This window comes from Tachypleus tridentatus, chromosome 11 (assembly GCF_004210375.1).
Source record: "Tachypleus tridentatus isolate NWPU-2018 chromosome 11, ASM421037v1, whole genome shotgun sequence".
NCBI lineage: Eukaryota > Metazoa > Arthropoda > Merostomata > Xiphosura > Limulidae > Tachypleus > Tachypleus tridentatus.
In genome coordinates, this window is record NC_134835.1 from 71,708,547 (window position 1) to 71,821,026 (window position 112,480).

The 112,480-nt window shown below is 33.4% G+C and overlaps 2 protein-coding genes across 4 annotated transcripts; one reads left to right on the forward strand and one right to left on the reverse strand.

The window, feature by feature from the left end:
• Positions 1 to 13,621: 13,621 nt before the first annotated feature.
• On the reverse strand, positions 13,622 to 40,814 carry LOC143232427 (glutamate receptor-like). Of its 3 annotated transcripts, XM_076467883.1 has the most exons (12): positions 40,632 to 40,767; positions 40,186 to 40,248; positions 38,256 to 38,434; positions 34,298 to 34,441; positions 31,318 to 31,485; positions 24,419 to 24,492; positions 22,995 to 23,082; positions 20,672 to 20,830; positions 18,564 to 18,720; positions 17,486 to 17,700; positions 15,959 to 16,227; positions 13,622 to 14,542 (listed from the first exon to the last, which is right to left on the reverse strand). In XM_076467883.1, exons 3-12 carry the CDS (start codon positions 38,367 to 38,369, stop codon positions 14,284 to 14,286), a joined length of 1,647 nt encoding a protein of 548 aa, XP_076323998.1. In that variant the 5' UTR covers positions 38,370 to 38,434; positions 40,186 to 40,248; positions 40,632 to 40,767; the 3' UTR covers positions 13,622 to 14,283. The 3 variants fall into 3 exon arrangements, with proteins under 3 accessions (XP_076323998.1, XP_076323994.1, XP_076323995.1); XM_076467879.1 differs by lacking the exon at positions 40,186 to 40,248 and having other exon boundaries at positions 40,632 to 40,814; XM_076467880.1 differs by lacking the exons at positions 31,318 to 31,485; positions 40,186 to 40,248 and having other exon boundaries at positions 40,632 to 40,814.
• Positions 40,815 to 66,253: 25,439 nt separating this feature from the next.
• LOC143232429 (glutamate receptor ionotropic, kainate 1-like) lies at positions 66,254 to 99,220 on the forward strand. Its single transcript, XM_076467884.1, has 11 exons — positions 66,254 to 66,761; positions 72,912 to 73,093; positions 76,802 to 76,939; positions 79,980 to 80,147; positions 87,208 to 87,278; positions 88,697 to 88,787; positions 89,859 to 90,017; positions 90,911 to 91,079; positions 91,978 to 92,192; positions 93,606 to 93,874; positions 96,492 to 99,220. The coding sequence occupies exons 1-11, from the start codon at positions 66,701 to 66,703 to the stop codon at positions 96,739 to 96,741; spliced, it is 1,773 nt and encodes a 590-aa protein (XP_076323999.1). The 5' UTR covers positions 66,254 to 66,700; the 3' UTR covers positions 96,742 to 99,220.
• The last annotated feature ends 13,260 nt before the right edge of the window (positions 99,221 to 112,480 follow it).

Genomic DNA, 112,480 nt, shown 5'->3' on the forward strand with positions numbered 1-112,480 from the left:
AACAGGATCAAAACATGATTTCCCATTTACTAGGTATTCACCTTTATTTGAAACTTTATAAAATATTCTTTAAATCATCACTTTCTATTAAATTTATGTAGATATATATACACTACATGGACAAAAGTATGTAAAGACCCCCTTCTAATTAGTGGGTTTAGTTATTTCAGCCACACCCATTGCTAACAGGTGCGTAAAATCAAGCATACAACCAAGCAATCTCTATAGATAAACATTGACAGTAGAATGGATCGTACTGAAGAGCTCAGTGACTTTAAACGTGGCACTGTCATAGGATGCCACCTTTCAAACAAGTCAGTTCGTCAAATTTATACCCTGCTAGGGCTGCCTCGGTCAACTGTAAGTGCTGTTATTGTGAAATCGAAACGTCTAGAAGCAACAATAGTTCAGTCACGAAGAGGTAGGCCACTCACGCTCACTGAACGGGACCGTCGAATGCTGAAGCGCGTAGCGCGTTAAAGTCATCTGTCCACAGTTGCGACACTCACTCCTGACTCGTTCCAAACTGACTCGGAAAGCAACGTCAGCACAAGAACTGTTCGTCGGGATCTTCATGAAATGGGTTTCCATGGCCGAGCAGCCGCACACAAACCTAAGATCACCATGCACAATGTCAAGCGTCGCCTAGAGTGGTGTAAAGCACACCACCATTGGACTCTGGAGCAGTGGAAACGCGTTCTCCGGAGTGATGAATCACGTTTCACTATCTGACAGTCTGACAGACGAATCTGGGTTTGGCAGATGCCAGGGGAACACTACCTGTGTGAATGCATGGTGCCAACTGTAAAGTTTTGTGGCGGGGGGAATAATGGTATGGGGCTGTTTTTTATGGCTTGGGCTGGGCTCTTTAGTTCCAGTGAAGGGAAATCTTAATGCTACAGCATACAATGACATTTTAGAACTGGCTCGGCATGGCCAAGTGTGTTAAAGCGTGCGGGTTTGAGGGTCGCGGGTTCGCATCCCCGTCGCGCCAAACATGCTCGCCCTTTCAGACGTGGGGGCGTTATAATGTTTCGGTCAATCCCACTATTCGTTGGTAAAAAAAGTAGCCCAAGAGTTGGCGGTGGGTGGTGATGACTAGCTGCCTTCCCTCTAGTCTTACACTACTAAATTAGGGAAGGCTAGCATAGATAGCCCTCGAGTAGCTTTGTGCGAAATTCAAAAAACAAACAAACAAACAAAACAGACATTTTAAAAAAATTGTGTGCTTCCAATTTTGAGACAACAGCTTGGGAAAGACCCTTTATTGTTTCAGCATGACAATACCTCCATGCACATAGTGAGGTCCATGAAGATATGGTCTGCCGAAGCTGGTGTGAAAGAACTTTACTGGCCTGCACAGAGTCCTAACCCCATCGAATACCTTTGTGATGAATTGGAACGCTGACTGCGAGCCAGGCCTTCTCGCCCGAAATCAGTGCCCGACCTCACTAATGCTCTTGTTGCTGAATAGGAGCGAACCCCTGCAGCCATGTTCCAAAATCTAGTTTAAAGCTTCTCAGAAGAGTGGAGACTGTTACAGCAGCAAAGAAGGGACAAACTCTATATCAATGCCCATGGTTTTGAAATAAGATATTTAACAGGAACATATGGGTGTTATGGTCGGGTGTGCACGTACTTTTAGTCATGCAATATATTTTCTGCAAGTTTTTTTATTAGGTTTATTCGTAGGAGTAAATGTTAATTCAGTCGCTTATACTTCTATCACTTTTTTCTATTGTGAATTAATTTCTGCTAAACTAACAAACTTTCTAACCTTTCTGATCTTGTTTATCTAATAAATTTTGGAACACTTTCATATTTTTCAAAAGTTCATACAATCTTTTTCTTACTTCCATTCTATTGAAGTTTCTCAGAGTTAATATTTCTTTTTTTCTTCTTGTATTTTTGTTGATTTTGAAAATATGTATCATTTTAAACCAACATCTTTAACATTTTCAACGCTAAAATCAGGGGTTCGCTTCAACAGATAGTCCTTTGTGGCTTTGCAACAAGGAAACACACAACACACACTCTAACACTTCATCTAGTGTTGTTTCTGTTTCTATCACTTCTTTTTTATTTCTTGTTTTGTAATATGAACTATTTTGTCCTTTTTTTACAACCAATCTCTTATGAATCTTCACTTCTGTTTGTAATAATTTCCCTTTAAAGTTTATTTCCTTTATCTGGATTTTCTTTATCTTTCTTTAATGTTTCTATGTTTCCTTTCGTTGCCATTTTTCATTATTATTAACTCTCTTACATTCTGCATACATCATTCTAATATTCTATCAGTGCTTCAAGCGTCTATTTATCTTCGTCCTTTTATTAAATAAATTCCAGATTTTTGAGTTAATTTCCGTAAATTTCAACTTTTGATTTTCTGTTTTAATTTTCATAGCTTCAGTTTTTACTCCGAACTTTCCCTGTCTTATCTCGTTTTCACTTAATTTTTGTTCATTTTAAGTAACTTAATTAATTTTTTACGAAAATCGAGAGGTATTATTGGAGGATCCTTTTCAATCGCATTTTTTCCATAATTTATTTAATTTTTCAACTTTCATTGTGGGGCATAAGTTATTAAAAGGGATGTATTTGTTCGTAATTTGTTAGTTTTTGAGAGAAAGATTTGTCAGTGCAATTATTTCTTGTATGTTGTTGACCAGTCTTAAGTTAATGTGATAGCATATTTTTTGTATATGTTATGGTAAATGTTGTAATCGTGATTAATGATTTCCCACGTAAATACATGTTGAACGAATAGAAATATTGGAAACTCTTAAGAGTGTAATTGTTATAATGCTTCAACCTAACATTAAAGTTGTCAAAACAATTATACGAAACCAGTACACCCATAGCGCTCATCGTAATTGTAAAAATATGACAGCAAGATACCATATGTTAGATTACAACAACTGTCTATTACAAATGTGTACTGGTTTCGTATAATTGTTTTGACAACTTTAATGCCATTCCTTGTACTTATTATTTCATCTCATCCTATAGGAAAACTGTCGTAAAGTTTGTATGAATATTTAATAATTTATGTAGTTTCCCAAAATCAATTAACTTTCTTTGTCGTCAAAAGTGGTCACAAAAGGTACAGTCAGTCTTACTTGCATGTTTTTCCAAAGTCTTATAGCTTTGCTGGAGAATTGTCATCCAATGAAATATTTTGTATTCACATATATTTCAATTTATTTTGTTGAAATTGCTAATAAATTGAGTGAAAAGTTTCTTAATTTGTAAAAAAAAAAATCGGTATTCTTTCTTGTCTGCATTAAAGCTTACTCAACTTTTCCTTAACCTATTTGTTTGTTTGTTCTTAAGAACAAATCTACACAACAAGCAATATGTGTTGTGTCCATCAAGGGTATTCTAACCCACGTTTTGGCATTATAATCCTTCAACTTTATCGCTGAGCTACTGGAGGGTTCACTGACCTGGAAAGTTTCTTTGGGTTGCATATAGATGTCTCTGTCGTTAATTTGGTGGAAATTGTGAAACACATTTCCAGTATTAATGTCTTATTCTATTTACGAATAGAATGAAAAACCGAAACCATCCACGGAAAGACGCCATTTGCAGCTCTTTCAAACACTTTCAAGAATTTTGGCTGTCGAACCATAACCATACAGGTTATCGATATCAGTGAAACTAAACAGAAGGGGCCTGGCATGGCCAAGCGCGTAAGGCGTGAGACTCGTAATTCGAGGGTCGCGAGTTCGCGCCCGCGCCGCGCTAAACATGCTCGCCCTCCCAGCCGTGGGGGTGTATAATGTGACGGTCAATCACTATTCGTTGGTAAAAGAGTAGCCCAAGAGTAGGCGGTGGGTGTGATGACTAGTTGCCTTCCCTCTAGTCTTACACTGCTAAATTAGGGACGGCTAGCACAGATAGCCCTCGAGTAGCTTTGTGCGAAACTCCAAAACAAACAAAAACTAAACAGAAGGATTCGTGTCACTCCTTAGTTTCATATCAAACAGCTAACATAAGTAAAGTAAACGTTTTCAATATGCGTCGTTCTCAGAAGGGTGCGGAATTTATATTTTAACCTAAAAAACATAGTTTTGAAAAATATTTATTTAACTTTGTTATAAAGTATTATTTTGTAACACGTGTTAATCTAGCCTCTCATTCATTTAATGAACATAACATAATTATTTATCACTGTTTTTCTTATTATAATAATTCTTGACACATCTTATAATAATAATAAGTATAATTCTTAAGTTTAGACAATTTATTATTAATTATTAATACCTGATTTTAGTAAATAACGTACTGACGTAAGGCTCCCAGTGGTTTAACTGTACGTTTTAATGTTCACAACGCCAACAGCCAGTTATATCGGTGGTAGACAAAGCACAGATGACTAGTTATGTAGTTCTACGCACAACCACAAACAAATTACAAATTAACGTCAGTTGATATTGCATTAGTCAAGCACTGTACTGAGAACTAAAAGTTATAACACGTTAGATATCTCATAGGAAGCTTAATGTTCAGAACATTTCATCTACCAAGCATATCCAAGAAAATCCTGTTTGAAAGATAAAAAAAACAAGTCCGTAATAAACTTTGTTCACCAGATAATTAGTTGGATGAAATCAGAAATAGTAATAAAGTTTAAATACAAAAAATAAGCACACACACATATATATACTGTTGTAATATTCTTTTCTCGTACCACCATATTGTTGATACAAATTAATAATGTTCTGAAAATCACGAAATTCAATGAGAATTTTTCTTTGTCTACTGATTTATTTAACATTACTGTCACCGACACAGAATTCATTTTTCTCTCTTTAGTGGTTTATCTGATGCTTTAATACATGTATTTTTATGGTTTTTCTAAATCTTTGACGACGATTCATCAGATAGTTTGATAAGTGGCGCAAAAAGTAGTTAGAATTACCACCATGAAATTAGATATGATAAACTTGACACTCCTACAGATCGTTCTATGGTTCCCTTCTTATAACTGTTTAAAATGTGCGTAGATTCAAGTACTTTAGTTGAACCAAAAATGGTTATAATTACCACCAAATAATTTGAGAAGATAAACTTAACTCATGTAAGAAACCAGTTTAAGACTCCTGGTAATTGTTGAGGTGGTTTGAGCTATAATCGACGTATTTATCTGTATATGTGGATTTACTGTCAATTGATGTGTGTGTGTGTTTTATTATGACAAAGCCATATAGGGCTATCTACTAAGTCCATTGAGGGAAATCGAACCCCTGATTTTAGCATTTTAAATCCGTAGACTTACTGCTGTACTAGCGAGGGACGTGTGTCTCGGTAACATCACGTCAATAAATAGACGTTTGCTGTGACCATATTGGAAATTTATTGTCAAGATATCAAAGACATATCCCTCGTTAAGAGTGTTCTTTTGAAATGTTTCACTTCTTGGAAGTTTTGTAACGTTTAACCTATTGTTGGAATATAAAGGATTGTGACGTTAGTGAGAGGCTGGAAACATCGAAGCTGGTCATTAGCTATTGTGAGGTTTTCGTTGCTGTTTTTATAATACAAACTAAGTGGACAGAGTTATTGACAGGCGAGAATATCTTAAAAGTTAATAGTGATTCTATAAAAGACCATCATAATAGCGATGTGGGATATCTGATCGTCACAACTTTACTTAAATAGGTATTGAGACAAAAATAAATTTGGTCTAATAAGTTATTAATGAGTGTGAATTTGTTATTACATCACAGTAAAACTGATAAACATTTTAATCACACCGTATTTTATTGGGCCAATAACATTTGGTGTGATTGAAACTATTATTAGTTTTTTACGAATTCCAATAAAAACATAGAGCGCATTCATTCACTTCGTATTTTTGATTTTGTTAGTGAATATTAATATTGTAAATACGTGATATGCAAAAGTATAGTTAATCCGACACACCAAAATATTCTACTGTGTAGATAAAGATTTTACTGTGTGGTTATTACAATTGCTATCAAAGTACATACAATCCATAGATACAATATCCATAGATACAATCTCATAGATACAATATCCATAGATACAATCTCATAGATACAATATCCATAGATACAATATCTATGGATACAATATCACTCCAAACGTATTTGTGTATTGTAGATACCTCTAACAAGTTTTTTGTTGTTTTTTTAATACAAAAAGACAACGGAACAATTAATCTTCAACACCAAATGTCATGGATGAAATGTTCTTTATACCAACTAATAGATGTTCCTTTTGTTCTAGTGCTTCCGAGTGGAACAACGGTAAGTCTACGGATTTACAACCCTAAAACCAGTGGTTCGATTCATCAAGATAGACGCAGCAGATACTCGGATATGGCTTTACTATAAAATTATACAAATTTATGTTGTAGTACAGCGTGTAATAAAACAACAGACACTGTATGGTATTAAGTGCCTGAATGTGTATATGTATTTACAGGTGTATTAACCACTGAAGCAAGGATCATTGCTGAAACATCAATTTCATTGCAATATTGCGTGAGCTTCTCTATATGTAAACCGTTCAATAGGTTTTATTTTCTTCAGTAAACTGAAATGAATATGCTGAAAAAAAAAACAAATTGTATTTATCTAAATTTGTAATGAAGTCATGACTGAATGAAAAATCTTACTTTCAGTTCTAGTTAATCCACATATATGTATATACGAGTGTTTGTTTGTTTAGGAATTCGGTTTTCACTACCCACTGCTCACTCTTGGGCTACTCTTTTACCAAAAAATAGTGGGATTGACCGCAACATCATAACGCCCCAACAGCTGAAAGGGCGAGCATGTTTGGTGCAACGGGGATTCGAACCCGCGACCCTCAGATTATGAGTCAAACGCCTTAACCCACCTGGCCATGCCGGGCCGTATACGAGTGTATATAGCTGTGGAAAAGTAAAAGAAAGAAAGATTTTCTAGAAAGGTGAAGGCTAGACTTTTTAACTTTAGAAATATTAATTAATTTAATATGAAAATATTTAACTACAAGAGCAGGCAGTAAGTGTGAAGGCTTATAATGCTAAAACTTGAGATCCGATCCCTTAAATAAATATAGTGCAGATAGCCTATTGTGCAGCTTTGCGCTTATTTTAATCTTACTGTTGTACTATCACCTTTAAACCGATAACAAAATCAGTAAAGCTCAATTATTTTGAATTTACGCGAATATAAAAATTATAATAACAGCGTGCATCTTGAGCGTGATACAAGGTCGTTCTTTAAAGGTTTGGCTAAGAACGCTATTTCTTGTTTTCTAACAACAGTACGTAGCTTATAAAGGGACAGACATTGAACTGAAAAGCTTTGCTCAATTGTCATTTTCACTTACAATCCCGGCATGGTTAGGTGGTTAAGGCGTTCCACTCATACTCTGAGTGCCGCGGGTTCGAATATCCGTTACACCAAACATGTCCGCCCTATCAGCAGTGATAACGTTATAACGTCACGATCAATCCCACTGTGCGTGGGTAAAAGAGTAGCCTAAGAGGTGGAGGTAGATGTTAATGGCTAGCTGCCTTCACTCTCGTCTTACACCGCTAAATTATGGACAGCTAGCGCGTATAGCCCTCGTGTAACTTTATGCGAAATTCTAAACAAATAAACTAGCACTCACAAATACTCCGATGGTGCCTAAATCTTTATTTTACTTTGAATTTTCTCTTTTAGTATTCAGTACAACCAACATGAGGTCATGTCACGCACGTGCTTGATTCCTATATATGCTGCTTCTTTTGACTGAAGTGTACATTGTGCGTGGTTTTTGTCTTCCTTCATTGAAATACATTGTTTACGCAGTTTTTATACACTCTATAGCCTTTCTTGGTGGAAATGTTTTGTCTAAAATTGATTTATTTATTACAATAGCTTTGACACCATGTTGTTTATCTCGTGATATCCTCTTAATGTTCATCAGCTTTATTAGCTTTTAATTATTCCTATCGGAATTGACTGATACCAATGTAACTATAATAAACTGATGTTTATTACTATAACTAATGACACAAATATATAAAACTAGATTTATTTCTTGTTAATACCATATTATTTTCTACTTTTGCCTCTCTCAATTTAGTTGTTCTCTCACGGATCTCTGGGTCCTTTTTTTGTTTGTTTGTTAAACCCCTGTCTTTCATATTTCTTTTGTGAACTCACGGCGAAAAGGTCTCATTCTTTACACCTTTCACGCCTGCTTTCTTCCTGTGACATATTACAACGTTTCATAATCACAGAGGTCCCGTAACCTTCCATTACGTTGAACAAGAGAGTCAGCTGCTCACTCCAATAGCCTTAAAGTGTTGTAATCCCTGGCCAACCGATGTTCCTTGCACCTGACTTAATAACAAAATTATAGAATTAAGCACTCGAATACTGTAAATTATCATTTTATAAATTTTGTAATTTGGGCTAGTTTTCTTCTGCTTTTGAATACGAAAAGCTTGAAGATTCGTTATTAAGAATATCATCATTTAAATATTTATTAAGTCCTTTAATACATCTGCTAACCCTATCAAGTATAAATCCTGATAATCTATCGAAATAGTCAGTGAACTTCACAGACATTCCAAACTATTATAAAAAAAATATCTGCACAATGCTTAAGGGTTCATATGTTCCTTTCCCGAATTTCAGGGGCCTCAGTGTACCGATTAAGTCTCTCCATTAGCCCCAACTGTTTCTATACCTGTTCCTATAGTGCTCTTTATCTAGCTGATCTCGCTGTCCTGTGAGAGGGGTGTGAACAAATTTTCAAACATGGCGCAGCTAAGATCCTGAGGGAGACAAGAACATGTAATTCAGTATTGTTTAGCGACCTTGAAACCATAGTTCGAGGCTCCCATTCCCTTTTGACTTTCTTGGCACATTTCAGCTCCTCCTTAATAAGTGACTACTCTTTATTGATAAGAACACCCCGAGTCTCGCTAACTCCAAAACAGTGGGACAAGTTGCGCAGATAAACAAAAAATGAATTCACACACAAAATGAAATGATAAAGGAACATATTTTAGTTTCATACACGTATGAGTTCGCTTCATTTGTTTTATGTAAACTTCCTGTTTTCATAGTTTTATGTAATCTTTAAATCTTGTTTGTTTGTTTAAGTTTCGCACAAAGCTACTCGAGAGTTATCTGCGCTAGCCGTCCCTGATTTAGCAGTGTAAGACTAGAGGGAAGGCAGCTAGTAATCACCACCAAACCTCCAACTCTCTTACGAATAGTGGGATTGACCGTCACATTATAACGTCCCCAGAGTTGAAAGGGTGACCATGTTTGGTGTGACAGGGATTCGAACCCGCGACCCTCGGATTACGAGTCGAGTGCCTTAACCATCTGGCCATGCCAAACCTATCTTTAAATTTAAGTGTCTTACAACTTACCTGGAAAAAAAACCAAAACTGACAGTAGCGAAACATTTTAGAAAGTTCAATATTTTTCCTGCATTTGTGCAGCGTTTTAAATGTGAACATATTTTTCATGTTATTAACTGTGTATCAATAATAATCAATTTATATAGTGTAGTGTATGAAAGTACATGTCATAAACGTTTTAAGCAGTATGCCGATTTTGAAACGTAGAAACCTTAAAGATGAAAGTTGCATACAAAGAAAGGCAAACAAAACTCAATGAACATGGTGCTGAATGGTTGGGTTCTAGTAAGGTGTGCAGCTGTGAGATGCCCGGTATGACCAGGTGATTAAGGTACTCGACTCGTAATTCGAGGGTTGCGGGTTCGAATCCCAGTCATATCAAAGATTTTTGCCCTTTCAGCTGTGGGGACGTAATAATGTTACGGTCAATCCCACTATTCGTTTGTAAAAAAGTAGCCCAAGAGTCGGAGGATGGGTGGTGATGACTAGCTCTTACGTTGCTAAATTAGGGACGGCTAGCGCAGATAGCCCTCGTATAGCTCTGCGCGAAATCCAAAATCAAACAAGCAGCTGTGAGGAATTACGAAACACGTGATATTGTTCTCTGGTGTACTGGAATAAAAAATAAATATTGGATTTATTTATCTAAAAGGATATTCTACACAATCATTTAAGGTTCAGATATGCTGTTGATATAAGTTCTGGTCATCTTGAAAATATATTATGAATCAGAAATAAATTTTGTTTTTGTTTTTGCTTGCATCATATATAAAATTTACAAAAAAGTGATTCCAACAAACACAGTCCTCGTTATTTGGAAAGTGAGAATTTGTTCCCTCAAAATTCACACTCCTCTGTGTTTGTAAATGTGTGGATTCATAAACACATAAACACAGGGACCTGGCATGGCCAAGCGCGTAAGGCTTGCGACTCGTAATCCGAGGGTCGCGGGTTCGAATCACGGTCGTACAAAACATGCTCGCCCTCCCAGCCGTGGGGGCGTATAATGTGACGGTCAATCCCACTATTCGTTGGTAAAAGAGTAGCCCAAGAGTTGGCGGTGGGTGGTGATGACTAGCTGCCTTCCCTCTAGTCTTACACTGCTAAATTAGGGACGGCTAGCACAGATAGCCCTCGAGTAGCTTTGTGCGAAATTCCAAAAAACAAACAAACAAACAATCATAAACACAGAAGAAAGTCACGTGTTTCGTGCGTTTAGAAGAACAACTGTTAATAAAATCATGTATACTAAAATAACTTTATGACTAATATAAAATCTTAAGAAATGTTTTAACAGCCAGCAACACTTCCAAATGTACATATTTACAATTAAACTTACACGTAGTGAGTATGACTTTTTAAAAGTTTTACCAGTTAATGGATGCTTCATAATTATATCGTATTTGTGAAAATACTTTTTTTGGCAAAGGATGTGAATGCATATTTTTAGGTATGGTTTCTGTGTTAATTATTTCACACCTATAAAAGCGTGAAATCAACTTTTTTAATACAGTGCAGTAGTGTATTCTACCAAATATATAAAGATTAAACATGCTGTGGTAGTAGAGATTCTTATTTGTACATGAAGGACAAAGTGTATGTCATATTTCTTAATAACACAGGCCTAAATATTTAAAATTCATAAAAGTTGTTGTGGTTTTAATAACGAATTTTCCGTAATTCAGCTACGCACATGTCAAAAGTAATATTCATTTCTTTTCTATCATGTGTGAATGTTTTGCAAATCGGGAAGAAAAACTTATTTAGTTGAAATTATTATCATTTACCACAATGAACATTTTTATTATTATGTTTAGGTTCTAGAACGGTCGATAAGACTCTCGAGTTGCTTATAGAAATCTATAGCAGGTGGTTCTCAATATTTTAAACATAACAAAATGTAGTCCAATTTCAATGAAAATGACTCATTTATGTAAAAGTATATGTGATTTTTTGTAAAAAAATCTGTACGTGATGGTTTGTTTGTTTGAAGTAAAGAACAAATCTACACAATTGGGTTATCTGTACTCTACCCAACACTTGTATCGAAACCCAGTTTCTAGCATTGTAATTCCGCAGGCATACTGTTGGCCCACTGCGAGCTCGCATGATGGAGAAAAATTGTTATTTTCGGCTCCAGCGTACAAAAAATTAATGAAGAACATGCAAATATTTCAAAAGAGTAAAAACCGTCCGTCACAGCCAGGTGGTCAAGGCACTTGGCTCGTAATCTGAGGGTCGCAGGTTTGAATCCCGATCACACCAAATATGCTCACCCTTTCAGCCATAGGGGCGTTGTAATGTGACGGTCAATCCCATTGTTCGTTGGTAAAAGAGTAGCCCAAGAGTTGGCGGTGGGCGGTAATGACTAGCTGCCTTCCTTCTAGTCTTACACTGCTAAATTAGGGATAGCTAGTGCAGATAGCCCTCGTGTAGCTTTGAGCGAACTTCAAAACAAAGCAAACCAATAAAACCACCCCTGGCCCGTGTTATCAACGCTGGTAATAATGTATGACCTGAGTGAATATTCACTTGTTCCTTTTGTGTCAGTGTTTTGCCTTGTGGTACTGGACAACGTACGGTATTTCAGGTGTATAGCGTTGTAAAATGGAACATGTGTGCCCTTTCTTTGTATTTTTTCCCTATATAAATTGCTTTTATATAAAGTGTAAATTTAATAGATCAGATATTTCAAAAGTATCGCTTTTTGTAAGACACTTTTCACATTTTGTAGCTCGTGCAAATTTTCTGTGTAAACTCCCTTCATTTTTTACTTAAAGAACGAATTTAACGACCCTCCAGGGATACAATAGCGTGCCTGCAAACTTACAACGCTCGAAATCGGGTTTCGATACCCATTGTGAGCAGAGCACAGATAGCCCTTTGCGTAGCTTTGTGCCTAACTAAAATCCAAACAACGAATTTAACGTGTACATTACATAGATTTACAAATTTGCCTGTTCACGTGCAAGGTGTTTCACACGGTCGTGTCATGATCACAGCTAGAATATAGCTCAAAATGTGACAAAATAATTTTATATTTTATTATTGATTAAAAACTTGTTTTTGTATTAATTTATTAATAGTTTACATATAATATACTAATGGTTAATCATTAAGGTTATTTATAGTGGCCTACAAAAAATAGCATGTTTTGCATCTGAAATATACTCATTTTTGTTTTAATAGTCCATATTCATTAATGCTTAACAATTTTATTTTTCAGAAATTTCAATAAATTTATTTAGCAAAACATGTAGGGATTTTGCAATTTCATAGTTAATTGATAGTGAAGCGTAGTTGTGTAATATTAATGAAAACGAAAGTGGTGTAACTTGGAACAAATGAAAGCCACTTTGAATTTCGTCAGTACACAATGGCATTATTAAATGAATTAGGGGTATTTGATATTTATTTTCATTTCAACCTATGGGCTAAAAGAAGACCTTAAGTTCGGAAATAGCTCGTTGTAGGCTGTGCATGGATATTCTTAACAATTTAGAATTACTGATCACGTGGGGGGCAACTTGTCAACAGCACCGCTCATATACATTGATACCGATAACTGGATTAACTGTCACAGTTATAACGCTGTTAAAACTGATTATGTGGAGTACATTTAGTGCCAATGACTCAGTCCTAGGACATTTTAATTAACACAACGACCAAACGTTTATTGTTAGGCTACTACGTGCTTCACTCTCGAGCACCATTGAAGTTTGTAGGTTAATATGTTCCCTCCTGCCTACAAGTAAAGATGTGGCAATTTCTTCAGACTAGAAGTAAAATAATTTGGTGATCTATCAAATGTTTTAGATCATGACAAACGATATCCCAGAGAAGTTGTTGAATGTTTTTTTTTGTTACTACTTTTTCGAACAATCAGGCGATCATATGTTTATCATCAAAAGAAAAGTCTGTATCCAAGTCTTACAATTATATCACAAAATTATGGTCTCCTTCTAAAGTAAATCATTTTGAGGCTGTTTGACTCGCAATCTGAAGGTCGTAGGTTTGAATCCCCGATCACACCAAATATTAACATCCTTTCAACCATGGGGGCGTTAAAAAGTTCCGGCCAATCCCATTATTCGTTGGTAAAAGAGTAGCTCAAGAGTTGGCAGGAGGTGGTGATGACAAGTTGACTTCCCTCTAGTCTTACACTGCTAAATTAGTGACGGCTAGTGCAGATAGCCCTCGTGTTGCTTTGCGCGAAATTAAAAAAACAAACAAACAAACATTTTGAGAAAGACTGTTGTAAAACAACTGTACTGAGCTTTATTTAGTAACAGATACAAATAAGAGTCAGTAACTACTAGCACTACAAGGCGAAATCTGCAGAAGTAGCAAGGCTTCATCATTTTCATTGCAACGTGTTTAATATACTACGCGATCTGTAGAGCGACATATCGTACATGAAATATCAATATATTTTGTCACATTTCTCCTCTCAGCTCTCTTATGTTTTACCACATCAAATAAAACTTTCCTCAGCATTGTAAACCTTTAACTTCTATACTCTAAACCTTCAAACTTTTGACCTATGTGTATTTTCTACTACATCTACCAATACTGAACGCAAAAACCTTCACTGTGCATTTTACTACCTTGGAAATTAGTCCGTACTCCTTGCTTGAATATGTGTTTCCTTCAGATGAAAGGACGTTTTACTTTTTTAATTCAACAGTGATTCCTATAAGCATTACTACATCTAACATAGGTTTATAAGTTACCCTTTAACAAAGTTTCGATATTTTTTTTTATTATTTCATGTGAATTTCTAAAACTTTCTTACTTTTAGCATATCGGTGCGTGAACTTTTCTAAGTATCGCTACTTTTAATAGAAGAATCTTTACACACTTGTAACTTTCACGGTTTCTTACCATAATGAGCGAACTTATAGTCTCTGGGATTCACTACGGTTTCTAATCCCGTTTTTCATAAGTATTTCAAAGAACAGAGTGGCGAGCGCTACCGCATAGCCACACAGAAGAATAACAAAGACAACGCCAACATCATTCAGAGTTAGAGGTGTCACATCCCCGCTTTCTTGTAGAGTGGTGGTTTCGAGTTTGCATGGTCCCTGCCCCAAGAACTTGAAGAAATACATCTTTTCCCAAAAAAGTATCAGACCGGCTTCAGTAAGTCTTTTGATCCTAAACAAGGAAATTTCAATTTTACGGACATGTTCAGACGGTTCTAATAAACGTTCTTAACAGAAGTACGTTGAGCCAACTTTAAACTTAATATATTAACATCTTAATAAATAAAACACAGACTTGCTAAAGCAATTAATGTTGCGAACCTTTTAAAAGTAAAACACTAACACCTTAATTTAATTAATTACAAATGTTAATTAAACACTAACACTAGAAATAAAACATAAAGCTGTCATCTTTTGGTAAAACACCAAAGTTACAATTAATGACCTTGAGATTTTCGATATCAGAGTGAATTATTAAATTGTATCACTTTCAATTAAAGTATGTGAAATAAGATGACAAAATTTTGAGAAACAGTTAGTAATGTTGTTTCTAGAGCAAGGCTACATACATTAAGAAACACTGTGTATGATAATTTGGGGCATTGCATAATATAACTCGGATGATGTCTTTTGAACAGGTATTTCGTGCTTTCAGACCAAACAACAATGCCCTCAATATTTATTATTTAATAAAATAACAGATGTAAGTTAATATAGGTTTATCATTAACATAGCATTACCATTTATTTATTCATTAATTGTATACAGTTAGTGTTATTCTTTGTTTGCTTTTAGTTATGTACAAAGCTGCACAACGGGCTGTGCTCTGCCAATCACGGGTACCAAAATCCGGTTTCCAGCGTTGTAAGTCCAATATATGCCGGCTCTGCCAATTCCAGTTTCCAGCGTTGTAAGTCCACATATATACCGCTGTGTTGTTGTTGTTTTGAAATAAGCACAAAGCTACACAATGGGCTATCTGTGCTCTGCCCACCACGAGTATCGAAACCCAGTTTTTAGCGTTGTAAGTCCGCATATATACCGCTGTGTCACTCGGGAGCTACTTTTTTCTTTTTTCTTGAGGTATGCTTATCATGTACGGTATTTTAGCAGATTCTCATTAGAATACAAACTACATTAGTAGGTGCAACTGGTCTAAAATTAATAGTTCCTAAACCTAACGCTAGCTAATTAGATGGAAACATCATATTAAATTATGAAGTGTGAGAATATACTTTTTCAAAGCATTGTCTCACTACATGAATTACTTTTACAGAAATATTTTTCTTATGAAAGATTAATGTTTTTTTCAGTTAAAAATGAGGTGTAGCACATTCAAGGACACATAATTAGGCATTAATGTGAATTTCAACATACGAAGTATAATAATAGTAACAAAATACATACATAATTAGTGTTAAAGTAAATATCAATAAATAATATTGCGTTATTAATTCTTGAAATAATCTGGTTTCTAAATAATTTAAATAAAACTGGTAATCAATACAATTCACGCACGTAATCTGGTAGTGAGATAACAGTTGTTGTTCATTAACATTTAATGTTACACACACACACATACACATACCCTTCACTTAGTGGTATTATCAACGGACTTCCTTTTTGAAGTCCGAAGCACAAGAATTCCTCCCTCATTCGTTCTTTAGAGACGTGTAATGGGCAGGTACTTATTCCCTTGAACAAATACTGTGAGTAGAAACTTAACCAGAGGCGCTCGCCCAAAAAGATATGACCATTTGTAGCCTCTACAAAATAGTCACTGATTCGAACGTTGTCTCCCAAATTGTTCTCTAGATTCCGTTTCCATGCTTCCCGATAGGCTTCATAATTAGATTCCTAAAACATTATAAAATAAAAACGAAATAAATACAGTGGATATAATATTATGGCCATGTTTTCACGCCTGTGTGTGTGTTTGTCAGTAAGATTTCTCAAAAACGTTTGAATAGATTTTAAATGAAAGTTGGTATATATTTGGAGTGTGAAACGAATTAAAAGTGATTAGGTTTTGGATGATCAAGGTTCTAGAAAGGTCATCACGACCTCCCCAATTCCTATCTGTTAATTTTTTTATCTAATAACTCAATAAAAAATTATTGGATTTTGACGTAAGTTGGCACACAAGATTTTGATTCTCATTGTCTTGCTCAAATTGATCCATGTTTACTGATAACGATGGATATACGTACAGATTTCCGTATTGTTTTTATGGCCGAATGTAATCAAAACTGCGTGGCGAAGGCATACGCTTTACTAAGTGCCCTTCTCGTACAACAGTTTATTTTCCTAAAAGCTAAACTTTTATTTAAATTAATTCTTACTATAACTATTCTAGATTGGAATATTAGCCTATATGAAAAAATAATATTGTTTTTGTGATTTTTCTAATTAGGATACAGTTAACATGTCATTATTTCTTTCGTTTCTGGCGGGTCTTTTGCATTTCTGTTATAACTTATTAACCTTCAACATATCAGGTTTATAAACCTTGGATTGAAATAACGTTTTAAAAACATTTCACTATTTAGTGTGTGACTCAGTGTTTAGTTAACAACTTAAAATGAAGGATAACTAAAGTTTGCCTTTAGTATCATCGAATCGTATGTGTTAATTAAATGCAGAATATTTAACTTGTGTGAATTTACTTTCTTACATTCACGCACATACATAAGGAAGTGTTAATGTTATGGTCTTCATTCAGCCTTATATCTTAAAAATAACTTTAAATTTTCTGCATGCGGAGACTTAAAAATACCTTGAAATTTAGTTTAAATTCAGTATTTAAGGTAAGACACTATGCACTGGTGAGCATATCAGTAAGAACGAAAAAGAGGGCATAAAATATCGGGTAAAATATTGTACTGTTGCTAAACGCCCCAATTACACCTATTGGGTTCACATTAAAACATGTTTAGCTTCAGTGTGTCTTCAACTATTGCGCGAGAATGTTACACATAAGGTCAAACACCACCCTTCTCCTAATGCTACATACCGGCACCTTTTACAAACCACTTTAAACAGTGATTATGAAAGTTCTTACTTGGGACTATATATATATACACAATATAAGTATTTAGGGTTTAATAAACTGTACCTTTAAAAATAACGACATTGAAGAACCTGGAAAATACAAAATATGTGCTTCTGTGTCAAGAGCGTCAGCAATGGTTTCAATAGGACGTTGTCTCTCTATAAAACTGAGAAAAGCCCGTATGTTACCACAGTAAACACTGAGGACAACAATACAGATGCACAACCAAGACGCATAAGAGATGCGTGTAGCTGTCACTTTTGGTACAGACTGAGCACCTGTAATTTGAAGACGATTAGTGAAAAATTACTCAACTCTTAGACTATAATTTCTTATAATGTAATAGATGTAATATATGCACGTGTATAGTAATATATCCTAAAATCTTTTGTTATAAGATAAAATATGCAAAAGTCAAATATCGAACGCTATACGAGTCAAATAATCAGAAAAGAAGTGTATGCTACACAAAATATGACTATCAGAAAATCAAATATTTTTTTACACTAGCGGTATATTTTTTCTCTGCACATTGATAAATAATTTTACAACATTAGAAATGCTATTGAGAGTGCTATATGATACAGTTGAAATTTCTCAATATTAATAGGACGTAATGCCACACTTGAAGTTTCTTTAGCTAAACGACTTTAAAACCGAACTTTCAACAAAAAATGACAGTAAACTAATTCTTAGACTTGTATGTTGAATGGCAATGTTATAGCCTAATAGCCAGTTTTACTTGTTTTACTTTTTGCTTCTTTAGAACAATTGTACAACTGACTATAATATATGAATTGTAAACCTTCATTATCTAACCGAATTAAAATAAAATATGAACTTACGTATTTGTCTATTACATAAATGTCTATAACATGTACACATCTCAATCGGTTAATTTTTTATTACAGCAAATAAAATTATTTAATATTCACAATGCTCACCCAAATCACTAGTGTTTTTATGTAGCTCGACTGGTTCTATTCTACTCATGATATATACTTACCAAATATATTTTGTACCTTAGCTATAATTAGGCTAGTTAAATATACCATAGTAAGCGAGATTAGAGCAACAAATATTTGTTCTACATTGTAAAAAGCGTAGACAAAGAAGAAATTGTCTGAAACATTATTCTTACCTTGATACATTCCACTTCCCAATGTTGCCCAAAATGACCAGTTCACCATAACTTGCAAAGATGTTTTGGAAAAGTGAATTTTTCTTACATAAATCCACCAGGTGGCAGCCGTAATAACTCCTGATACGAGGCCAGTAAAAATATACAAACTCCAAAGCTGTTAAAAATATTATTATTATTATTATTATTATTATTATATATCGCATTCATACTGTATTAAAGAGAAAAGTGTGCTACAGCTCAATATGTTGTATCTTTTAACATCTTGCGGTTTCTAAAAACAAATAAATTTTCAATAAATATTTATTATGGGAGAAACAAATTGGCCAAACATGCTCACATTGGACTAGAAACCACCTAAAATTCAGTGGAACTACTGATTACAATGAAATTTACCTTGAGAGATTGTGCAAGATGTTGAGCTCCTAGGGGTAAAGAATGGGATGTTAAAGGATAAAAAACAGTTGTGGAAGAGGTCATGGTACCAGAACGATAAAAACAAGTAACCAAAGAATAAAAGGTTGAATGTGGTCTCACAGAGTCCATACATTATTCCAAAAACTCTGTGAAACTTCAAAAACAAACCAATGGATAAAAAGGGGTCATTTGCTCTATCTGTACAGTTTTTTTTATTGAAATCGTCACCTCACAAACCATAAATCACGATAGCTGACGATTGTACGTTAAAATTTTATAGTATAATTAAATACTGAAGGTAAGCGATTGAAACATTCACTCACGATACCTACACCAAATATATTTTGTGGTATTTACGTGTGAAACTGAAACCAGCAATTAAATAATTAAGTTCACAAAACAGAAAATCTTTAGAAAGTGTAAATTTTGTTTGATTTAAGGAAATTCGGCCACAAAAAAAGGATGTTGACTTAGCTGTAGTTGTTTCCTTTCGAAACTTAATAGTAAATTAACAAATAATCGACGATATATATATAAAAGGGCAGTTGGTGACTAGATAATTTTAAATGCCTACACTTGACGGTTAAACTGCAGCTGAGTTTACACAAACTATCAAACTGAATTGTATTCAGATTTTAGAGAATAAACTAAATAAAGATAAACGTTTTTTCTAGAGTGTAGCAAGATTACAGTTATAACATCCGCGAATCACAGCGACTACCATATCTTTTTACCTGTAACTTCTATTCAATAAAGAAGATATAATCTAAGTGATTAATGAGCTGAAATGTGAATTCAAGGGTCCAATAATTTCATTTTTGGGATCGTGGGTGCGCTATAAGACTGTTGCCGTATGTTGTTGTTTTCTTGAATTCCGCGCAGAGCTTGTCGAGAACTTTCGTCACAAGACAATCCTAACTATGAAGTGATGCACTAAATGGAAAGCAGCAAATAAACGCCACTCACTGTCAACTCGTGAGCTACTTTAATCTATTAGTGTTACTTGACTGTTACTCGTATAATGCACGCACGGCTCTAAAATGTGGAACGCTATCATGTTATCCATTTAGCAATAACTGTCTGGTATGCTGGTTACTTGGACGCGCTTTAACTCGCGTTTTAACAGTGGCGGCCAAATCACTTTATTCGATTAGAGTAACACAATAATTGGCGGTGGGCGCTTTTGACCAAGTGTTTCTCCTATTCTCTATGTTTATAATTAGTGATAACTGGCACAGATAACCCTTAAGTAGTTCTACATGAATATCCAAAGCAAACAAATAAACGTGAGAAATACCATTTGTCTAGAACACAACGGAGCTCTTTCTATGTTATGTTTGTTGATGTGTATCCTCATCTATTATTTACTAAGAGCGTAGAAAACTTTAGTGATTATTTATGTGTAAACAAACTTAACCTCATATGTGCCAATTAAGTGGACAATGTTGCTTTGGTTTGTTTGTTAAGTACAACGCTTCACAATGAGTTATCTGCACTATCGCTACCACGAGCATCAAAACACAATTTTTAGCGGTGTTAAGACATCAAAGTTGCTACTGAGCCACTACTTTGGAAGTAATGCTTTTTACCATTATAAAGTTACTCAGTAATTAAAAAAGATATATATATACACTTATACAAAGGTATTTGAAAGTTTTAAAATCATTATGTGATAAAAAGAAGTTTTCTACCTTATAATGAAAGAGCCTAAGAATCGCCCCAAACCGATCGATTGGTTGCGGAGATTTGGAAACAAATGTGAGATCATCCACCTTGAAAGCACGTGTGAAGTCTATGATGGCCTCCCTTTCATCAGTCCAGGACAAGAATGATGCTCCAATGTCTGCTTCCTCCATGGTTAAAATAAGTAAATTTAAAAGTATTAATCTTTTTTTGTGTTGGATAAAAGAAATAGTAGATGTTAATTAGTTCTCCCTTTAGATATATGATGAATACGTCTAGCAAATAACTCATACAAGTAGTAACTTTAGTGTTTTAAACCCGTCCAACGCCTAGTAATTTTTTTGGTCAAGTTCTATAATGAGCTACACGTGTTTAAATATTGTGTGTATCATGTGACGTATAGAAAAGTTAGTAGCACTTTACAAGAACTATTTTGCACGTTAGTTGCTCTTGGAACAATTTCTTTCGTCAGCAGTCACATCCAGTCACGAGCCATGATTACTCACTATTGCAATTTCCATTGTAGTAAGATCAGTTTGGGACCACACATCTTTAGAACCTTTCCACTAAACCTCCATTTCATATGTAAATATCATCTTCAAAGATCACATTTAATCTTACTAAAGTCACAAAAGTCGAGGGTTAATCATATGTGTGTTCGGATGACATTTACTCTAATTCCGGCTCACTCTGTTTATGATGGTGACAACGTTATTACAAAAGTTTCCAGATCCTTTGAGAAGATAGGCTCTATTTCGTTGCAATATGATTCAATATTGAAATAAGTACCTTATTCCATCTAGGGTTAGAGTTGATTTAAAAGTCTGTTGCTGTCCTAATTGCTCTTTTCTAGGATTTTTTTCTTCCATTAAAAATAGGAAAATTTACTTTCTTCCAGATGTTATTTTCTCTAGTTTTAACAACTCGTTTTGTGAATATTTTTTTCATTGGGGTTCTTTATGTACCTCAACATTGCACTTATGAATGCCATGAAATCGCCAAAAACTAAATATATAAGTGGTATGCATGTCACATGTGATTCCACTGTTCACATCTGCAGCGAACGCTGCTGTATTAACGTATATAGATGGTTCAGATCTATATACAGTGCAATTAATCCTCTGTAAAAGTTACAATGTCTTATTATCATCAAAGGATTGCCATTCTAGTATAAGCCTGTCAAACGCTTGGTGTAGTTTTTCTGGTTAGAACAGTTTTTATGGTCTCATTAAATATGGGCATCTGAAAATATTGAAGCAAATGTAGTTTGAGCGCTGCTGTTTCTTAAAAAATTAAAATGTTATAAGGAGCAATAAGTTACCAAAGCTTTGCAAATAAATTAGAAAAACTACGAAGCAATAAACATAAGTAGCTTATTCATTCAATGAAATATATTGTATTATCAACTAGTTGCTGAAAAGTAATTTTAAGTAAACGTATAATTGTTTCGTTAACTAATACGTGTTAATATATTTTTATAGAAATGTATAAAACTGTGTGTGCTGCTTTTTCGATTAATTGCTCAGTTGAAATCAGCAACGTTTGTTAAAAATGTGAAACTGATTTCGGCAAATCCAATTGTACCCATCACCTTGTTATAACTTACATCAGACAACAAACAAAGACATGTCAAGGTTATCTTTTCTAACTATTACTTACGTACTAAAAATTAAATATGGAACCCAGTCTATCATTCGATTTACTACTTAGCACTGAGTTATGCCAGTTCAAGGAATTCTGTCTCTCAACACTAAATCTGGACAAAGGAAATGTGAAAAATAAAGACTTGGTTAAATATAATGATACAGTTTGGTCTTTTGAGATGTATTTTATTTCGCAACGATATCACATTTAATAAAGAAACCAAATGATAGATTAGGCTTCATAAAGACCAAGGATATCACGCCTCTAGTGTAAATAGTGTATTTGTGGTTGATTAGCTATAGATTATTTAAAGATGTTTCTCAAAATTATTTTAAAGATCAATATTTTATATTAAAGAATAATTTTGATCAGCAATAGATAACAAAATTAATTAAAAGAAAACAGAAAAAACATGGTTAAATTCATATAGAGTTTATACAGATAAAAACAGCGTTTAACATACATCTCTGAAAATCATATTTAGACATAAACATTTATCTGATTATTCAAACACTCCACCACCCGATAGTTCAGTTACTTCTGTTTAAAGTGTTACGTTTGTCCATAAATGAGGTTTTATCATTATCTATTCTATATTAGACAACCGATTAACCATAAGAAATAATTAATATTAACCGTTATTAGAGAAGCCTTGTTTGTCCATAAATAGGTTCTAGTATTACTTACTTTTGTGCTAAGAAGACCCACCAGTCCATTCCAACTCCCATTGGAGGTTTTAGAACCATGTAAAATAGGCAATGCTTGTAATGTGTATCTGGAAAAGTGCAAAATATAAATAAAGATATTGTATATTAATTTAAGTTTAATTTCACCCTTGATAAGCCAGTTGCAAAAAAATTATGAATATGTATTTGCAGAAAAATATATATTTGTATTTCCAATGTCATAAATTCGCAAATACACACAACGAATCAACCATTTGTAGGTCTATTGGTACCTAAATGAACAGTATTCATGATTAAGTACATGCGATTAGTTCGGTAGTAGTCTTACAAATAATATTTTAAAAATATGCTTTTTGAGCTATGAAATATTGAATCCATCCATATAAGACAGTTTCCTTCTTTCTATAAGTTGTAAAGTAGCCACCCAGTGGCTCAGCAATGTTTGCAGACTTTCAACGCTAGAAACCGGATTTAGGTACCCGTTTCAGGCAGAGAACAAATAGTTCATCGTGTAGCTTTGTGTTTAATTTACAAACAAACAAAAAAGTTATGAAGTAATCGTTAAGCGTAGAGAAGAATACATAAACGTAAAATATAAAAATAGAATTTTGAAAATGTTTATTTTGAATTTCGCGCAAAGCTACACGAGGGTTATCTGCGCTAGCCGTCCCCACTTTTGCAGTGTAAAACTAGAGGGAAGGCAGCTAATCATCACCACCCACCACCAACTCTTGGGCTACTCTTTTACCAACGAATAGTGGGATTGACCGACACATTATAACGCCCATACGGCTGAAAAAGCTTTTGAAAGGGAAATAGTTTTAAATATAAGAAAATTGTAATTTGTAGTGACAAATATGAAGTTGTATTTAACGAAAGAACTTAATATATTAAAAATTATTAGTAAAAGTATTGATTCGCTAAAATATTATGCTTATTTAGTACTATTGTTTATAAACATACAAGAAAAGTGCAATTTGTATAATAAAATGAACTGTAAAATATTATAATATTAGAAATAAATTGCAGTTGATCTCTAAGTCTTATGCTGCACTTGATTTGGATATATTTAATATTGCATTAATCAGCTTTATAAGACAGGCCACTATGATTACTGCATAATCACCAATATGCAACATTTATTACAAGGATCGCGAGTTCAATTACTCTACCGAACATGTTTATCCTTTCATCCGTGCGAGCGTTATAATCTATGGTCAATTCCACTTTTCATTAATAAAAGATAAGCCCACAATTTGGCTGTTGGTGATGATGACTAGCTTTCTTCCTTCTAATCTATCACTGCTAAATTAGAGACAGCTAACACAGGTAACCGTCGTGTCACAGTTATCGTCACAATGTCCTACTGAAACCATATAATTAAAGTTTTCAAGGAACTTACAATTACAAAAAATATAAACTTACTTAAAATCAGCAAAAACTGACAAGGCATCAAGTATTTCGACCACCATATCTGTAAGTGGATGCGATACATAATCCTATGGAAGAGACAATAGTAATAATATTACACAATTTGTGTGTTTATACGTTAGGGTTAATCATAAAAAATTATCTTCAACTATAACTATTATAGTTATAATATAATAAACTAATACGTGTTAATATATTTTTATAGAAATGTATAAAACTGTGTGTGTTGCTTTTTTCGATTAATTGCTCAGTTGAAATCAGCAACGTTTCTTAAAAATGTGAAAAAATAAGTAAACCGCCATTAAAACAATCATATCCAACAACGTTGCACTAGACAGATTAACAAGACGTTAATACATTGTCTTATTCAGGACGACGTCATGGATATCATGGATATTTTTCCAGTTTTCTTGTTTCATGAGTTGAGGCAATTAAGAACACAACGCTCAACGAATCTTGTTTAAAATAATCCATCATAAACTTGGCAGGATAGATGACATAATTCTGGTCATTTATGTAACAGCTACAAATCATACAACAAGAGCCAATGTTACGCCAGTATGTATTATTGAAGAATATAGTAGTAATGCATTTGCACTGGTGAATCTCTCATACCATAGCCAAACCGCCATTAAAACAATCATATCCAACAACGTTGCACTAGACAGATTAATCAAGTCTTCTCTCCAAAATTAATCTGTAAATTATTGGTAGACGTGTTTTTAGAGTAACTTGCACACGACGTTGTTGTCAGTTCTGGTAATTTGTGTAGAAGTCCAGACATATTTAACGTTCATCTGTGTGGCTGATAATAGTTATTCTTTGCTACCGCTTTCGCCAAGTCTCAACGTTTTAGTCTAATAATAGATAATCTCTTTAGTGCTTCCATGGACAAGGTACTTGATGCTTCCAAACAGACACGTTGTGCTGATATTTCTATGGATAAGGTTATTGGTACTTTCTATCTGTTATGCTGTGGTGATGCTTCCTGTGCTGATACTTCGTTGGACAAGGTTCTTGGTACTTCCTAACAGTCATGCTATGCTAATGATATCAATCAATATATGGCTTCCTAATCTTCCATAATCTTGTCTAAACTGCTTATCTAGCATATAATCCAGTGATGTTTTAGCAGGTCCACAATATTCTCAAAATGCCTCAAGATGTACAAATATTGCATGCCATTTTTATTTGGGTTTGTCTTCTTTATAATAACTTATTAGTTCTAATGGTCTATATTTCAAGTCCATGACTAAAGAGTAAGTCTCTGGATATATAATGTTAAATAAATTAGGTTTCAAAACCTGAATTAGGCAGGCACGAATAGTTCATTGTGTGGTTTGTGCTTAACAGCAAGAAAACAAATTATATTTTAATCAGAAACTTCTTTTTACATCCAACAGGTAGCGTCACAAGCTTATGAAACTAACACAACATTGAAACGAGCACCAAAAAGTGTCAGTATGTGAGCACATATTGATGAGATGAGTATTCAAACTTGGTGATACACGTTAAGTACATGGAACAGTCTTACACTTTCATATTAAAACGTCTCAAAGCTACTGACATACTGATTTTTACCACTTTTGCTTTTCAATGTAAAGTACTACATTTCACTTTACAAATGAAACATAAATACAAAACTAGAAAAAAGTCGATATTTTTAATTAGGTTTATTTAACTACATCGCACACAGGTTTTATAAAGCGCGGTAGTCTACCCTTCACAAAAGAACTTAGACAGACATTTAACTCTAGATTTTAAATTTTCATTGCTTCATGGTCAGTGAATTCTACCACAAGATGTGTTCATTATGAATACGCGACTTGAGAGGAATGTCAGTTAAACACAAATACAAGACACTGAGTTTAATACTTATACCTGCTCTTATAACGTTTTGAAGGTGAAATGTAAGTGTATGACATAAATTAGTTGTAAATTGTATCAAACTGTTTGTAAAATTTAGTCTGTAATTATAAGTTAAATACTTTTATATTTAGTATCAAGGGCCCAGCATGACCAGGTGATTAAGGTGCTCGACTCGTAATCCGAGTGTTGCGGGTTTGAATCCCCGTCACACCAAACATGCTCGTTCCTTTCATTTGTAGGGGCGTTGTAGTGTTACAGTCAATCCCACTATTATTTGATAAAAGAGTAGCCCAGGAGATGGTTGTGGGTGGTAATGACTACTGCCTTCCCTCTGGTCTTACACTGCTAAATTAGGGACGGCTAGCGCAGATAGCCCTCGTACAGCTTCGCGCGAAATTCAGAACCTTGATAGCAAGATACGTAAACCCTCTACATTTCGCTTTTCTGGGGGTTATGGCTAAGAATTTTATTTCTAAAAGTATTAAGAATAATCGATGAAATTTTATTGTTGTTTTAACGCAAAGCTAGACAATGAGTTATCTCCAATCTGTCCACCACGAGGACTTGAACACCGATTGTAAATCCTTATATTTACCATTGATCCACTGGAGAACTTTCTCATAATAATCTTTGTGAAGTACTATTTAGCAACGTATGTTTTACAGTTATAGACTTATGGTAGCCCCCAGTGGCTCAACGGTGTGTCTGCGGAATTACAGTACTAAAAATAGGGTTTTGATACCCGTGGTGGGTAGAGCACATATAACCCATTCTGTAGCTTTGTGCTTAACTCAAAAACAACAACAACATATAGTTGGTCTTCTAACTTATTATATTAGTCTAAACGTTAATACGGCGGTATGTCTTTGGACTTACATCACTAAAAACCTGGTTTCGATACCCGTGGTGGGCAGAGCACAGAAAACCCTTTGTGTAGCTTTTCGCTTAAAAATAACATACATTACACTATGTAACAAAATTTTTACTTTTTTTTGTTCCTGGGCAGAAAATTGTACTTCCCGATTGCTTATGCCTAAAGTAAATGGAAAAGACATGTTATTATCTAAGATTTTGCTTCTGTGATCTGGGAGTGTATAACAAAAACATCATGGGAGATTTTATTGGGGGGCTGATACGTGAAAGTGATTTACATTACAGTCGCAAATTTCGAAAAACTACTCACTCCTAAACATTTTTGTTCATTTTTATAACTTTAGTATAAATACATGTAAATCTTGATTGATACGTTGTTTTATTCAGACCTTATGTAAATGAAAATGTGCAAATTTGCCCGTTTTTACGTAGAAAATAGGTTAATTTCTAAATTTCATTATCCAGGTCACAAAAGCAAAGTTTGAAGGGAATAATGGCCATTTTCTGTACTTTTACAACATAAGCAATTAAGAAATAACACATACTATCCAGGAACAAAATTTGTGTTACATAGTGTTATTGAACGAAATCTATTTAAAAAATACAATACTCGTCGTTTTATTCTGCGGGCGACAAATCTACCAGTGTGTGGCTTCTATGACATTCAAGTCGCAATTATCCACATTTTACTTTCGTGCCATAACTGTGAATGCCAGCGGCGCCACCATGTTCATCATATTTCATCTCGTGGTTTACCCCTGTCGTTAGACAGTGTTACTATTGTTAATGGCACTGTCCATATTAATCATGGTTTTATTTTTTTTTTTGTGGGTTGTCGGCTTTGTATTTCTATTTAAGTTTTAAACCTTGTTTCATATCACAGGGAACATTTTAATTTAGTTTATTTCAACACACACTTCCCCACGGGCACAGCAGTATGTCTGTGGACTTATAATGCAAAACACAGACAGCCCATTGTATAACTTTAACTACAAACAACTTATTTTTATTTTCATATTTTTGAATTCCTTTTTGATTATTTACTCTTTTTACTAAACTGTTTGCATAGATAACGTATGTGCTTCACGTCATGAAACACTAACAAACAAAAAACAGATACAATAGTGTGCGAAATTTATTTGAAAGATACAGGATTGTGTGAAATATCATTGATAAATTCAATACTGTGTGAGATCTCTTTGATAAAGACAGAAAATTCTTCATATATTTTCTCCTAGTGGTTCAACATTCTTAGATATTTTAACTCTAAAAATCGAGTTTTGATGCCCGCTTTAGCCAGAGAATAGCTAACCCATTGTGAAGCATTGCGCTTAACAACAAGTCTTATATGTTATTTATTTATATGGCATAATGTATACCTAAGATACAACAAAAGTGCTATCACACGTATCATTCCTATTATGGAGAGATTTCCACTGATGTCATGAGTCCTTTTCCAACTTCTCTCTGCCCGATATGGCCAAGTGGTTAAGACGCTCAACTAAGAGTCGTGGTTTCTAATCTACATCACACCAAACATGCTCCTCCTTTCAATTATAATGTGATGGTCAATCCCACTATTCGTTGGTAAAAGAGTAGCCCAAGAGTTGGCGATGGGTGGTGATGACTAGCTGCCTTCCCTTTAGTCTTACACTGCTAAAGTAGGGACGGCAAGCGCAGACAGCCCTCGTGTTGCTATGCGCGAAATTCAAAAAAACAAACAAACAAACCTGTTTCTCTCTTATGTATATACATCAGTACATTATCTGAACCTGGGTTATTTCTATCGTTTTAAGATTTTGTTTGTTACTTTAAAACTGGACCAGGTAATCTCACTTCTGATGTTGCTGTAAAACTTAAAACTAGAAGCAAAATAAATCATAATCAAAAATATCTTGATAATTATGTAAATTTCTGTGAAAGGTAATAGAAACAAAAAAATGTTTGCTCTCTACCTTTACCCTCAGACACATTTCTTAGGTTACAAAACTGTAGGAATCTGGCATAGACTGTGTTTATATCAGCGGGTCGCGGGTTTGAAACTGGATGTACTTTATAATATTACAGTTAATTCCACTTTTCTTTGATAACGAGTTGATGAAGGACGGTAGTGACTAGCTGCCTTCCTAGTGGTCTATTACTTCTAACTTAAGAATGGCTAGCGCAAATGTTCTCTAGTAGCTTTGCGCGAAATTTATCAAACAAACAATATAAAAATATAACATCTATAGAGATCTTTTCATTTTATTCTTTGATCTATTAAACGTTAACTGTGTTTCGATTCATAATGTGAATCCACAGTAATTAATAAACCTTAATTAAAGGTGTAAAGTTGGTGTATTAATGATTTTATTATTTCAAACTGCTAACCGTCAACATCAAAGTCTCTTGAAAAAGTAAAGGGAGAAAAATCTTAATAAACACTATTATGACTTAGAAAGAAAACAGTTTCATAAATAACAAATTCTACCAATTATTAAGGAGCACACGTAACAGAATTCCCCAACTGTATGAAAGTTACAAAAGGTAACTTACCGTTATGCCCCATTTTATTAGCTGTTAACAGCTTCACTTAGTTTATACAATTTTCTCATTTGTATTTTCTCCACTTTACCATGTGACAATTAAATGTTTTCAAATAATGCGATGGACTTTATTTACGAATCAAATATCATGAGCTGATTACTAGTCTCGCAAGTTTTAATGTTGTATTTCACTGCACAACAATTTTTTTGCTTCTTGAACAATGTTGGGTGTTCCTTATAGATTTTTTGCTGCTGATCACGAAAATCACATCCAAATTTGCCCATCATGTACTGTTTCATCGAAATCTTTACTTTCACCAGGACATTGTTACAATGGAAAAACGATATCAGAGCAACTGGAATCCGTCAATGCTTGCTGACTACTGTTGGATGCTGCAACGTGATGCACCGGACATTGAATACAAACGAAAATCAGGAGCAAAACACTTTTAATTATGTCGAACTTAACAGCGCATTAGAAACATAAAAGCAAATTAGATACGTTTTGGCCGGTAAACAGTTAACTGTCTATTTCTCAGAGTTCCTGTGTGATGAAGCAAAACCAAAACTATATTTGTGCACACCCACCAGGTACCTGTCACAATCAGCAAAAACTGTTCAGGAAGCAAAACTTTTCAAACAAGTTGTTGCGCAGTGTTTTAATTTACAGAGTGCTAAATGATGTAGTGTAGAAATACTAAATTCAATCATATTTCTTCTGATCCATGTAGTATCTTTTATACCATATTTACTTGGAACAAGAAACCATAGTAGTAATGTACTGACCAATAAGAAGTCCTGATAGAAGTCCCACAAAATTTCTCTCTGGTTAGACAAAGCATATGTCAAAGAGCAACACGAGGAATTCGATAGGCGATAACACGAACCTTCACAGTGACTCCTTACACTCATTTATGAGTAACCCTTTTTTGTCGAATATGACATTTAAACAAGATCGTCACTCGGATCATTTTCAATTAGTGTTCATGGAACAAATGTAGGCTTTAGTGAAGTGATTATTTAATCCTACTTACTGAAAAACACCTGTCTTAAAACAGTCGAATTTCAGCTTTGTCGAGCAAGTAGTAAATGTAAAGTCCTTCTTTTAATCTTTTAGAAGTTTATAAGTCAAATCGCTTATTAGTCTGGTGATATTGTGTTTTTAGCGTGTGTGTTTGTGTTTTCTTATAGCAAAGCCACATTGGGCTATCTGCTGAGCCCACCGAGGGAAATCGAACCCCTGATTTTAGCGTTGTAAATCCGTAGACTAGCTGTACTAGAGGGGGGTGGCGTTTTTTAAGCATTGTTATTGTTGAGCGATTTAAAAAGTACAACGTTAGCAACATCTAAACACTCATCGTGTTAGAACATGACAAGAGTAGCATGATTCCAGTAATCAGATACTTAATTCCGTATTTAGTGTTTAAGTACGATTCCTATTTATATAGTTAACGTTTTAAAACAGATTTCTAGAAAATTGTGTGTTTTACCAAAACCACACACAAGTATGACAACCCATTAATGTGTCAAAGATTTAACTGACAATGTTTTAATAAAGTGTAATACGACGAATGTTTGTGCTCTTATAAGTAACTTGTAACTTCAAATATAACCAAATGTTCTTACCGGATATTTCGCGCTTAATGTTCGTCCAGCTAACTTCATTGTTGGAGAGGCCAAGATGTTGTCTTTACATGTAAGATTGAAGCCAGTATTTGCGCTACACACAACTTTGAAGTGACCAGTTCCATTAGACTTCCATATTAATGATTTAATATGAACTTTTGGTAGTGACTGGAGAAAAAAGTTCAAACAAGTCATAAATTTATATAACACAAACTTTACTGAGGTCCTTTTTGCGTTGCTCATCTGAAGAGATAGGTATGACAGAGTTGTGATCTATAGCAATTCTACTATATTCTCACTTTCTCTTTGAGAAACATATATATATGTCGGCTTTTCTCCAATAATAACTTTTTATGATATACAACCTTTCTTTGTACTTTCAGGAGTGTATTTATTTATGTTGTAAAGGAACGAAAAAGAGCATTGCTATGGATAATATTTAAAAAGTGTGGACGCTTTAAAATCCTCTCTCTCTAAATATATATAATCAAAACCTCCTTAGATGTAGTAAAAAAGTTCGACTAAAAAGGACTGAGTGCGCGATATAAAGGAATGAAACCGAAATTGGCGATCAAATTATAGATGTATTTATAGCATTGATTAGAATTTTACAGGTCACATTTTTTGTTCAACTTGGGGCATGATAGTCAGTAAAACAAAAAACTAGGCCTAGCTAACTACTAAATGAATATTTGCTGCAAAATTATTGTCAATGCTGTAAGTGTAGCTATCACTTTAGCTGTCAATTTTGGTTTCATTTTTAAGTCGCACAATAAATATTTTTGACACACTTTTTCTTTCACAACTAAGGTGTATTTTTGTCAGATATCATGACTTTTTTCACCAACAAACCGCACCAAGTAAGAAAGTGACACTTGAAAGTAAATAACGTTAGCTTTATGATCGCAATTCCATTATTCGAAGCAGACGTAAACTTTACAGAACCAATCATATTCTTTAAAATATATTGTGATGGATTTTCATCTTTAAAACAGCGTTAATGACCTTTCTTTTTTTATTGTAATGCCACAGAAAGTAGATTAACAGCTTCTTGTCCCTACTCGATTGCAAGCAGTACTCTTGTATCAAGCATCATTGTATTTGCTAATTGCTTAAGTTAATATTATGTAACGCTAAATGCTCCGTAATTAATAGAATTTCACAAGACTTAACAAACTTGTGCTTAAAAGTTGGCAACGAATAATAACCGTCCACTCCTATAATTATCTTGAAACGTTTGTGCTAGAAACTACTAATATAGTAATTCAGTAATTGTGTATTTGCACGTAGTTATACCTTATAGGTTTGTTGCTATTTCTTAGCCGTCTTTAATCTATATGATAAAAACTATGAGTGACTCACATTTACTTTTAGATGAAACTGAAATAAAATTTCAAATCAATAGCTCACGTGGCTTTTGGCGTAGGCGTGGACGAAAAATGTGTTTAAAATTGAGTTAATTTTTTTCAATACTTTTGCATGTATGACTTATTTTTAGACTAAATTTGATACCTAACTGTAGGCTGTAATGATCTATCAGACTTGTAAAATCTGCATTAAAGGTAAATATGTTTTTCTATCAAGTTTCTGTACTTTTCAATGTGAATGCTTGTAGTTAAGTAGAAAGCTACACAAAGAGCTATCTGAGTTTCGCACACGACGGGTATTGAACACAGGTTTCTTTCGATACGAAAAAATTAAATAAAAGGATTGCCTTGAAATTTGATATTAACGTAATAATCTAGTAGAGAATATAACAAATAGGATTGTCAAAAAGGTCATATGTACAGTTATTTTATTTGTTTGTTTTAGAGAAGAGCCATATTGAGTTATCTGCTGTGTCCACTGTATGAAATCGAGCCCCCGATTTCAATGTTGCAAGTCCCCAAACTTACCACTATCTAACTGGAAAATGATTTATTTTGTAATACTATTCTAATCTTCGTTTGAAAAGGATGAAACAAAAAATAATACACTAAAGCCAATTTTTTGAACAGAGTAAATAATAAGAGTTTTATTTTCTTTAGGGATTTGTCTAACATAGAGAGGTCTAACGTTTGAGGTCGTAAGTTTCACAGTTAGACACATGTGAACAATGTGTACCAAAGTTTGTCATTCCATAAGCGCTCCGTGTTTCATTAAATTGTTGCAATGCACTCGTATCTTTATAAATTACGACTTTTCATCACCAAAATCAAGGGTTTGATGTTCGATTCCCCTCGGTGAACTCAGCAGATAGCTCGATGTGGCTTTGTTAAAAGAAAACACACACACTTTTCATCACGAAAGTATAACAAATCAAAAGTTTTGTATACTTAAACTAATGTGTTTAGAGCTTTTTAAAGAATTACAACATTAAATGTCGTTATTCACACTTGCGTCAGTTGAAATTGTTGATATAATAAAGTTTCATTGCATAAGAAGAAATATAAGTAAGACTGACGTGCGTGTTCCTAAAGAGATAGTCATTAAAGAGCACTTCTTAGAAAATATTTGGTGTTTCGCTTCATTACTCACTTTAGTACGTTAATCTGATAAGTTTCCATCTTCAATTTTTAAATACTTTCCCTAAACGTTTTTTTTTCATGTTTGTATATTTTATTATATCGAGCAAATTAAACATTGGCATAAAATCTTTGACATAATATTTAATTTTATACCAACAAATGTTAAACTGTATAGTTTTAAATGATTAAAATTAGTTTGAAACTCGATTCTAGACAGAAGTTTCTATTATAATGAGGGAAATAACAGCAATAAATATTCTTATAGTTTGCTAAGAAAATTTTTAAATTATATTAATATTTAATAGTATATAATATCACATTTTGGTTTGGAATCAGTTTATTTAAACATATTTATTAACTCAAAATTATATTAAAAATTCCATTTAAAAAGATTATTCTTTGTCACAGAAACTTTGATAAGATATTGAAAAAATGTGCCGTGTTTTATAAAATTTAAAATTATTTACACTTACTGAAGAAGACTTCACATCAGGTAGTTCGTGGATCAGAGCTATGCTATCCCCCTCTGTTGAGTGTTTTAGTAAAGTTTCAGTTACGTCAACAGATGACAACGCAATAACGTTTGTTTTGATAGAAATGATGAGATTCGATTTCAACTGAAAGAAGAGTAAATAAAATAAAGTATAATATAAACAATAAAAATATTTTCTGGATAATTTAATTAACATTTTGATGATATTATTGTACTTTAGATCACAATCACTCATGATCTCATAAGATTACGTTTACATTTGGTAATAATGTTAATGCTATTAAAACTATCTATTACAGTCCTAATTTTGGCCTACTGATCAGAAGAAAGTATTCAATAAATATGCGTAATGACAGAAACAGACAGCTAATAACAATCACTAAAAACATGAAGTTTTGGAAGTTATCGTTGCTAATTGGTGAGCTTTCTATCACGCAAATAGTGGTAGTTCTGTTTTACAAATATTATAATTGAAAGTACTTCTTTCTTTATCAAGCAGTGGTCCTACAATAGTCATCGACTTGTAGTTAACACAAGTGACCACATTTCTACTTTCGTCTTATACCTGTAACAAACCTCTATAGTTGGTTAGTGATTATGAAACTATAAAGGTTTGTTACAGGTGTATGATGAAATAGAAGTGTAATCACTTATGTTAACTATACGTCGATGACCTTAGCATCGGCTGTAGCATGCTTCAGTGAATGAAATGCTTGATCATTTACCAGTCCACCTATCTGCGCTTCAGCTGAAGTTATAACAGACACAATACGGATCTGTTGAAAATTTTGACCATAAAATGTTAATAGTACAACAATAACCCTGAAAGTTGTATGTTTAATAGTACAAGAAGAAGCCTGAAAGTTGTATGTTTAATAGTACAACAATAAGCCTGAAAGTTGTATGTCCCTCGTAATGTCATAGATTGAGAATAGTTATTTATTATTGCATTCTTGGGAGAATTTAAAATGTGACTGAAAAATTCCACTGGAATGAGTAAAGTGTACACTTTCCTAGCTTCCATTTTTAACCTTCTTAACTTATCCACTGACAAATAATTCTTCAACTGTCGTCAATGTTCTGAAATGTGCAACTCAATGTTCAAATAGGATCTGTATAAGCTCTCCTATGGTTGATTTGCCCTTATCTGCAGCTTAACTGGAACAAAGCCTAGTCACACAAGTTGTACCAGCACCTTTTTACCATTCATTTGAGAGGCCATTTAGCATTGTCATAAAGCCAATATTCAAAGAGAAAATATTCCGAACAAGTATTCTCACTTTTGGACAGAAAATAACAAACTTCACATTTTGGTAGAAACAATACATCAACGCTCCACAGCATAACATGTGCAATTGGAGGGACTGAGATTCACCCTCAGATATAATGATCTCTTGTATCAATCCACTGCTTACAAGTTCATAAAACTTGGTATTAAACTGTTTCATTGCAAAGTTACAGCTCATTTACACGAGTCAAATTGATAATAATTTATACAGCAAATCAACCTCTAAATTACCAGTGAACAAGACCATAGAACATAAATAGCGATAAAAGGCACTCAACATTAAGCACTCATTTTCGTTAACCAAAAATAAAAGGAGTACAACTGTATGCGTGATAATTTTAATTTTTTGGTGCTTTACCAGTTTATATAAAGTGCTAAAGTCATACCAATTGTTAGTAAAACTTCACACTACCACATTCTTTGTACTGTAATAGCTTAGATAAAGAATTAACCCCACAGCAGTTCGTAACAGTTCAAACTACCACATTCTCCTTAATGTAATAACTTAGAAAAAGGATTAACTCAACAGCAGTTGTTAATAACAGTTCAAACTACCACATTCTTCCTACAGTACCAAATTAGATAAAGGATTAACCCAGCAACAGTTGTTAGTAACAGTTCAAACTACCACATTCTTCCTACTGTAATAACTTAGATAAAGAATTAACCCAGCAACAGTTGTTAGTAACAGTTCAAACTACCACATTCTTCCTACTGTAATAACTTAGATAAAGGATTAACACAACAGCAGTTGTTAGTAACAGTTCAAACTACCACATTCTTCCTACTGTAATAACTTAGATAAAGGATTAACCCAGCAACAGTTGTTAGTAACAGTTAAAACTACCACATTCTCCTTAATGTAATAAATTAGATAAAGAATTAACCCAGCAACAGTTGTTAGTAACAGTTCAAACTACCACATTCTTCCTACTGTAATAACTTAGATAAAGGATTAACACAACAGCAGTTGTTAGAAACAGTTCAAACTACCACATTCTTCCTACAGTACCAACTTAGATAAAGGATTAACCCAGCAACAGTTGTTAGTAACAGTTCAAACTACCACATTCTTCCTACTGTAATAACTTAGATAAAGGATTAACACAACAGCAGTTGTTAGTAACAGCTCAAACTACCACATTCTCCTTAATGTAATAAATTAGATAAAGGATTAACACAACAGCAGTTGTTATAAACAGTTCAAACGACTACATTGTTCCGACTGTACCAACTTAGATAAAGGATTAACTCAACAGCAGTTGTTAGTAATAGTTCAAACGACTACATTGTTCCTACAGTACCAAATTAAATAAAGGATTAATCCAGCAACAGTTGTTAGTAACAGTTCAAACCACCACATTCTTTCTACAGTAATAACTTAGATAAAGGATTAACACAACAGCAGTTGTTAGTAACAGTTCAAACGACTACATTGTTCCTACTGTACCAACTGAGATAAAGAATTAACCAACAGCAGTTGTTAGTAACAGTTCAAACTACCACATTCTTCCTACTGTACCAACTTAGATAAAGGATTAATCCAGCAACAGTTGTTAGTAACAGTTCAAACTACTACATTCTCCCTAATGTAATAACTTAGATAAAGGATTAACACAACAACAGTTGTTAGTAACAGTTCAAACGACTACATTGTTCCGACTGTACCAACTTAGATAAAGTATTAACCAGTAACAGTTGTTAGTAACAGCTCAAACAACCACATTCTTCCTACTGTAATAACTTAGATAAAGGATTAACACAACAACAGTTGTTAGTAACAGTTCAAACGACTACATGTTCCTGCTGTACCAACTTAGATAAAGGATTAACCCAGCAACAGTTGTTAGTAACAGTTCAAACTACCACATTCTTCCTACTGTAATAACTTAGATAAAGGATTAACGCAACAGCAGTTGTTAGTAATAGTTCAAACTACCACATTCTTCCTACTGTACCAACTTAGATAAAGGATTAACACAACAGCAGTTGTTAGTAACAGTTCAAATTACCATATTCTCCCTAATGTAATAACTTAGATAAAGGATTAACACAACAACAGTTGTTAGTAACAGTTCAAACAACCACATTCGTCCTACTGTACCAACTTAGATAAAGGATTAACACAAGTACAAATGTTAGTAACAATTCAAACATTCTTCCTATCGCTTCACAGCAAAATTTTTTCCATTTTTTCATCCAACAGGAATTGGTACTCGTTAATGCGTTAACTCCTACAAGCGAGGTACTTTTTTAATAACAGAACTGTATATATATCACGGTCATCTTAGTTTTGAGTATAGGTTATGAATGTGTTATTGTTTTAGTAAATTTAACGTAATTAGTTTTGAAAAAAAAAAATAACTTCTGTTCCTTGCAGAATGGGAATGGGTTTGTCCTGTGTTAATTCTGTGAAATATTGAGATTGCGATATAATTAAATATCCTGATTGGCTGTCTTCCCTCTGGTCTGTAGATTCAAATTAGGGAAGGAAGCAGGTAATGTTTTTAATAGCTATGTTATAAATATAAAATATAAACAGTCTTAAAAATATAGATTCAATTTGCGAATGATTTTCTTACCGAACTGTGTTGATTGACGAAGACAAAAGAAACGATTTTTTTTTAAAACGACATATTCTATACCTTACCAGTTTCACCGATCCTTCAAGTAGTCTGGGATCAATAATCCACAAAATCACTTTTTTACTTGGAATGTGGATGCCTGTGTGCTTGGAAGGAACAAGAGCTGAAATGTTGTTCATTTTGTACAGAGACGTTGTGATTCCATGTTCGTAGAAAATGTTTAAGACTTCTGTTGCAGTTGTCTCTAAGTGATCAGATATCAAAAACGAAAACAATTAACTAGCATTTCGCCAGAGTTAAAACCTCCGCTTTAGTTTCTTTGTTGTATAAAGTATTCATACTCCCTTAACAATCTGTAATGCTTCTTCAGCATGTAAAATATGTGCAATAAATATTATAAGCAAACTGAAATTTTGGACCTAAAATATTAATAAGAATTAAAGTTTTTCTTACCTATAATTTTCATGTTTTTGAAGGTGTCGAAGGTGTGATTTAACAGTTTAAGTACAATGTACCATCAACTTAACATGATTTTTCATATGTATAATTTTATGTCAAAGTCGTCTGAATGTATTTAATACAAGCATCCAGATTTTACAAGTTTCTAGGGTAGATTGTTTTTTGTTTTTTTTTGCTAAGCTTTTTGATTGCGTGTGAAAGGGGTATCTATGATAGATGCTTCTGACTTAAGGGTAGGCTGGCTAATTGGCTAATGTTTTTACTAACTTATTTGTATGCTTTCGAAAGGGGTATCCAGGTGTTACTAGTTGATAAAGTAGATTGATTGTGTTGTCAGTTTGATAGCTATAGAAGTCGGTTTTTTTATTGTTTTTCTCGAGTATGGTTCACATTCTGTATTATTTCAGTTCATCGCATAGTCTTCTTTTATATGACCAGCTACTACTGATAGTTCGGTATTATCAAGTCTTGTATGTTTTTGTTCTTTTATACTTCTAAATTAAAACTTTTATTGTTGTGTTTCCACAGTTTATTGGGTGCGTATTCACAAGAAATGCCAGAAGTACTGGTTTTCTTCTCCATTAGGTGTTTAGGTTGCTTTGATGTATATTAGCTGTGATCGTATTGTTCTGGTGTTATACTGTTTATATTTTCTCTGTTCGTCTTACTTATGAACGTAATATTCATATTTATTTAATGACTGGCATATTGTTCTGGCGTTATACTGTTTATATTTTCTCTGTTCGTGTTTAGAGATACTTTTGACACACGTTGCACGTGTATATGTTTGTCTTGCTTCTCTGTGGCTTTTATCTTGTTTTTTATTTGTTGTGAAGTGTTCTGGTTATAAGGAGTGTTGTATTAAAGTGTTTTTCTTCTTTCTTACTAATAACTCTGACAATAAAAATGTTGTCTATTCTGAAAGCCTGGCAGTCTATGACCCCCGTCTTTACATTATCCCCAAGTCTTTCCTCTAAGTCAGTATTTTTCTGAACAAGGGCAAAAACCAAATAAATTAGTCAAAAATTTTACACATGAAAAATTGTGTTTCATTAATGATACATTTTTACTAACTTGTCAAATGCACTTGGTTAGCCTACCATAGACCTGAAAACGGCAGCGAATTATCAACCGAAATGTAAGTTAGAAACTTGTCAATTAGTGATATTTAAGTAACCATAAAAGTACCTAATTAATAATTAGATTTGATAACCGTATGAGAAAGAAAGATTTGGTTTTTAGCGGGTTTAAAGACTAACTTATTATGTTATTTTTGAAAATAATTATTATTTTCCCTCATGGATTACACTGAATAATAATAAAAAAATAAGTCATTAACAGTAATCTGAAATACTGGTGTTCACCGTTTAGGCATGAACACTTCACTATAGTTTTTATGCCAACAGTGTTAAACCTATGTAATCACATGCCATTTCATAACAATTTAGTTCACTTTTGACAGCATATCCCTTTATCTGAGTTAAAAACAAACCTTATGCACCCCTTGCTAATATAGCGTTAACTCTACGGACTTACAACACTAAAATCAGGGGTTCGATTCCCTTCGGTGGACTCAGCAGAGAGTCCGGTGTGGCTTTACTATAAGAAAACACACACAAGATCAATTTTGATTTGTAAGCTCTTTGATTTTTGTATTATTTACAGCTGTATAACATGCGTATGTATATTAACTATTCAACTTGATGTGAGCCCACATATTAACTACTTAACTTAAGGTGGGCCCACATAGTAACTACTTAACTTGAGGTGGACCCACATATTAACTACTTAACTTGAGGTAGGCCCACATAGCAACTACTTAACTTAAGGTGGACCCACATATTAACTACTTAACTTGAGGTGATCCTACATGTCGTGAAATTTTATATGGTTTAATACAGCATGACTTCATATTAGTTGGTTTATAATTACTCTTATATTGTGACAACGATTTCATGTATGTCGAATATTAAATTTCTTACCTGCTAATATGTCAATATGTTTAAGGTGTAGAAACTGAAGCGCATAAGCAGTGGCATTAAATACGTCAGCTTCTCTTGCAGCAGAAAAATAAATGAAAATAAGTAATAATAAATTAATCACTTTGACCAACATTTAGTGTTGTATTGTGTAGCGATCAGATGTCTATAAAAGAGAATGACGGCTGACGAAACTTCTTGGGTGTCATATCTTTATTTAATAACGCACTTAGCTTTTAAAACGCAAGCGCAGTAAACAGAAGTGTCACGTGCTGAATAAACAAACAAGAACTGGATCAGTTTCTTCTTTGTAGTTCCCTTGTCGTAAATGTACGATGCGTTTGTTATTCAAAACTTATGTCATATGATATTTAACTTCTGTTTTCTTATTTGTAACTTTATCTCATCCGTGACACTTCTCGGTTCCTCATATATACTCACCATACTTTTATAAATATTTACTCTTTAGTTTATCACTACTGTGTGTCTGAAGGTGTATGTTACATATTACTGGGACCCTGAATTTACTTTCAGTCAAAACTTCCTGAAATGTCACAGATTTTTATCATACCAGAATTTACTCTGTATTACATCTCGTAACTTAATGACGTTTAACAAAATAAATAGTTGCACCATAGATAATGTTTGTTATCGATAGTCCAAATGTATACAACCCTGTAAAATCTGTTATTTGATAATGTTGCTTGAGTTAATGAGATATAATATTTTTAAGCAAATAACGTATTTGTATCAGGGACCTTTGCTCCCCAAATCGAACAATATATATGTATATGTATATTAGTAAAGGCTCATTTATTAACGTTTACAGAAAACATTTGAGATTTCCACGTAAAGCAAATGATGATACAAGTTAGATACAATTTGTACTTATCTGTAACGTTACGAACACTCTGTGGTTTTTGAAATAACTCAATATTATCGGTTATGTACATTATTTATAACGACTTGTTTAACAGGCTAAATGCTAACAGCACGTGGAGAATTTTTGTTTGTTTTTGAATTTCGCACAAAGCTACTCGAGGGCTATCTGTGCTAACCGTCCCTAATTTAGCAGTGTAAGACTAGAGGGAAGGCAGCTAGTCATCACCACCCACCGCCAACTCTCGGGCTACTCTTTTACCAACGAATAGTGGGATTAACTGTAACATTATAACGCCCCCACGGCTGAAAGGGCGAACATGTTTGACGCGATGGGGATGCGAACCCGCGACCCTCAGATTACGAGTCGCACGCCTTAACACGCTTGGTCATGCCGGGCCGCACGTGGAGAAACATAATCTCAATAATTAATAATCAAAATGTTCTTACCAAATTAATTAATATCAATTACAGTCGTTTCATAAATGTCTCCATATTTTAAAACTCGTTCATTTAAATAAAAGTTCAATAATTATTAGCTACTATAACATAAGTTTGTTTGTTTGTTTTTTGAATTTCGCGCATAGCTACACGAGGACTATCTGCGCTAGCCGTCCCTAATTTAGCAGTGTAAGACCAGAGAGAAGGCAACTAGTCGGTACAACCCACCGTCAACTCTTACGCTGTTCTTTTACAAACGAATAGTGTAATTGATCGTCTTATTATAGCGTCCCCACTGCTAAAGAACGAGCACAATTTGTGGGATGAGGGTAAAACCCGCAGACCGTCAGATTGCTAGTTAAGCGCCCTAACCACCTGACCATGACGGACCCTGAACATAAGAAAAATTAAAATATATTATATAAACGAATGCATATTACATCATATTCTTGTTACTGGGGTTTAACTTGCCCCAGAAACCTTTCCAATGAAACACAGAGGAAGTAATACGCGTAAATAAAGCGAAAAAATCGATGAATATATATATATATGAAGGATGGTTATCGATTACCATAATATAAATGGAGATAACTATATAGCAACATTGAGTATAACGAAATTAACTGTAAACTATCTTGAAGCGAAAAAAAAGATAATTATATAGTGCCGTAAATGCAAAGATGATCGTGCACACATTTTAGCACAGATAGAGCATTTATAAAGTTGGTGCAAGCTCGAAGTGATTAAAAGTTAATGAGTGGAGTGTCATAAGTTATGAAGTATGTGCTTATAAAAGAAACTTTGGTTATAAATGCAGTGGTTTTAAGTAAATTAAAATATCTAGTTCATGAAATGTATATACATATAAAGCAATCACAGATAAGTGAAGTGTTTATAACGTATAATTGGTTGCAGATGAACTTCAAAATTGTGTAATATGAGAGACAACTTTTAGTCATTATTGAGGTGCTAACCGGCAATAATTTTAACCCAAATATTCACAAAAATAGAGAAACAAAATAGGTAATTGCCTTATGTGTGTCAATTTATTTATACGCTGTTTCGAGTCGTTCGTTTTCCATAAGTATAAACACTCTGATAAGGCACAAACCGTCATGATACCACACAAGGCCTAGCTGTTGTTCGAACTGTAAAATTCTCAAATAATCTCTAACTCATGATAAGTCGTCGCAGTATTCATCGATCGTTTAATAAAACTCAGTTTTAATTCTTTCTATCTTTAAAAACACTGAATTATTATATAATCATTAAACTTCCACTAACCCTTGATCATCGCAACTTTGTAAAGTTGGCGTGATTCTTTCATTAGAAACATTTCTTAAATGTTTATTGTAGGTTGGCTCAATCAGCTGAGCAGCTACCCCCTGAAACCCACGTTAAACCCGGTCGGAGAGCTCAATTCCCCTCGACTATTTTTGTCGTAGATATAGAAAAATTGCACAGATAGGAAGAAAAAACAAAAAGCTCAGATGTTCTATGTCTCACACCACGAGGTGTCAATTTTGTGTTAAACCACGAGGTGTTATTTTAATAAGTGGCATAAGATTTTTTAAGCGTTATTTCTACAATTTTACGCAGAAAACGAATAAATCAGAGGAATTAATATTAGAAATGTTTTATTTATCCAGAATATTTGTAATCATTATATTTACATTGTACAATATACTTTATAACACGTTAGGGAAAAATATATAGAGTTCTGTGAGCTCCTGGCTGAGTCCTTACGAAAGTAAAATATATTCAATAAATCAAATTATTCTTTCCTGTGAAACTGATGAACGTAATAGATATCTCCATATTTCACTATAAAAAGACCTTTAAGTGCTTTGGGTACCTACGTGGTTAGATGGATTAAGTCGTGAAGTTGATCACAAAACAAGTTGTTATCGGTCATAATAATTTACGAACATAAAAGAGCACTTCTGAAATTTATATATATATATATATATATATATACATATAAATACACATACGATATTAATTTCAGGCGTTATCTACAGTAATAAAATTTTTAACGCAGTTTTAACCCTTTGCATCTAATGAAACTCCAACTGTACGACACATCCGAATGGCGTTTATTAACTCTTTATTGAAAATTCGTTATTTCTCTAGTTTTAACGTTGTGGTTATTTATGACCAAGGTTTCAGTTAATACTGAGCATATATTTTATCACGCAATTAAATATTTTGTTTCGAAATCTGCTCGCTTAATTTCTTGCCGCTTCGGTAATTTTCTAAAGAATCGATAAGAAAGAACACGTGCGAACTGACAACAGTTACAGAAAGAAAGTTACTAAGGCAGGGATGTATTTTTATATTTTTGTGATGAACTAGTAAATTATTACATCAGGTGAATCATGAAATAACCAGGAAAGCATTGCTGTGAGATCATTAAACATGTGTATCTTAGGCATTGGCATACATGAAAATATCACGTTTAGGAAAGAAAGACAAGTACCATTATACAAAAGTGAATTAAGGAGTCGTCGTGCAAGCTCATATCTCGCGTGCAGACTTACCAATTAATGCAATAATTCAAATTCTTAACACGTAAGGAAATCTCTGACAAACTGACTTCTAGACTCAGATATACGCTTATAAACGGGCCACGAGTATTGTATGTACTATATGGTAACTGTAGAAAGTTGAATTATCTTTTCTAATAATCGATTATAAGTTGCATAACATTTTCAGACGGGTATATACCATAAACAAATAAAATGTTATCTTGAATAAAAACAATCTTTTTGAAGGTCAACTTATGTCTTTTTCTATGTAATCTGCACTTCAACGAAAAACTGTTTTTGACAAAAAGGATTGATGTCATTAAGAACATACAATAAACAAGAGCATCATAGAACAATAAACTGTTGCTGTTTCAACAGCTGCAGATAAACTTTAACGTGTTGTCTGTCATAAATAATAAAGAAAAAATGCTGTACATAATACGTTGACGACAATGATCTCACAAGTTGTGTTTTAACGCAGAAAGAATGGAAGAAAATGACATAGCCTGACTTGGAATGATCTTCTGAAGAGTATGGAATTGATACTTGCCGAGAATGTTGCGAAACCTATGTAGACAAGAGGTTAATGGAGGACACGCGTCATTTTTAACAAGAGTGTAATGCTTCATCCATGAAAGGCTTAGCAACATTGATAGCTTAACAGATATATTCTCATTTCTAAGAACTTAACGAATGAAATAAAAAAAATGTTGACATCAACCAAACTATAGTTGTAATATTCAATGTCAACAAAGCCTTTCATTAAGTACCATTGTTCATCATGCCAACTGGAATATAAGACAAAGTAATAATTCACGATATTTGATGAACAATAAGTGTTGTGGTGTGAGCTAAGATAAGTTGGTGAAGGGTAAACTTTACTAATTTTATATGTGTCACTTACAAATCATAATTAGAGTAAAGATTAATAACACAGTGTTATTCACCTGTTTTAGTATCCATTGTTTATTATCATTGAAGATTATATAAGGTGTGTTTCAACATTGTACAATGTGTTTCAGCCATAACATAGAAGGAAGAAAAACTGCTTTCACAGAAACTGATGTCAGTTTAGCCAATCAAATTAGACACAATAGACAGCTGATCACGAGAGAAGTTATGTAATCTCACAACGCGCCACATAGAAGTTCTGCTTCATTGATGATAGGTAGACGAACATCGATTTATAAGCACAAGGAAGCATTGTTTGTCTGCCTATTATTATACTAACACAATGTGTTTTCTTACTAAAGTATTTCTGCTTCATTGCCGACTTTACTCACTGTCGGATGACTGACAACCTTTATTGGTCCACTGTTGGAGGTTTACTGGTTGAATCAGAAGTTTAAATCTAGGATCATCTCCCAGATTGATGTTCTGTTTCAGAAGAACCATGAAAACAACAAGTTACATCAACACCTCCACATCCTCTCTGACCTTCTTCACAACTTCCCGCTAACTACACGACTGTAATAAATAAATCCACGCAAAGAAAAAACAAAATTTAACAAAAAATCACGCGTGGGATTAAAAGGGAATAATTGTTTCTGACCGCCCCCTGTTGAGAAGAGTAGGCAAACTATCACGTTGTTGTCTCTTCTTTCAAATAAATTTCCTGCTGCCACGTCAAGATTGTTTGTTTGTTGTTGTTGCTTTTTAATGTCTAATTATCGCATCAATGTTAAGCTCCCTTGGGTTTTCTGAATAATACTCATGTAAATTAATTGTGTACTAGGTATCCTACGCACGCTAAGTTCAAATACAAAGGCAACGTATACTGGTGTTTTGTCGTATGGCAATCATGAAAAGACATCGTCAGACAGAAGCTCCTATCATTCCCATATGAGAAGATACATACACATATATATTTATACATATACTATATTGTTGATAATCATTCCTTTACCGTTTTTATTTTCCTGTGACCATTTCGGAAGTGATTATCACAGAAAATACAGTCTAATTCATGAATAAATGTGCTTATTTTAATTATTTGTTTGTTTGTAATTAAGCTGCACAATGAGCTATCAGTGCTTTGCTTATCATGGGTACAGAAACCCAGTTTAAAGCGTAGACATACCGTTGTGTTAATGGTCACAACTCGATAGAAATAGACTCGGTATTGGCCAGTGGTTAAGGCACTCGACTCGTAATCTGAGTGTCACGAGCTCGAATCTCCGTAACACCAAACATGCTCGCCCTTTCTGCCGTGGAGGCGTTATAATGTACGGTCAATCCCACAATTCATTGGTAAAAGAGTAGCCCAAATGTTGGCGGTGGATGGTGATGACTAGCTGCCTTCCCTCTAGTCTTACATTGCTAAATTAGGAACGACTAGCACAGATAGCCTGGTGTTGCTTGCGCGAAATTAAAAACAAAAACAAAAACACTGAAAGAAATACAACTTTTCGTAAATTATTTACTGTATCTGTATCTGTATTTGTATACAGATTTCCACCCAACTTAAACTTGAAGAAGCTTTTTCACACATCAGTAATTGTACTAAGTAATATATGGTAAATTCTCTTTTCTCTCAATTAGTTCTCTGTGTTTCTCTAACCATACTTCTCAGTCTATTGTTTATAAACTTTAATCTGGGTATCTGGATATGTTTTTTCATCTTGTCCTAAATGTACATATTACTATGCTATAAATTACATTTTAGGGCAACTACGTCAGTTGTTTTTTATATGTGAATAACTGCACTTGTTGTCGTTGAAAGAACTAAGCTGTTGCTAGTTTCATCCTTCCATAACTAAAATATAGAATATATTTTATTATTCAGGTGTACATCATGAAAATTTATAGTAAATTAGAAGTACGAAGGTCCTAAAATTGCACTAATCCTTTACCTTATTAAAATAATTATTCCAATTGAAGCTTGTACCTGCTAAGCTTTGTTCTTGTGCTAACTGCCTGAGGTTAAGGTTTGTCCGTTTCAAAGGGTTACAGAGGAATGAAATGAGGTTATCATCCTTGAACATGTTTATCTGGAATAATCATTGACTTACATAAAATAAAGATTATGGAATACTATAGTAGCACACTGTTCTGACTTTACAGTGTGGTACTTCATTTTTGGTGCGTTGGTGCTTGTCCTTCTATGGATGTGAATTACTCTTGCTCTTGTCTAGAAGTCTAGCAGTTATGACAAATACAGAAGCCAGCCATTAATTAACAAACCATTTACAAACTTGTGACTGAAAGCTTCCGTTTATTTGCTCACTTGCTGTTATTATTTACTCTAATATTCTACGTAAAGCTTTTACAGTTTTGTAGATAATCAAGACATATGGTAGTGCGTCGTGCGGCTAAAAACCTGCAGGACATATTATGTGTTATTAACAGAAGTGATATTTCAATGAATTTTCCATCTTCTGTTTCTCAAGCAGTCGCCCTCCCAGTCGTGGGGCGTTACAATGTTACGGTCAATCCCACTATTCGTTGGTAAAAGAGTAGCCCAAGAGTTGGGGGTGGGTGGTGATGACTAGCTGCCTTCCCTCTAGTCTTACACTGCTAAATTAGGGACGGCTAGCACAGATAGCCCTTGAGTAGCTTTGTGCGAAATTAAAAAAACAACAAAAAATACTCAAGCAGTGATAACCCAAACAACCACATACTTTCAGTAGATGTGTTTTATTAGACCTTTACTTCGCAGACCAAATTCCAAGGCGATCCATTAAGAAATGTGCAAAATAAAATCCCCAGTTTTGATTAAATTTATTTTACTTTTCTTTATCCATATTATGATTTATTACCTCGTAATTATTTAGATATAATAGCTCTCATTCTATGTTAAGCTTTTTGTTTGTTTGGTATTGAGCACAAAACTACACACAGAGCTATTATACAAATTCAAATTTTAACGTGAAAAGCTATCAAATTTACTGATGTGCTCATGGGGGTACTTGTTTCGTAGATGTCCTGTTTTCTCTTGTTTACATTGTATTTTCTTTAGTTTAATGCTGACTGCGGGAAACGTTAATGCTCATATTGAGATTAACTTTAACAATAAAATGTAGTTGATATGCAAATGATATACATATGTATTTTAGAACGGCTGGTATGGGTATTAAACACTTTTATTAATAAAGCAGAGAACAACGTTTTGACCTACCTAGGTCATCGTCTCTGTTTTATTGATAAAAGTGTTAAAACTCATGCAAGTCGTTTTGAGATACATTTTTATTCCAAGTGGGTTTCTCGTCATCAAGGATATAGAAATCAATAATTAATTAAAGGTGAATTAAGTATACATGTGATTAATTAATTAAGGGACGATTAATATGAGAATTAATATAACCGGCAATGTGAAAAACTAATATCTAATTAACATTTTTTAATTCGCATACGTATTATAACATTCAAGCCCCTGACTTCAGTGGATGTTTTCCAAGAAGTGAGGCTGATTTATTTTGCTAAATATGAGCTATCATGCCGTTGTATACGTTCTGTTCACCTCCCCCCATTCGCACAGCGTAATGTTTGCGGACTTACAACGCTAACATCAGAGTTTTGATACCTATGGTTGGCAGAGCACAGATAGCACATAATGTAGCTTTGTGCTTTATTACAAACGAACAAACACACAGCGTAATGTTTGCGGACTTACAACGCTAACATCAGAGTTTTGATACCTATGGTTGGCAGAGCACAGATAGCACATAATGTAGCTTTGTGCTTTATTACAAACGAACAAACACACGTTCTGTTCATATGTAGTTCCATCTATGGGTATCAATTGAAGATATCTTATCTTTATTAATATGTCATTTATTAATATTTAATTTATTAATAAATTGCAAATATATTATTTGAAAAATATATGTATATAATATGTCATCGTTCTGAATAAAAAAAACATGAGAAAATATTTTATTTTGCGTTTATTTGTTTTAATTTGGACTACAATCGATCATAGATCTACAAAAAGAATTTTCACCTGAAGATGTTATTCAACAAAGTATTGAAAAATCATATCACTAATATTCCTATCAGAGATAACCTTCTTTAACACTTTGCATTTTCACATAGCCTACAACAGTAGTAGGCATAATATATACATATAGTTCACATACAGACAAATAAGGTCATTGAAGTACTTTTTTATTATAAGTCCATGTTCCACAGTTCTGTTTGATAAATCTACTGACGTTGAGGTTATGTTAAGGCAGACCTAATGGATCAAAATTTTCTCGTCACAAACCATGTGACGTTCTAATTTATGATCTCTGATTATGATGGATAATGTACAGCGTTATCTGCCTGATCAGGTTGTTGATCGCTAGCAAAAACATCTGCAATATTTTTTCTCGCTCACAATTCTTGTGAGAGTATTGAATAAATCTTTGTAGTGTTCATAACTTATTACGTATCTGTTATGATGTTCCTACACTGATGAATTCCTAAAACAGACTGGAATTTAGTATAACAAAGATCCTTCTTTTATTTCTGGAATTCAGTACAGGCGAGAACCTTTACGGTATTGAGTAATACTTCACCAAAACGTGTTTCTATTTGTAAATTCCCTGTTTTACCAAGTTAAATTTTAAATCTCCGGCAGCTTTACCAATAACATGCTTGTCAAATCTCTAAATAATGAAAGTATTGATGCTATAATGAGGGTAAAACCATCTTTTCGAAATTAATCAGTTTCTTTTCTGTTTAACAAATGTGGGAAGGTTACACTTTTAAAAATTAAAGTACATTCACAACTACAAGTTATAAAATTATTGTTAGCTCTCGCAATTATACCGTTATATATAGCCGTAGTTAATCCTTGGAGCAAACTTTGGTGTTGCTTAACTCCAGGTATTATAATGAATAAAGGACATGCGTGAACAACACGTAAATATATTTATTTACACATATATTTATAAAATTATTACAACATAGTTAGATAAATTGTTTAAAGGCTACAAAAATATATTATTTGATGTGACACTGCAATCTCTGATCACCGAAGTAAGATAAGTAGAAAACTGCAAATTGCTTGTATAAAGATGTCATACTTGACATGCCTTGTTCAAACAATGATTTAAACTTGCTTGGCATTAGCTTTTTCAAAGATGTGTAAAGATTAAGTATTAAAAGGAAAAATTCAATTACAATAGATGTAAATTCATATTTAACTTTATTATTTGTCACACAATTATATTGTTTTCAACCAATACTAACCTTTGCATAAATAAAAATCAAAAGCATATTTTCCATGAGGCAAAGCCAAAAACACTTTGCTTTGGGGAAAATAATATTAATATTATTAAATATTATGTAATATTTAATTTAATTTAATATTAATTGAAAATTAATGATTGTGACAATAATATTCTTACAATATGTTTAAGAAATTAAATCGTGAATAACAGATATTTTTATAAATTAAAATATAATGTCTTCGTACTATACCAACAGATGGAAGCACATATGTAGCGAACGTATATAACAGTGCCACATCTTATATTTAGCAAGAAAGCAGCCCAATTTCTAAGAAAATATTCCATGACGTCATGGTCTTGGATATTATAATATTCATGTTAAAAAACGTTAATTAACAAAGGTTAGTTAGATATTATTTACTTTCATTTTATAAATTTTATCAATTTGCATATTAATAACTCATTAATTAATCACTCGTGATTGATACCTGAATCATTTGAGTACACCTAATTGAATACTAGGTATTAATTTGCATCTAACTGACATTTAATTAATTACTTAATTGCATATGTATAACATATAACGTCACATTTCCGTCCCCATAGTGTCATCTTAAGTACTCACGATTCTATAATATGCAAAACATGGACTAAATGATTATACCAGAGACCCCAAAGTTCAGACATAACTATAAATAATTTCAAAATAATGACAAGAGAGACAGAGAAATCAATAGTAGATTTGATTTTCTTAGAAATTTAGTTCCCATAACTAAAAACACAGAGCGTATTCAGCAGAATATGGCAGCTCGAGCCTTGAATCTCACGACCCGCAGCCTAATTAAAGGCCACGCCCGGTCTAGTGCTTCAAACAAATATATTGAAATCTTCAAGTTGTGAGATAACGTAATTATAAAGTCGCTGTATGTGTTTTGTAATAAAAGCTTATTTAAATAGTTTCCATTGTTTGTAAAATCTGCACTAAAGATATTACTTGCTTAACGTAACTAAATATTGAGGATAATAATAAATAAGTAGGAGGATCGGTTTGTTTGTTTTAAATTTCGCGCAAAGTTACGAGAGGGCTATCTGCGCTAACCGTCCTTAATTAAGCAGTGTAAGACTAGAGAGAAGGCAGCTCGTCATCACCACCCACTTCCAACTCTTGGGTTACTCTTTTACCAAAGAATAGTGGAATTGACTGTCACATTACAACGACCTCACGGCTGAAAGGGTGAACATTTTTGTGTAATGGATATTCGAACATGCGACCCTCAGAGTATGAGTCTAGCGCCTTAACCATCTGGCCATGCCGGGCCTAAGTAGGAGGATTAAATGATATATACATAAATATTTAACAATGTCACACTATGATACTTAATTACTTAAGGCACCCTTTTTACTTCTGTACTTCTTAATTTTATAACTGTTTATCTAGTTCTCTTTGCTGTCTGGTCTACTGCTTCTGTAGTTTCGAAAATTTTAAAACGCATTCATTGAAAATTCACTTAATTTCTAAATGAAATAAGGATCGGCATAGCCATGTGGTTAGGGCGCTCAACTGGTAACCCGAGTGTCGCGGGATCGAATCCTAGTCATACCAAATATATTCACCCTTTCAGTCGTAGGGGCGTTATAATGTAATGGTCAATTCCATTATTCGTTTATCGTTGGTAAAAAGGGTAACTAAATAGTTGGGGGAGGGTAGTAATGACTTGCTACCTTCCCTTTAGTCTTACTCTTCTAAATTAGAAACGACTAGTGGAAATAGCCTTTGTGTAACTTTGAGCGCAGTTCTAAACAAATTAAACGAAATATTTTATTTTATGCCAGAGAGTAAAATTTCCAATTACTGCCATCTCCGAAGTACAAACCGAAATAATTTGGCGAGCATTCGTTCCTTAAAAATTTAACGGGAATGTTAATTAACAGAAATTTGTGCTGATCTTCTGCTTAAAGTTTCATATTTCCTGGTGGTGCGGTTCAGAAGTTTTAAGCAAAGTGTTTACACGTGTCTTTGTGGGGAGGGGGCTATCTTTACATGCTCTCCCACCTCCATTTCAAACGAACTTCTGACTCCATATCAGAATTTGACGTAGTTACTCTTTAAGAAATATCGTGCTATTATACAGTGGTCTAAAATAATATTTAAATAATGACGTCTTGTTGAACTATATGAATCCGCTGCGTCATTAGAGTATGAAATTCGAAATCTAATAAAGAATGTAATACAAGCACTTGTTTACTTCTGTAGCATGCAACAAATACTCGAATCAGTACAGATAAACTAAGTTAAGTACCTTACCTCACACAAGAAAACAATATCTTACTGGAACCAAGAAATATATATTTGATAGTTCTATTATTGTTTACTGGAACCAACAAACACACGTTTGATTATACTATTATTGTTTCCTTTTTTTTGTAAACTGTGCAAACACATTGTGCTCAATAGATTGTTATTTTCAAAAAGTGTTGTGGAGTTTTCAGTAAGTTGGCCTTGTAGACAACTATCAAACACTTAAATGTATATAATAAGTGTTTAATGTTTGTTAAGTGTTAACAGGAATAATATCTTTAAATCTACAAAACAAAACATTTATGCTCAATCTGTGCAGTTACGGATGTATCACATCTCTACACCTCCAATTTGTAAACATTGTGCTGTGAGAAAACTTCCAACAAGATTATTAAGGAAATCAGCAAGTCATTCCAACCTGGTTTCGTGTAGGAATTCCGCGAAGTTAAAGATTAGCTTTCAGCTATATCGTTTTCACAATTCCCAAAGTAGCAGCAGAGGATAGCAGAAAATTAAGAAACAAATGAACAAGGTTACGCAATACAGTTTCAAGTAGACGTATCAAGAAGAGAGGGAAGCTTGAGCTATTATTAGGTTGTATCACTCAAATGGAAAAAAGTAGGATTTCTGAATTTCCGACAGGAAATAATAGAGAACCAATTGGGAGTCCTAGCAACATTTCACCAAGTATTTCTGAGTTGAAATAATAACTTCCCAGTTTTTTTGCTATACAATTTTGAAATTATAAGATTTCAGCATAAAGTAATAGCAAATTTCGTGAAGAAAACTACAGATGAGGTGACATTTGTTTTCTGTTGTTTTTGTTTTTTTTACTTATACTGTATCTTTAAAATGGAGACAAAAGGATATATAGAGCTTAAGTAGAAAATTACAAAAAGTAGCTATGAAATATTGATAACTTGTCATATAGTAATATTAAAGTTGGGAATGGGCTACTCTGTAATTATTACGATTCTTATTTCTAAAATAGTAGCAAGTATTATTGATACTTGGATGGTGAATAGTAGGAAATGACCTGATGTACTAACAAGAGTTGCTGTAAGCTGACATCAAGTTACCCCCTCTTCCTTCTGAGTTATACCTCAGAAATGACATTGAGTTGATGTGTGTGTGTTTGGAGGCAAGCTCTCCATTCGCTGTCTCTATTTTGTTGAACCAGAGAAACTTTGATATACCTGGGATCTCTTTCTTCCCACAATAGATTATTTATCTTCTATTTTTATTGGTGTACAAGATGTTTCAAATTTCAAGTGTGATTTGTTATTCTTCTTAAATGAGTTTTAATACATTTTATTATTCAACGCGCATGTTTCTTGCGTATTGTAGTTTGGTCCAGTTTACACTGAAATATATCTTCACAGGCGCCATCTATTGATGATGTGTTCAGGTAGCTGAAGTTTTATTTAATATACATACATTTTTTACAGAGGTACTTCCCACATTTACATAATTATAGATTTGTATTTATTAATATCAATAAATAAAATGTTGAATTGCTCTTTTAAGGCCTTGTCCATATTATGGGCTGATATAACCAGTTTTTATATAATTACACAAACTCCTGCTTTCACTCTAGAGCGCGTTACAGTAATAATGTGTTGTACATAAATACATTTATTTTAATGCGTAATTCATATTTCCGGGATAGAAATTTGTTTTAAGCCCCACGGGGCCATTTAGGCCAGAAAAAAATAACATTTATAGATTTCGAACATTATAAACTGTTTAACTTTAGAGAATTAACTTCGGACGTCAGTATTTCAACGACGATATTAGACATAGTTATCTATGAGAAGTCAGCTTGTAAAGGCGCGAGACAAACCAAGAATAAAGTACTTCTCTGTTAACAATTGTGTTGATATCAACTTAAAATTAATTCGCTCATCGAGAACTGTCGATAAAATATTCAGTTCCAGATCAGATAGAAGACTTAGTATTGTTTTTAAGTTTATAGATAATTATTTGTAATAATCGTTATTGTAAATTAAATTATACTAAAATCCATAGGTGTTAAGACAGTTTGTTTGTTTTTGAATTTCGCGCAAAGCTACTCGAGGGTTATCTGCGCTAGTAGTCCCTAATTTAGTAGTGTAAGACTGGAGGGAAGGTAGCTAGTCATCACCACCCACCGCCAATTCTTAAACTACTCTTTTACCAACGAATAGTGGGATTGACCGTCACATCATAACGTTCCCACGGCTGAAAGGGCGAGCATATTTGGTGCGACGGGGATTCGAAACCGCGACCCTCAGATTATAAGTCGCATGCCTTAACACGCTTGGCCATGCCGTGCCGCATGCATTAAGACAGAAAACTGTGTATCAATCTTATTGGCAGATGTCACCATTTTAATACATATAGACACTCAATTAACTTTTAAATTCAAATTCAAATATCAGGCTATTTGAAATCGTAATAGCCAACATAATAATCCGGAGACTCATCAAAAATGTTTAGATAATAAATTTTTATGGTTAAGTTTCACACCATGAATATTAGTTTCTAACAAACTAATATTTTATATACAAATTCATGTTTCATCGTAAACCTAAGTAACGGTGTTAATATATGCATGCAAAAATCACATATTTAGCAAGCATAATGAAACATTTGTGAACAAATTTAAGAAAACTCCTTAGTTTATAACATTCTGACGTACAACTCATTGTAATAATACTTGCCGTATATACTTGTTCCAGTAGATTACTGTAAGTGAAACACAAGTGGCAAGTAATCAATGTTTCTTCATTTTATAAGTTTTTTTAGAAACTATACAAAATATTTGAAAACTAAATTGCCTGTCCCCTTGTCGTGCTAACTTTCACATACCACTGCCTACAGTTTCTGAGGTAAGTTAAAACTTACGTAAGCTTACTATCATTACAGAATAAACCTTGCAACTAAAATAAACTGTATGTTTTCTATATTTTACACTTAGCATGGCCAGGTTGTTAAGTCACTCGGCTCGTAATCTAAGAGTCTCGAGTTCGAATCCCCGTTACATCGAAAATTCTCGTTCTTTCAGCCGTGAGGTCGTTATAATGTGATGTTCAATCTCCTTCTTCCTCGGTAAAAGAGTAGTCCAAAGTTGGGGGTGGGTGGTATTGATCTAGTTAAATTAGAGATGGCTAGCACAGATAGCGCTCGTATAGTTTTGCGTGAAATTCAAACCACGTTAAATTAATCCAGATAATGTTTTTTTTATATATATATTTTCACACTTTACTCATAATTACAGAAAACTAATTGTACATTTACAATATTTGGTGATTTAATTGTAATTCATTTTCTACTTCTAGGTTACCATTTTTTGTTTTTGATCTAGAGTTAATATATTTGTCGTTTAAATATAACACACAAGGTTATATACAGAGACAAACTTCTTGAGGGTATGGTGTAAACACGTAAATAAATAACAGGATTATCAACCTTACAATTGGACATTTTTATCAGAGGGCTAAATTTTTCTGACAGTGTAATAAGCTTTTATATTTACAAATAACACAACATATATGGATTACCACGATTAAGTTATCTTTCATACAAGTTAGTGTATAATCCTTGTTATTCTTCTGTTGTTTACGATACTTAGTAAAGTTCACTGTAGTAACAGGAATAAGTCATATCACACGGTTCTCATTAAGTTACAGTTATACAAGTTTCTATATTAAAGAATAAAAAGTGACTAACAGAGAATGGGACACTTTTACATTAGGTTTGTGATTGTTAGTGTTTTTGGACGGTATATTGGTGTATATATTGAAACTACAGCATTATGTCTGCTGGTGAAAAGAAAAAGTTAAGGCTTGAGCGCTTGACGACATCCTCGAGCTCTCGGGCTAAGTAAAAGTAGCAGACAAATACCGAGATAATCAGCGTTCCCTCTCGTGCAGACCAACAAAAACGTATACTAAATCTAAACATGTGACGACTTTTTTATATGCGACGTATAAGTATATTATTGATGGAGGGCGAATATCCAGCGGTCTAGTTCGAAAGTCGATTGGAAATGTCTCATCTAAAGTTAACAACTATTGTAATGTTTTAACAGATTCTTTGATACATTTCCAGCCGGCTGAAGATGTATCATCAGAAACTATATATATCACTGTATTCTAAAGACGGCTGGTATGGGTATTAAATGTTGTAACATTAATCATGACAAATACTTTGATAGATTTTCAGCAGACGCTACGAACCATTAGGTCTTCTATCGGCATTAGTGTTAAGAGTTTTATGACGATTTAATTAATAAATTAGTGATTAATTATGGACATGATGGGACATACGCTGTATGAATCATAGCTATCTGGAAACACGTTTCCAATACTTTGTGTTACTATTACGTAATTATCCATCCTGGCAGCCCTGCAGCGCGTCGCCTGGTGGAAATGTTTGGAATTACGATATTCATCTTTCCCCTTAACCCCGCTGTGGCGGCGTCCTTTGGATGCTGAAGGGTGAACATTAGCGTTTATGTATATATATAGGTGACTAGCGACCCAAAGTTCACTCATATAATTATCTGAATAAAATATATCTTTTTAAATTGAACAAATAGGACATTCATCAAAATGGTTTGTTCGAATACTTAAAAAAATGTTTCCATAAAAGTAATACCTTCGTAACCCATGCTTCTATCTATTTTTATTAATTATTTAATACACATATATTCATATATCTCGAACAAAGGAACTTTCTAAGAAGAGACACCAAAGGGTTACGAGTGCTTTAACTCTTGTTCATTCATTACATGTTGGTCAATACTCGCATTCGTAGGTTGGGTGGAAATGTCGCATCTAGATTTAAATACCTTAATAAATGATGTAGTATTAATAACTGATATTGTGATATCACAACTAAACCTAAATACCTTAATAAGTGATGTAGCGTCAATAACTGAAAATATGTTTTGACCGATACTTTGACTGAAAAAAAACAAACCAGTATTGTTTTCGTTTCGTAGAACCTAACATACAAACCAGAAATTCTATTTTAGTATCTTTCAAGTTTCTTAAGGTAAAAAACAAAATATTCATATATTTTATAAATCTATCATGTTTACAATCCAAACAAGTTATTCACTTAGTGTACAGTTATTGCTAGTGCCCGACATACAGTTAATGGTCAGACCATGTCAGTCAGCTTAGAATAAGTTTCAGAATGAATGCTCAGTTCAATTCTAATTTACAATATTTAATTAGGTTACATAAACGTGTAAAATGGATAAGATTTAATTGTACATTATGTACTGTGTAGTAACCGAGTTAGTTGTTTCCAGGTAGTGTTAATAAATTTAGAGTTGGCAGTCATAATCATAAAATAATCAAGTGATTATTATTCGACTATTCCAAAACAGTTATATTTCGTCACGTGGATTTTGAAACTGTTATCATAACATGAATTATCACTCATTTACACTTTATCAAATGTACAAAATTATCAGTTACAACTCAGAGTTCTGTGATTTTCTTACCTGAAACTCACTTCTCGTCATATCTTTAGTATATGTAATTAAAATCACGGTCATGAGTTATCACACAAACACAGGTTTACTATCTATTGTTACAGAGTAAACTTTGCAACTAAAACAAACTGTATGTTCAATGTACATTAACTGTGACAGTGGTTTTGTTTGAAAACGATTGTTTGTTTGTTTGCTTTTGAAATTCGCACAAAGCTACTCGAGAGCTATCTGTGCTAGCTGTCCCTAATTTAGCAGTGTAAGACTAGAGGGAAAGCAGCTAGTCATCACCACCCCCTGCCAACTCTTGGGCTACCCTTTTACCAACGAATAGTGGGATTGATCGTCACATTATAATGCCTCTACGGCTGAAAGGGCGAACATGTTTATAAACGTTAAAGCGAGTTTGTAGAAATTTCAATTGGCAACTATGTGAAACATATTTCGTTGATTCTAACACTCAAAAAAATTCTACAAATTTAAATAATAGGTTAGAATTTAATTTTTCAAGAAATATTTAACACTATATGTTACATGCATTTCTAAATATATATAGGGCCGGTATGGTCAAGTGGTTAGGGGTGCTCGACTCGTAATATGAGAGTGACGGGTTCGAGTCCCAGTTACACCAAACATGCTCGCCCATTCAGCTGCAGAGTCGATATATTTTTGATGAAAGAGTAGCCCAAGAGTTAGGTGGTAATGATTAGGTGCCTAGGTGTCTTACTTGAGCTAATTTAGCAGTGTAGAGGGAAGGCAGCTAGTCATCACCACACACCGCCAACTCTTGGGCTACTCTTTTACCACGAATAGTGGGATTGACAGTTACATTATAACACCTCCACGGCTGAAAGGGCGAACATGTTTGGTGCGACCGGGATTCGAACCCGCGACCTTCAGATTACGAGTCAAACGCTTCAACCCACCTGGCCATGCCGGGCCACTAACAGGATACAGATACACTATAAAAATGATGTGCTTTAAGATTCACTTATGTTGGTAATATTTCTTGTCGAGATTTTAAGAGTTTGGTATTTTTTGCAGAAAATGAAAATAACGATGAATAGAAAAACATGTTTAGTGCAATTGTATTTAAGTAGTTACACGTACAAATAAAATCAAGTACTGTTATTAGTGAATAGGTCGTAGATAAATATGGTTCAAATCTCATAAGTATCAAATATAATATTGAATAGCACAGAAACTCTCCTTCTAGTTCATATTTTACTTGTTGTAGATTTCCAACTAAGAACATGATTTCCTCAACACCATAATGATTAAACACATATTACTGACACTAGTTATTATATGTGCTCTGTCTTTTTAAAGCCCAAAAACAGCCCAAAGCTAACATCTAATTTTTTGTAAGATGGATATTAATTGTTTTCAACATGTATTCAAATCCCATACGTTTCTCTTGGAAATAATCCTGAATAAAACCGGAAACACCAGCTGTAAAAGTTCCATTACGAACTGTTAATGCGAAAAGCAGCAGCTGTAGTTAATTCGAAAGTTCACACCAACAATATCCTCAATGACAATGGTTAAGATTTTCTGCCTACTCTTGTATATTTCATTTTCAATCACGTGCTTATTACATATATTAAAACATTTCTACTAATATCTGTATATGTTTGAAGAAAATATCTTGTCAACAAATTGACAAATATTTACACGAAATAAACCACATTACTATTAAGAATACAATAAGTCTAACAGGAATATGTATTGTGTATCAAACAAAACGTTAAGCATTCCAGTGTTTAAACAACACCAACTGAATAATTTAAAAAATGTTATTCTCAACACAGACTGAGAGATAATAAAACATCTACAACTTTGCTCTGATTAAGCCTAACATAAGGAATGGAATTTGCTATTGAAGTGTACTTACAAAAATATATATTGTACAATACTGTAAGCATTTAAATCTCAACGTCCGTTAAATGGGATTTACCAATCGTTAAACTGTTTAATGTAACTTTAGTGTTACTTATCCACTTTGTTCATATCGTTATGTATGGGTTATTATTTCATCTCTGTTGTAGTATTTCTATGTGCCACAAAATAATCAGGAGTCTGTTTAAACTTTAGGAATATATTTTCACTAGCCTCCCAGCGATATGTCTTTGGACTCTCCCCCCCTACAAACCGGGTTTCGATCCCCGTGGTGGGCAGAGCACAAATTATGCATTGTGCGGCTTTGTGCTTAATTAATAACAACAACTATTTTCATTAAAATTTGAATACACGCTTGACACTTCATAGTTTAATATGATCACTTATTACTAAGTTCTAATATAAACAGTCTTAAAATGGTATTGGATTTCTTCAAGTAAGGAAGGGTATTTGTGTATAATGAAAGTATTGTTATCAGCTGTAACAGTTGATATAAAATTTATAATTTGTCCACTCTTTACAAACAATGACAGCAAGGTGACACCAACATCCGTTTCTGAAATAAACCGATTCACTATTGTGCTTATATAGCTTCTAGAAAACAATCAAGCAACCGTTTAATAAACCATTTGCTCTTTTTTTAAGTATTAATATGTTGTGTACATACTTATGAAGAACTATATTTGTCACAAACTTTTCAGAAGTTTTCACAAGTCTTACATAAAATACTCGTTATTTGCAATTTTCCAATCGTTTTCATATTTTTTTACTGTTTAACATGGAACATGTTACCAAGAGGTAACCGCAATGACACGTTTTCGTAAATGTTTTACTTTAGCACGTAAACAAAATAAAACACTGTAATTCAAGTGTAGAAACAGCGTTTCGCTATCGTCTAAATCCTGTGTAGTGGATTATGTGTATTATGAACTGTCATTCTTTGTTTCTCTGTGCTTATAATACAGCGTGTACAAATATAGGTTCGTATCAAGAAATCAATAGTTCATGAATAATCAAGTATTTGCAACATTGAGGATAGTATTAAAGATTTCTGTTATGTACAATGTTAACAATAACATGTATGAAAACTGCCATTTTAAATACAGTATTAATAACTAGAACGATAGATTGCCGAAAATTGAAAATATTCGAATTTGTAAAACTCGGTTAAAAACAAAACTACATAAATATATAAATTTACGTTAATCTGTACTTTTTCCAGTTGCTTTATAACTTTAGCCTGACACCATTAGATAGATATAAACACCACAAAAGTCTCAGTGGGTGTTCAGTATTACGTGAGTCGCTGCATAGAAACACAATACATTGTTAGCTCTACCCTAAGAGTGGTAATTTTACCATTATTATTGAGCTTGTAAACTGCATGTTTAATTCCCTACAATTTGTAAATAAAACACTGTATAAGCTCATTATTAGTATCATATGTGCTAAGTACGCAAAACATTACGTGTGAGTTCAAATAATGACGCATGTGTTGTTCATATATTGGTAATACATGTAAATACAGAAAAATAGGCAGATAAACATGTTTCACTGTAATAAAAATTGTTTATATTCACATCAGTAGACGACATTGAGGTATGCTTAAAACTTCAGGGCAATTTTTATACATTTTATAGGTGATATATTGGTAGACGAAAAGCCATTAAAATAGAATAAATTATGGAACTCGACATAAAAGAAAAGCCTTCCCCCATTACAACGAATTAGAACTTACAGCTACGAGAAAAAAAATTATGATAAGTGATGGATGATTTCATGAATTATCCTGTCCTATCTTATCTGATGTTATTTGTTTGAGGAATACGCTGGCGTATGCTTTGTCCAAATAAAGATGTTCTATATAGTTTAGGCTAGGACACCTTGAACAATCTATGCTATTTATGGTTTCTTCTTGGTCAAGGTACTTTATTATAAACTTCTTCGAATGGCACAATCGATGTCCTACATTAGTACAAAGTATGATCTGCTTGCTAATTAAAAAACACAAAAGAAGATTTATACATTTATTCAGTCTAACATAGAAACATCTCGCTAGTCTCTGCTCTTCAGGCACAAACTCGTGGATAACTCGAAAAAGTACAAAGTTATGTTTCATTTTTTATGCCGATTATGATAATCTTGACAAAAGTGCAGATGGGATGTGGATTAGTTGAAGAGCTCTTGAAGATCCAAAGCCGACTTCAAAAAGTATTTTATTTATCGACTAATCATTGAAAGCCACTCTGGAATTCACATTAATTTCACTAACAGTAAACTGATGGTAAAAACCCTGAATGGTTATGTTTTACAGATAGAAGTTAGTAAACAGTATGGTTAACTTTCAATATCTTATTTAGGTTGTCTAGATTATTCTTTTATGATAACGTGATAACCTTCCCATTGCGGATCTGAATACACCGAAACCAACAGCCTTTTCTCTCTGTTTTTCTAGTTATCAACGTTTACATAATCTGCCAAGGATTATGTTTTATATCCACTGGTGCTCTTAGAACTATTTGTCTCCCTCTCTAATGGTGCTCATGTGATATCCTGTTGTCCTAACACTACCCTTTGTATTGAAGTTGATTGAAGGCCAAAAGGCCCATCAAAGTTGCATCAATATGTTTAAATGTGGCCAAATGAGGTTGTTGTAATTTCAGTTTCTACGGTCATCTTTTATGTCAAAAGTACAGTTGATTCAAGGTATGAGTGGAAATTTGTTATTTTTTGGTTTGTAAACCCTGATGAATTTGAAATACTTGTTTTGTTATAATATTAATAATACAAAGGGATATTCGAAGTTTCATCACGTCGATTTTATTGTCCTTAAGATTTTCGTTCATAATTATATCCTTCGTGTTGATAATAAGAGTGTTGCATCAGATAAATTGATTAAAAAATTGTTGTTCTACTGCTCCACTATGCAAATTTTTCAATTTTCATGAAGAACGTTAAAGAAGTCCCTTTCAAAAGCTTGTTTCCTTTGGTTTTACATAATGTAACAATATCATTATATGATCATTTAATTTCGGAAATAGCTTTTGATGTTCTCTTCCATCAGCAAATGGCGAGATTGTATTGCTTAATGGTTGAGAGTTCATACTGAACAACATCATTCTAAAGGTGGTAAACATTCATAATAGTAAAAAAAGCATGCAATTGCGACAACAACAGAAGAAACTCATTAATCCGAACGTTTTCTTTCTAAATTGGGTTAGAATCAGTTCTACCACAAAAGGTTAATTCTAGTGTACATCAAGGAATTAAGAGATCTTAATAAAATGATTATTTGAATATGTATGCGTTTCACGCATCTATTTTACCGAAACTGAGGATTTAATTGAAATATTTGGTATTTTCAGATCAATTTGTTTTTGTTTGTTTGAATTTTGCGCAAAGTTACACGAGGGCTATCTGCGCTAGCCGTCCCTAATTTAGCAGTATAAGACTAAAGGGAAGACAGCTAGTTATAACCGCCCACCACCAACTCTTGGGCAACTCTTTTACCAAAGAATAGTGGGATTGACCGTCACATTATAACGCCCTCACGGCTGAAAGGGGGAACATGTTTGGTGTGACGGGGATTCGAACCCGCGACCCTCAGATTACGAGTCTTTTCAGATCAAACTTATTTCTCAACAAACTTTCTGATAGAAATATTTGCGAATTACTGTAGATTCGGGACGAGCTTCACGAATGAGTTTTTGGAGATAATGTGGAAATAGTGTAGGAATGAACTTATAAGACTCTTTACATGAAATGAACGAATTATTTTTTCGCTACGACACGAAAATACTGAAAGTTAAGCGTGTAGCTACGTACAACGACAAACAGTCCTCCCTTCGAATTATACTGTTGTTTGTCTTGAAGTTATTCTCGCAACATGAGTTACATCAATACTGAACGAACTTCAATAGAGTCTTTCTTTTGCGAAACATGGAGAAAAAAGTCTTGTACAAATAAAGCGCCTGAAGTTCAAACATAAAATCCAGCAGATAGCGTCACCTCGAGACTTTTGTTCCCTAACAGTATTGACCAGCTAAAAGGTTCAGCTGACGTTAAAGTTTGACTAGCAAAGGAAATTTTAAAGTCCTTTTAACTCATAATGAAAAACACACTGAGATATCCTGACGAAGAGAAAACGTCATGTAACAAAAAAACAAAGAACTAAGGTGACTAAAACAAGACAATATTAGACACCTTTGACCACGTGATGCTACCATGACAGTGCAAAAACTAAATAATTTTACAAAATTGTACCATTACAGGTGGTATAAGAACATAGTATACCTGTATTCTGTAGTGGAAATAGAGCTAGCATTATTTTGATAAAGGGTATTTCTGAACATGAAAATCACTAAAAAGGTGTCTTCAGTCTTCATAATGAAAGAGGGTTAGAAAGATGTAATAATAGAGAACATGAAGCTTGGGCACTCCACATCTAGAAGTGTCTTTGTACCAATAAAAGAGAATATACATTGAAACTTACGATCAATATGAAAACGAAAATACAGATGAAAGGTAATTGATGAAGAAATATATAAGTTATCCTATATCAACTCACTTTATGTGTTTGTTCGTCTGTAAATGTTTCCCAAAGTTTTGGAGCTAGAAAAACTAAATTTGGCATGTAGACTTAGGGTGATCACAGAGGGGGGGGATAAGGTCGTTAAAACCAAATTTGGCATGTTGACTTAGGATAATTACGGACGAGGGGATAAGGTCGTTATCATCCTTACTGAGGAATAAAACGTGCCCAGAAGGCTGAAAGGGCGATCATGTTTGGTGCGACAAGGACTTAAACCCGTAACCCTCATATTACGAGCCGACTGTCCTAACCATCTGGCCATGCCAGGCTTAAACATAAATATTTATACATTACGTATCCTTTTTATAACAATGTTAACAGTATAGCGTAGGGGTCAATGTGTTTCACTCGCTATATGTAGATCGTAGGACTGAAACTACTACAAAACATACTTGCTTTCTCAATCGTATTAGCGTTATAATGTGATGGTCAATACCACTATCAGAGCTCGCTAATAGAGTAGAGAAAGTTTATTATTTTAAAGATATATTAAGTTGCCATGATATCAGAATTCCATTTTTTTATATATTTTACTTGAGTTGACATTTTATCAAACTAGAACCTTGAAACAACATAATTTCCATTCCTGAAGACAGAGGGTCAAGCATATTTTCGTCAGATGTCACTTACCCTAATTTACTATTTAATTACCAGCTAACAGATACTACAGTTACTAGCGTATGATACATATGTATGTAGATAATTGAAAATCTTATAGTAAAATGCTTTATATAGCATAGTTATCTTACATGAAGTTGGTGTCTCTTTGACATACAACTGACATTTAAAAGAGAACAAAAATGTAGGGCCTGGTATAGCCAGGTGGGTTAAGGCGTTAGGCTCGTAATCTGAGGGTCGCGGGTTCGAATCTTCGTCACACCAAACATGCTCGCCCTTTCAGCCGTGAGGGCGTTATAAAGTGACGGTCAATCCCACTATTCTTTGGTAAAAGAGTAGCCCAAGAGTTGGCGGTGGGTGGTGATGACTAGCTGCCTTTCCTCTAGTCATACACTGCAAAATTAGGGACGGCTAGCGCAGATAGCCTTGGAGTAGCCTTGCGCGAAATTCAAAAAACAAAACAAAACTTTGACATATATTCCACTGTTGAAATCTTCAGCTAAAATAATTTGATGTTTTTTTGCCACTGTAAACACTAATTTCAATACCTTTTAATACAATTTCAGTCTACTATATATCCAGATGCTATAAACTATGTGATTAAAATGTTCAATGTTGCCTGTCCGTTTATATTTCCTTTTATCCTTAACAGGTAGGAAGAGAGATATAATACATATCCTTTACGTGTCCTTACCATATCCTGATAATATGAATTTGCTATGAAGTTTTCTTGTTTTATTTAAACAGACGTCCATAACAGACATTCCACATTCGTTGGCACAATCTACACTGAAATTATAATATTTCCAAAATAACCTCACCTTTACGGCCAAAGTTCATAAGTCTTTTGCTTCTTATCGTAACATTGTTTAATATTCGAAGATTATAAGTTGGTTGACACGCTAACTGTCAACTAAAAACGACTGACAGAACGGATGATCAAACCTCTCACTGAACTTCTGGTTTCTTGGAAGTTAGGGAATGATCTCTGAAGACGCGTTAGTTTTTGTCAGATGATTTCAGTCACTAGAAATACCTCAATCTTATCATACAAAGTTACCAGCTAGTATTTTCTGTTAGTATTTATCTTGCACCACAGCGAACTAGTATTTACTGCTCCAAGTCACCCTACAATACAATAAAGCAGATATGCTGTTCGTCGTCAGCCTACGATATGAACAAACTAGAACTTGCTGTGCACAGATACCTTGCACCACAACGAAGAAAAAGTTTAGGTAATTAAAAAATCTCAAACTTACTCTACCTAATTGTTCATTACGAGATCATGGTAAAAGATCCATAGTTTTACTTGATATGACATGACGTGTTATCACACGTTTTATTTTTTTACAAATACAAAATAAGAGAGCTGTTATACGTTATTTTATGACCGTGTTTTACATATTATATCATAAATATTATAAAGTTCAATCCTCTTCCCACTGTATTGAGACTTGTATCATACAACAACCTGTAACTTGATGTTTTGAGTATTGTATTATACAACAACCTGCCACTTAATGTTTTGAGTATTGCATTATACAACAACCTTACATTTATTGTTTTGAGTATTGTATTATACAATAACCTGTTACTTAATACTTTAAGTATTGTATTATACAACACCCTGCCACTTAATGTTTTGAGTATTGTATTATACAACAACCTGTCACTTAATGTTTTGAATATTTTATTATACATCGACATTCCACTTAATGTTTTGAGTATTGTATTATACAACACCCTCCCACTTAATATTTTGAGTATTGTATTATACAACAACCTGCCTCTCAATGTTTTGAGTATTGTATTATACAACAATCTTACATTTATTGTTTTGAGTATTGTATTATACAATAACCTGTCACTTAGTTGAACACTTTTCAGATCATCAACTTTGAAGAAACGTTCCTCCAAGTATCCTTTGTTTTTTGTTTTTAGTATGTTATGTAGCATACAGTTTCAATGCCGTTTCCAAATTTAAAGTTTTCCCAATCAAATAATAATTGGTGAATATACCATTTCACAAACATATTGTCGGAAAGTCTTGCTGCAAAACACAGTTTCTTTACCTTGTTGGCCTAACAGTAGTACAGTAGTATATCTGCAGGCTTACAACGCGAGTAACCAGGTTTCGATACTTGTGGTACGCAAAGCTCAGATAGTCCTTTGTGTAGATTTATGTTTAATAATAAACATCAACATTAACCTATCTTATGATAAAAATAAAATATTGTGTGTGTGTGTATTTGTATCATTCACTCAAAATTTGCTCGCTCGATTACTGTATTTGTTTATATGGTAACTGGACACAGTACGATAGAGTATTGTTTGTTTGTTTTGAATTTCACACAAAGCTGTTCGAAAGCAATCTGCGTTAATCTTAGATAATTGTGAAATAGCACACAAGTTTGGTTTGCTTTGAATTACGCTCAAGGCTGCACGAGGGATATCTTCGCTAGCCGTCCCTAATTGAGCAGTGTAAGATCGGAAGAAAAGCAGATTGTCATCACCACTTGCGTTATCCTTTTACAAACGAACAGTGGGATTGACCGTCCCACTGTGACGCCCCCACGTCTGAAAGAGTGAGCATAAGTGATGTGATGAAGATTCGAATCTGCAGCCCTCAGGTTACGAGTCGAGTGTCTTAACCACCTGGCCATGCCGGGCCTCAATATTGTACAAGAGATATTTTGTTTTAGATTATTTTTTATCGAGAAGGACGATAAAAATGCTCTTAATATTGGACAAATTTTCACTTCTTATAGAATTTTGGCTTGGAATTCAAAAACACAAATATTGATCAGTTAAATAATTAAGAACGCTGAAGTAAAAATCAAAACACGTTACGTATTTTACTTGTGTATATAACAATAAATTTGGTTATTACCTAGGAAACAGTAATATTAAATAATGTTACTTTCATAGAGTATTTCATGTATTTTTGTAAGCAGCCCGAAACTCAAACATTACTTTTCACAACTCTTACCCATAAGAAATGTTTCTACAAAAATTTGCAGCATGCAATTATAAATGTCTCTTTTCTTTTGTACAATGTACTACAATGAAGATAAATATTTGCCTTCCAGCTTAACACAGGTTTCTTTAATATATACATGAGCTTTTCTAGAATATATAGACATTCATGATTTATGTTTCTTCTAGCTTTAAAATGGTTTTACTTCTGGAGTGCTATTGATTAAAACGATTGTCACGCTACTCACTATTAAAGAAGCTACGAAGGGTGTTTATTTCGTAAGGCTAACAATGTACCACTCTAAGATGTCTATTGACTTTCTCTGTTCTCTGAAATATCAATTCAGTCTACTAACTAATATTGTTGAGTCATGACCAGGCGGGTTAAGGCTTTCGACTCGTAACCTGAGGGTCGCGGGTTCGAATCTCGGTCGCACCAAACATGCTCGCCCTTCCAACCGTGGGGGCGTTATAATGTGACGGTTAATCCCACTATTTGTTGGTAAAAGAGTAGCCCAAGAGTTGGCGGTGGGTGGTGATGACTAGCTGCCTTCCCTCTGGTTTTACGCTGCTAAATTAGGGACAGCTAGTGCAGATAACATTTGAGTAGCTTTGCGAGAAATTCAAAACCAAACTAATATTATTGTATACGGTTATCGGATAACATTTAATAATTATTTTTATTGGTTGAAAACATACTCATCTAACACTAAAACAAAACACAGAAACAGCTTTGTTCACCAATATTTTCATGAACGTTCTCTAGTAAAATAACCACAATTACATCAGCTTGAGAAAACATAAATATATAAGTCTAGTCGCGTTTACAATGTGTTTGTATTGAAACAATTCTTTATAAATTAAATAACAATTTCGTGAACATGAATTTACATTAAGCTGAAAGAAAAGAAGACAAGAAATCTAATCTTTTGATGTAAAATATTCAAAACTATGAGGACTGAATAAATAACATGAAAATTCAAACTACAAAACGCTCGCATTTGGCTCAAGAATTAGTCTGAAGGCATATGACCCTAAGACAGGGATTTGATACTGCAGTAGGCATAGCACAGATAGTCCATTTTATTGTTTACTTTGGGCTTAATTACAAATAAACAAACAAAACACGAAAAGTGTCTCACGACGCGTGATATTAACACTTTTACTAATAAAGCAGAGAACAATGTTTCCACCTTCTTAGGTCATCTTCATGTTAACAAAGTTGTTTCTCCTTTATTAATAAAGGTGTTAATACCCATACCAGTTGTTCTGAGATACATTTTTACTTCAAGTGGGTTTCTCGACATCACGAAACAAAACATGACCAGGAAGTTTTAGGATGCATACTAACTTCTCAAGTATTTGAAGAATTAGCTTCTATATATCATTGGTTATACAGTATACCAGATTAAATATTTATTTAAAAGTCTCATAAAGTGTATGTAAGCAAAATCATGATTGAAAATCAGAATTCCTAACTAATCCTAGAATGCCACACGTCTTTGGGGAATAACATTATCTGCAACCAGTAATGATAAGTTAGCTTCTCTATGCTGCATAAAAAGAACGTCATTGTAACAGACAGATGAAGGAGACAAAATACTAAGGAAACATTGGCATTGCAGCTCTCACCATACAAATTAATGTCGTAATAAACAATACAGAAAATTCATAGTCTGTTAATATAAGATATTAAAAATTCTCATTCTATATAAAGCATTATAAGATTCAGCCTTTACAAAACAACAAATTTTCTGTTTACAAACAACACACCTAAATTCTGTTTTAAATTCGCGTCTTGTTATGATCAGAAGTCGAAAACAATGGTTGCAGTTGCTATATTTCTAGTACTAGTTTAAATAACAAAGTTGTGGGTTTTAGTTCTTCATAATCTAGTTCACCCCATCTTCAGTAATATTCTGTGGTTCTTTTATCATATGCTGTTCTTCTGACTTTCAAACAGAAATGTTTGTGAAAAATAATCAGTTCTTAATCAGTTCTGCTGTTTTTCAATTCATGTTACTCCTCTTGTGACACAACAGTAAGTCTGCAGGCTTACAACCGTAAAATTGGGTTTCGATGTCTGTGGTGAATACAGCATAGATAGCTTGTTGTTTAGTTTTGTGCTTAACATCAACGAAACAAAACTGTTTGTGTGATTTTCCCATTAAAATCGTTTTAAACAACCACCTTCCTACAACATCCTTCCTGCATGTGGATGTTAAATGTTCCAGCTCTGAGAACTCTCATCCGCTCTAAAGAAATGAAACTATTTTTATTAAGTTTGTAATAGTTGTGAACAAAACGTAATTCAGTAGTGGGCGTATTTCTTCTACGACGTAAGTTTAAATTCTTGCAGGTCTGAAATGAAAGCATATTTACTCCTAGCTATGGTTTCTTCGCAGATGTCATTTATCTAGCTTTTGACGAGATTAAAAAAGTTATTGATTGAATGGACTTTGTGCTACATGGAACAATTGTGTTTAATAATGCTATCGACATATATGTATAGAAATGAATAATTTATTAGTGCACTCTCGATGGTTTATCAATTGAAAAAGGCTAATCATAAAATTCAGTAAAGATAAAACTATTAGAAGTTAAAGTGCACGTTATTCAACATATTTTGAACAAGCGGTAATTACTGCTTTTAATATCCAAATGTCTTAAAAGATATCTTTTATAGCGTTTAAAATAATAGCCTACAGCGACGTTTCGTTTGCAACGTTATATCTATATTTTCAGAATAACTTGTTAACAACACTGTTTTTCATATCAAAGTTAGAAATATACATTTATATTTAATGTCAGATATTTAAACATTTCACTATATGACGCGACTCGGGCTCAAAAACTAAAAATTTAGTTGAAAACTTCGAGCAAATCTACAAACCATGATTTCTCTAATTGCTTTCTTCTTACGAAATCGATCAGTCATAAAAGGTGGTGGATGTAGTCTTAACTTATTGCAGTTAGTTATAACAACGTATCCAATCATCACAAAGTAAAGCTACAAGTGAAAATGTGCTCACGCTATCAGTATAGTTGTATTTAAATGATACTACTATACATTTGTTACATACGAAGCTGTGTTTGGAGCAACCAACGTTGTTTTAGCTTAGTTGAAGATCAGCAAACTGTAATGAGACATGATTTTCTGGTTCGTTTTTGTTGTTGAAATTTTTTTCTAGGAAACATAAGGAGCAGTGCGGGCGTATTTTTTCCTGAAGCAGAGATACACGAAAACCTTGCACTTACCGCCGCAACAGTAATCAAACATCTTAATTTATCCCATATAGATGTGTTACATAACGAAGGTAAGTTTGTATTAAGTACACGAGCGCTATTTGAGAAAAATTAGGTCGGTGAACAGCACTTGGTTTAGAGTTCGTACTAACTGCACATGGTCCATATAACTAGAGTAAGACACTGAAAAATATTTTGTTCATAGTTTATACTATGCGGACACGAGACATATAACTATGGTAAGTCGTTGAACAATATTTGGTTCGTACTACAAACAAATGTGTTGCATAAATAGGAAAGTCAATGAACAATCTCAGGTTCATACCACAAAGAACGCGCTACGTAACTAGGGTAATTCACTTAAGCATCTTTGGGTCATTTTACAAACACATGTGCTACAAAACTAAGGTAAGGCGATGAATAATTTTAAGATATTAGGTAAGTAGAAAGAATGAGCGATATAACGAAAGTCTGAATAACTTCACCATCTTAGTCTACTTCGTACAAACACGCTGTATCCAGAGAATGAATCACTTAGCACTTTTAATATTTCAGACAATAAGTGAAACAGACGTATCGTGTGAAAAAGGTAAGTCATTGAACTGTCTTACAATTTTCATGTACTACATAATGAGAAAAAAACGTCACAACCCATAAGGTCTTATTTTAAAATCAGAGGTGCGCAACAAAATGTTTATTCAACATGGTTTACCACATACAAATGTTTTACATAATGCGTTAAGTCAGTAAACAGACTTCAGATATTAGCTTACTGTATATACATATGTACCATGTAACGAGGGTAAGTCAGTAAACAGACTTCAGATATTAGCTTACTGTATATACATATCCACTACGTAACGAGGGTAAGTCAATAAACAGACTTCAGATATTAGTCTACTATATATATATATGCACTATATAACAAGGGTAAGTTAATAAACAGACTTCAGATACATATATTATGCAACGAGCATAAGTTAGTGAAAAATTGGAATACTTTATTCTGCTTCGTACAAATGTGCTACAAGGAAGTTCAGATGCACAAAACAATATTTTCTTATTGTAATCCCAATTTTATTTCCCATTCATGATCTTTTGTATAAAAGAAACAAATGTACATTTTTCTTCAAGCCTAATAATGTATATTATACTGTACGTAGGTATTTTGAAAGAATTGGTCATAAAAACTCTGCATCAGAGTGGAACATTGGTTTCCATTTACAACACGAATCAGATACGTTTACTGGCTCCTCCGGATCACACTGCTCTGTACTCCCCCAACCACAGAGTAGTCTTATGGATAGTTAATGATCTCAGATCTTCCGCATCTGTTCTACAACAGGTGAGTCTGTTGACATCTATGTCATGGATAAACAAATATCTCACTACAAACCTTATTCATTATGTGTCTTTTTCTGTGTTTGCATCCATTACCCAGAGTTAACTGGCTGGCTTACCATACTTTTGGTATGGTAATATGGATGCTGTCTGTTTGTAAACATGGGTTATGTGACTTTAGAATGTTTGTCCTAAAGGGAGAGGATAAAAATGTTCTGAAATAAAGAACATTTCCACTTTTATATGGGCTTTTGGCTTTGAATTTAAAAACGTAGGTATTTAGTCAGTTAAATTAGTAAATTATTATATACCACAAGAAGAGTATGCAATGAGTATCTAAGGACGTCATTATAGACAGACATTACTTAAGAAGCTATGGTAAAATATCTAACATTATACTTCAGATAATGTTTGCTTTCTTAACTGGTACCCTCAGCTAGAGTTTATAATATGTAAAAATTAGCATGTTTATGTCTTTTTTTTTTTTTTTTTACAAATAAACTGGTCTGGCTTACATTTTGCGCAAAGCTACAGGAGGGCTATTTGTGCTAGCCATCACTAATTTATCAGTAATGAGTATGAAGAGAGGCAGCCAGTCAATATCACTCATCATCAACTCTTGGCCTACTCTTTTACCAAATAATAGTAGGATTGATCGTCACATTATAATGACTCCAAGACTGAAAGTACGCGCGCATATTCACTAAAGGAGATTCGAACACACGACCCGCACATTGCGCTTCGAGCGCTCTAACCACCATGTCATGCCTGGACTCTGCAAATAAATAAATAACATTTTAGTTTAAGACTTCTTCCTATTTATTAGTTTGTAAACATTTGTTCCATTGATGATATTAACAAAAAACTACGTAAAACTTCTTTTAAGTATATGGGGAAAATACAGAAACTGCTTTTAACAGGATCATAGAGCAAGTTTAAGTTAGGTTTCGCACAGATCTTTAAACCGTTTTTATCAAATGGTTTCGAAACACGTTTTGTGTGACCAGGTGGTTAAGGCGCTTGACTCGCAATTTGAGGGTCGCGGGACCGAATTTCCGTCTCATTAGACATCTTCGCCCTTTCAGCTGTGGGGGCGTTACGATTTTTAGTCAATCCCACTATTCGTTGGTAAAAGAGTAGCCCAACAGTTGGCGATGGGTGGTGATGCCTAGCTGCCTTCTAGTCTTACACTGCTAAATTAGGGACGGCTAGCGCAGATAGCCTTCGTGTAGCTTTGTGCGAAATTAAAAATTGAAAAATAAACACGTTTTGTGAAATCTTTCATCCAATTAACAGTAATCTTAGTTTAAAGAGATTCTAATAGATGGTACCACGTCTGTCTATCTGTAAAAACGTATACGTATAGTTGTTTCAAATTCTAAATATACAAAGTGTTTTTATTACGTACTTAAACATTATATTTTTAGATTGTATTATTTTATTGACTTTATTTAAAACAGCTTTAATTTAGTTTCTATCCCGTACATTTTATAAATTTCTGCAAATAAGCCTTGAAACCTCTACATATTTATTTACGTTATTGTACACATATTACTTTAATATTTTTTAAACTACGAAATAAATCTGAAGCGAAAAACTAAGCTAAAAAATTATACGGATTTGATTAGCATTCATACTTGTTGATTTGTCATTTTTATTCATATCAAGGGTTGATTTATTACTTAGCATTAGACGTTTTTGTTGTTCTCCTAATAAACTCATATTATAACTGTTGACTGCATGATTACAAGCAGGTTTTTCTACAGTTTTGTGCAAAAATACAAGTAACGAATATTCTTAAAATATCGTGATATACACACTCTAAATAACTGAGCAAAGCAATAAATATAACAGTAGCTACATCCTGACCATCGCCGTATATACAGCGAAGCAAATATCCGTCAAAGTAATATAGTACACACAATATAAAATGATAAAAAGCCTATAACTCGAGCGCATTCTAAAGATGGGTCTCTTCTCTTCAGGGATAAACTGAAGAGGAAAAGTCCATCTTATATATCAGGACTTTTTCAATTTACATGTTTTTTCTGACGTCACAAATAATACCCATATCTTGATCAGTTATGCCGTTCAAAAAGTGTTATGATACCATATCACGAGTACCTAAAAATGGTAGTACATATATATAACACCCATATCGTTGCCAGCTTATTATAGGTAAATGTCCTTGTAAATGTACGTGGTGTATAAGTAAAGTAAAATGATATCTCGATTAGAACTCACATTATAACTGTCAATATAGCTACATCATTGCTAATGAACTACCACATTACCCATGAATAAAGTAAAAATATTTTACCAAAAGAGCGACAGTTCATTGGTCTAGGAATATGATTCTCTCTTTGGGTGTGAACGGTCCCGGGCTCAAATCGCGGACGAGCCCACGAGCATTTTGAATTTTCTTATTTGTCGGCCCGGTATGACCAGGTGAGTTAAGGGCGTTCTACTCGTAATCTGAGGGTCGCGGGCTTGAATCCCAGTCGCACCAAACATGCTCACCCTTTCAACCGTGGGGGCTTTATAATGTTACTGTCAATTCCACTATTCGTTGGTAAAAGAACAGCGTAAGAATTGACGGTGGGTTCTGATGACTAGCTGCCTTCCCTCTAGTCTTACACTGCACAACAACGTTTTTGCTTCTTGAACACTGTTGAGTGTTCCTTATAGATTTTTGGCTGCTGATCACAAAAATCACATCCAAATTTGTCCACCACGTACAAACGAAATCTTCAGTTTTGCTACAATGTAAAAATGATATCAGGGCAACTGGAATCCGTCAATGCTTTGCTGACTACTGTTGGACACTGCAACGTGATGCACCGGACATTGAATACAAACAAAAGTCAGGAGCAAAACACTTTTAATTATGTTAAACTTAATAGCGTATTAGAAACATAAACGCAATTAAATACGTTATTGCTGGTAAACAGTTAACTGTCTATTTCTCAGAGCTCCTACGTGATGAAGCAAAACCAAAACTATATTTGTGCATACCCATCAGGTACGTGTCACAATCAACAAAAACATTTCAGGAAGCAAAACTTTTCAAAATTGTTCTGCAGTGTAAGTTAGTGACGGCTAGCGCAGATAGCCCTCGTGTAGCTTTGCGCGAAATTCAAAAACAAACAAACAAACCAAAAGAGTGTCAACATTCGTATTAATCCAAATAAGTACTGCAGCACATGTTGATAAATAAATATTGTATTAGAAATAAAAATAAATGATTAACAAATTTATTTAAATTTAAACTGTTGCGAGACAGTAGTTTTGTTTTTCTCTTGCAAATGTGTATCCTTTAAGTAGATTTAAGTTCAACGAATAAATTACTATAAAAGCTAGAAAGTAAAATCCATTAAAGATATAACTTTTTTTCACATGCTTTATTTGAAATGATGTTGACACTATTTTTACAAGTGGTTCCATTTATGAACAGCTTCCCCGAAGATTAATAAGTAAACTCCGTTAAAGACACATAATTCATTTTTACATGCTTTATTTGAAATTATGTTGACACAAATTCTGCAAGTGTTTCCTTGCATAACTTCTTCTAACGACTAGTATGTAACAGTTACAATGGACGCATATAGTGTTAATCAAGTTAATAAGTACGTAAAAAACAGCATAACCTTCATTCTTTTTAAATACTAAACTAAAACGAATTAATGAAATGAGAGAAACTTTTACACGACAGCTGAAAGATCATCTAGTCCTGTCTATCAAGTCCAAGTTAATCATTCTTTCATCAGGAAACATAAGTCAGGAAATACTGGACGTTGTTACAGAAGGTGACAAAGTCCTTTATATTGACTCATCTCATATGTTTAACACGGTAAATATTTTTACTTTTTTATATAACTCTTCCAATATTAATCTTTTAACATAAAATAAAAACATAATTGTTACCATGTTATGTTTCTAAGATGTTCGATACAGTTTTAACTTTTAAGCTTTACCGTTTAGACAGCTGTTGTGACATCCAAGTTTACTTCATTGTTATTCAGAAAATAATAAACGATTGCTTCAGATTAATTATTTTTATTTATACAATCTCACTGTTATGAATTTTAAATTTTATTGAGTGTAGCTTCGGTATGTTTTCTCTCTTTAAAATATTTGTTTCCTATAAGATAGAAACTGTAAATGAATTTTGGTTGTCTGTATTTGAAATTCTGTGTTTGTGCAGGACATGCTCTTCCGGAGCATTTTTCTTTTGGCATTTTTCATGTTTATATAATGTATTAAGATCATCAGAGGTCTATTTTATACGTTTCTTATACATACGCATTTCCACATATTTTTTACCTTTTAGCTTGCTTCGTTTTCTCAGACGTAGCATTGATTTTGTAACGTTTTTACAATGAGCGTGGCTTTAACTGATAGTTCATTTAGTGTTTTACCCATTATGGTGATTGTTGGTTGAGATGGTATAATGGCTTTAGAAAATTTGTTTGTGGTTGTGGCTTTTATGACATTTATAGAAGGAATGCTCATTGTGGGAGGATTTGGTATGCTTTTGTTTTGTTTTTGAATCTGTTGCTTTTGTATTATTCTTGTTTTCGTGATTTTAAAAAGTTATAGATGCAATTTTATGGATTTCCGTTTTGTAATAGCAGTGTTTTGAGCTTTTTGAATAGTTGTAGCAATTTCGATTCATTCTCTTTAGTTCGTTTATAATTGTTCCAACCTTGATATGGTGTACTGCATATTGAAAAAATGTCGGATTTTTACATTCTTTGTTATACAAAGAACTCTGCCTTTGCCTCCTTTTCTAAGAGTTGCATCCAAGTTGGATAAGTTTCCTTGTATGTTAGATAATTGTAGAATGATCATAATTGATGGGTAAAATGTTGCTTAGAAAATGGTAAAACTGTTGTAGAAGGTTTATCCATGGCACGATATTACCGGCTATATCGTCATTATAACCATATCTGTTATGTTTTTATGAGTTAAGTATTTTTGTTTCTAGTATACGCGTAAATATTGCTAGAAAAGCAACTCATTTTCTGTTATCCATTGCTACCCATTATTTGTACAATGTTTTCCAAATTTAAAGTTGCTGTTGGACAGGACAATTAAAACATTTTGGTACCGGTATCTAAAGTGATGTAATTTGTAAAAATGTATTTATTAAGTAAAAGTATGAAATTAAAGATGTTGTCTATTACTACGATAACGCAGTCATTGAATATTATTTGTGTTGAAGAATGTATTATTTTCAAGAGGTCTTTTGTATTGTTTAATTATGATGGTACATATCTTAAACATAGTTTCAACAATTGATCCAGCAACTAAAATATTGTTTCAGATGCAAATTCATTCCTCTGACACTAATGGTCCATTTTCCAGATTTTTAATTTTTGAGAATTTTTCGGCCTGTTCTTCGACGGTCTTGATTGGATCTATGTTTAGAATTACATACGTAGATGTATTTTGAAGATGTTCTTTTATTTAAACAAAAGTAAATTTTTGTAGTTAAGACTATCAAATATTTATCTTTATCGAATTTTCATATGATTAAAGTGTCGTTCGTTTGGCACTCTTTCAGAACAACCTTTACTGCTGGTGAGATGTTATCTTTTATTGGTGATTTTATATATAACTACAACATTTTTCATCTAGTGCTGTAGAAAGATTTTTTTGTCCTGTGCCCGTTGATGTTTTGGCGGGTAATATTTCTTTGAGTCAAATGAATGATCGCTGGTTAAAAGGTAATTCTAGTTATCTTTCTAATAACTTGTATCTTCTGTGAGTTCTTAGTTAGTCAATATTTTTCAGAGTATGTCCATGTTGTTTCACTTGTCTTCCATGAATTCTGTTTAAAGTTTTTGAGACATTCATTCTTTCCTTAGTTTCATGTTACTGTTTCCAGTGGATACTGTATGTGGCTTTCCCTCTAGCGATGTTAAAATTTCTTCTTAAAACAAAGTTTGGGATTTTTTCGAGAGTGATGTGCATTGTGTTGATAATTTATGTCAGTTTCTACTGTAACTACTTGGTGAACAATTAGAATGTCTTTACACAGCTGTACAGCAGTACTTCCAGTTTTTCGGACAAGTAGATTTGACGGCTTATATTTATGGCATTTTTTGTTTCTAAGATATATATCTTTGATACTCTAGCATTAAGCCAGTTCTAAAACTCACCGCATATTATTTTTTCTAGCAGTTTCAAGTAATGTCGTTTTTGCGATACTTCAAAAGTGAAATTTCTCCTGGAATGGTTTTAAGTAAATAGTATTCGTTACTCACTGTTTTACAGTCAAGTTGGTAGTCGGATGCGACAATTGATTCCTGTTAGTATAATAATGTTTTTGGGACTATTATGAGAAGTTTAAATGTTTTTCTGTGGTGGCCAGTTTGATTCTAAGTTGTATCCCTCTATAGTTTTTCAGTCGACTAATGTAAACGTTTTGTTGTTTTAAAATTTGGAGAGCGTACTGTCCTTATTTATTGTTTTAAACGTTAGGTGTTTCTAGACTATTTTTAAGATTAGGCTACTACAGACAAACAGTTCGTTAAGTTCGTTAAGCCTATTTTATACAACAAAATTTGTTTACTTTTTATAATTATAATTATATTTTTCACCTTGTATTGTTTCAGTGGTCTCTACAGAAGTATGTAAACTGGATTTTGTAACAAAAAAGATGTTGTTTATTAGTGATCACGTCCTGAGTTTCTAATTTTGTGTTTCTAACTCTCTTTTTTTATTATTTAGTCATCAGTCCATATTTTGCTTACATAAAACATAGCTGTAATTTGAATTTGTAACGGATTTCTGTATTAATATATAACTTTGTATTGGAATAATCAAAGGTAAAAAATATATACTTTACCATAATAACTTATAAAACACGCAATGCTATTTTTCAGACATCCGTCTATATTAATATCAGGTCTTTGAGATGGACGTCTAAAGGTAAAGCTTTTTTTAAGTCAGTTTGTCCAAGATCTACAAGTTCGGCTTTCATGTGGCAAAGTGTCCAGATGTTTTCTTCAACAAGAAACTTCAAAGGAAGAACTTTCAGCGTTAGTTATCCAGTATGTTCTTTTTCAGCTAATTAACTTATTAGTTTATTTATTTACAACTATAAAATTGTATTCCATAAATACATGGACATCCCTTAAAGGTTTGGTTTGGTTTGACTTTTGCACAAAGTTAGGCTATCTGCGCTAGCCGTCCCTAATTTAGCAGTGTAAGACTAGAGGGAAGGCAGCTAGTTATCACCACCCACCGCCAAATCTTGGGCTACTCTTTTACCAAAGAAGAGTGGGATTGACCGTAACATTATAACGCCCCCACGGCTGAAAGGGCGAGCATGTTTGATGTGACAGGGATTCGAACAGGGATTACGAATCGAGTACCTTAACCACCTGGCCATACGGGGCCCGTTACCTGAAAGGACATTACATTTGTAAGAGTTATAAGATATTGAGAACAAAACGAGATTTCAATCCATTTGGTTTTGACTTGTATTTAACAGTATAAAGTTAAAATTCGAAATTCATTCGCACTGTGAGAACAAAACAGATGGCCCATCACGCAACTTTATGCTCAACAAACAAACAAGAACCTAACTTAAACATCATGAGTTGTTTATGATCAAAATGATATTTCAATTTCAACATTATCTATTCCATTATTCTGTAATAGTTTCTATACTAAATTGATAAGAACTAACAAAGAGTAAATAATTTCTAAGCATCAGTGCAATATGTCTACGAAGGAATCGTGACGATTTTGATATTAAATTCAATAAGAGCATGTATATATACAGATGTTAACCTGGAGGATCCTGATATGTTCAGTAAACCCTAACCTGCCTAAAATACTGCAATATAATTTTAAATAAAACTTCACTCAAACTCGTAAGTCCTAAAGTTCAGCATCAGTTGAGCAGGTTTTCAACTCGACAGTATTGGGTTAATCTCCTATCAAAATGTTTAAATATTATACTATTCCTCATCCCAGTAGCTCAGCAGTAAATCTGAGGACTAACAACTTTAAAAGTTAGGCTTCAATACCTGTGGTGGACTCAGTACAGGTAGATTATTGCATATTTTTGTACTCATCAACAAACAAATTTTACTAATTTCACTTGTACACCTATTACGGACATATATCTGTTACAGGTGCAAGGAGCCTGTACGTGTGCATTTTGAAGTAAATAACATACCACACATTTTTAAACATAAATTCTTGTTTGGTATGTTTTTAATTAGTGAAATTTGTTAAACATAGTTAACTATAAACAAACAACAGTAATGAATGTCACTTCTGAGGGTTAATTACACTCAAGGGTTATAAGAGCGATGTTCCATGATCCTTGCTACACTTGGAACTGCTTTCTATGTCGTTGATCATGATTATTTTGATACCTGTTGTCGCTCTATATCATAAATCACAAATTACAATATCTTGAAGTAATTTCCGTATATCCTACATTGCCTGTTAATGTTAGCTTCCAAGGCATAAATTCTGCACCAGAGGATTGGATGAGGATGTGGTCAAACAGTATTGTTGTGATCAATACTGTTTTCGACCGTCTTTCTTATGTAAATTCCATTAAATTCGACATGTGGCATAAATTTTATGACTCTTCCTCAATATTAAATCTATGTTTATTGTATTATTATCTTTAACCTTAAGGATAAAATATTGTTTGTGGTATGAAAATGGTTATATCACTACGCTAACTCTATAATATTTTCTCAGAACAGTAAGCGTTGAAAGTTCTCCTGACACTAATTTTATATCCTGTAGTCTACTATGTTTAGTGATTTCGCTTTAATAATATGTTTCCTCAGAAAGATTTGTGGCTAATACTGTATCCATAACAAACCGGTGCAGTGTTGCTCTTTCGAATAATTAGAAACCAAGTACATAAGATCAAGCTATTTCTCCCATGGTAACACACTTCACATTTTGCGATTACTTTCAACTGCATTAACCTCTGAAAATTGTAAGGAACATAACAAACAAATAAGGCTTTGCAACAGTCAATGAAGAATAAATATTTTCCATTAAAGTGGACGGAATTGTATTAAAACAAGCCTTCAATACTCACTTAACGTAAAATTCAGAAAAATCTCGATATATCTGTTGAAAACATTTTTATAGATACTAATGTGCAAAACTTAAGAACAATGTGAAATTTCAGTTTATGCAAACTTTGAACGAATTGCAAAATTTAGTTTTAAACCATATTTTATTGCTAGTTTTGAAAACACAGTATTCAAAACAACTTAATTTTGTGGTTTAGTTGTCAACGTTACAACTTCCTCTTACAGTTTAGTGTATTTAATTGTCAACAAGACGACTCACCCTGGTAGTTTAGCGCATTTAACTGCCAACATCAAAACTCACTCTTGTAGTTTAGTCTATTTAATTGTCAATACGACGACTCACGTTTGTAGTTTAGTGCGTTTAGCTGTAAGCACGAGGATTCACTCTTGTTGTTCAGTGCAACTAGCTGTCAATACTACAACTCACTCTTGTGGTTTGGTGTATTTTGCTATCAATACGAGGACTCACTCTTGTAGTATAGTGTATTTAACTGTCAATACTACAACTCACTCTTGTAGTTTAGTGTATTTAGTTGTTAATACGAGGACTCACTCTTGTGGTTTAGTGAAGTGAGTAGTTAGATGCAGAAATTTTAGAATAAAAATTTTAATGCTAGTCAGTCAACAAAGTGATGGTAACAAATATAATAACTTAATGTCTTGCATTGCCAGCTTGTTGTTCACAATTTATTGCGGTATGTAAATATATTAATTTTTTACGAATCACATTGTTTACGTTAACTTAGGTATTTTCAATTAATGGTTCTGTTCATTCAGCTAAGTGAAACCTATTAAAAACTTTAATAAAAAGTTCTACTTAGCTATTGATAGAAACATGCCTTACAACATGACAGCTCTAGTGTAGATATTGAAGGATTGTTGTGTGGTACTAATTATTCTATTAGGATATATAATTTAACCTACTGAAGGTTTTTTTATTCTCTAAAGAAAAGGGATTTATTGCACGTTGTTAAGGCATGAACTTATTTCAAAGACTTTGTTTGGTTTGAATTTCGCGCAAAACTACACGAGGGCAATCTGCACTAGCCGTCCCTAATTTACCAGTGTAAGACTATAGAGACGGCAGTTAGTCATCACCACCCACCGCCAACTTTTGGGTTACTCTTTTACCAACAAATAGTGGGATTGACCGTCACATTATAACCCCTCCACGCATGGCTGAAAGGGAGAGCATGTTTGATGTGACGGAGATTCGAACCCGCGACCCTCAAATTACGAGTGAAGTGCCTTAACCACCTGGTCATGCTGGGTCTATTTCAAAGGAGATATATATTCTACAAGAGTATAACACTTAATGAACTACAATCGGTAAAAGCTAGGGACTTTACAACAACCAAATCCTCATACCTGTGTTTTTTTAGAATACTATTAAGTTTTATTAGAAAAAAAAGTTATTTGAATATCATTCAAGACAGTAGCAACTTAAACCAAGCTTTCTTTTTGTGTGTGAACAGTTCCCCGTTGAGACAATGGTAAATTTACGGATTTACAATGTTAAAATTAGCGATTCGATTCCCCTCAGTGAACACACTCATTCAAAAAAATATCAAATTACAATATCTAAATTTTCATTTTCCTGTGTATCTTTCTACATAACAAAACACAAAGTAACGACTGATACAATCAGTATAAAAGTTATTTATAGTAAGTGAATTGTACTTTTCCACAATTAATGATGTCATATCTTACACTTAGGTTTAGGAGATTTGGTTTTAAATGTCATGTTCTAGATCAGGGGTGTGCAACATTTTTCGTCGGTGGGCCATATAACCAACTTCATCAATCAAGCGGGGCCACTTAAAAAACAAGCTTATTCGTGTACATGCACAATAAATTAAAAAAAATTCTCAAAATGCAAGCAATAATATTTTATATTTTTGCATGAGTGATCATTTTAGTGCGACACTTGAAATTTAGAGTCCTTGCAGAGCTTGTCAATATCAGCTTTGACAGAAGTGGTTGCCACTCTTAACTGACTGGTCAAATGTTCATCAGTCAGCTGACTTATACTTTTGGTTTTGATGAGCTTCATTTTGGAGAAAAATTGCTCACAGCAGTAGGTGCTACCAAAAAGGGGAGGCAATTCTTTGTGCATGACGGGACAAATTGGGAAACTTTTCACGTACACAGAGTTTGTAAAAGTCTAGCAAACTGTTTTCAGAGAATTTCCTTTTAGTGTCCATGTCAGCCTGCAGTTCAATGAGTTCCATTTGGCAATCATCAGGACTGTCTTCCACTGCCAAATCAAAAGGTTGAGCGAACAATTTCAATCTAATTTCAGTTTGTCTGAAATCTGGAAATCTGTTTGCAAACTCATCACGCAGCTTTTGTACACTGGTTCCATATTTGGTGCAATCCAGATTAGGAAATTCCAGTTTCCTGGTTGCAAGACATGTAAAATGGGTCAATATGGCTCTTCTCAACTGAACCTGAAAAGTTCCATTTCTTCTCAAAAGCACAAATATGCTCAAACAACTTATTCACAAGTTGACTTTTCCCTTGTAGTTTTAAGTTTAAATCAGACAGATGCTGTGTAATGTCTGTGAGGAATGCTAAGTCATTCAGCCAGTTCTCATTGCTCAAGAAGTCCACATTCTGACGTTTGCTCTCCATGAAGAACTTAATCTCCTCTCGCAGATTCCAGAATCTCTTCAAAGTAGCAGCTCTACTAAGCCAACGTACAGCAGAGAAGTACAAAACATCTGAATACTCACTGTCCAGCTCATCTAAAAGTTTTAAATTGTCGATGATTTAATCCTCGTGTTCGAATATAATTTACGCATTGGACGACATTTTCATGATTTCTGCAAAATCCAGAACTTTGGTGCACAAGCTCTCTTGGTGAATAATGCAATGGCTTACAACTACGTCTTGTGCTCCAATTGCAGTTAGAAATTTCTTGGTGAATCCATTTGTCCTACCTGTCATGGAAGGAGCACCATCTGTTGTAACACCACATAATTTATAAGGATTCAGTTCAAACTTTTCTACAACCTTAAGCACTTGTTCACAAATATCCTGTCCTGTGGTTGTGGAGGAAAGGCTTGCCATATCTAAAACTCTTCGAAAACATCAAAGCCTGCAGTAACAGCTCTGATGAAAATGAGAAGTTGGGATGTGTCATTGATATCAGTGCTTTCATCCAAAGCCAGACTGAAAGCTTCACACGAATTCAATCTCTCTTTCAAAGTTTCTTTGATGTCCTCTGAAAGATCTTTTGTCCTGCGTGAGACAGTAAAGCGGAAAGGCTAGTTTGTTCCACCAAATATTTTTTCTCTGGACATGCATATTCTGTGAATATTGTTAAACAATTTTTAATAAATTCTCCATCACTGAAAGGCTTTCCTTTTCTGCCATACATTCACAAAGCTTAAAACTCAGTTTTGTCACCAGTTCTGAATTTTTCTTGAAAGTGGTAAAAAACACCTTGTTGTTTTTCAATGGATGTTTTTAAATGTTCAATTTTGTCCTTTCGTGCCTGACCAACAATTTCATCAAACTGGGAGGAGTGCTTAGTTGCGTAATGTCGCTTAATATTGTACTCTTTCATGACTGCAATTGTAGTTTGACAGACGAGGCAGAAAACATCTTGATTATGTGGGACAACAAGATATTTTGTGCACCATTCACTGTTGAATAACCTTCCCTCATCATCAATTTTTCGTTTCTTAACTGCTGACATTTTACTAGCCCTGAAATCAAAACAAAAATTATTCTCACGAAAATAGCAAAGTAGAAAAAAACATAGAATTTATTTACACATGGAACCTCTTATGGACAGAAACACATGTTTCTAAATTGGCATCCCGATCATAGCCTTCCGGTACTTAAATTAATTGAGAATAGCAAAATACAGTGTGACCTCGCCTATTCGCGGTTCGCCATTCGCGGCCCCGCATATTCGCGGGTTATGCGCGAACTGCGTTTTTTGTAGGTCACAGAGACTGAAAGGGCTTTTCGAGGAGATTTCTGTTGTATTTACTCAATCAAGCCGTTTTTATCAATTGTCGTCTTCACCAAACAAGATTGACTGCTATTGGCTGACTGCCTCAGCTTCCCCAACAACGCAAACGGCAAAGCACAGCCCGGTAACGCACGGTACAATTTAGTGAAATACATAACAGTATGCAATATTGCTACATTATTACTGCATCAATGAGTATAAGTATCATTAGTGTTTGGGAAGCATTTCATATAGTATATAATCGCATACATATACGTTTTAAAACTGTGTCCAATATTCGCGGTTTTTCGCTATTCGCGGGAGGGTAAAGAACGTAACCCCCGCGAATAACGAGGTCACACTGTACATAGAATCAGATGCATCTGAAAGCAAAAATTTTAATAAATTCAGTAAAGTCACAACAATATGCTAAATAATAATCAATTTACCTTCAACATCTTGTAGTAACTGTAAAAGGTAATAAAATTTTCACCAATAATGAATGACGGACAGCAGAGGTTAGGGAAAATTGTCGCCAGCGGGCGAAGGCGAGGTTCAGGACATGACGTTGAGTCGTAGACAATAGTGCTAGTGCACGTCACCTATTCATGCCCTAAGGAGGCCGACCAATCGAATTCGGCCTGCTCCTCTATAGTAAAGATAATTTTAGAAGTTTGTCGAGTCGAAGTCTGGGAATCCCGTAGGATCGATGCTTTTAAAAATATTCCATTTGCGTTGGATTACAGATCAGGCCACATGGTTAGATTACAACAACTAGGGCCACACTAAATGGCTTGGCGAGCCGGGTTGTGGCCCGCGGGCCGCCTGTTGCACACCCCTGTTCTAGATAAAACTACGTAAAACTAACTTAGTAAAGTTCTACTATGACAACAACTATTTCACGTTTCACCACAGAAAAGTTAATGCCTTGACATTTATATGTAAAATTTGTTTCTTTGGTTAAATAACGTTATAATATCCGTTTTGCTTTAATGACTGTCAGTGATTTTTAAATACGTGTTTACGTTAAAAGTCATAATAATCTGTCTGGTGGTAACTTTTATTTTTCAGGTATCTTCTAAAGAATATGGACAACTTGCTATAGAAGTTCTAGAAATATTATCGAAACACTATCATTTCAAGTAAGTGAAGATTTTTATGTTTTTCATTTCTCACAAGTCGAATTACAACACACTATATTTTAGTAGCACCAACAATGTACATTTATTCCTAAACGTACCATTAAAATTGACAATAAAAGCACTAAAATCAAAAGTTAATTTAATTGTCAAAGCTTCACATTTTCGAATAATTATTTGCTGAATAATACTAAAACAATGTTCACTTTGATACGTCCTAAAAAAATGCAGTAATAGAAAGTGTAATGTCTCCATTTAAAATACCATTCTGTTGAGCTTCTCGTCTATTCGTAACTTCCACATTTTTGTTTAAAAATCACTTAGATATACATAGAAACTTTAACTCGTTTACTACAAACGTTGCATGCGTCACAAAAAGACTTTGTAGCCTCGTCACGTCGTTACAGTCCAGTTCTTTACGACCAATCATGATCTGTTTGACAATCGAGCATCTTGACAAGAAATCTGCAAAGTAATTTCCATTACAGAAACTTTGTCGTATGAAGCTGTCATGCCCACAGCCACTCGTATTCCCTATTGTCTTTCCATAGTATATCTAATATAAGATGGTGACAGTTTTAAAATACTTCTTTCAACAGTTCGATCGCGCAGAAAAATTGTTGCCGCTTTTACTAGTGTGCGTTTGTATGGAATAGTATGAACAGCTGTTTCATTCTCCAACTACAATTAAACTGATATTATCAAGCATACGATAACAATTTGACATAAATACATAAAATATTACTTTCGTGTTCCAAAAAGTACTGTCGATTGAATTATTAAAAGTGGATGGCACATAATATTGTGAAATTATTAATATTCATGAAGTAGTCAAACGTGAGATCGGTGAGATTTGAACCCTCAAATAAACGGATCCTGTGAAGTTTAAAATTCCTACTAATTTCCATTCCAATTGATTGAAAACTGAGGGATATAAAGAATTCAAAACGTTCAGTCAACTGACACATCTACCCAACATGGATTCAAACTCTGCTCCGTTCCAGTTTTACTTCTCCAGAAAAAGTCTTAAAACATTAGCTAACTGCTATAAAACTTCAAGATATACTAACATATCATTATCATTTCAGATCTCTTTGAAATCTGTTACAAAATTTGAGTAAAACACTAAAACTGGACTACACAATAACGAAATTATAACTAATAAACTTGAGGTAACATAAGTTTTTTTTGGAAAAAGTAAAGCAAACTATATTAAAGTTACTAATTTAATTTATAAAATGCGCTAGCTTACTGATTTAACCAATAAAGTAAACTGTTTACTGAGTTAACCTATATGCATACTGATTTGTATATTTAACTTATACGCCTATACAGTTTTATAGATTTAACCTAAGTATGTTTTACGAGTGCTTGTTTATAATTTACCTACACACTTCATGTTCTGGATTTCTCTATGACAGGTTCAAGGATGCCGAACCTTTGGCTCAGACTTTTGGAGTTCGTTTAGATAATGGAAGCTGGACTGGACTTATGAAACAGCTGCACGGAAAGGTATAAACCAAATAAGACTTGTATGCTTATGTTGCCTTAAGTCGCATTTGACTTTTATGGCATTAGATAATTTCAATTATAACTGATTTGCTCGTCTCAGTACTATCAGTGTCGTTTAAGGATTGCAACGTGTGTAGAGAAACTGAAATAATATTAAAAAATCACAATATTTGTAGCAGTACTGTACTAATACAGCAGCAACTTAAACCAGCATCCATTGCATTCGCAACAGAAATTTTTACTCAGTTTCCTTTACACCGTGTGTGTTATTGGGCATAGTCCTATCGAAATATCGTTACATCTTCCACTGTACCTCAACTATAATCAAATTTGTTTAAGGAAAAACATGTACGGTGTTATTACAGTATCGCTAAAATTATAGCGATATGTTGATATTGTACAAATCGCAATATTTGTAGAGATACTGTACTATTACCAAGAACTGTAACATTTGTAGCGATATTGTACTATTACCAAGAACTGTAACATTTGTAGAGATACTGTACTATTACCAAGAACTGTAACATTTGTAGAGATACTGTACTATTACCAAGAACTGTAACATTTTTAGCGATACTGTACTATTACCAAGAACTGTAACATTTGTAGAGATACTGTACTTTTACCAAGAACTGTAACATTTGTAGCGATACTGTACTAATATCAAAATTTACAATGTTTTAACCAACACTGTACTAATACAAAAATTTTATTCATTTTTTTATCTTCAGCAATACTGCTAGTCGCGTAAATACAATTAACGTTCTTTCTTTCCTAAGATCTAAATATTAGCAATAAACTAAACATTATAGCTTCTATATTGTTACTAACATCAAAGAGTCAAGTGACTTTTAATAGATTTTATAATTATGAGACAATTTCATTACTATAAAACTTGTATAAAACAAATAAAAACTCTGCGAAGACTTGGCTTCGAATCCGGTCTAGTCTCAAGTTCTTTACAAAATTTCTCAGCTGTAAAACAGTTTTTTTTAATCAATATAAAATATGTTAGTTTATTTATTATATTTGGTTATTACATAAAAGGAAAAAGTAGTATAATATTTTCAGGAAACCGATATTGGTGCCACCTTGCTGTCGTGGACTGTAGAACGAGAACGTGCGGTAGATTTTACACTTACAATTCTCACAGACGATATTACGTTTCTTCTGAATGCGCCGTCGACCTCAAAAAGATTTGACGCCATTTTGCGATTGTTTAAGTTAGAGGTTAGTCAGACTGTAACAAAACACTGAATTTCAATTCACTGTTCTTGTTTTTAATACAACAGTCTTCTAAATGTCTGGAAACATTTTCAGTTATTTCATAGTAAAACTATCTGAGGTCCTTAAATAAGTTTAGTTTAGTAGGATAAGAGTAAGGTGCTATAAGGTACAAATAAGTTACTGTTTATGTAAACACATAAAATATTAATGCATTCATAACAGTAGCCTTTACTCAGTTTCCTTTACACCGTGTATGTTATTGGGCATAGTCCTATCGAAATAAGTCACTGATGTTTCGTCACATCTTCCACTGTACCTTATCTATAACCAAATTTGTATGCATATCCATGTGTTTGTTTTATTAAACATATTTACTACCCTAAGAATGTATATATAATATATATAAATATAAAAGTGGTTGTTTTACACAATGACTATCTGCTTATAGGACCCTAGCAATCATTGGATTAGGTCACCTCTTGTTGTGATAATAAATTGGACTCCAGATGACGTAAAAAGTCTTGAACTGTTGCAACCAATATAAAACAAAATCCAATCTGATAGACTGCGATGAAAACTTTATTCTAAAAACGTATCAAAAGAAAGATGCTTCTGGCATCAGCAATTACTATCATACTAACAAGGAGATTCGAAAAGCATAAGCCAAAAATAGGAATAAATAAATATATTTGAGTAATCATTACCAATTGTTTTATTGTTTATAATAACATGTTAGTTAATGTGACATGAAAATCACCAAAGAATCTTCAAGTTCAGTTTCCTTATTTTTTCATAACAGTACTTTTTATGAAAATGTGAGTCCTTATTTTTTTCATAACAGTACTTTTTATGAAAATGTGAGCAAAATGACTTGAATTTCTCTGTATTCTTGTTAGTTATGGCTTCTCTACATTACGTTAGCAGTCGTTATTGGAGCTTGTACTACCGTTTCTTGGATCTTCAGTCAACAATACTGTCAAGAAAACAGTGAACACAAATGTTCGTGTAAATGGGAAATAGCTGACTGGTCTTTCTGGTCGGCTCTAAAGGGATTGGTTTGGCAGGGTAAGTTTTATATGTGTATTTTAATACATTCTTAATTAGCCTTACCATCCTGATCGCGCACTAACAAAGGAATCTTTGTTTTATCAGAGTTTTTAAATCTATTTTATATACTCTGAGCACGAGAAAGCCAATCCGAAATTCGTCCATAGTTTGTTACCTACGTTATTTTTATAACCTTGGAACTTAAACCCACAGATGCTCAGTGTTTCAAAACGTTGACATTTACATCACTAGTACCACTTTACTGATATAATACAGCTCAAAGACATTTTTACTTTATTTTTAATTGTTTAAACATAAGTTCAAGACATACGGAAAACACGGAAGACACTCCTTGAAGGGTCCTAAGAGTGCATGTTGAATTTCGTTGAAATCGGTGAAACACTTAAAATATGAAAAATATACACACAAACGATATTCCTGTTTTATAAATATATATATAATTACTTCAAGTGCGTGGTTTCATTCCCCGTAGTGGACACAGCAGATAACCCGATATGATTTTGTTGTAAACCACTAACTTATACAAACTATAGAAGAAGTACAATGACAGGATTTTGTCAGTTATAAATAGAGAGAGAGGCAACAAGGTATTATATATATATATGTATTAGATCAAATAGAAAACATTACGGGCTGTCAAAATTAACTATTCAAAAACAAAATAAAGCTTAAAGAGTCAAAATTACTTCATTAAAAAGAACAAATAATCGGATACTTTAATAAACTGACATATTCGTTTTTTAAAACACGATTTTTTTCTCTCTCTTTTTTTGTCTCCGTAAGTTACTTATGATTAAGTATAAGTTCATACAGTAGTCTAACGAAAGTAAGTTAATTTCGTTAATTCTACCTCTACCACCGAAAAAAAAATACTGGTGATGTTTTGTTTTTTTAGATCCGGAGAAAACTCCAAATTTTACAGCACCAAGAATTATTCTAGGAAGCTGGTGGTTTGTTACTTTACTAGTTCTTAGTGTGTACATTGGAAACATCCGGGCATTCCTTAACGTTAAAACGGCAGAAGAACCTATAGACTCTGTAGAAGAAGCTTTGGAAAAGGACATCCATTTACTCTTTAACCCTTATTCGTCCACATCCGACTTTTTAAAGGTATTTGTTCTATTTTGGTTAAACAGTAAAGAAATGTAACAGTTTATAAAACGTACAACAAATTTAAATGTTGAGTTCCGCTGTACAAAGTTCACATGTTTACATACGTTTAGTGTCACTACATCAAAAAGTCAATAACAAGCAAGGCTTGACCTTTATTATGCATCTCTGTATTTGACATATTTAAAAAATAATAATGAACATAAACCAGCACACTCTAACCAGAGTAAAAATTCGACTTTGTCAGGTAGCTCAGCAAGAAGTCATCTCACTGTTCTTACTACCTTGGTGCTACGAATATTTTATCTATAATTAAGAATGACTTAGCAGATGCTGTAACAATCACATAACTGTGATGTGTTCCTGTTATTTTGTAGTAGATTTACTCTGTCTTATACACTTTGAATTAAGTGTTAACACAAACTACCTTGTAGAATATACTTTAAGACACATATTTTGATATCTTAACCTTCCTGGTTGGTTTCGCATTGCGTGGTCTTCTTTTGTCTTATTATGGAACATTACTGTAATATATAGATAGGTCGAGTGCATTATATTAAAACGTGTTTGATCGTACTATATGCGAAGGCTGTTCCTCTCAACAATAACCCTGCAGCTTTGTTTACGTAATTAAAGCCTTCGTCATGCTGTCTGTCCAAAGCACACCACACATCACTGTTCCATACTGCTTTCCATAATTCATCTAATACACAAGGACATAGATCCATAAATACTACGTCCGATAACTTGATTAACATGTCTTTGTGTGAAATAACATGAAAACTCGTTTCTTTTTCCGTCTCTTTGAGATAAGTAACAGTTGAACATATATATCATGAAAGCAACTTATATAAACGTAAGTTGTATTGCTTTTCCAACGGAGATCCTTTTTTATTATGTTGTGTGCTGTTGCCTGACACAGTTGGTTTAATGTTTCTATTGATTTTTGTATTCGTAGATCCCTAGTTGTAACAATATGTCGGATTCTGCTGCCACAGTTGTTGTAAAATTTGTGATAAGTCTTCTTTTGAGTGCTGCTAGTACCCCTGTTGGTTCTTAAGTCTTTGTTTTTCAAAACCATTAACTACAAGGGATATATCAATGTTAGAAATTCTAAATTCCCGATCTGACACATTTTTATGATCTGAATTTTGCTTCCGATAATCCTGTTACGTATCCTTACCCTAAAACAATTATTTTTCGATTTCATCACACAACCTACGTAACGCTAATGTAATCTTGATGTATTCGATTCCACTACAGATTGCTTATTTGCACATAGGACATCATTTTAATATAAGCACGAATTAGAAAAAAAAGGCGAGCATTATAAATATAGAAGTATTTAGTGCTTTAATTAGATTACTTTGGATTATTCAACGATTAATTAATACCACGTTATTTATTTGGCAGTATTCACCTAATGAAGTATATAAAAAAGCTTGGAAGAATAATATTGAACGTAATATCAAGCAGTGGAGCTCAGAAGAAAACGTGATTCTGAATAAAGTTCTAAGGGGAAGTGCCTTTATCAGCGAACGTTCGTACTCACTAAAGTTTCAGCAAGGATACAATAACAGTGACGTTTGTCCATTCTACATGTCTTCAGAACAGATTTCCAAAGTTTACACCTGTATTGGTCTCCAGAAGTCAAGTCCTCTTAGAAACGTGCTAAATGAAGGGTATGTTAAGCTTACTTTTTACTTTAGCTGAGGATTGGGGCGTAAAAATAAAAAAGATGTTTAGGTACAAATGGTTTATTGTTCCTTCGGATTTGGAGCTCAAAGCTACGTAAAGAATATCTGCGCTAGCATTTCTTAATGTAGAACTGATAGACTAATGATGAAACAGCTAGTAAACAACATTCATTTTAATTATTAGGCTATTATTACGGTTGTAAGAGCCTAAGTTAAAATTAATAGAGTCAAAATAAGACACAAATAACTGGTTGAAGTGGGGGGTATTAAAACTTATTTGGTTTAATATATCACAATCATACATTAATAAACTTATGATAACGTAAAAATATGATGAACTGCTCATTTTAAAACTAATACAAAATAATAGTGTGTCACTAATATGTGCATATTTTCAGTACCTTCATGTAGAGACAAGACTAATTCTTGATGTTTGTATTACATTCAATACCTCAACATGCAATGTTAATAAATACTGTTCAGGCAATATAATTTTGTAGACAGTTCGTTTTACTGAATTTTACGCAAAGCTGTTCTATCTGTTGTTAAGTGCAATATGTCATCAGGTATGAAAATGTAGAGAAAAATGGATTTCTTGGTTCTTCATTCTGATCTTATATATAATTGTGTGTTAACTGGAACAGCCACTCTGCAAGTTGATGAAACCGAATTCGAGGGATGGATGAGCTACAAAGGGATTTCACGATATTCAACTTAAAACTAAAAAAAAAAAGTACTCCAATAAGGATTTTGATCTTTTAACCTAAAAAAAACAAATAAACACTTTACTGCCAAACGAATTTACTTTTCAATATTGTTCGGTCACGAAGATGCAGAGTATAAGATACAGAGTATAAGATGCAGAGTATAAGATGCAGAGTATAAGATACAGAGTATAAGAGGTTGACGAGAATGTGTTCCTCTTGTACAAGATTGTAAAATGTTCGTTTTCGGACAGGTACCGATTATACTCACCAGACAGTGAAAAGTAAACTTCATTCCTTAGCCTATCTCAGCCAATAGTGCTAAAAAACCGTTGATAAAGCACCTTCATAATGCTGAAGAACCAGATATTGTATCCTATGACCTCTCTAAAAACATAAGTCCCAGTCTCGTGTTTCATGTGAAACACTAGACTGGGACTTAGGTTTTACTTCCTTATAGCCTGGAAACTTGTGAATTCGGTCACGTAGATGGGCGATTCCAATTCCAGATATGACAAGCATCTCAAATGTCTATCCAGAATTTAAAAGAGAGTACTTGAATGTCTCCCCGTCTCACAGACTTGGTGTTAAAAAATACTACTTAATATCCCACGTTATAACGTAATTTCAATATAATTAATTAGTTGAAAGGGAAGTCACCGTGTATTTTGCTTCATACATTACAAATCACGTTTTATGTGGTCTAAGTGATGTATTAATAAAACTACACCATCTGCTTCTTTTCACACTACCAAATATGTTACCTGTTAGAGTTTGTTTCTAAGTACAGAAAGAGCAGTTGTCTTTAAATTACTGAAACGTTGATAACGTCATCCAAAACTGGTGTCTAGGAGTCAAACAGGTGTTAGTTGCTCAAGAATAAAAGATGGAACCCAGCTTGTATATATGTACTACGTGTTGGAATGACAGTGGTCTCGTTCATTTTATTTGAAAGTGCCAATCAGTCGTAGTTAATGTAACATCTTAAAAATAAATACGTGTGCTTACACGTGTATTTTGTTAAATTCAATTTTTTCTCGATAAAAAACCTAAAGGACAAGACAAATAATATTGTGTTTGAAAGTATAAGCTCATTACTGCTTATTATTATTATACAAATATAACTCTTTCAACATATGTTATTATGAAAGCAAATCTAAAATGTGAGTTTCTATGTCCGCCAAATAGGGTTTTATTTTGACACTCTTGAATATGGTTAATGTAATAATTCATTCCTTCAATCAGTAATAGTATTATACTTAATGTTTTATTTGTAACATTATTTAACAGAGCATGGTTTTTGGGAATATCGTTCAGGAGTGTAGAAAATGACACCTACTCACTGGATTTCTCTACACTATTTAGATAACAATGGGCCAAAAATAATTTATTATCATTACAAGAATATCAGAAATTATACAACAACAAAGAGTCTATTAACCATAGTTTCAGTTGATTGTTTCCTTGTGAAACATTTCGACTCTAGTATGCTTATAAGAAACGTTTTACGATTTATTATATAAATATACGTTTGTTTATTTTTATATATCATGTAATATTAGTTCTCAAGACTATTTAAGCATATTTCATCGACAGCTGAAATCTTGGAAGGTGTGGATAAAGTCTGAGTCTTGCTGTTGTCTTAGAAGTATAACTTTAAGTACTTTACGAAGACCAAAATGAATGTGATGACTGTTATATGTCAGTAGATTGAAATAATTATATAATGTTTATATTCTGTCTACTTAAATAATAGTGAAACAATATTCTTACATTCAGAAAAAGCGTTTAAATTAGGTGATTTATTTCTAAAATATTCATAAACTTTTATATCACTGTGTAGCAATATAAAATGTTGCATGATGCCCGTCAAGTTATCAAATAATCTTTTTTTACAGTATCAAACGATTGAAGAGTGCTGGATTAATAGAGTACTTGCGTAAGAAAATGTTCACCAAGCAGACGATATCAAAGGACTTATGTACTCCAGCTGTTAGCAGCTTGCAAGAGAATAATGAACTGCTGCCCCTAACCCTTAACAATGTAGGAGTTACCTTTATTATACTTTTGACAGGCTACTTCGTTTCAACAGCTGTATTCTATGTTGAATGTACAGTTTACAACAGAAGAAAAAAAAAGACAAAATAGCACGGGACAAACCAAAGAGAACCTGTCCGTTTTAGTGTTAAAATTTCACTAATTAAAATAGACTCTCACATAAACAATATTTCCGACCATATCTGAAAGTTCAAAACCCCTAATCATTTTACTTAATACAGCTGTGGTATAAAACAGAAGATTTTATTGGAAAGGCTAAATTATTTATCATGTAACTGATTTATCATGTTAATGTGTGACTACTTACATACATTATAACTTGTGTTACAGGAAAAGTATGCTTCAATTAAAGTGTAAACATAGTAGCACTCAGGATTTTGCTAAAGAAAGAACTGACTAAAAATAAAAATATATATTTCACCAGACAGTTCATCTACATCTTCTAAAACTAACAAAAAAACAACATATTATTTTGCTTAAAATCAACTTACTGAACTAAGTATTAAGATTATTGTTTCTTTAAATCTCAGTGAGAGTAGAAACTGGTATTACAGTGGTATAGTTATCTTAGTAACAATGGAAACTGTTATTACAGTAGCATAGTTAGTTATCTTTGAAACAGTGGAAGCTGGTATTTCAGTAGTATAATTAGTTATCTTTAAAACAATGGACGCTGGTATTTCAGTAGTATAGTTTAGTTATCTGAGTAACAGTAGTAGCTGGTATTTCAGTAATATACTATAATTATCTCAATAACAGTGGAAGCTGGTATTTTATTAGTTTACTATAGTTATCTCAATAACAATGGAAGATGGTATTTCAGTAGTATAGTACAGTTATCTTTTAACAGTGGAAGCTGGTATTTCAGTAGTATATCATAGTTATCTTTTAACAATGGAAGATGGTGTTTCAGTAGTATACTATAGTTATCTCGTTAACAGTGAAAGCTAAAATTTCAGTAGAATAGTTAGTTATCTTATTAACAATGGAAGATGGTATTTCAGTAGTATACTATAGTTATCTCGTTAACAGTGGAAGCTGGTATTTCAGTAGTATACTACAGTTATCTCAATAACAATGGAAGATGGTATTTCAGTAGTATACTATAGTTATCTCGTTAACAGTGAAAGCTAAAATTTCAGTAAAATAGTTAGTTATCTTATTAACAGTGGAAGCTGGTATTTCAGTAGTATACTATAGTTATCTTATTAACAGTGGAAGCTGGTATTTCGGTAATATAGGTTAGTTATCTAATTAACAGTGGAAGTTGGAATTTCAGTAGTATAGTTTAATTATCTGAGTAACAGTAGTAGCTGGTATTTCAGTAGTACATACTATACATGTAGTTAGTTATTTCAGTAACAGTGGAAGTTGGTATTTTTGCAGTATAGTATAGTTAGCTCGGTAACAGTGGAAGCTGTCATTTCAGTCGCACACTATAATTATCTCAGTAACAGTGGAAGCTGGTATTTCAATCGTATAGTTTAGTTATCTTAGTAACACTGGAAGCTGATATTTCAGTAGCATATTTAGGTAGCTCGGTAAAAGTGGAAGCTGGTATCTCAGTAGTATGGTTTAGTTATCTCAATAACAGTAGTAACTGGTATTTCAGTAGTATACTATAGTTATGTCAGTAACAGTGGAAGTTGGTATTTCAGTGATAGAAATTGGTTATTTTCAAAGCAACAGAGTTGACATTTCAGTGATAGATAGTAATATCTCATCTCAGAAATGAGAGAAATTGACGTTTTGTGTGTGTTTAATTATCTCAGGAAGATCAGATTTTGACATTTCAATGATACTAATGTATTATCTCAGGAACAGCAGCAGAAATTTGAAATGTGTTTAGAGTTTTTGCATGATTTAAAGTTTGTATTTATATACTGGTACAGAAAGCAATAGTACTTTGATTTAAAATGCTATAACATTCGTGCTGGTAGAAAGTTCGCTTCAGCATTTGTACTGAAATTTGTATTACGTGTAACTACCAATACGTGAAATTATATTTTAGGAGTCTCCAACCTAATGAAAAATAAAGCAAATATCACTTTTGATCCACTTAAAGTCTAATCCTAAATATCTATCTGTACATAGCCATTATATACACCATTAGAAGTTTAATGAAAAAAACGCATAATCACAAATCTATTCAACTTTCTTTTTGTAATATGGTGTCTTCTTGTGGATTATGGAAAAATAAAGGTATTTCATTTCAATGAAACAGTTATATTTTATACGTAAAAGGAAATAATACTTTTGTTTGAAAACAAGCACAAAACTACACAACAGGTTATCGGTGTTCTACCCGCCACTGATATCGAAGCCCGTTTTCTAGCTGGGGGAGTTCGCAGACATACCTCTCTGCCACTGGGGAGCAGTATTACATTCTGTCTTATAACACCAACAAAAGTTACAGTTGAGTAGTGTCTAAACAAAATGATCCGGCGCTTTATGTGTGGTTTTATTTAAATACTTTCTTGAAAAACAATAAGAAATGATTAAATTTAGATTATGTTACGCTTCCTAAGACCTAGTGGTGACCTAGCGAGCTAATTGTCCATTTACAGAGTGGTATCGTGATCTCATAAGATATAGCGATATAAAATATCGTTTGGAAGAAATGCTATTGCTTTATAAAAATAAAAGAAAATTATAGTTTAAATCTTCATGTATTACTGCTATTGTCTGTTATAGCATGGAAATCACTTTGAATAATGGTGTTTCTTTGTTAATGTTACTTCCTAGAAATAATTAAACATTTATTATTGCATTCACATGATCATACACATGTTTGGTACTTTTTCTGTTGTTTTCGGCTGTAAAAACTAAATTTGTTGAGCGTTTTACCAAGATTCACAACATCAGTTATACTTGCAAAACAATTTTAAAAAATCAACGTTCTCACAAGTTAAAAACGTCACAGTAACAGAAAATAAAAACACCTATGTCATTCGATACTTAGACCTCGCAGTAAATATAGATCGATAAATTAAACATTTCTCCCTGACATATGTTCTTATCTATTCACAAATTGTTACTGCTAATGTTCAGTTAGTTTGACGTAGTATAAACATAAAAGGGCCCTTTGCTAGTACAGCGGTATGTCTACGGATTTACAAGGCTAACATCAGTGGTTCGATTCCTCTTGGTGGGCTCAGGAGATAGCCCGATGTGGCTTTGCTATAAGAAAACACACAAACGTAAAAAGTACTTGACCTTCACTAACAACTGTGAATTTCATTGTATCATACATTCCTTTGTATTTATTTTCTAGTAATTCCTCTGTGTTTTAAGATATACTAATTATATTGTTTATTTCTTCAATATGAGACATTGCCACATTTCGCAGTTTACACGATTCATCTTGATACTTTATTATCAAAATTATATATCTCATGACTCTCGCTAATAACCAAAGAGTCAAAGATATAGTTGACAAAAGTGTGTTTAACAATATAAGTGACAAAATAAAGCAATTTAACCACACGTATAACACTTATTACATTGAACACTAAAGTTAATATAAGCTGAGAGTTACTTAAAATTACTGTTACTTTATATTAATGTATGAACTTGAGAGAATTTTGATTTTACTCTCGATGTAACATGGAACTGAGGCTCCAGCGGAAGCTGCAGTAAATCACATGTGTTACTGGAAGCTGTTCTAAGAACACTTTACTGGTGGGAATCTGAATGAAACAGATCAAAAAGTTGGATCGCTACAAATGAACAAATCAAAATAGACACAGCACCTCACCAGTAAAATATTGGCATTCAAAGAAGAGCTTTTTTCATGTCCTAAAATAAAAAAAAAAAACAATAGATTCGAAAGTCTCAGACATTATAGAAAACACACACTCCCAAGAACAGTATTTGCAGTTGAAAATATATCTAAGTATATTACATTAAATATAAATTAAGAAAATCAGAATTTAAGTTCAGAATTAAAAGCTCTTAAACATGTATCTGCATAAAAACTAACCATTATTCATAGAAATCTTGAATGGATATACATGATATAAATACATACACACCAACCGCCATAACTTTACTTCGGACTGATCAAAAACATTCTTTAATATAGAACACACAAAGTTTACAATCAACCAACATCAGACACAAACACTACAATTAAAACTTACTACCAATCTGTATCTCAAATAGGTCATCTCCAGGTTAACAAAGTACCAATCTGTATCCCAGATAGGTCATCTTTAGGTTGACAAAGTACCAATCTGTATCCCAGATAGGTCATCTTTAGGTTGACAAAGTACCAATCTATTTTACTCGTCTCATGCATCAGCTGATAATTACTTAAAAATTAGAGGAAGCAGTATTAAAATAAAGAAAAAAGGCCTTGTCGTTCAGTAAATTTAAAGATTTAAAAGAGAAAATTACAAAGTATAATAATTCCAGTATGCTTTGCGATAGTTCTAGTTGCTCGTTTTTACCTTGATATGGATAGGTACCCTGCAGTTAAAATATAGCATAATTACAGTTCGTTTAATGCTGAAGTTATATAAAAATCAAGCTAAGTTTTCAATATTTGCGCACCAAAAATAAAGATTAATAAATTCATATGATTATAAACAAATTGACATGAAATAATACACTAGCAAACTTTGATTATGATTATAGATCTGTAATTATAATGCCAACTTCTCCGTATGAAAAATAGATTCACATATAGGACATATTTATGTATAGCTATCCCGAATTTCCAACTTACAGACCAGATCAAAGCCAACTAATCAGCAGTACCTAACGTCAACTTTTTGGCTACAATAATCCCAGACACTCTTGTAACGTTTCCATTGCTCAAGAGTACAGAGCGCAACTTTCTCTTATTCATAATCTGCCAAGTAAAGTACTAGGTTACCCCTGACCAAGGACACCTGGCTTCACATAAGGAAAAAAATTGACAAAACAAATTCCATAATTTCCAGTATTTTAAAAGCATAGAACAACACGCATTGAGATATTCTTGAAAATTATGTTGCTTGTCATTCTTATAGATTAACTTTAATGATAAAGGAATGAGAACTGTACCACAGTGTTCGTCACTGTTGTAAGATTAACTTCGTAGCTTCAGTAATATCGGCCCGGCATGGCTAAGGGTGTTAAGGCGTTCGTAATCTGAGGGACGCGGGTTCGAATCTCGGTTGCATCAACCATGCTCGCTTTTTCAACCGTGGGGGCATTATAATGTGACGGTCAATCCCACTATTTGTTGGTAAAAGAGTAGCCCAAGAGTTGTTGGCAGTGGGTGGTGATGACTAGCTGCCTTTCCTTTAGTCTTACACTACTAAATTAAGGACGGCTAGCGCAGATAGCCCTCGAAGTAGCTTTGCGCGAAATTGAAAACAACAAATCAGTAATATCATATTAAGAGGTCTGGAATATCTATGAGAGAATTTTTATTAAAATAACATAAAAGTTCAGTACTTTCTTATACCTATCTTTTTTTCTACTTTTTCCCTGTAATGATATAAATATATATACATTTATATATGTGGAGTAATCACCTGTTTGCACAGTTTCATACTGTTTCTTTCGGCCATATTTTCATCAGGTTGAAACATGGTTCATAATATTGAAAATCGTTGTGAGTTATGATGCTCTGTAGAAATTTTCTTGTTGTGTGCACTTTTTATATCAGAAGTACGTACTTTGCAGAAGACGTACTAAACGCGAACGTACACAGAACAATATACGATTGTGTTCTTATAAACTGATTAATACAGGCGTCTCTAGATAAAGTGTTCTTAAGATATTGCACCTCGCTAGTACAGCGGTATGTCTTCGGATTTACAACGCTAAAATCAGGAGTTCGATTCCCCTTGGTGGGCTCAGCAAATAGCCCGATGTGACTTTGCTGTAAGAAAACACACACTTAAGATATTACAGCTTTGAGTTTTATCCACAAGGCTTAGAAAGTACTATTTTTGTTTTCGTAACCTTTCGGCTACAAAGTCATAATTATACTAAACATTTTAGTCCACACCTTGAAGGCTAATAGCTTTGTTGTTGTTGTTTTTTAGTTGATTTAAATTAACTTTATAATGCTGAAATCAGTGTGGTCGTATAAAGGAGATCTCAACGTTTCTAGAATAAAATAGTTGTTTAATTATAGTTTAACTTCACATCTGTGCCGCTTAAGTACACTTGTAAACTAAGAGATGAAATACAAGTAGTTTTGCTCTAGTTATCCCCAAATACACGAAGTAGAACTTAAAACGGATTGTACGAATAAAACTTTTACTTTTGCATCACAGAAGTACACCATGTATGTGTAATATACGAGTAGGTGTTTTGCAATACCGTGTTATCAAGAACTGTAGGGCCATGGAATGCAAATAGTGTTATCTATAAAGACATCAGTAACGACTATTCTTACGCAACCTTTATATAAATGTGTTATACATAAAAAAATAAAGACAGAACACATTAATCTAAGTACTAATTCATGACGATATTCTGAATATATTTTGACACAACTTTCCACAGTATTAAATATTCGACTTAATAGAAGAAATATATTTTTTATTTTTTACTTAACCCTCATGACATATACAGTTATCACTGCACATAGTTTAACAATTTTAAGAAACTTTTCAGTTAAAATAAACTAACTAACTTTAATCACCACAAAGAAAGACGTTCTTCTCATTTCGTATGCAGACACTCTTCATAGTAGTAGTGCTTTACGAACGGAACAGGTATTCGGCATACTAAAATATACAGAGTGGACTAAATACTTAATTTTAAAGCTTTTCAACGATATTATTATTCTATATTATACAGAAAACTAATTGTTTAATTATTATATTACAGATCTCTTTTATTTTTACCGAAAGTAAAACTGAAAATATCTGTGATGTATAGGCCTAATGTACTATATGATTTGCCATATCATCTGCCGTGAACAGTAGTTTTGTCTATTCAAGGATCAGCACAGCTTGTATCCGCAGTTAGGCTTCCTACAGAATAATTTGCGTATAATACTTATGGTGTTTATGATTCCTTTCTAACGTATCATGTACTAATTCAAATTAATTTAGAACATGTGCAAATAACACTATTACATTGTGCCTAATAATTATTTGATATTGTAATCGAATCAACTATTTAATGATCGTATCAAAGTTTTATTTTCCCCAGAGACGGCCCCCAGTGGCGCAGCGATGTGATTGCGGGTTCACACCACTAGAAAACGGGTTTCGATACTCGTGATGGCCAAAGCACAGATAACCCCTTTTGTAGCTTTATGCTTGATTTAAAACGTTTAACCCTATTAATAAATTAAACCACCGAAATTAATTACTGGAGATAATTAAGTTCTTATACCTAAAGTTGTTCATTGGTAAACTTAAGGGCTTATAACATTAAAATCCTCTATTTAGATCTTCGCTTTGTTTAGCTTTGTGTTCAACGAAAATAATCACCCAAACATTCCTAAAACTTATCTTAGTGCATAAAGATCTGTTACGACCACAAAACAGTTGTTAGTTGAGTCTTGAAATAATTGTTTCGTATATTCTAGAGGTGTTTTTAAGTTTCTGTTCTCATTATTGTTTGTCTTGTTTAGAGCAGTTTCGCCAGTAATTAAGTGTACATTGACTCTGTATCAAAATTACATATACTGTTATTAAAATTCATATTTTGTAGTTTATTTGTTTCTTGTAAAAGTTGCACACAACAATGATTTTTCATATTTTTGTGCATCATTTTAAAATCCAATCTAACCATTGACGTAATTCATGATAACATAGCCACACGTTGATAAAATCGGTCTAATAATGAGATATGTCTGTTTATTTAAAGGTTAAAACAACGTGAGACAACATTAATATTTATAAATCAATTGAAATAAGGTTTGGTTTATTTTGAATTTCGCGCAAAACTACACGAAGTATATCTGCGCTAGCCGTCCCTAATTTAGCAAGTTAAAACTAGAGAAAAGGCAGCTATTCATCACCACCCACCGCCAACTCTTGAGTTACTCTTTTACCAACGAATAATGGGATTGACCATCATATTATATCGCCTTCACGGCTGAAAGGGCGAGCATGTTTGGTGTGACGGGGATTCAAACCCGCGACCCTCATATTAGGAATCGAGTGCCTTAACCACCTGACCATGCCAAGCTGTCTGAAATATATATTAAAGTTAGAATGACCAGAAAGTTGAACCTTTAAGAAGCAACATTATAAATTTGGTCTTGGCTTGTAAAAGAGTGCTTTACGAAATTTTGAAGGTTGTTTTTCCTAAATTTAATCAAAAGTGCGGAAATGTTCTTATGCATTATCTATAATTGTCAGTTATAGTTTTCGATAATTATAGATAATACATTAGAACATTTCCGCACTTTTGATTAAATCAGACTATATTTAACAAGTTAAACTGTTTCATATTACGATTCATGTAAACGTAAAGTTTGAATTTTGTGTAATTGTAGAATTGTATTCGCTGAGTTTATTGCAGATTTAAAGGTAGCCTGAGCTAATTTTATATAGTTTTTTTTATAGATTTTTTGGGGAACAGCGATAAGTCTATAGACTTACAACGTTGAAATCTGAGATTCGATTCCCGCGGTGGAAATATATAGCTCAATGAAGTCTTGCTCCGAGACAAACGAGCATTATTTGCCACATGATTACTCCACAATATGATAAAGAGAAAGAATTTCAACACATGTTTACTCGGAAATAATAGAGAAATGTGTCATACATATCAGGAATTAATAGTATTTACCTATTTCTCTTTGTATTACAATGGTATTGGTTTGTTATGTAAAAATACAATATCTTCATTAGTGTTAATAAAGTAATATATATATATTTTCCTTCATATAATATCGTACAGGTGGAAGCAGTATATTACTACTTAACACAGATTGTTTAAATAATAAATTTCACGCATTTTAAGATTCACATTTGGAAACACACTATTCTCTCCTACTAGTACAACGGTATGTCTACAGTTTTAGAAGCCTTGCATCAGTAGGTCACCTCCCGTCGGTGGGTTCAACAAATAGCACAATATGGCTTTGCCCTTAAAAAACACACGTTAATAATAATAAAATCTGATAAGATAGAATATATGGATATAATCTTGCAAACAAATATACGTCAAAAACGTTGAGTAAATAAAATTGAAAATATGATTTTCGTCGTGTGTTTTTTTATTAAAGTGAACTTCGTTATTTATGCTGGAAGGAATATTTCTACACTTTATGACTTTTTGTTTTCTTCATCACATAGGTACGTAAGGCCTGTTTGAATTTTGCAAATTATTATCTTCTGCAGAAATCTATGAAGATAAAACAACTCTTTAAAGAGACCAGCTAATATAACTGTATAGCATTCAACATGGAAAAATGCTGCTTTGTATGATATTTAGTGCAATACTACACAATGGGTTATCTGTGCTTTGCCCACATAAATGTTGAAACCCCGGTTTTTAGAATTATGAGCCCTCAGACTTAACACTGAGTCACTGGCGGGCGCGAAGCATTTGAATCCGCGAATTTTTATTCCATCAGGTCAAGACTGGAAACCAATGTTTTCTTTGTTAAAGCACACGTAACGTGAACGTTATTTCAAGTCTTTGGCTATGACCGCATAATGCACTTTAATTGTTTGTACAGAATTTTTAATAAGAGCAACATTTATTAAAATTCATCACACCCACCGCCAACTCTTGAGCCACTCTTTTACCAACGAATAATGGGATGGACCATCATATTATAACCCTCCCACGACTGAACACGCGAGCATGTTTTGTGTGACGGGTATTCGAACCCGCTACCCTCAGATTACGAGTCGAATGCCTTAACCCACCTGGCCATGTCGGGCCGTCTAATCAGAAAGACTATACTATCCAAAATCATTTACGACAATGTGAAAAAATGTAAGATAAAACATCATTCTAAAGAAATAATAAATATCTTTCTAAGAAATGAGTGATGTATATTATATACGAAATAAAAAGTTATTTTTATTTAACCTTCACTTCTTCTTCTGTTCTTCTGTCAACCAGCAAGTAAATTATCTTATTCTCTACTATGTAATGGTTTAAGTAAAATATAGTATAACTTACATTGTCATTTATTATATCCTATATTCCAGCCATCTTTGAAATTAGTTTCCTCTTTAAGTTAACCAAAAAGTTACTTATACTATCCTCAATTACTTACTGGTTACTATTCAGTCTTAAGAAAAAGCATCTAATCTCGATTATTATGTGCTGTATTTTCTGTTCTTTTCTAGGTAGTTAATAAGGGTCTCATAGTTCGGTCTTATACCAGGTCTTTACTCTTCGTGTTTTGAAACAGTTTCGAATAAGTTCTTGTGGTTAGGCTGTGACAGCTGAATATCAATAGTTTTTTTCCGATCACCTCAGTGATTAACTATCAGTTTTTACACTAAAATTAAATAAAACAGATACGTAGTTCATCTTTCTATACAGATGTAAACCACGTAACTTACTTCCTGACAACATATCCTACGATGTCAAAGATTAACTCAGAAATGTAATAAAGTCATTCTCGAAAGTAGGTTTAAATATCGTTATATTAATAAACACAAGATACCGAGTCATGCTATTAATCTATACCTGGAGACAGATAACAAAACACATACTTTATGAAGAAAAGTACAGTTTTAAACTTAATACCAATACGCACACAGTTACGTACAAATGAAATTCATGCTAAAAAGTAATTTGTCAACCACGGTCAATATAAAGCCGTGGGGAAACTGAATGTGTCGTAACTACATTTTTACATTGTTTGGCTTTTTTACAGGAAATGTAATGTCACCACAAATTGTCACTTTTGGAATGACATTTCTAGGTAAAATATTCATACATTCAAATAATAAAAGTTTATTCTGATATAGAATTTCCAAGGAGGGAATATCACTTTTCCTTAATTGCTTTGGAAAGCAAAGGAATGTGGACCAAGTTGGGTTACCAGAACTATGTAAAAATAGGTCTACAATAAATTATATTCCAATCATGGTAATGTCTTTGCCATGGCATTAATAATACCAACATTTCAATACAACATAATGAAACAATGGAATATAAATTTCACGTCCGCCTGACTGATAAACTCAACTTAGGTCAGGCATGGCCAGGTGGGTTAAGGCGTTCAACTTGTAACCTGAGGATTACGGATTCGAATCCTTGTCGCAGCAAACATGCTTGCCTTTTCAACCGTGGGGGCGTTATAAGGTAACGATCAATCCCATTATTCGTTGGTAAAAGAGTAGCCCAAGAGTTGGCGGTGGGTGGTGATGACTAGCTGCCTTCCGTCTAGTCTTACACTTCAAAATTAGGGACGGCTAGCGGAGATAGCGCCCGAGTAGCTTTGTGCGAAATTCCAAAACAAGCAAGCTGCAAACTAAATTAATCTGTCATGGAAGTTAGCAAGACCTGGATATCTATTGAAGTTATTCGTGATACTCGTTAAGTCAAGTCGTAATGAAGGAGATTCATAATAAGCGAGCGGATAACTAGAAAAACCAGGTACAAATCTTGACCACAACAATCATACACATCTTTCTAAAGACTTTCCTAGAAACAGCAACAAATTAGCAGCCGAAATGTATAAGTTAGTTGGTAATTAGTGAGAGTAATTGATGATGCTCAAAAATAAAACTTATTAGAATTTATTACATTTTCAAAGCTGATAATAATATTCACTATTTTCATATGTAATTCAATTGATTTTGGTTTATTTTTAAATAGCAGTCGATAACATTGGTTAATTTTATCATTTTTACGTAATGGCTATTACTAGGCTAGGGCTAGAAATTGTTTCTCAAAAAAAAAAACAAGTAATGTTATTTCAAATCATGAAAAGGGTATGTAACAAACTTATCTGTCATAATATATTCATACACTCAGATCATAAAAAATTGTTCAGGTAGGAAATTTACAGTTTCCAAAACGGTAATATCATTTTTACTTCTTAGCACTTATATATGAAAATGAAAATAACTCTGGTAAACAGAACTGACCAGAAAAATACAATATCAAATTGTACCGCAAACATAAGAAAAGTATGAGGTCTTATAGCTTCTATTCAAATTTCTAAAGACTTTTAGTTTTGTTGCTCGCTTTAACTTACGATTATTTTAACATCCAATTTTTATCTATTTATTGCACAGAAAATCGCACTAAAATAGAGAGAGAGAGAGAAAGAGCGAATAAATGTCCTATCATACTATCTTTTTTCCAAGATCCACACACACATTTATGCTATAAACAGTTGCCCGCGTTTTATGTTTGTTATTTTTCTGTGTTTAATTGAATACAGATTTTGGTTTACATATTAAGATACTGTCGATTTCTTTGTAACTAGCTTAGTCATAGTTAGAGAGAAATAAATCCATAGTCTTCAGTTTTGAAGCCCTATCCATTTATTCGAGTGGATCTTAGTGTAACTTGTAACGGATTTAATATGATTTCCTTATCTATGTCTATTTCAGTTTAATATGTATTTATAAATTTATGTAACTTATTTTGTTAAATGTTTATTGCGCATGTACCACTCATTCTTTACATTAGTAGAAGATTCTCGAATGTAATAATCAATAACACATGTTTTACGAAGGCATTAGAATATCTTCAAATATTATTGTCAAGTAAACTTTCGAGAATATCGCCTTAAAGTTTGTACATCAACATGTCCAGAGACACGTATATGTAATATTGTTAGCCCGCTACAGTCAGTATACTATAAGTCTTGGAAGTTAAAATTGTGACGAATACTTATTAAATGGAAAACTACGTATGTTTGACCTAGAACATTTATGGATTTCAAACATTAGAAATTTCAGTGAATTAACTTCAGACGTCAATATTTCTACAAAGACAATAGATATTTTCGTCGGGAACAAAATACTCACATGTGAAGAATAGACGTAGCTATGTAGTATTCTCGTCAAATGAAGTGTGTTTATATATCAATATAAAATTAATTTCCGTCTTGTGGACCTGTCCCATTGATTAAAAAATATATACCGCCCCGCTAGTACAGCGGTAAGTTTACGGATTTACATTACTAAAATCAGCGGTTCGATTCCCCTCGGTGGGCTCAGCAGATAGCCCGATGTGGCTTTGCAATAAGAAAACACACACTCTATAGAATAGTCAGTTTCAGAAGGATAGAGAACTTAAAATTGTTTGCAAGTTTGAGACACTTTGATATATAAACCATCATTTGTAATGACTAGTGATGATAACCGTTATTATAAATAGTATTGTTGTTTATATATTAAAATATTTTTGTTAAGAAAGAAGAGCATGTGTATCAATCTTGTTGACAAATATCACAAATGTAATATATATTGGCATTTAATTAACTTTTAAATACAAATTCAGATTTCCAGTTATTTGAAATCGTAATACGTAACATAATAAATCGGTAACTCGTCCGAAATAGATTATAATACGTAACAAACTGAAGATATGAAAACAGTTTATGAGCTTTAATATACCGTAGGCTCTTCTTTAGAAAGCAAACTGAGCATAGTATAAATTAAAAAAAAAATATATTGTAACTTTGGAACATTAAGGCTTAGAAGTTAGATTTCACTAAATGCTTAGACCTTAGACAAAGAACTTAGAAGGCCTAAATATTTGTGAATATGGGCTTATATTACAATTACAAATATTTTAAAAATAGGAACTGAGTATATTCTGTAATCTAAATTCGGATATTTTAGGCTTATATTCCGTGAGGTTCTGTACAGGCCTAAAAATAGAAACATATACTACTGACAGAGACAGCAGCTTTATTTTTTTATTTGTGCTGTTCGGAAAGTTCTATAATCTGTTGATTAGTGTAGTTTATGTGAGATCCAGGAGGTTGCTGTTTCCCCTGTATTTATGCAGACGAAATAGAATGGATGTATGATGGAACAGTTTCGAGTATTTTAAAATATAACTTCAGTATTCTTTAAATTTAAAGCAATGTTTTTGTAACCTTAGTACACTAAGTGTTGAATGTAAAATATAATGAATGATTCACAATAGATTGACAATTTTTTTTTTTGTTTTCGCCCGAGATGGCCAGGCGTTTAGGGAACTCGACTCGTAATCTGAAGGTCGAGGGTTCAAATCCCCGTCATATCAAACATGCTCGATCTTTACCCGTGGAGGCGCTATAATGTAACGGTTAATTCCACTATTCATTGGTAAAAAAGTAGCCCCAGATTTGGCGGTGGGTGGTAATGATTATTATTTATTATAACAGTATCATAATGTTTATAAAACATATAACATTCATATGATATCTATATTTAATATTTAACGTACCACGTGAATTAAATTTTTGGCTTGGTAAATTTCTCTTGTAATTTAAAAAGTGGCAAATATAGACGCTCTTCAAACCAACGTGAATTGGACTTATTTGCCAAAAGAATATTGAAATAATTTCAAGTTTATACCTGCAGACAGTTATCTGATCTCTGTAAAAATTAGTGGTTTGTGCATCTAATATCCCAAAACAAATCAAATGTAGCAATTTGTTAAAAGATTTAAAATCTGATGTTGCAGTCACGACAGAAAGAAAATAGAGATAAGGGTACATGAATAGTTAAGTGGTTCTTAAAAGTAATGTAAGTGAAATTAATAAAGACTAAAAAATGATCAGATGGAAAAAGTGGTGAGACAAACTAAGGACTTGCACAACCAGATTTTTATTTCCTCAGATAAAAATTCAACTAACTATTCTCGAAAGTTGGAGAGGATTATGCCTTAACAGAGGATTCGCCAGGTGCTTAAAAGATTCGGGGCTCAGACTCATAGACGCGAAAGTTTTTGGCGTTTCAATATGATATCGATCATGGGTATCTATATTGATTTTTCAAAAAACCAACTGCAAATATGGGGCACTGTCAGATAGAATCGGGGCACAGACATCGTTTGCCAATTATTTGCGACACCTCTCGTTGTAAGATAGTCAAAACTGTATATAAATTGTAAACACACTGAAATGAATGTCAAGAAGGATAGAAAGAAACTATCCATCCAACAGTAGATAAGTTCCTTGGCCAGTAAAGTTGCAAAAAGTAACATCTCAGCAAAACATTTTGTGCACTATCTCAATCGGATTTAGAGCACTTTAAATTAGATATTTGTTTAGTTCTGTGTTATCAAGCACAAAGCTGCATAATTGGCTATCTGTACGTTACCTACTGAGGGTATCAAAATCCGATCTTTAGCTTTCTGAGCCCTCAGAATTACGCCTGAGTCGCTGAAGAGAGAAAACAAACAGTGCCACATTTGTTTAATATTCATTTCGGAGAACAAAGCCCCGGATTCTAACATTCTAAATCTGTAAACGTACCGCTCACTTACCCGGGAACCAAAATTATATTTGTTATTTGTTCACTACAACTGTGTCAAAATCGGTGCCAAGCCTCTCTAGAGTGTAGGTCAAAACAAAGTTATTAATATATATATTAGTATCGAGCAATAAAATTTAGCTAATTAGAAAGTAGACTTAGGTAATCATTTAATATTCTTAACATGATACTGATTTAATTCCAGAATTTGTTATCTATAACTTTTTAACGCTGTAAAATATGTGTTCTTGAATAGCTGGATAACCTGTTAAAGGACAGTCTAAATTTTGATATATATTGTATATTTCTTGCTTACAACAATGCTTTGTTTTAAATAAGTCTGTATTAACAATAAACTATAAGAAGGAAAAATCAACTTTAAATGGCTCACACTGATACGAAATCAACGTTTTTCTTTATAAAAAAAAAAAGAACACTTCCACAAAAAAGAAAATTAACTGGACGTCAAG

Excerpts from the sequence above, each read along its gene's own strand:
- LOC143232427 (XM_076467879.1), bottom strand. The coding sequence starts at position 40,764 with ATGTTGGTCAAAGTGATTAATTTATTATTACTTATTTTCATTTATTTT. Across the intron at positions 31,486-34,297 it reads CTGATGTGAAGTCTTCTTCA|TCACTACCAAAAGTTCATAT; the intron begins GTAAGTGTAAAT and ends TTTTTTCTCCAG. Across the intron at positions 20,831-22,994 it reads TGGGTCTTCTTAGCACAAAA|GAAGCAGACATTGGAGCATC; the intron begins GTAAGTAATACT and ends TTAACCATGGAG.
- LOC143232429 (XM_076467884.1), top strand. The coding sequence starts at position 66,701 with ATGAACAAACTAGAACTTGCTGTGCACAGATACCTTGCACCACAACGA. Across the intron at positions 76,940-79,979 it reads CATCTCATATGTTTAACACG|ACATCCGTCTATATTAATAT; the intron begins GTAAATATTTTT and ends GCTATTTTTCAG. Across the intron at positions 90,018-90,910 it reads TGCGATTGTTTAAGTTAGAG|TTATGGCTTCTCTACATTAC; the intron begins GTTAGTCAGACT and ends TATTCTTGTTAG.